This window comes from Macaca thibetana, chromosome 8 (genome assembly GCF_024542745.1).
Source record: "Macaca thibetana thibetana isolate TM-01 chromosome 8, ASM2454274v1, whole genome shotgun sequence".
NCBI lineage: Eukaryota > Metazoa > Chordata > Mammalia > Primates > Cercopithecidae > Macaca > Macaca thibetana.
The window spans coordinates 40679205-40823383 of record NC_065585.1 but is presented as its reverse complement, the minus strand read 5'-3'; the positions used below and the strand labels follow the sequence as shown (position 1 = coordinate 40823383).

The 144179-nt window shown below is 41.7% G+C and overlaps 2 protein-coding genes and 1 long non-coding RNA gene across 10 annotated transcripts; 2 read left to right on the top strand and 1 right to left on the bottom strand.

The window, feature by feature from the left end:
• Nucleotides 1–10234: 10234 nt before the first annotated feature.
• DCSTAMP (dendrocyte expressed seven transmembrane protein) lies at nucleotides 10235–27083 on the top strand. 2 transcript variants are annotated; one of them, XM_050800702.1, is made up of 4 exons: nucleotides 10235–10271; nucleotides 18948–19988; nucleotides 25275–25583; nucleotides 26529–27083. In XM_050800702.1, exons 2-4 carry the CDS (start codon nucleotides 18960–18962, stop codon nucleotides 26601–26603), a joined length of 1413 nt encoding a protein of 470 aa, XP_050656659.1. In that variant the 5' UTR covers nucleotides 10235–10271; nucleotides 18948–18959; the 3' UTR covers nucleotides 26604–27083. The 2 variants fall into 2 exon arrangements, with proteins under 2 accessions (XP_050656659.1, XP_050656660.1); XM_050800703.1 differs by lacking the exon at nucleotides 25275–25583 and having other exon boundaries at nucleotides 10267–10271; nucleotides 18948–19786; nucleotides 26529–26641.
• A 23303-nt stretch (nucleotides 27084–50386) lies between these two features.
• On the bottom strand, nucleotides 50387–137816 carry DPYS (dihydropyrimidinase). 7 transcript variants are annotated; one of them, XM_050800697.1, is made up of 10 exons: nucleotides 137430–137816; nucleotides 121772–121930; nucleotides 117876–118055; nucleotides 114821–115010; nucleotides 100072–100228; nucleotides 98491–98632; nucleotides 94750–94892; nucleotides 63728–63935; nucleotides 52139–52269; nucleotides 50387–50796 (listed from the first exon to the last, which is right to left on the bottom strand). In XM_050800697.1, the coding sequence occupies exons 1-9, from the start codon at nucleotides 137691–137693 to the stop codon at nucleotides 52153–52155; spliced, it is 1560 nt and encodes a 519-aa protein (XP_050656654.1). In that variant the 5' UTR covers nucleotides 137694–137816; the 3' UTR covers nucleotides 50387–50796; nucleotides 52139–52152. The 7 variants fall into 7 exon arrangements, 3 of the variants coding, with proteins under 3 accessions (XP_050656654.1, XP_050656655.1, XP_050656656.1); XR_007728139.1 differs by lacking the exons at nucleotides 50387–50796; nucleotides 52139–52269 and adding exons at nucleotides 89534–91353; nucleotides 92977–93032 and having other exon boundaries at nucleotides 63749–63935; nucleotides 137430–137815; XR_007728140.1 differs by lacking the exons at nucleotides 50387–50796; nucleotides 52139–52269 and adding exons at nucleotides 89534–89768; nucleotides 92977–93032 and having other exon boundaries at nucleotides 63749–63935; nucleotides 137430–137815.
• LOC126960914 (uncharacterized) lies at nucleotides 131502–133325 on the top strand. Its single transcript, XR_007728144.1, has 2 exons — nucleotides 131502–131816; nucleotides 132979–133325. It is a non-coding gene; the product is annotated as an uncharacterized LOC126960914 (long non-coding RNA).
• Nucleotides 137817–144179: the final 6363 nt, after the last annotated feature.

The following is a 144179-nucleotide window of genomic DNA, read 5'->3' as shown; positions in this document are numbered from 1 at the left end:
CCTAGGGGAAGAAGAAGAAGCCACTTCCCCATTCCATGACCCGTGAGCTGATTCATGAGCGCTTCTCATCTCTAGAATGAGGAACTGCAAGGGTGACTGGAAACGTGGCCAACCCCCCGCCGCCGCGCCCACCCGGGCCGCCAGACTGCGGGAAGGAAGAGGAGAAATCTGGCCGCGGGGGGCGCTAGGGAGCCCCTTCTGGCTTCCGGACTGCGGGCCCAGCCACAGCGGTGGAGACTGGGCCAGGGCGGGCGTCTGGGGCTGCGCGAATGCAGCATTTATCCTGCTAATGGCCTAAGGAACAGAAGCCACGAAGACAGCCCCGCAGCAGGACGAACTCTCCAGGCTTCCAGGCTAGAGTCACAAAACCGCCGCGGGAACAGCTGCTTCCCCAGGGAGAGACTCGCGTGTCCTAAGGACACTTTCCTCACCCCAGGAGGCTTTGTCGCCCCTCTTGCTCTCTGCCCCAGCGTCCCTGAGGTCCTCGGATCATCTCCCCTCAAGGCGGTGGGTCCAGGACTGACACGTGCAGCAGCCACTGTGTGCTGTGCCGGCCAGTTCACCGCCCTCCCCTTTAATCTGTGCAACAATAATAGATATTATTTAGCTCAGAATAAAAAACAGGCTCCACAGAGAATAAATGACTTGTCCAAGACCACCCAGCTAGTGACTGGCTTCGAATGCATGTCCATCTGCTTTATTATTTATTTTTCCAGTATTTATATTATAGTAAGCTATCGATGTCTATAGTTATATAAATATATACATATTTATTAATTAGTAAGTGATTAACATATACTTACAATTTATGTTAATATAATTATGTAACTTTAACATAATTTTGTAGCTGATATGGTTTAGCTCTGTGTCCCCAACCAAATCTCATCTCAAATTGTAATCTCCAGGTGTGGAGGGAGGGACCTGGTGGGAGGCGATGGATCGTGGGCTGTTTTCCCTTTGTGGTTCTCCTGATGGTGGGGGAGTTCTCACGAGAACTTGATGGCTTAAAAGTGGCAGTTTCCCCCTGCTGTGTCTCTGTCCTGCCGCATGTAAGACGTGTCTTGCTTTCCCTTTACCTTCTGCCAGGATTCTAAGTTTCCTGAGGCCTCCCTAGTCTTGCAGAACTGTGAGCCAATTAAACCTCTCTTGTTTATAAATTACCCAGTCTCAAGTAGTTCTTTATAGCAGTGTGAAAACAGACTAACACAGTAGTTAATTTTATTTTTTATTATTGTTGCTGGAGTTTTTATGCTATTTATTTTTCAAATAGGCAATAGTTCATGTGATTCAAAATTCAAAATATACCAAAAGGAATTCAATGAGAAGTCCCCTCCTCAACCTATGTCCTCGGCTCCCCAGGTCCCTGCTCAGAGGTAGCCACAGTTAATTAGTTTCTTGGCTATCCTTTCAGAGATGGAAACAGAGAAAGATAAAAACAATATGCCTATATATTCTTTTTTACCTTTTTTATACAAATGCTGTGTACAATACACATCATTCTACTCCTTATTTTTCTTCCCCACTTAGTATTTTTTCACACTTAATATTTCTTGGAGATCATTCCATTTCAGTATATAAAGAGCTGCCTAATTTCTATTTATGGCTCCATACCATGAAGATATCATATTAAATTATGTTTCAATTTTAAGGTAAATACTTCCCCGACTCCCTTCTTGTCTTACATATTTATTGTAAAGGTTCCATCTTCTATCTAACTGAACTTTCCATTTTGAACCTTGATCCCCAGCACTGTGACCTGTTGGTTGGCAGAGTCTCTGCCCAGCCTCGGTCTGGGCCCTTCTACAAACTGCAGGCCTAACTTTCTGCAGTGATGCCTCCTCCACTGCCTGCTGTGGAATTGGGTCCACCGCTGCTCCATGATCAAGAAGCATTTCCGATGTTATCCCACCATGTGCAGAGCCCATGTTTTCAGGAGTCAAATGAAGTTAATGATCACATCTTATGAATTTAAGGAGACGACGTTGGGAGAGGCTATAACTCTTGATGTCACTCTGACCCACACATTTAATAATTTTTAGTAATAGGGATTATGGTATAATAAAATTGTAACGCTGGAAATGACTCACCTGATTATACCCTGCAACACTGCAATGGACAAAGAAACACAGAGCAGTTAAGTGAGTTGCTTGAGAACACACCACTGAATAGTGAGAGAGGGGTCTGTCATGACTAGAAAAATGATTACAGCATTTCCTACCCTGGTTGCTGGATATGATGCCAACAGGTAGCTGATGTGGCCTGGGAAGCAATTACCAGACAGCCTCTCAAGATGAGCTCAGGATGTTTACGGTACTTTTACCAAGGACCACTGTGAGGTATATCATTACCGACATTCAAATGCTGATAAAGACACTACAATTTTTGAACATATGTGATAAATGTTTGAACAACTTTTTGATGAAATTAATAACATGGTGGTTTTGTTTTTGTTTTTTTTTTTTGAGACAGAGTCTCACTCTGTCGCCCAGGCTGGAGTGCAGTGGAGCAATCTCGGCTCACTGCAAGCTCTGCCTCCCAGGTTCACACCATTCTCCTGCCTGCCTCAGCCTCCCGAGTAGCTGGGACTACAGGTGCCCGCCACAACACCCAGCTAATTTTTTGTATTTTTAGTAGAGATAGGGTTTCACCATGTTAGCCAGGATGGTTTCGATCTCCTGACCTCGTGATCTGCCCGTCTCAGCCTCCCAAAGTGCTGGGATTACAGGCGTGAGCCACCGTGCCTGGCCATAACATGGTGGTTCTTAATGAATGCTAACATAATGGAAACATCAGGGAAGACTGACAAGTATGCAACTCCGGTGGGTGAGCTAAAGCTGCCTCTATTACGTATTACATCTCTGTACTAAAACTCTCATTTTACGTAAAATATTTGAGTGGGTTACCATATATATATATACCACTGGGAATTCCTCAAAGTCAGGGATGGTGGCTTGTTTCTTCTATAACTGTAGTGAATAGCTTGTCACATGCAAGTTAGACAGGACACTGTATCACTGAACTCCTAGGCCTGGTGGGAGCACAGCAGGCCCACCAGGAATGGTAGGCAGTGAAGCTGAGAAGAGAGGCAGGAGAGGGTCAGGTAGGTCACAAGAGTCATGGGAAGGAGTTTGAACTGAAAACTACAGCAATGGGGAGCAGGTGTGCATATAAGCAAGTTGATTCTACTGAGGCCAGGTACAGGGGCTCACATCTGTAATCCCAACACCTTGGGAGGCCGAGGCAGGTGGATCGCTTGAGCCCAGGAGTTTGAGACTAGCTTGGGCAACTTCACAAAACCCCATGTCTACTAAAAAACGACAAAAGTTAGCTGGGCGTGGTGGCGTGTGCCTGTAATCCCAGTTACTCAGGCGGCTGAGGCATGGGAATGGGTTGAATGGGAGGCGGAGATTTCAGTGAGCTGAGATCACACCACTGTACTCTAGCCTGGGCAGCAGAGAGACACTCCGTTTCAAAAAAAAAAAAAAAAAAGTTGACTCTACTGAGCCCAGGAACAGAATAGAAAGTTCTGAAAAAAACATACATCTTATATGAATTTCTTATATGATAAACCTAAAATTTCAAATCAGTGAAGAAAATATGGATTGATTATTTAATAAATGATATTGGGCCAACTGTTGAACCATTTGGATAAAAAGCAATATTAGATCCTGTGGTAGACAGAATCATGGTCCCCCAAAGAGATCCATGTCCTAATCCCCAGAACCTGTAAACATGTTACTTTGCATAGCAAACAGATATGACTGAATTAAGGATCTTGAGATTGGGAGATTATCCTGGGTCTGGGTTCCAGGTGGGCCCAATGTAATCACCAGGTTCATACAAGAGGAGGGCAGGACCTCATGTTCAGAAAAACAGAAACGGTGATGGAAGTAGAGGTTAGAGTGATGCAATTGCAGGCTTTGAAACTCAGAAGAAGACACTAGCCAAGGAATGTGGGTGGCCTTCTAGAAGCTGCAAAAGGCAAGAACACACATTCTTCCCTAGAGCCTCCAGAAAGGAAAACAGCCCTGTGGACACCTTTATTTTGGCCCTGTAAGACGCATGTCAGAGTTTTGACATCCAGAACTTTAAGATAATAAATTTGTGTTGTTTTAAGCAACTGTTTTTGGCAATTTGTCACAATATCAATAGCAAAGGGATACAGATCCCAAGTGTCTATCAACATATTGATGAATAAACAAACTGTAGTATATGTCCTCACCAACACTTGGTATGGTTAGTCTTTTTCATTTTAGCCATTCTAACAGATGTGTAGTCCTGTATTGTTGTAGCTTTAATTTGCATTTCTCAGTGACTAATGATGTGGAGCATCTTTTTATGTAATTATTTGCCATCCTTGTATCTTCTTTGGTAAAATGTCCATACTGGTCTCTCATTCCTTTTTGATACAGCTGCCACAGTAACAGGATTTCTGTTAAGATTTGTCTTCTTTACAAAACGAATGGAATACTACTCAGCAATAAAAAGGAACAAACTATTGATAATTACAGTGGATTAAAAAAAGCCAGGTTAAAAAGAGAAAAAAGAATACATACTGTTTATAGTTAGTTTATCAGTTTATGTGTAACCCTTGTTTATAATTATCCCTAGTTTATAATCTAGCAAGTACATATTAGATAGATTAAATGTTTGTATGGGAGACCCCCCAAAACATAACAAACAAACAATTTGTGGAAAGAGGAGAATTTTATAAGTATAATTTCAAAGACAGAGTTATAGCATTTTTAAAAACCTCTATGTTAAAAAAAACCTGTAAATCAAATTACAAACTAGAAAAATATTTGAATTGCATTAAATTGGTAGATAATTATCTTTGAATGGTAGAGTTAAGGATGCTTTTCTACAATTAATGTGCATTACTTTTCGTAAAGAAGACAAATCTTAACAGAAATCCTGTTACTGTGGCAGTTGTATCAAAAAGAATTAGAGACCAGTATGGACATTTTACCAAAGAAGATACAAGGATGGCAAATAATTACATAAAAAGATGCTCTACGTCATTAATCACTGACAAATGCAAATTAAAGCTACAACAATACAGCACTACACATCTGTTAGAGTGACTAAAACGAAAAAGACTAACCATACCAAGTGTTGGTGAGGACACAAAGCAACTGCAATTCTCACCCTGCTGGAGGGACCATGAAATGGTACAACCGCTTTAGAAAACTTTGGCCATTTCTTAAAAGTTGAGCATACAGCTACCATTTGATTCAGCTGTTCTGCTCCTAGGTGTTTCCCCCAAAAGAATGGAAGCATATGCCCATACAAAGCCTTATATTCAAATGTTCATGGCAACTTTACTTTTAATAGATCCAAAGTGGAAACAACCCAAATGCCATCAACAGATTTATGAATAAAACAATTGTAGAATATTCAGACAAAAGAATACTACTCAGCAATAAAAATGAATAAATTACTGACATATCCAACAAAATGGATAAACCTCAAAATAATACCAATGCATTAAACAAGCAAAATTAAAAAAAAAAAAAAAAAGCACAGTGTGATACCATTTATACCATTCTAAAAAATGCAAACTAATCTATAGTGACAGAAAGCAGATGAATGGTGGCTGGAGATGGGATGGAGTGGGGAGGGACAAGAGGAAGAGATCACCAGGAACTTCAGGGGATGATAGATATATATGTTCACTAGCTTGATTGTGATAATGTTTTCATGGGTGTACACATACGTAAGAACTTAAACTCATCAAATTATACACTAAACATGTACAGTTTGTGGTATGCCAATCATACTTTAATAAAATGGTATTTAAAAGTGGCTTGACTATGAAAAGGCATGGGAAAAACTTAAATGCATATTACTAAGAGAAAGAAGCCAATCTGAAAAGACTATATACTGTGTGATTCCAATTATATGGCATTCTGGAAAAGGCAAAACTGTAGATACAGTAAAAAGATCTGTGGTTGCCAGGGGTTAGTGAAGAGGGAGGGATGAATAGACAGAGTATAGAGGATTTTTAGGACAGTGAGAATACTCTTTGCAATTCCATAATAATGGATACATGTCTTTATGCATTTGTCCAAAGCCATAAAATGTATAATAACAAGAGCGATGCCTAATGTAAACAATGGACATAGGGTGATTAGTGCCAATGTAGGTTCATTGATTACAACAAATGTACCACCCCAGTGAGGGATGTTGATAGTCGGGAGGCTGTACCTGTGTGATGATGAGGGTATGTGGGAAATCTCTCTACTTTCTGCTCAACTTTTCTGTGAACTGAAGACTTCTCCAAAAAATAGTCCATTTTTAAAAGTGGCTTGAACAATTAGGATATTTATTGTCTCCCAAATCAGGGGTCTGGTGGGTAGAGAGGATCGAGAGTTGGTTCAATGGTTAAAGGTGATATCAAGGGCACAGGTGCTTCCCATCTTCTGGCTCTGTCTCCCTTCATGTTATAAAAGTGTTGCAGTCGTTGAAGTCACACATGCGGGCACAACAGCGTTCAGTAAAAATGAACATATTCCTTCCTATGCATCTTGTTTTAAGAGAAAGGAACGCTCTCCTACGAGCTCCTCATAGACTTCCTCTTGTGTCCCATTGGTCAGTGTTGAGTCTCATATCCATGATCTGACTGCAAGGAAGGGAGAGGGCTGCAGGGCAAGCACCCACTGGGGCCACACAGGCACTTGCAGAATTCTGTGCCTTTACTCATGCTCCTTCCCTCTCGCTTCTCTTGGCTCTCCCTTGACCCATCTTCTATCCCTGGGAGCATTCAGGAATCCTCCTTTCAGCTTCCTCAGGCCTTTCTATGTAACTTTATCATCCCTCTGTGTAGACTTTTGTATGTGTGCATCTGTCTTAACAGCCAGACATGAGCTTCTGCAATCTCTCCTCTTGCATCAGGGGAGCCCAGGGACCTTGTACAGGGCTTGGTGCACAGCCATGCTTGAAAAGTGGTCTTGGATGGCAGAAAAAAGCAGATGGAGCTTTTTCCATCCTGGGGAGGACAGAAAGGCCAAGCTGGGGAAGTAGCTTCAGTACAGAAGTGAGTGCAAAACACTAAAAGGTTTCATTATAGAAATAGCAGAAATGGTCAAGATCATTGCGAAGGATATAACTGATGATCTCAGAAGAACACAGCTGGGAACATCACTCTGCAATGAAAAGGAGAGCACTTTAGGGCAGAGACAGCACAGCTGAACTCGTAGAATACAATTCTCACATTCTTCATTTAACATGTGAAACTTATTACCTCTAGTAGGTTATTCTGGAAAGACTATAACAATTATTTTAAAAATAGAGATGTAGTCTCACTGTGTTGCCCAGGCTGGTCTCAAACTCCTGGGCTCAAGGGATCCTCTTACCCTGGCCTCATAAAGTGCTGGGATTACAGGTGTGAATCACCACACCTGGCCACAGCAATTTTTAAAGGGTTAAAAGCTACTAAATGGACAAATTGACAAGTCGTGTCTATGTCAGGCCATGCAGCTTCACAAAACATCCTCTATGCTGGTTTCCTGGGCTGGGTGAGTCATGGGTCTGAAGTGAGCCTAGCGTTATCTATGCTTCTGTGACTCATCAAATCTAAAACCACCTCTGCAGGACAGAGATTCCTTGATGGCAGGAGAAAGAATAAAAGATGCTCCTGACCTTAGGGTCATACAGTAATTTCAGCAGTGACTACTCCTTGCTGGGCCCCTGAGGCAGAATTCCAGAGATGTCCTGGAAGTTTAGGCCCTGACTTCATTTGGTCAATGGCCCTGGCGTTAAAATCAGCATGGTTTCTGCTTCTCAGGCCCTCTTAACCAACCATTGCTGTTCTGAGGCTATTCTTCTGAGAAGTGCAGGTGCATACTCAAAGAGTCTAGCTCACTAACTGCAGACTTTCAAAGTAATTAAACAACATTTGAGCTGATCAGGTTAAAATTCCCAGCTGAGCATAGCTTTTCCATTCTCTAAGTTCTCTAGGAGTGCAGGAAAGAAATCTTGCAGCACCAGCTGAATCTCATCTGCCTATATTACAGCCCCTCCACCTTAAGTTGCACCCATCTGTAGGGGTCTCTGAGTTTTAAACCCAATTGACCTCTCCCTTTCTTTCTTTTCCTCTTTCTCCCTTTCTCTCTCTCTCTTTTCCTTCCTTCCTTCCTTTCTTTCCTCTTTTCTTTCTTTCTTTCTTTCTTTCTTTCTTTCTTTCTTTCTTTCTCTCTCTTTCTCTCTTTCTCTCTCTCTCTCTTTCTTTTTTTCTTTCTTTCTTTCATATATCAAGTTTGCTACCTACCTCCTGGCCAAACCAGGCCACATGGTTAAGCCCAGATTCAAATTGGGTGGGAACTACAAAGTTACAAGGCAAAGGGCATGCATACAGAGAGGGTATTAATTGGGATCTAGCACTGCAGGGTGGTAAAAGAGAATGAAAATCGATATGGTGGGGAATACCTTAGCATCTACTAAAGGAGTCATCAGGAAGATATAAGATATGCTGTGAAGGCTTCCCAAAGGAAGGAGAGGAAGGGAAGACCATTTCAGTTGGAAGAAGGATACATTGTGGGAATAAGTCATTTTATTGGAGACTATGAACATTTATGTAACCAATTCCCAATTGATGGACATGTAGGTTGTTCTACATATTCTCTACTACAATCAATGCTGATCTGTGTATCTAGCTATCCAGCTGGCATAGAGAGGTATATAGTAGATTTGTACACACACGTACACATACACATACACACTGCACACACATACCATGCAAATATAAGATAAATTCTTAGAAATGGAATGACTAATTCTAGTAGCTTATACATTTGTACAGGTATTGTCACATCAGCCTTTTCCTTTCACTCCCAAGCTTGGGAATTACTGGGGACTCTCAAAACCAGGTCAGTGACTTCACTTTTGGTTGTGGGGGCTGGGAGCCCCTCCATTTCCTCTTCCAAGTTCTTTCTTCTAGCAGCTGCCCCCAGGTTTGCTCTCCATGATCCAGCAACCTCTGTCTGCACTCCTCTTTCTCAGAAGTCTCCATCTCCTCCTTCCCCAAAAGGGTTGCAACTGCCCTCAGCTTTCCTCGCTCCCTCCTCAGAGAGTACCAACATCTTCTCTCTCTTATCTTTGTTCTTCTTTGTGAGGCTGATATGCTAAATTTCATCTAGTCTTCCCCAAACTCAAACCACTACATCTCTACTGCTGCCTTGTCCCTCTCCATTTCCATCCCCATCACTACTACAAAGGAATCCTGTCCAGTCAAGCCTGTTGGCTTGCTCCTCCCCTCCTCCCACTCCAGTTCACACTCCAGCCCACTGAAGAGTGGTACCCACCCCCAAGCCCCTGCCTAAATGGCTCTTCCAGAAACACCAGTGACTTCCCACTCACCAAAGTCTGGGGCTGTTTCCTCAAGATCCTGCCCACTCCCTGACCCTTCCCTTCCTTGGGGCCACCATGGCTGCTTCTGGATGACTCGATCAGACACCCACATTGCAGTCCCATCCTTCTTGTTCAAATGAAAACATCTCACTTCAACAGCTCTCTTCATCTGCAGGACTAAGTCAGCCCCTTACACAAAGAACTCATGAGGGTCATGCAGTCTGTGTGCCCAGCCTGAGCCCACGGGTCTATTCTGATCCTTCTTTTTTTTTTTAAGATAAAAGTTCTTGCAGGTATAATAGGGATCTCCATCAAAAAGTAAAGAGTAATTTTGTAGAAAGGTTTTGAGACTTTCCTAACTCTCTGAAAGTACACAAGCTGGTCCTTTTGACTTGGAAACTAAATTTCTAAGATGGAAAGTCACATGTATGAGTGGGAGGCATGAAACCAATTATGTGACCTGTCTGGGGTCATGAGTGCAGAGGCGGCTCCTACGTGCCATCTGCCTCTTCAAGTGTGGATGGGAGGTGGGTATGGCGGATGTTTGTCATTTCCCAATGGCTCGAGTGGACGTGGGGTGTATGGGAGTGAGAGGAAAAGAGGAAAGAGGGAGAGAAGCCATCCAAGCTTTCACAACTCACTCTCTTGTGTTTGAAAATGTCTGATTTCATTATTTTCTATAATTAATTTCTAGAGCATCTATCTGAGGAAAATGCTAGAAAGAAATATGCTATTCCTTTGTATCAGTGTTACTCTTTGTTGATATTAAATGACTTAGTCACTTTATGGGGGAAATAAAGAGGTTGATTCATGGTGATGTGACCCTCTCACCACTTCTGGTTCCCTTTTTCCTGCTATATATCAAGACCTACAGCCCTTGGGAAGTGCATTTCTGCATTAGAAGAAGAACTTGAGAGAAACCTGTAAGTAAACTTCCAGAATAATCTTATTTCTAAAATTGCTTTTTAAAAAGTGCTAGTAAATTGAAATAAACAATTATAACCAGAGCATACTTTAAGGCCCCCTCTACCCCAATGGTCTCCCTATGTATGGATGTATCAGAAAGTCTTTTCACGTTGGTATCTGAATATCCTCTGCTCAGGGAAAACTGCAGCATGAATATCTTCTTACGGGCATAGCCTGGGTGTACTGGAGCCACCCCCCGCTTTATGAATCCCCTCAGCTAAGCCTCCTGGCGGTTATGGGGAGCCCTAGCCTGGCTCAGTCCTGCCTCCCTGACGACGCAGCTCTGGGTGCCTGGCACACACAGCAATGGGCTGAATTGTTCCGTAAATGCTATTCTGTTTACCTAGCAGCGTTCATTAATCTTTTCTTTCTTGTGTGAAGGCTGTTTTCACAGAGGAAGGCATTTGCTGGCTTTCCCAAGGCAAGAACAATGAAAACAAAGTCATGAGGAGTTCTCTCTACCTCAAATGAAGGCCGCAGCTCCTGCTCAAGCTATTTTGGCAGTCTGAGAGAACAGTACATTCTGAACCACATTGTAAGTTTGCAAGAGCTTACAAAAAAAAGAAAGGGAAAAAAAAAACGAAAAGGAAAAGAAACCCTCCATTCTTCTTTTGTTCCACTCCCAGGTGCTGGGCTTTGATGTTCTGTCTCAGAAGTGACTTTTGAACGCCAGCTCCAAGAACCAGCTCCGCTGCTCACTGCACCTTTTATTTCAGAGAGCACGGGGCTAGCGGGGACCTGAGAACTCAGCTAGCCCATGGGAGTTGAGGTCCAGGAGGTGATGTGACCTATCCGAGGCCACACAACCTGGCTTGGGTAGAGGCAGTCTGGGCCACAGGCCTCCCTGTTCGGCGCTCTTTTCCTATGCTGCTCTGCCCTTTGTTCGAATTCCTTTTAAAATGAGATTCACATCAAGCCAATGAGGGAGACTGATGGGCTCAGACTGGTTTCCCGCAGGGGACTGGCAGGGCTGGTTGAGGAGTACAGAAAGAACAGAGTGCTTGTCCGTTTGGGTTTATTGTCCCCTGGGGTGTCTGCAGACTGTATCTGGGCTTGTTGAGCATAAGCCACTGGCTTCTGCACAGGCAGAGTCAGAATGAACTGGTATCACTTAATGGGAATCGCGGGACATCAGATGAGGCAGGAGCTTTGGAAATGGGGAGAGAGGGGAGCAATAAGATGCTCCCAAGGTCATTGTCTCCTGGCCTTTCCTCCAGAGAAGGTCACACTTCTTCCTCTCACACTTTCACTAGCAGTAAGCTTGTGGGTTTCTGCTTGCCAGCTCTGGAGCCACATTGGTGATGTGCAGCTTCAATAATCCCCAGTCTAGAAAGCTCCTAGGGTGGGCCTTTCATGTGGAGATTCTCATTATTTCATGGCTCCATTTTTTTGTGGCTGCTGACTGGACCTTGTATCTGAAGCAAGGACACATTCATCTGCACCTTGAAAGTTGATCTGTGCTCAAAAGACAGTGCTCGGGAATGCCGGTCTCCTTGACTCATCAAAAAGGTGGCCAAACAGAGCTCTGTGGGTGGGGGCTGTGAGCCCTGTGCCCTTCATACTGGGGCTCTCGATGTTCCCACTGGCACAGATTCCCTGCAGGGAAAACAATCGAGGTGTATGCACCTGCAGAGGTGTCTGCTAGCTAGCGTGGGCAGGGTTGATGTGGAAGTCTGGCTGTTTCTGCTTCCCATGGCAACAGCTTGGCCCTGCATGAAAGCAGGTAAATGTGGGCTCAAGCCAGATGCCCAGACAGCATGGTTCTGCAGGGCTCTCGGTTCAAATCAGGGTTCTTCATCCCTAACCCTGTTCTGCTATTTTCCTGTTCCCTTCCACCTGGCCACACAAAAAGCATTTTAACCCCATGGAAGAGAGATAGGGCCCTTGGTGGCACTCTGCTGTGGACTCCAGCTAAGGCTTCCCTGCCTGAGGTGTGGTAGAAACTGCATTTCTGAGATAAAAGCAAGAAAGTGGCCATTACTCTAGGGATAGTGCTGTTGGTAAAAGCCAGAAGCAGGTATTGTATCCTGGGGACACAAGCATGTTGAGTCAGGAATAGACATTATTGACAATGGAGGCAAAGTAAAGAGAAATTACAGGTTAAAGGGACCAGGTAAACTTTTAGAAGCTGCCAGAAAAAAAAGATGGAGAGGCAGAGGGAGGGACTCTGTGAGCACAAGAGAGGGGAATAAAACAGTTAGAAATCTTTGGGCAAAAATAAACATTTCCAAGGTATAGAGGAAAACCTTTATGTGTGAGACTGGAACTTGGTTTAAGCATGGTTTATAAATGTCTCCAGGGATAAAAGGGGAAAAGGTAATTCAGAGGAATGGAGAAGAGGAGAGCTAAGGTGAGAAGTGGGCCAGAGAGGAGAGAAGAGAGCCATGTGAGTGTCATCTGTTGATCAAGGCTGCACTCTCACAATCCGTGGCCAAAATCAGCCGTCAGAGTGTTTAAAAATAATTTGAGCCAACAGTTTTTTAAGAACCAGAAGATGTCACCCAAAGAAATCTAGATTTCTGACTTGGAAAAAAAAAAGTCAGAAAATCTGGTGACTGCCTCTATAGAGAGCTTTGAAGAAAATCTGCTGGGTTAGAGGCTGCTGTTCTTGCAAGTTAAATGGGGGCGTGGGCTCTCCAGCCCGCTAGAGACCCATAGCCCACTGTCCCACACCCCACACTCCCAGGGAGTATCTGAATCTCCTTACTTCCTTCACTGTTTCCAGTGCTTGTCTGACCCCTGTAGGCATTTGAAAATCTGAGTGATGCCTGCATGGGACAGGATGAGCCCCCATTCCTGACCCCAGCTTAACAGGGAAGGTGAGACCAACACTGAATGCACTTTTCTTCCCCGTCCCTGGGCGAAACAGCTAAGTTGGGAGAGACAGCCCTTGATCTGGACCTCAGACCAGGATGGGCCTGCGTCCAGGGTGCCCGACGTTAAGGGGTGAGCAAGGTGAGCCTAACGCTGGCTGTAACAGTCTCTGAGTAAAACATAGGGGCTCATGAGCTGCACGATGCTGCAGAGTAAGTGTTCATCTGGGGAAAGGAGAGCTGTAGTCAGCTTTAGAAGGCTCAATAAAGCTGTGCTGGCAGAGGAGGGGAGGACCCTGGATGTGGTTGACAATGCAGGACAGCTCATCCTGGCATGGTGAATCTGCATTTCAGGATGCGTGCGTGATTGGAATCCTGGGAATATATTTCGACCAAATTCAGAAGCTGCTCTATGAAGATCATGTCAAAGAGGGGCTGAGCAGTTGTCCATTCTGACCCCTCAGGGTCATTTAAACATGGGTTAAAATCCTGGCTCTTGCACTTATTAGCTGTGTGAGCTTGACCAAGTTATTTAACCTCTGAGCCCCAGTTTCCTATCTAAAAAGATATAGCTACAATAGTACAGGGTTAGAAAGCATGTATATCAGATGCTGCGGCCAGGCATAAAGTAACACCTTAATGACTACCGTCTATTATTAGGAGTATTTCACTAAGTCTCAGACATTGACACAAGCTATAGTTTGTCCACTTCTCTAATTATGTATTCTGTGGTGACTGAGGGCCAACTGGGTACTGTTATGGACAGAATGTTTGTGTCTTATGCCAATTTGTTTGAACCCCCAGTGTGGTTGTATTTGGAAATCGGGTCTCTAAGGAAGTAACTAAGGTTAAATGAGGTCCTAAGTGTGGAGACCTCATCTGATAGGATTAGTGTCCCTATAAGAAGAGGAAAATGTAACTGCCTCACCATTGTGGAAGAGAGAGACAAGAGACTGGCAGCCAAACAGAGCAGTGGGTAAAAGGATTTCTGGGTGCCATGTAGGAAAGGTCTTTGTACTTAATTAAAGGTAACACAGTGTGAGGAGATGCCAGAGAGCTCACCCGCCTTCTCTCCCTGCCATGTGAGGACGCAGAGAGGAGGCAGTTGTCTGTAAGCCGGGGAGGGGTCCTCACCAGAACCCAACCCTGCCAGACCTTGATCTGGAACTTCCAGCCTCCACCACTGTGAGAAATCAATTTCTGCTGTTGAAGCCTTCCGGCCTGTGGGGTTCTGCTATGGCAGCACTGGCAGATGACAACAGGTACATGGGAAGTTTTAATTCCATTACTCAGGAACTGTAGTGGAATTTTAAAACAGGACTCATGAAAAGTCAGAGATGAGATATGAATGTGATGGGAAATGTGTCACCAAGTGGTGGAAAACTGGGGGTCTCACTCCTAGCTTAGAGTCCCTTAGCCTTTTTGGATTTTATTTTCCTCGACTGTGACTATCAGCCAGGGAGGTGTCAGTCAAAACCTTCTGGACTTGTGCTATCCAATACAAAGGCTCCAGTTATTTATTTAACTTTAAGTAATTTAAATTTTAATTAATCTTAATTTAAATGTAAATGATTTATTAAAATTTAAAAATATCATAATTAAATAAAATAACACTAAAATTAAATTTATTAATTAAAATCAAATAAAATATCAAATTCAATTCCTCAGTGGCATGAGCACTGTCAAGTGCTCAATAGTCACATGTGGCCAGTGCCTCCTATGCTGGACAGCGCATATATAGAGCACGCCCAGCATCGCAGACAGTTCTATCAGACAGCGCTGAATTCCAGAGCTTGTTACCTGAAGCCTGGTCTTCATGAGAGCAGCTTCAGCAGCACCTGGGAACTTGTTAGGAATGCCAACTCTCAGGGGCCACCCTAAACCTTCTCAATCAGGATCTGCATTTTCACAAGATTCCCTCCAGTGATCACATACTCAAGTCTAAGAAGCTCTGAGCTATGACTCCCTCCAGCTCAAAAAAGAAAATTTACGAATCTGGGTATCTGCTTGACAAAGTCTTTGAGAAAGAAACCACCTGCTTAGCTTATCAAAATTCCAATTCACCAATTTGCCTAAGAGGAGAGAATTGAAAGATCTGAAGGAAGATCAGCAGAATGGCCGCACCTCCACAGGAGCAAAAAAGAAATCAGCAGATGTCTAAAGGAGGCATGGGTGGCGTCACCGTGCCTGGAGGGTGGTACACCTTGGAGGTTGGTACAATCCAGCTCCTATCTCTTTTTTTGTTGTTGTTTTTTAAAAAGAGAGATGGGGTCTCTCTCTGTTGCCCAGGCTGGTCTCAAACTCCTGGGCTCAATCAAGCAATCCTCCCACCTCAGTGTCCCAAAGTGCTGGGGTTATAGGCATGAGCCGCCACGCTCAGCCTCCAGTGACTATCTCTAAGCCTCCCGTCAGCTTGGGCATTCAATCTTTGCCTAAAGAGCAGAGAATGGACAGTCTTCATTTTCTGTGGCAGCAAAGAAACAAGAAATGAGTTGCATTTACTGGGGACCTTTTATCCAGAGAGTCAAGTTTCTTGCTAAGGTTCCCCTCATTAAACCGAAAGGAGCAGGTAGGTCATATATTCAGTTAGGGAAAATGAGGAACAGAGAGGAAATCAATGCCTCAGTCAACGATGCCAAAACGGCAGACTGGAACATCAGCCTCTGGGCTCGTGGGCCTAAATTCTGCTCTGGGGCTTGAACTGTAAAATAAGAGAAGATACCTTCAGTCCTCTCACCGCAGAAAGTTTTGGTGTCTGGTGACGTGCTGTTTTCAACACAACGCTAAGAAGGATAACATTAGAGCTGTTGCCTGTTAAGAAAACATGTTCTTCTTACAGGACAAAATTGCAGTCGTATATCTTATTTAATTGATATTAGATTTTATTGCAGAATGTTAAAATGTTAATGTGTCCATAAATCTTTTTCATACTTTCAGAAAAATGTCTGTATTAGGAACACACTGTACAAGGATGAAGGCAAGAGAAAGGAAAAATGAATCCAGAATACACATTATTAATTTTTTAGGAAGGAAGCAAAATGGTGCCTCATAAAGGAAATTAGAAAAAAGTTAAGCAGCTGGGATTTCTGATTTCCTTTAAAGAAGAATCTGCTAGTTTGAGACATATCCTTACAGAGTCAACTATTTTGATGCAGGGAACAAAAAGTGAGCAGATAATGGAAATGGGCTTGTGATATCCAGGTCAGCTCTTAACAGCCACTGGCAGAAGGTGTGATGCCTCCAGCAGGGAAAAACAGTGAGCTGAGGGTCCTGTCACATGACGCAGAACCACGGAATTGGGGCATGGTACAGACAACAGGGCCTGGAAGTCTGGCCTGAATCCTGCTGTGCCGTCTCCACTGTGTGATTGCTGACAAATTCCAGTAAGCACTCCAAGCCTCAGTTTCCACTGTATCAGATGCAAATAGCATCTGCAGGCTTGGGGCAGGGATAGAAAGATGCTTTATAAAAAGTGCCTACAATATAATAGATAATTAACATCTTCTAGGGTATCAATCAAATAATGGTTTGGGGTCAAACCCAAAGCAATGGGAGAGCAACGAGTCATGCCTGGGAGGAGAGGCTCCTGACTTCCTCTGGTGCTGGGTGTCCTGCCCTCTGCCCATCCACCTGCAGAGTCCTCTTGCCTGTGCCATGGAGCCTGTCTGACTCAGTCCACAATGCCAGGGAAGGTTCAGCAGCACAGGGGCCTATGGTAAGGCCCATCTCTATCTTCACCCTTCAGTCCAACCTCTGATTCCAAAAGGAAGCAAGCTTGCAGGAAAAAGGAACTATGGCCTTTTGCTGGCCCCCATTTTCACTGCCATTCTAATTCCCTTTCCTGCTGATGCTGTCAGAACATCCTCATATGTGGGATCTGGACTCTGCTAAGGCCAGTTCCACATGGCAGTGACCCCTCTTCAACACTCTAGCTCACCTCATATCTCTTTTCTGCTCTGAGCATTTCCATTCGGATTATACGGCAGGAACTGCAAGCACTCTCTACTCTTGGTGGAGAAATTTACACATTTACTCGTAACCTGCCTATTCCCCCCATTTTATTTCTGCCCTTCGTTAACCTCATTCGGCCTGAACACAGAAAGAATAATTTCCTCACCTCTGTTTGCTCAGTGCACAACCTCTAGCCAATGCCTGGGTTCATCTCACACGACAAATGTAATTCACTGGCTCTCACTGTATTCAGCTACTCCGTAAATTCGGACCCATCCTATTTAATGAGACGGGATTTATTTGAGATTGTTTAAAAATTGATCAATGTCCACATTAAAATCCCATACATGTGATATAACACTTACTAGATATTTTCATGTCAATCAGGAGAGAATATCGATTTTATTATATATATATATATATATATCACTCCAAATGAATCCAAGTCTCTCTGAGAGCATCACAGACCTAAATCTGTGTGGCTGATGGTGTGTTAGCAGCTCCACAGTGCCTTCATTCTAATTATTCCAGATCTAGGAGAAAAGAAAAGATGATTATCTCAGTGACACAAAATAAATATTCTTCTTTTCTTTGTCAGAGTCTCAGGAGGAAACTCTTCTCAGAGAGCAGGGGCATAAGAGGGAAGAAGCCATGGTTACAGAGCGGAGACACAATGGCCTCAGTCCAAAGCTGCATTTAAGTTTGGATGCCCTTGGTGTGCTTTCTGGTCTGTAAAACTGAGCACAAGGAAACAGATGACTATTAAAGAGTAAGCTTTCATAATGCAGTTTATTGACATTTCAGCCTATCAGCCTAGGGTTCAACTATTAAGACTTATGATATAGGACTGTTACCCTTATCAATAAACAACGACTCTCTAGCAGATCAGTAGAGAATTCAGTGGCTTGAAATAAATCAGCATTTATGATGGCTCACGTGTCTGTGGTCAGCCGGTGGGTCAGCTGAGAACCAGCTGGTCTCGGATGACCTCTCTCACATCTGGCCGTTGGATGGCTATTGGCTGAGCTGATGGAATTGCCTGGTCAGGTGCCTTTCGTCATCCAGCATTCCAGCCTGGTATAACAGGCTCAATAATGGACCCCTCAGAGCTGTCCATGTCCTACTGCTCAGAACCCATGAATATATTATGTCGCATGGTAAAAGAGACCCTGCAAATGTGATTAAGTCTCTTGAGATGGGGAGATTATCCTGGATGATCTGGGTGGGCTCAGCGTATTCACAAGGGCTCTTAGAAGAGGGAGGAGGGAGGATCGGAGTCTAGAGAGAATATGTAAGGATAAAAGCAGAGGGAAGATGCAACGTTGCTGGCTTTGAGATGGCGGAAAAAGGGTCCATGAGCCAGGAAATGTAGGTTGCCTCTAAAGTTGAAAGAGGCAAGGAATCAAGTTCTCCCCCAGTGCCTCCAGAAGGACCACAGTATTGCAGGCCCATTTTAGACTCTGGCCTCCAGAACTGTGAGAGAATAAATATGTGCTTCTTTAAAACACTCAGTGGTTATCTGTTACAGCAGCGATAGCTGGGAAATGCATCTGGACTTAGCAGGAGCAGAGTTCCACGAGAGCACGTGGAGTGAGTCCAAGGCCCAGGATCGTCACTGGCATTTCTGCTGCATTCGATTGGGCAAAGAAGTCACAAGGCCAGCCCAGATGCAAGGGATGGAGGAATAGACCTCATCTCTTGGTGGTGGAAGGTGGAAGAAGCTGTGAAGTCATATTTCAAGGGAGAAGACACAGGAAGAGTAAATAATTATGGCCACTTTTTCTGCAGTCAGTCTACCCCCATGGCCTTTATGAAGGTCAGAGGACATTCAAAAGCAGTTTCTGACCTTGGTTTCTTTTTCATTTTCAGGACGCAGGGAGCATGGGTACCTGGACCTTAGGCACTGATATCTTCCTAAGTCTTTGGGAGACTTACTTGTCTCCAAGAAGCCCTGGATGGATGGACTTTATCCAGCATTTGGGAGTTTGCTGTTTGGTTGCTCTTATTTCAGTGGGCCTCCTGTCTGTGGCCTTCTGCTGGTTTCTATCATCAATCATGGCGGCTGCTGGCTCCTGGATTATCACATGTGTTCTGCTGTGTTGCTCCAAGCATGCACGATGTTTTATTCTTCTCGTCTTTCTCTCTTGTGGCCTGCGTGAAGGCAGGAACGCTTTGATTGCAGCTGGCACAGGGATCGTCATCTTGGGACATGTAGAAAATATTTTTCACAACTTTAAAGGTCTCCTAGATGGTATGACTTGCAACCTAAGGGCAAAGAGCTTTTCCATACATTTTCCACTTTTGAAAAAATATATTGAGGCAATTCAGTGGATTTATGGCCTTGCCACTCCACTAAGTGTATTTGATGACCTTGTTTCTTGGAACCAGACCCTGGCAGTCTCTCTTTTCAGTCCCAGCCACCTCCTGGAGGCACAGCTAAATGACAGCAAAGGGGAAGTCCTGAGCATCTTGTATCAGATGGCAACCACAACAGAGGTGTTGTCCTCCCTGGGTCAGAAGCTACTTGCCTTTGCAGGGCTTTCGCTCGTCCTACTTGGCACTGGCCTCTTCATGAAGCGATATTTGGGCCCTTGTGGTTGGAAGTATGAAAACATCTATATCACCAGACAATTTGTTCAGTTTGATGAAAGGGAGCGACTTCAACAGAGGCCCTGTGTGCTCCCGCTGAATAAGGAGGAAAGGAGGAAGTATGTCATCATCCCGACTTTCTGGCCGATTCCTAAAGAAAGGAAAAACCTGGGGCTGTTTTTCCTCCCCATACTTACCCATCTTGGCATCTGGGTGCTGTTTGCAGCTGTAGATTATCTGCTGTATCGGCTCATTTTCTCAGTGAGCAAACAGTTTCAAAGCTTGCCAGGGTTTGAGGTTCGCTTGAAGCTGCATGGAGAGGTAGGGACCCACAGGTACTTCTCATGGTGTATCCTGGCTATTTGCTGGTCTGTCTTGCAAAAGATCATGAACCTCCCAAGGCAGGGAAGTGGCTTATTTGCCTTTGCATCCTTGGTGCCTGGCATAGTGCTTGGCACATAGAAGGAACCCAAAAATGCAGGTTAAATTGAAGTGAAGTCCCGATGTTAGGGTGTGATTCTGCATTAGTTCCCTGTGGCTGCTGTGACAAATGGCCAATAATTGAATGGCTCAAAATAACAGAAGTTTATTCTCGGATAGATCTGCGGGGAGAAGTCCGAAGTGAGTGTCGCTGGGCTAAAACCCAGGTGCTGTTGCTGCTGTTTGCGTCTTCCAGATTCTAGTGGCCGATGGCATCCCTTTGCCTGTGACCACATCACTCCCATCTCTGCTCTGTCATCGCATCACTTTCTTCTTCGCATATGGAAAATCTCTCTCTGCCTCTGTCTTAAAGAATGTATATGATTGTATTAGGACTTTCCAGTATAATCCAGGGTAATTTCTCTATCTCAAGATCTTTGACTTAATAACATTTGCAAAGATCCTTTTTCCAAATAAAGTAACATTAACAGGTTCCAGGCACTAACACCTTGTATCTGTAGGGCATCCTCCAGCCTCCTACAGTCAACAAACACTCAAATGTGGAAATAATTGTCTCTGAGGTTGAACATGAAGTGGATTCCCAAGCAGGACTATCTGGCGTGAACCTAAGAGACAGGGATTTAGGACCTGCCTTCTTCTCATCCTCAAGCTTGGGCAAGTAGACATTGAGCACCTTCTCTGAGCGAGAACTTTGCTGTGCATCCTGAGCCCTTATCAAACACAAGAGGGTTCCCAAGGCATCGGCACAATGTTTAAAAGGATGATTGTTGAAAAGGGCTCCTAAGTTGCCCAGTAAAATGGCTGGTGCTGGTAGCTGGTAGCACCCACTTTTAAAAATGCTACACAGCTACACTTCGGTGTTTTGAGAAAGACTGGATTACTAGTTCTCAGCCTTAAATGTGTGTTAAGAATTTCCTGAGTTGGATATAGAGTTTCAGGCCTCGATTTACACAGATTTTGTTTTAACTGGGAGAGCATTTTAAATGAGCATGGCTGTGATTTCAAGGTAGGTGGTCCATAGACCACATTTTGAGAAACTCTAGCCTAGGTATTAGAAAGCAAGGACCCTCTAAACCAGAGGTCCTCAACCTTGGATACAGAGTTGCATCACTGTGGAGCTGAACTAACCAACTCAATATCTCTCTCCAGAATCCCCAGAGATTCTGTTTTAATTGAACTGGGGTGAGAGATTTTTAAAACCTCCCAGAGTAATTCTAACGTGCAGCCAAGATTGAGAACCCCTGTTCTAAACCCTTCACTCCAAGAACAAAGCCAGAAAGTTAACTCCTAATTGCCATCAGATGGATCTGTGAAAAATCTTCATTAGCCAGGACAACATCTGTCTCTGAGCTGGTCCCTCCTGCATCTTGAGGGATCTGGCTTTCTCTTCTCTATTCTCCCTCTCCCTCCTCTTGGCAACCATGGACAAACAGAGAAGATGGTGGGGATGGGGCATCCCATCGTTTATCATTTCTTTTCCATTTTCTCTGTGGATATTTGTGCTTATGTTGACATTTCAGAGGATCTGGATATTGTGAGACACTTAGCTTATTGTTTTTTAAACCCAGAAATTGCCAGGCTGAATGACATGGGATGTATATGCACGTGTGCAGGTGTGTATGTGCATGTGTGTGATGCATGCTGGGCTTAAGTACACTAGCCCAGGCTGGCAAAAATAATGCAGGTGAACCCCAAAACTGGGGCTTAGCCTAGGAGGGTTCTTGGCTTTGCTTGGGAAAGAATTCAAGAGTGAGCTGACAGTGAAAGAAAGCAAGTTTTTTAGAACAGAGTACAGCAAAATGGCTGCTCCACAGGCAGAGAAGGACTACCCCATAGGCAGAGTGGCCCAGACTAGCACTCCTGGATTGTTAGTCTGTTGTATTTATACCTAGTCTTAATCATATGCTAATTATGGAGTGAGTTATTCATGAGCTTTCTGGAAAAGCGGTGGGGAGTTCCCAAGCCATATAAGACAACTTCTGGGTTATTGCCATGGTATCATTTATAAGCTGTCATGGTGCTGGTAGGAGTGCCTTATGCAAATATATTATAATTAGCATATAATGAGCAGCGAGGACAACTAGAGGTTTTTTTCATCACCATCTTGGTCCTAGATGATTTTGGCTGGTTTCTTTGTTATATTCTGTTTCTATCCACAGGGTCATGGCAGAGGCTCAGTAAGCAAGTCCTGCTGATCTCCTGCCTCAAAAACGCCAACAGCTGTTTCTTTTTTTAAAAAATTATTATTTGTAATTGTTATGGTTATTTTTAATTGACACATAATCATTGTATACATTTATGGGGTATCCAGTACCTGTTTCCATGGGTCTGATTTGCCATACTGTTCCTCAAGCTGCCCTAGGCTGTGCCAGCTGCTGGGGAAATCATAGAGGAAAAACGGCCACAATGTTGCCTGCAAACCCTCCCGTGAAGCCCTGCTTGCCATTTCTCTCTTTCCCTCTCAGGGCCTCAAATCCCCCTGCTGCATCCACACTCTTCCTCCCCTTTCGTCTGGCTCAGCAGATCTAGTCCCATGGCTCCTGCCCTCCTAAGCCTGGGCTGCTTCTCAGAGTTGATTATTCTGAGCTCTCTGCATCCCCTGAAGAATCCCGTTAATTACAAGGCACGCTGTTGCTCTAGCTATTTGGAGCGGTGGATAATGGAAGTAGTGTTTTAGCTGAAAGCCAAACAAGAATTTCAGACATGCTTGATCTTTAGGAGTGGCCAGGAAAAGGGCCTCGCTCCTTCCCTCCCATTCCCCTCCTGTGTTCTCCTTTCTTGGCTTCCCCCCTCAATTCTCCCTCTCTCTCATACGTTTTTCTTCTCTCTCATTTACTTATCTCTTAGCCAGTACCCATACCTGTGTTGTGAATTCTCACCATGTTAGATAGAGGGGGAAAAAAGCAAGTTCTGCCTTCCAAAAAAACCCAGCTTTCCAATGACAATGTCCTGACACCTTCTTCTTTGGGCACTGCTGATTCCTGGGGGTGCGAAGATGTCTAGGTTGTGAGGGCCTCCTTGAGGGGCTTATGTCCTGAGAGGGAGGTCACCGTGTACACACGTGAAACAGCAGGGTGGTGGGCACTGGAACAGATGTGAGTACGAGACTGCTGTGGGAGCGCTTCTCAAACTCTCTCCTGCTGTATCTGAGAGACTGTGCTGCCAAGAACCAGCTTCTGCATGACTGGCGATGCCCTACCCTTACTCCAGGGTGCCCTTGGGGGCTCCTGGTCTTTACCATTGCCTCACATTTGCCAAGGAAAAGTCACGCAGGAAGAGAAACACTGGCTCAAGGTGTTGCCAATTTCTTTCTCACTTTCGAATGATTTTAAATATATGTTTTAAATAAAGAAGATGGGAAATGACCCAAGTAGAGCTAGCTCTGTGGGTGGGCAGTGTAAATAAAAATAGCCAGAGTTTCTACTTACTGAGCACCTACTATGTTCACTGCATTTGGCAGCATTAACTTTTCAGGACTGGCTGACACCAGAGCCTGCCCTCCATTCATTGTTTAGTGCTGTGCCAATAAATTGTTTATTTAAGAGAGGAACATATATATTAAAACATTGGGGTACCATTTAGTATATTGCTTGGCATTTTGAAAGAATTAATTTGTCTTCCACATTACCCTCAACCAACCCCATACAAAAGTGTCCACACAAACTTTCTGAAGCCCTGATTCCCAACTGCAAAATCCCCAGTTAAATTTCTAGACAAAATAACTCTGTCCCAGACCGAACACCCGCTGCTTTCTTATTGCAGGATTTCTCATCACTGACTCAATCGATGTGTTTGTTTCTTCAACAGTATTAAAAAGAGTGCATGTCTTTGCTCTGGGGACTGAAATCTCTCTATTTAATTGTAGGCAGACTATTTTTTTAATAAGAGAAAGGGAGAGGCAACACAAATGTTTTTCATTGCTTCGGCACAGTGCTGGGGAAATTATAGAGTTGACTTGACATTTGTGTAGAGGTCCCAGGTTTGGGATTTCCAGAGTCTTCACAGGCACTGGGATAGATCCAAGGTGGCCAGTGTCCTCTGGGTGTGGTTGGGATCTTTTTGAGAAGTCATTTACCTTTTCCTGGCCCCAGGGCTCTGTGGCACTAGAGTGATAATAACTTACTAAGCACCCCAGTCTGTAAAGCTAATGTTCCTTCCCCAAGGTGTTTAATTTACACTGGGAGTAGTTTATTCATGGGCAGGATCTGGTCCATTAACTCCTGTTTTGCCAAATTAGAAAACAAATCCACTGAGAGATTAAATGATTTTCCCAGGTCAGAGAAAGAAAGAGCTGGATCAGCACACACTTCTCTCCTGGGTGGCTTGGCTGGGTGGCTCAATGTCATCTCCTGCCCTCTGTGTCAGTCTGCTGAGGACAACTGGCTTATGCTCTTGCTTTCAAAAAGGAAGGAATGTACCTCTCATGAGCATCCAATAGGGATGAGAAATTTTCCTATTTTTAGGACCTGCCCAAACATGATTTTAGAGTCTCCTTCAATAACGTGGGCTGGAGGGCCAGTGTATCAACCTAGAAGGGAATATAGTACACTAAATAAGAATAATCCCCCCTAAGCTCCGGAAGGTAGATGTAGAACATAATTTAATGCCTCAACATCTTTGTGACCTTGTGTTCTGCTTAAGGGGTATTGGGAGGATATGATGGGGTCCTAATGGGCTATGTTCTAAAGCAATCTTCTCCCTGAGTTTAGCTGACTCCCCGCTCTTTCTTTTGTCCCATATGTCCTAACATGTAGAAACAAATATTCCATGAAAATGAGTTACGTGATCAAATTTGTTAGGAAAACTGCTGGCTAAAGTTAAAAGATTCCTCTGCCTACTTCTCAGAGCCTTCAACAGTCTACTGGGCATTGTGATTTTCAAAAGAAGGGATAGAGTGAAAAAATGTATTTAATACACTTCTCTCAAGGGAATCTTTACTGTATTTCTACAAACCCACTTCAGAAAACACTGCAATAGTTACAAATAAGACACATCTCTTCTCCTTTGCTCCAATCATAACACACAAAGGAATATGTGATAGTTCCTTTGGCCAAAGCTCCCTGCATGTTTGAAGATAGTGCCGTGTGCTGCAGGGAAGTACTGAGAAAGACAAGGACTGAGTACAAAAGTGGCATGCATCATGATTATTTTATTCTTTCATTTTAGAAACAAGGAACTCAAGATATTTTCCATGATTCTTCCTTTAATATATCTGTGTTTGAACCCAACTGTATCCCGAAACCAAAATTCCTTCTATCTGAGACCTGGGTTCCTCTCAGTGTCATTCTTGTGATATTAGTGATGCTGGGACTGTTGTCCTCTATCCTTATGCAACTTAAAATCCTGGTGTCAGCATCCTTCTACCCCAGCATGGAGAGGAAGCGCATCCAATACCTGCATGCAAAGCTGCTTAAAAAAAGATCAAAGCAGCCGCTGGGAGAAGTCAAAAAACGGCTGAGTCTCTATCTTACAAAGGTAAGGCCAAGATGGTGGTGTAACCTCCAATTGAGGAAGTGTTGAGTTTGAGAGGGAAATGGGAAAGGGGACTTCGAAGCACTTAATGCTTCAGCTTCACATCAGGGCTTGTATCCCAGCAGTAGATAGGACACTGGGGGAAAATGAACAAACATACATGGCTAGGGCTCTTACTTCTGTGATTTGAATGCTGATCCAAAGGATACTACAAGATATTCTTAATATATTCGTTTCAAGTAAGTATGTTCAGTCATTGTAAAGCGGCGACTGGAGAGGTCCTTAGTGTTGACTATTAAAGGGCAAAGCACAATAAGATATGCTTTCCTAGGTAAAGAAAAAACAGACAGGGAAATGTCTACTATAGCTTTGTAAATGCCAAAGAATTTGTTCATTTTCCAGTATATGTGTATGTGTGTATAGAGAGAGGATAGATAAAAATATAATAATATATATACAAATATATAAATAAAAGCATAATGACTCATGCATCTATAAAATGGACATATATCAAAAATTTTATGTAATTTAATACATACGTATTAATGAGGGAATGGGAAGAAAAATTACAACCAAAGAATAATTCAAAGAACACACAGATATATATAGGCCATCAGGAATACCCAACGAATTTGCTTAATAGATGCAAAAACTGTCTTTTTCTTTAAGGGTGGATGGGAGGGGTCAGTTGTACTCTACTGGGCGGAGTTCATATGCAGGTCATGGACAAGAATCACTCACATTGTTTCTATCAGCCATCTGCAACTTACAGAGTTGGGAAATAGCCCATAGACAATGGAAGACCAACATAACCCACAAAAATAAGCTTATTTCAGTCTTTTGCTGTTTTCCCCAACATCTTTAACCCTACAATGAAACATTTAAGTCAGAGGCATTTTAAATGACTCCAACTCCAATGCCCAATTATCCACTTTTCTGTCTCTTCAGATTTATTTCTGGCTTCCAGTCCTGAAAATGATTAGGAAGAAGCAAATGGACATGGCAAGTGCAGACAAGCCATGAGAGACCCTGGGTACTCCTCAGCCACATCGCACCAGCGGTTCTCCTCAGGTCTATGATGGCAGTCACTATTCATGCTGGATAATACAGAACTATATGATGCAGTCCTCTCAGGAGTCTGAGTTTACAGAGCCACCTTGCAGCATGTGGTTATGCCTCAAAGCCAAAGAGCTGCCAGGTAAATGGTTATGTGATCTGTCTTCCAAACAAACCACATGATCTCGCCTATGTCACAATGTAATAGGACTCTAGCTGGGTCCCTGGTGATGAGTTTCAGCATAGAATAATGTTCAAAGAAAATAAACCAAAAACAGTTGAAATCTCTACGACAGCCTCACAAGCAAATGCCAAGGGGAACATACATGTAAAAAGCCAGTAAACTATCTTCAAACTCTTCTGTCCTTAATGTCTTGCATGTCTATTGCCCCCACAATGGTCTCTTTCCTCCCTGCCCTCTTATTAAAGAACTCTTTCTGAAACCCATTCCTAACAGCTCCTAGTTTCTTCTTACCACCACCTGCACTTCTGCCCTCTACCCGCCTCTATTTTGTTTTCTCCTCTTTTAGCAAATCCCCTGGCTGATATTTATGACAGAGTGGCCTACGTACCATGTGCATTAAAATTTCATACAATTCTTGTTAAAGTATACATTTGGGCCCCTTTTTGTCTTTAACTACACTCCAAATCACTTTTATTTTTATTATTTTATTTTTTATTTTTTTGGAGATGGAGTCTCACTCTGTCGCCCAGGCTGGAGTGCAATGGTGCTATCTCGGCTCACTGCAATCTTTGCCTCTCAGCTCCAAGCAATTCTCCTGCCTTAGCCTCCCAAGTAGCTGAGATTACAGGCGCCTGCCACCAAGCCCAGCTTCTATATATATATGTATATTTGTATATTTGTATTTAGTAGAGACGGGGTTTCACCATGTTGGCCAGGTTGGTCTTAAACTCCTGATCTCAGGTGATTCACCTACCTTGACCTTCCAAAGTGCTGGGATTACAGGGTAAGCCACCATGCCCAGCCCCCATATCACTTTTAACGAGTCACAGGACACACTGTCTTTTTCTGTTAGGCACGTTTGCCCTCAGTCTGAAGTGCTCTTCCCTGTTGGAAGGACAGACTGGAAAGCAGTGCTGTCACCAAAGGTAATTTTGATCTTGAAAACAGGATTTAGACTCACTCATTAGGGTCCATCTCACTTGGATGGGAAATGCTTATTTAATTGCAGCTTACTCACTTTGATTTAAATGAATGTTAAGTTTCTTGAGACATCCACTGTGAAATGTGCTGTTAATCTTACAGAGGCAGAAAGGTACTGCCCAAGGCAATTTCATAGAGCACCCTTTTTTCACCTCTAATTGTAATGGCCTATAAAAGTATATTGCGTTATCGCCTAAGTCACCATTTCTCGTCTCACAAATCTCAGTCTGGTTCCATATTTTGTTAGGGGCTATCAAGTGTCTTTCTGATGTGCTTAATAACTCTGTTGTCAGTTGAGTTTCTCTTTGATAGTAAGACACGGTAATTCTAAACACCTTCATGAGAACAGGTCTCTTTTATTGTTCTACTTGGGATAAAAAATGTTATCTTTCCTCTTCTGAGATTTTGTATCTACTACTTTGTCTTTTGGGACCTAATCAATCATAATTGTAATATGGAATATGTTGAAGTCCTCACATGTTAGGACTTCATGTACATGTTACATATTTTTGTCTTAATTCACTTAAGAGAAAGAAGTACACATATCTCACCCTAAGAAGGTAAGAACTAGCGTTCTCATCCAAACTCAATAATAGTGATTCCCAAAAAGTAGTAAAGACTACTGAAGTCAATTGTTGAGATTATAGTATGGAAGAGAGGAACTGGATGAAAAAATGAGTGTGGGTTGAACGTAGTTATATGTCTATATTTAAATGTCTATATTATATTAGGCTAATAAAACCCCCACACAGTGGGGAGGAAAAATTCAAATTAACAGGTGGCTGAGGCTTTTCCAAGCTTTCCCAGTTCAAAACCCGTTTTGGTTTCAATCCATCATGATTACGGTGACATTGTTAAAAGCAGGAAAGAAAAGGAAGTAAGTAATTAGGTAGTGGGGACAATTTATGACCTTTTATTATCTCAATTCTGAGTGTCCATGAACTTTACTTTTGTACTCAGGGAGCAAAAGAAATCAGAATTGAATTTGTCATTGGAGCACTCTGTCAAATGCAAATAGAAAACAAAAAAGGCAATGACAGAAATGAAAGCGTAACAAGCCACAGTCACTGCAATTAAGGCAGAAGGTGTTTGCACCACTTTACTGGATGCTGAGGAAGTACATTGTGGTGAAGGAAGTGCCCCTACCACTGCACTCGGCCTCATTCGACAAAGACAGAGAAGAGCATGCACACTGACCAAAGCGTGGGGCTCAGGTGGTGGACAGGTTTAGAGGGCATAGAGGAGGACCAGGAAAGACTGGGACAAAGACGCAGGCCTTGCCTGCTCACTCATTCTGTAGGGTTATGGTTACCAAAGCTGGCTGATCATCAGAACCATCTCCAGAGGTTAAACAAATAAAATAAAATTACAGACGCCCAAACCTAAACTCAGAAATACTGACTTAGGTAGGTGCAGGGAGGGTCCTGGAAGTGTGTACCCTAAGGAACTTCATGGGTGATGCAGATGATTAGGTCTGTTCGTTAACCACTGGTTTAGAGAATTGTGGCAAGCCTTGGAGAGCAGGGATTGCTGATTAAATAAAAACACATTACATGGTATCTATGTAATTATCTGTGTGAACATGCATACAGGACTTTGATTCTACCTGTTGCTGAGCCATTCAGTTTCTTTGATTCTATCTGTTACTGAGCCATTCAGTTTCTTCAATAATGCCAAATGCAAATTTCTTGTCAAGAAATGTATTGTTCTCATCATCTGCAGTCCAACTCACTTACTTGTATAAACAAGCACCCAAACAAAAACAAAACCCATGACAACACCATGAATTATACAATTTTAACCTATAGTTACTTGCTTTTTAAATATGATTTGGTACCAAATACTATTTTTTAATCAAACGATTTCAATTTGGAGGATAGTGTAACACTTTTTTAAGAAAATGAAAGGTCACCTTGACTACAACCACCACATGATGTAATTGAAAGAATTATAGAATCTTAGAATGGAGAAGGCTGGATTCAAATCCTCATTCTGCTAATTATTAGTGACATAAACTTAGCAACTTAACTCTTATCTCTCTGAGCCTGATTTCTTATGTACAGATTGGGGCTGAAAAATATAAGTCTCCCAGCATCTTTTTGAGAACTAAATGAGATGACATATATAAAGCCTCTAGAATACTTCCCGTCTCAGATAAATAAATGTTAGCAATGTTAGCTCTTTTCTTCCTCTTTCTTCTTTCCCATAATTCCCTGCCCAACTCCACTTTCTTCAACTTTTGACAATAGGGTCTGATGCAAAAAGAGTGGAAACAAACAAAAAAAGAGAATTTCAGTCAAACTTGATATACAACAAAGGTTAGCAAACGTTTTCTATGAAGGATCAGACGTCAGAGCAACTCTGATGCAACTACTCAATTCTGCCATTGTAGCAAGAAAGCAACCATAGACAGTAAGTAGACAAATGAGCATGGCTGTGTTCCAATACAACTTTATTTGCACAAACAAGTGGCAAGCTGGACATGGCCTGTGGCTGTTTGCCAACACCTGATAATACAGAAAGGTTTTTTAGAAATACATGAGTTGGTGCAGGACATGATGCAATGGGGACTCAAAGTCAGAAAAAACAAGGTTTGAGATCCCTCTTCACCACCAACTAGCTGGATGACTTTGCAAGTCATGTCACCTCTCTAAGCTCAATTTTCTCATCTATAAAGACCAAGGAGTTTAGCTAAAGAATCTCTGAAATCTCTGCTATCTCTTTAAGCCTATGATTCTTCGGGAGACAGCAGTGTCCTGGAGAGAATCACCAATGGACTGTAACTCAAGTTTCAGCATTTGATGTGTTTGTTCTTTCACAGTTGATCAATGAATCATAAAGAACAACAGAAGCATTCCACTCCTAAGTATGATTTATTTGATGAAAAAGGGAAAAAATAACATTTGGTCAAAATAAATGTTATTTTCTCCACAGACACAAAGAAGCAATCAGAATGGTTACTCAATTCTAAATGTCATGTGTAATTTCATATGGCTTAAAGTCAGATTGCCATGTCAGTGGCTGAAGACCTGCTAATTGAAAGTCTTGCTTTTTTCAAAGTGAGCAGTACTCTCACTCTAAATGTGATATATTAATCAGGGAGTAAAAAAAATCAATCAAAATTGTTTTTCCAAAGGAAACCATTGTGGAAGTATGTTTGTACTGAAACAGTAAGTGTGCTATGTCCTGCAAGAGGAAATGTTAATATGTACTAGAAAATAAATAGTAAGTTGTTTAAAAACACGTGATGAAAGAAAGGATACTGAATTAAAAATTGGTCTCTAATTCTGGTACTGCTACCAAGTAGCTTAGCCAAAGCACTTGTCTCTCGACTCAATTCAGTTATTCATAGAAAATATCATAATAGTTATTAGTTAGTAAGCCCTTACTAGGCGCCAGATACTGTTTTTAGTGAATTATTTCATTTAATCCTCACCCAAACCCCATGAGAGAGGATCTGCTGCTATTGCTGTTTTGTAGATGAGAAAACTGAGGCACAAAGAGGCTAACTTGTCCACAAGTTACCTATAAAGCATTGAGAAACCTCTGTTGTCATTCCTGATTCCTTTCTCCAATAAAAAGCCTATTGCTAGTGCAGGGATATCCATACAACTAGAAAATTGTTTTCCTGAAAAATCAGCATAATTCTAAACAGTCCTCACTGTTCTTTAGAGTGCAAAAAGTCACGGAATCATTAATTCGGCTTACACAAATGAATGATTTCTCTGTCTGCATTCTTCAACCATGAAATCCTAGACAACTTCCAGAAAGCTGTGGCCCGGAACACCCCGATCCCACTCAGAACACTATTTATAAGAATGCCCCGTATGCAGTAGTCTTTACAGTTTTTCTTTTTCTCAAATGTTCTCTAGCCTATGTAGATGACATTTATGCAATTCAGAGAAAGATGCCTCAACAGGATTAGTCAGCAGCAAAGTCCTCTGACGCAGCTTCTGTGATCTAGTTAAAAATAGGAAAGAGGATGTTTTGCATAAGTCATCAGCATTGTGCGGTATTGGAGAACTGACCACTGTTTTGGTTCCCACATCCTGTTACTTTATCTAAAAACAGATGAAAACCCTGTCCCTGAATTATTGGACAAGACCTTTTGCTTCTGTGACCTCAGGGCTCAGGTTCTTCTTGTTCTGGGCTCCTTTGGTCACTTCCCTTCACCCCCTGCCATTTACAATCCCAACTGTCAGTCTTGGGCTCAGGGCCTCTGCTTTCCTTCTGCCCTCCCAGGGATTGCAAACCAAGGGCTAGAGGGGTCAGGTAGATAATATGAAGCCAACCAGGTAGATGAGGGTAAATTAGACGACGCCCTTTCTTGAAAGGAGGGCGTCTCTTTACTAAACCTCTGACAGATCGACTGGCTTTTCCCAGAGCAGGCAAAAATCCAGATTGATAGAGAAACTTGCCTAATCTTGAAATGTTAGAAATAAATTAGAATATTAATTTAAAAAATAGAGTGGGGGTCAAATCATAAGCTTTTCAGTTTGTGACCTCTGCCCCATACCCTCTCCTATGAGGAAGTTGTGTGTTACCAGCTATAGAATGAAATTCTACAAAATCTAGATAAACCCTCCCACTTTTTCCAGTTCTTGATTTCTAATTTGGAAAGGGTATGGGATGATGATAGGAGTCCTGGATTCTGATTTTGGCTCTGCCCTTCGCTAACTATGGAACTTTGGATGAGTTAGCTTCACCTTTCTGGGACTCAGTCTCCTCATCTTTAAAATGGGCAATTAGAGGCAATGAGCTTGAGAGCTCTATCAAGCTCTATTAGCCAGTGAGTCTGATAGATCTTCATTCTCGTCTCCCCTTCCTTGCCCTTCCTGATCTCAAATACCAGTTCCCCACCACAGTGAGTGACCCGAATATTTTCCTGATTTTCTCAGTTTAGAAGTCAGCTTTATTTGTAACTCTCTTGCTGTCTAACACCCAACCAGTTCTGTTGCTGCAGCATCCCTTAACCCTCCTCTCCACCCCACAATGTTGGCTGTCACCATCATGTCCTCAACAAATCACTACATTTGCTTTCGTCTCTACTCCAGCTTCTCCATCGCCCCTCAGTTTTGCAGTCCCTTCTCCAGAGATGAAACAAAAACTAATTTAAAAGCACTTGGTTCAGAGCTTTTCCCTGGAAGAGAATGTACGTGGAAATTTACAATCCCCATTTCTTATCACAGCCAATCCCCAAATTGCCGCTGCCCTTGAAGGTTAATGGGCATCTTTAAGTCACAAGCTGGGCATGAGGGGGAGGTGCTCTCAAGTGGTCCCTCATTAGGAAATCAAACATTCATACCCCAGGAGGAGTTATAAATATTTAGACACTATCTCAAATATAAATCTCTAATGCATTATGGACAACAATGTTACCAAATGCCTGGAAAGGAAGAACTCTCTAGTACATTTTTTTTCTCACAAAAGTAGAGAAAGTTTCTCTCTCTTAAAAGTAGAGAAACTGTTATCGCCCAAAAAACAAATTCCTATTTATCATTGGCAGGGCTGAACCTTGAAGGCAGGAAGATTCTGGAGAATTCAAACCTCTCCCCTTTATCTTGTTTTTCAGCTGGTGAATGTATTCAAGCCGAATTCAATGTGTCAGCAGTATCACGCTCCCTCCAAAATCTCCAGTGAAGAATCTTCCCTTGTCTTTTCTGTCTTCTGTGGTTGCTCACACTCCCCAGCATTCCCTGGTTTATGGCATCATAAACCAATTTCTGCTTCTGTCTTCACATGACTGTCTTCTTTCTGTGTCCAACATTCTCCCTTCCTATAAGAACAGAGTTATTGAATTACAGTCCACCATCATCCAGTATGACCTCATTTTAATTTTATTACATCCACAAAAACTCTATTTCCAAATAAGATTATATTTATAGGTACCAGGAGTTAGAGCTTTGTATTATTCCTTTTTCACACTGCTATAGACATACCCGAGACTGGGTAATTTATAAAGAAAAAGAGGTTTAATAGACTCACTGTTCCATGTGGCTGGGGAGGCCTCACAATCACGGAGGAAGGCAAAAGGCACATCTTACATGGCAGCAGACAAGAGAGAATGAGAGCCAAGTGAAAGGGGTTTTCCCTTATAAAACCATCAAATCTCGTGAGACTTACTTCCACGAGAACAGTGTGGGGGAAGCTGCCCCCGTGATTCAATCATCTCCCACCAGGTCCCTCCCACAACACATGGGGATAATGGGAGCTACAATCTGAGATAAGATTTGGGTGGGGACACAGCCAAACCATATCAGGCTTGAACATATCTCTTGGGGAGGACACAATTCAACCTGGTACAGTGAACAACCAGCAAAGAATTTCCCCTTCAAGAATCACGCTATGTGCATTATGCAGAATCAACTCTTTAGAACATAACATTTACGAGTCGGTCATAGCACAGCTGCACAGTTAGAATGAACTTTCTATATTTTTGAGTGTACCTCAGCTCTCAATGCAGACAAAAAAGAGTAGGAGAAATCAACATTGGGTTTTTGATACAGTCAGAGGGAAGTTGTTCTAAGGAATTTGGGATTATATCTTAGCCACAATAAATGGTTTGCTACTTAGAGGCTCATTGAGCATTCAGGAAAGGACCTACATTTGCTTGAGATGATGTTCAGGACCTAGACAGAAGACCTCAGCAATACATTGAACTGAGCCATCAGAGGCCATATAGAGAGAGATACCAAATGTGGGAATCAATACAGGGTTTTATGGGAAGGCAGAGAATGGTGGTTAAGGACCATAAGTAAGGAATAGGTTCAGCTGCTGCACCAAGGGAATGCCTATCCACACCAGCTGTGAGTAGTATACGTGTGGCAGACAGTTTTGCTAGAAGAGGCGAAAATTCACCTTGAAAAGAAAAGGTGAGGTGATCCTCAACCAGTATTAGTGGGCCCCATCTGAGTATTTCTTAAAAGTCTTACATGTTTTAGCCTGGGAGCGGTGGCTCACGCCTGTAATCCCAATACTTATAGAGGCCAAGATGAGAGGATTGCTTGAGTTCAAGAGTTCAAGACCAACCTGGGCGACATAATGAAACCTCATCTTTACAAAAACTACAAGACGTAACAAAATTTGCCAGGTGTGGTGGCACATGCCTGTATTTCTGGCTACTTGGGAGGCTCAGATGGGAGGATCACTTGAGTCCGGCAGGTTGAGGCTGCAGTGAGCCAATATTGTGCCACTGCACCACAGGCTGGGAGACAGAGCAAGACCCTGTCTCAAAAAACAAAAACAAAATGAAGTATTACAAGTTTACAAGTTTACAGTTGAAGAAGAGACTATGGTAAAAAAAAAAAAATCTATATATCTATTTATCTATCTATATATATATACACACACACACTATATGAATAGAGAATGGCTCAGCACGATCCATCCTCATTAAAGGTATGCAAACCATGTTAGGGCCTTGGAAAACACAAATAGACCAGTCTAATAAAAATGGCATGTTAAAACAAAATTAAGTGTTCACTGTGACTCTTGTTCCCATATTTGCTTGCGATGATGTTCAGGTCTTCTTCAGTCTTGACGGTGAGCCTACCAGCAGCCAGATGATGGCAGTGACCAGGAGGTGACAGAGTCTACTGAGATGGGTGAAAGTTTGAGAGCCAGACATTATTTTTGGAACCAAACGCTTCTCCCAGAGACTCTTTTCAGGGCTGGCTTTCAATATGTGAGAAGAAAACAGTTTTGAAACGAGTCAATGAAAATGGCTGACAAGAATTATTTCTTGGCGAGGAAGTCGTGAAGAAATTTTATATTTCTAGTTTAAAATGCATTTAAATGCATTTTCAAAGTTAATTTCTGAGACGACAATGTTCCCTTAATTTAAGAGATTCTGTATCAAGAGTAGATGTAAATACGGCTGGGAATTGCCATGGTTAGAAATCTGAATAAAGTACAGCAGTGCCTGGGAACTAGAGGCCAATTGAGAACAGCATAATGTAGAAGTGAGTTGCCAAGGGAACAAGCCTCCAAGTGAGACACGACCATCCTGCGGGCGGACACCATATAGGGAGATGGGAGGGGGACCAAGAACGTGCTAGGCGGCCAAGAGTCTTCAGGAGGGACAATGAGACAGCCTTCCCATTAGCTATCTGCCACCAGAAAGAAAGCCAACAGCTTCCAAAGCCACCAAAAAGGGGAATACAATTCAGGGCTTCTTGAGTATTTTCAATCTGACCGTATTCATTTTGTCATTCAAGTGTTGGGTTACTCCAAAGAACACTGACCGAGTGCCTTCTGTGTGCCAGTCACAGGTGTAGGGCTAGAGACTAAGGAGGCACAGTAGCTCTCTGTCTCTGGTTGCTCTCTGGAAGAGCAAGACCTAAACACAGCCACTGGCTCACTCCTGGGAATTGGGCCTCCTTTTGCCCTGCAGCTCTGGTCCTCTTGCAGTGGGCCAGCCAGGTCGCCTTCCTGGCTGAGGGACACCCTGACCACTGTGCCCAGGATTGCAGCTCCTTCAGAACTGATCTTCTTGGCCTCCACGTCATCCCCATGGCAGGTCCAGCACCTGTGATCAGCCTCCCCTGTGCTCCACAGAACTCCTCCCACGCTTCCTGCAGGGCTTTCTCAGAACTTGCCTGGAATGTCCACTTCATTTCACCATCCTGGTCTTCCCAACTCTGTGTGCCTTCCCCATCCGTTCTCATGCTCAGTCCCAGCCTTGACTTTGGCATTCTGCTCCTGGCTCTGGCTTTTGCATGTGACCTTCAATAGGGATGGGATAGTGACTCATGGAAAATGCTCAAATCAAAGTTGTTACCCTAACCCGTTCCTCTGCACATCAGTGAACATAACCTCCAGCTTCCTCCCGTGGGACCGGGCAACACCTCCTCCTGCTCAGTCGCCAACGATAAGCTTCCTGTTCAGGTCCTCGTTATTTTCTTCATTCCTTAGCACCCTCTCCTCAACAGTGGCCTTCTGTTATTACTGTGATCTCACCAATCTATTTTTAAACTTCCCGTTGCCTTTACAATCTCGTTCATGCTGCATCTTCTTTCACTACAAACCAACTTTCCTTCCAGAGCAACCGACACTGAGCAAGACGTTCGTATTGTGATCACACTGCACTCGGATTGCTTTATTGTTCACAAACTTCCTCTCTTATGGTCCTTTAACAATGCGGTAAAGTAACCAAGGCAGGTATTTTCACCTCCAATTCACAAATCAGGAAGTGAGGTTCAGAAAGGTTAAGTGACTTTGTCCAGGTCACACGCTGAGAAGTGATGAACCCCGTCTTCTCGTTCTAAGCGGGCTCCTTGTCCCTGTCACGTGTCATGTGGCACTTGAGGCTCTGCCTGTTGTGGCACTGAGTCTGTGCCCACACCATGCCCCACTCCTGTTCTAAGACTTCTTCCTTCTTGGTATGAAGCCAGCATCCTCCAAAGAATTTCAATAAACAGAAACACCAACTCATGCCTGCATTTTCCTATTTCCCATTAGACCCAGTAGCATAACCGCATTGTCTAAGGCCCTCCAGCTAAGCTGCAGGATGCTCCATTTTTTCCTTTTTGCCTACAAGCGAAACAACGAGAAAATCCTGGGAGGCTCTCCCTGTCTCAGGAGCTCCCTTGAAATCCCAGCCCTGCCTGCCTAGCATTCCTGCCTGCACTCCGAGAAGCCTCTCCCTGGCACGTTTTTATTAGAAGCGCCCCGAGGGCTGTGTCCACATTTCCTTAATGTTCTGGAAACCTCTTCCCCTCTCCGCAGACCTGTGCAGGGCGGTACATATTGATTGGTGCGGGCGTGCTTGTTCTTTTGGGAAGGAGAAAGCAAGCTTCTTGCAACAAGAAATCCCAAGACAAGATAATTATTTACAGTGAGAGTGGCCCCAAAGTGTAAAGCGACTCAGAGGATTGTAAACCACTTAAGAAAAGGAAACAGAGGTTGGGGAGGCGGTGGCGGGGAGAGAGTAAACAACTCCCAGGGCCCCTGTCTGCAGCGCTCAGGGGAGGGGAGAGGCCGGGAGCCGCCTCCGGGGGTCTCGCGGGGCCGCCCCTGGGACAGCTGAGCCAGAGACAGGCCCTGCCGGAGCCTCTCTGGGTAAGGAACAGGACCGGGGCGCGCTCGGTGTAAGGGAAGCTTGCGCTCCTTCAGCCCCTTTCCAGGGCCTGCGCTGATTCATGGAAACGGCGCTCACCAGAGCCTCCGCAGTTGCTGTCTTTACCAGCTGACGCCCCGTCCAGCTCTGCGCGGGTCGCGTTGCTTGCAGTCTCATCCTCTCCTCGCCCACACACTTCTGACGACGCTCCTGGTTTCCAGCGAGGAACCTGCGGTCCGGAGTGCAGAGGTCCCTTGACCCTGGCCTCCCAGCCGCTAAACGCTGCTTGTTGGACTCCCAAACGCTGTAAAAATGGGGCTCTCTTACCTCTCTCTGGCATTTGATAGTTTTCAAAGCGATCTGTGCCTCACAACAACTTCGTGAGGAAGACTCCGTGAATGCTACCACCTCCAGTTAAAGAAATAGAAGCTCAGAGAGTTTCATTGACTTCCAAGGCCACCTAGCTTAGAAAGGGAGCAGAGACGGGGGTAGAGAGAGTCCCTTGGACGCTGTTCTCAGGACCCCGTTCAAGGCAGATCTAACACTGTGGTCACATCTCATGACCGTGAGCAACGTCGCCTTTTGGAGCTCGCTTCGCACAGAGTTTGATTCTTGGAGAGTGGGCATAAGAGAGGAGACCACCCCTCATATTGTCTTATGCCCAATTTCTGACTCCAAAGAAAGAAGTGAAAACTAAAAGGGAGAAATGAAATCCACAGGCAGACAGCCCGGCGTGCACCCTGGGCCTGGTAGTTAAAGATCGACCCCTGACCTAATTGGTTCTGTTATCTATAGATTACAGACATTGTATAGAAATGCACTGTGAAAATCCCTATCTTGTTTTGTTCCAATCTAATTACCGGTGCATGCAGCCCCCAGTCAGGTACCTGCTGCTTGCTCAATCAGTCACGACCCTCTCACATGCACCCCCTTAGAGTTGTGAGCCCTTAAAAGGGACAGGAATTGCTCACTCGGGGAGCTCGGCTCTTGAGACTGAAGTCTTGCCGATGCCCTCCGGCCGAATAAACCCCTTCCTTGTGTAACTCGGTGTCTGAGGAGTTTTGTCTGCCACTCGTCCTGCTACAGGCAGAGGATGGAAGTAGATGACCTCAGAGGCAGTAAGGATGGAGCACACAGGGTGCCTTGCCAGGCATAGAGAGGAGACTCCTTGAATTAAGGAATTGCTTTGATCCCTGAAATGCTCAGTTATAGAATTTAGGAAGACAAAGCTGTTTCCTAATACAGTTCTGGTTCTCGCAGTAGACAACTGCTGATTTCCAATGTGACTTTTTCACAGACCCTCCCTGATCATCTGGAAGGACTCGGTTCTTTACCTCTGGGAAGAAGACTGCGGGGTATCGCAGGTGGGCTCCTGAAACCTTTTACTGCCATTCGGAGACATTTGCCTTTCAACTCCCTTCTCTCCAACTTTCCTTTAAACTTTTTAACCACCTAAACTCCCAAATCCCTCATTTATATTCACCAATTTATTTTAAAATGGTTATGTGAAGCCTACTTCCTTTTTCCAGTTTTTTAAAAATTGTGGTAAAATACATACCTATTTTACTATTGTAACCGCGGTAGTTTTAGAATGTACATTTCAGTGGCTTTTAGTACGTTCACTGTATTATACAACCGTTGCTACTCTATAATTTCAGAATATCTCTGTCAACCCCAGAAGAAATCCTGGCCCATTGAGCAGTCACTCCCCATGTCTCCCTTCCTTTGGCCCCTGGAAACCACTAATCTGCTTTCTTTCTCCATGTATTTGCCTGTTTTGGATGTTTCATATAAATGAACTCATGTATGTGGCCTTTAGTGTCTGGCTTCATTTACTTAGCGTAATGTTTTCAAGGCTCTTCCATGTTGTAGCACGCATCAGTACTTCATTCCTTATTTAATAGCTGAATAATATTTCACTGCATGGATATACCACATTTTGTTTATCTAGCTGACAATTGATGGACAGTTTTTGTTGTCTCCGCATTTTGGCTATTATGGATAATGTTATCAACATTCGTGTATGGATATTTGTTAGAATGCCTGTTTTCAGTTCTTTTGGGAATGTCCCTAGGACTGGAATTGCTGGGTCACGTGGTAGTTCTGTTACACTGATGGAGGAACCACCCAACTAACTTCCACTGCTGTGCCTATTCTTTGTCTGGCATCACCTCAGGCACTGGGATGCAACAATGAGTAAGACATGATCTCTGCCTGGTTGAATTCATAACCCAGCTGGGGAGACTGGCACGTGGTAGGGGCAATTACACGAGTGTGTAACTGTTGACTTTGTTTGCTCAAACCCAACCCTTTAAGAGGCTCTGTCAAGGCAAAGACTCTGATGGGAACAGTGCTATGGGATATTAGAACTCCAGTCTCTTGCAGAATATCTGTGGCCAATGGAACTCAGAATATATACCATGTCCCATAGAAGCTGAGGAAAGACTGTGACACAGTCAAGAATTGCTTTGGGGCTTGGAATTGGCATAGAAACAGGGAACAAAAGGTAGCACCATTGATTTATTACAAAGCATACTTGTAGGCAGAAGAGAGGAAGGCACTGGGAATAGTCATTGTTAACTAAGTGCTTATCAAGTGTCAGATGCTGTTCAAAATACTTTCATTTAAGCCTCATGAGAATTCAGTGAAGTAGATGAAATACCAGCATTTTAGAGGTAATGACATGGAGCCACAGGGTTTCAGTGGCTTGTTCCAGATCACATAGGATGGGGCTGTGTGATTGACTGGAGAGTTAGCAATCTCTGACCATTTGCTTCTGGTCAACCAGGTGAATGGGGAGAAGGTAGAGGAGTTGAGAGAAGCAAATGGGTGTGGTTGGTGAGAGGATTGAACTGACATAACTGGGGTACACACGGGTTCAAGAGTTTCAATTATCCTAGATTGGACTGTCGTTTTGCGGTCATTAGACTGAAATTGATTTTTAAATGCCAGAACATTCTCTTGCCACTTAAACATGATCATCAGAGCCATGGGATCTGGCCAAGATTTAACCTGAGAGAAAGAGAGAGGGCGGGCGAGAGGGGAAAGAATGAATGCACAGAATAGATTTGAAGGGACCATAGGAGAAAGTTAAGTAGAAAAAAGTTACTTTATGATTGTCAAACCCTGCTCATGCACAAAGGGGTGATTTACATTCTGGGAGCCTTACATATAACCAGGAAGAATGAAAGAGTCAGCATATATTTGCTGGGGAATTGAATGAATGATGTGCACAGTACTCAAAGGTGCAGGTACATCTCAGGGAAGAGACACGGTGCCAGAACTTGACACTATTTCACATTTTAAATTGTATTTAGTTATCTGTACCTGCCTCATTTCAGAAAAGATTGGAAAGTGCCATCTCACATCATCTTCACTTCATTGCTTGGTGTTGTATTTCTAGATTAGAAAACAGGAGCACATTCAGTGGCAAAATTCATGGGATTCTATTAAGGGCCTGGTAAACTGGGAACTTTTACATTAATCACATCTGCAGAATTAGGTGCTCCTGCTCAGAAACTGCAGTTTCCAGTCAAGAAGAATTCACTTTCATATCTCGTTACTTAATAAATTAAAAGTCTTCCCCACTTGCGGTGTTGAATCTTATGATTATCCATAGGGCTGCTATTTTCAAGTGACTTACTAGCTGTGACTTCAAGAAATAAGCTCCCTGGTAGAAGCAATGAGAGCTGATTTCTATGAGCACCTACTGTGTGCTGCTGCTGTGCTGGGTGAATTCTTTACACTATCTTATTTAATCTTGAGGTGGATGCTACGATGATTCCAGCTTACAGGTAAGGAAATGGAAGCGTATTCTCTCTATTTGGAGAAGACTCACAAATTTAATCTTGGACTCAGCTTTCTCCTCTGTGTGTTCAACACCTTCTTTGTGCTCTCTGCTTGGATATCTCACAGGCATCTCAAATATAATGTGTCTAAAACCCGGCCTCTGATCTGTCTCCTGAAGCTGGTCTTGTTTTCTTTGAGAATGGCAGTAACATCCATCCAGTTTCAAAAGCCAAGAAAAGAGGAGTCATCTTTGGTTCCCTTTTCTTGCTGACCTAGTCCTTTACGGTTTGTTGTTGTTGTTGTTGTTGTTGTTTTGGTCAATGTAACCAATGAAATGTTCCTCAAATGTCCCACTTTTCATCTTTACCACCACCCTTGTGCAAATTATCACCATCTCTGGCTTAGACACCTGCAACGGCCTCCTTTCTGGCCGGTAGGTTTCCATTCTGGTCCTCTCCAATTCATCCTTTGTGCTATAGCTCCAGTGATCCTTACGGAATGCTGTTCTGATCAGATCAGAACTCTGCCTAAGACCCTTCAAAGGCTTCCTATTGCTCTTAGGATGAAGAAAAACTGTCCTGGTTCCTCTAGGATCATCTTTGTCTTTCTCAGGCTTTCTCAGTCTCTCTCTTTCTCAATCTTAATCTCTCTCTGTCTCATCTTTCTCTTTCATTTTCTCCCACCACGCCCACCCCATACTTTAGCCTTCATTTTTTACTCACCCTTCCAGGTCCTCACCCTCCCCAGCTCCAGCTGCACACATGGCTCTCTGCAGGAAGCCTTTCCTTCCCTCCTTTGCCTGGTTATCTCCTACCCATTCATCAGGTCTCAGCTCTTACATCACTTCCTCAGGGAAGCCCTCCCTGACCACTCCCCAAATCACCAAATCTTTTCTTTCGGGTTCTTGTTTCACTGCATTCCCCTTCTTTGTAGCACTACAGTTATATATTTATGCTGGCTTGTGATCAATGTCTGTTTTTCCCAGGAGAGCAGAAACAATTTTTTTTTAATTCACAATTTTATCACTGGTGTCAATACCCGGCACATAATGTATACTCAATAAATACTAGTTGTCTAAGGGCAAGAGCTCGCAGTGAATAGGGGAGTGAGGAAGGCAGCTCAGTGTCATATATCCTCTGAGCCTCCCTTTCCTCATCTGTGACATGAAACTAAAAGCTCTTTCTGTCCCTAAATTTCTGTCTTGCTCTTATTTCTCATCTGAATAAAGTTTAAGTCTGAACTATGTTTGGATATAATGAAGACTTCATCCAGCAAACAACTCTCTCTCTCTCTATTATAATACTAGTTTTGAGGAATAAACACTTTCAGTTTAAGTTTGGTTTTTGTGAAAACAAAGTTCCAAAACATTTATATCTTTAGAAGAGTGTTGCAGAAGTGTTTTATTCCAATGATTGTTGACATCTCATTCAGCAGTAATTAACTCAAATAATATATTTGGGGAGACTGGAAGTCTTATAGTTTAATTGGCTCATGAGAAAACTGGAAAAGAAAACAGCAAGGTCTATTTCTTAAGCGGTTTCGTAAATTACCTGAGGAACAAGATTGTGCTTCGGTGTACCTCAATGGTTAAAATAAGAAATCACTCTTTTTTTTTTTTTTTTTTTTTTTTTTCTTGAGATGGAGTCTCGCTTTGTTGCCCAGGCTGGAGTGCAGTGGTGTGATTGTAGCTCTCTGCAGCTCTCAACACCACATCTAGCTAATTTTTGTATTTTTAGTAGAGATGGGGTTTTGCCATGTTGGCCAGGCTGGTCTCAAACTCCTGGCCTCAAGTAATTCACCTGCCTCAGCCTCTCAAAGTGCTGGGATTACAGGCATGAGCCACTGTGCCCAGGCAGAAATCACTCTTTAAGCCAGTGTATTAGTCCTTTCTCATGCTGCTAATAAAGACATACCCGAGACTGGGTAATTTATAAAGGAAAGAGGTTTAATTGATTCACAGTTCTGCAGGGCTGGACAGGCCTCAGAAGACTTAGCAATCGTAGTGGAGGGAGAAACAAACACATACTTTTTCACATGGTGACAGCAAGGAGAAGTGCCAAGCAAAACGGGGGAAAGCCCCTTATAAGACCATCGGATTTCGTGAGAACTCACTCATTGTCATGAGAACAGCACGAGGGTAACCACACCCATGATTCAATTACCTCCCACCACACATGGAGATTATAGGAACCACAATCCAAGATGAGATTTGGTGGGGACACAGTCAAACCATATCAATCAGGGAACCCACAAAAGTAAACAGGAGGGCAATAGTCTATCGCTATTGGCTGAAGAGTTTGTTTTGTCTTTCAGTTTTAGTGTTGTAATTGTAGTATTGAGCAGCACTGGCCATCAGGTGTAACTCAGAGGAGACTGGAAGTTTCTAAGATGACATCAGATGGTTTCGTCCTGCTTTGATGTAGAGCAATAAGGCAGTCAAGCTCAAAGAAATAATAGTAGCTGTCTTGATTGAGGGCTCACTTCGTGCTCAGGGCAATGTTAATTGCTTAAGTCTTAGTTAATTCTCCCTCAAAACCAGGAGTAGGTATTTTACAGATGAGACTCGTGAGGCTGAGCAAATTTAAGTAATTTGCCTAAGTTACACAAGTGGTAAGTGACAGTGGGAAGTTTTGAATCCAGTCAGTTTGATTCTAGATTTTGTGCTCTGCACCCTTCCCTACACCGCCAGTCGCACCTCCTCCCACGGAGGTGAAGACCGGGAAGCTGAGAGGGGAGCTGTAACTTGCACGAGCCCCACAGGCAAATGGTGCGGAGCCGGGGCTAATGCCGGGTTTCTGTAGTCAAGCCCACTCTGCATCATGGGAAGTGCCCCTGGCAGAGGCGCTGATGGGCATGGGACAGCCCAGGAACAGCGTGTCCTCATTGACTCTGCTTCAAGTTCAGTTTCCGGATGACTGTAGGGCCGGTGTGACCAGGCCTCCACTGGTCTGTAGCACTTTCTCGGCAGCCGAGCGACCCCCACCAGGAGAAGCAGCCCACTCAGAGGCCGTTGGCACCATGGGTCTCTCCCACCCACCGCTTGCCAGCCTCAGTTTCCCACCTGTGCTCTTGACTTTGGTTTCAAAAGGGAAAAACATCAAATTTGGATTCAATTCTCTTAAATAAGATGTTTAAAAGAAAACAAAACAACCAACCTTCAGGCTGCTCCAAGAGAGACGTCCGTACTGAATGCTAGATTTCTCATAAAGAATCAAGTCTGAGTCCATGATAACTGCCACTGATTTCAGAAAATCATTTCTTATGCTTTGGCTTTTTATGTATTAGTAATTGGAGAAAGTTTTTAGCAAGACTGTAGAGATGAGATGATACACTTTAGTGATATTGGCTTGGAAACTGTTTACTGAAAAGACTTAATACACCTTGGAAACTCCTTTCCGTGTCATCCTGTGTAGCTTGAAAAGTTACAGTTAAGGGACCTCTCCGTGCCTCAGTTTCACCATGTATAAAGTGAGAATAATCTCAGTGCTTGCCTCATGTTGTTGGTGGAAGGATCATGTGAACTAATGTTTGTAGAGGGTTTGGGGCTCGTTAGGTGAGCCCTTAATAACTGTGAGTTCCTGATATTTTCTCCTGGGCTCTAATGATGTTCAGGTTCTTTTTTCTTCTGAGTTCTAATGATGTACATCATTCAGGAGTGGGTTATTTCCAAAGTCTTGACTAACAGATACATTAGAGGGGTGATGTGAAGTCAAATGGACCAGAATTCATCTCCTGGGCCACCCACTGACCTGCTGAGTGCCTCTGGGCAGTTACTCAACCTCTCTCAGCCTTCATTTTCTCATCTGTTAAATAATAATAATATAAAATAATAATAATTTGTTAATAGTAATAAAATAATAATGATTATTTATAATATTAATGAAATAGTAATATAATATATAATAAACAATATAAACATAATATATAATATATAATAATATAATATATAATAAATATAATAATAATATAATAAATAATATATACTACTATATTATTTATATTATATATAGTAGTATATTATAATAATATATATTATATTATAATATATATATATATTATAAATATTATATAATAATATATTGAATATTATATAATATATATAAATATTATTTATATTATAATATAATATATAATATTATATAATATATTATAAATATATTAATAATTAGTTATATTAATTATTATACAATATATAATTAATAATTATATATAATAGATAATAGATAATACAACATATTATATATATAAATATATAATAAAATAATAGTAATAATATTGCCCTCATAGGGCTGCAGAGACAATTAAATGATGGCATCTATACAGACCTTAGCACAAGTCTGGGCACCTAATAAGGGCCTAATAAATATTATCATTAAGACTCTATTGAGCACGTTTGTAAGTTTTATTAAAGAAAAAGCTAAGGTCCTATGTGCTTGTGAAGACTGCATCCTGTCAAAAGGCAAAAAAAAAAAAAACTGACAAACAAAACAAAAATATAAACCACTGCTTGAAAACACCCTGAATGCTTTTTCACTCCCGCAGCTGGTTGTGCAAGCTCGCCTAAGCCCACAGTCTCAGAAGGCCGCTCCCCAGTGCCATTTATATGTTTACAATCACCATTAACACTAGGATGGCTCTTAAGACAAATGGAGTCCTGACCCCTGGACACAAATAATGATTTGTAGTAGTGTTACTTTTCTTTCATGAATTATTCCTCTCCTCCTCCTCTGTCATCTTCTGTTCCCAAGGTTAATTCATTCCCTCATTAAGGATTTACTGAGCACTTCTCTGTGCCACTCCCTGTGCAAGGCATTTGAGGACCAGTGGCAGCCAAACTAAGGAGTTTGCTTCTGTGTTTTATAAACAGTTGGTGTTTAATAAATGATGGACGCTCTGTGTTTCTTCTTTTTTTTTTTTTTAATTTTAACTTGTCCACAGATATTCTCCAAAACGAAGTAAAGGGAGAAAGTGCATTTGACAAAAATAAACCTAATTAAATATTTGCCTTCAGGGGGCTCTGTATTGGATACATGGGAATGAAAAGAGTGGCAGTCGTAGTACGGCAAGAGAAGGAGACAAGGCTGAATCTGTCCACCACTGAGGGAGAGCTGAGGCTTTCCATGTGCCATCCCAATGTGTCCTTTCAACCATCCCGTGAAAAAGAGGTATGATTAATTACTCTTACTTTTTCAATAGAGAAACTGAGGCTCAGGAAGTTTACCTATCTTGCTTAACTGGCTCTTGTGACTTTAAAGCCTCTGACAAGTTCTTAATCATTCCCCTATAGGATACTGCATCATGTACAGAGAGAAAGGAGAGAAAACAGCCTGCTGTAGTTGGCCTGGATGCTGACATTGGGACCTGCTGCACCTGCACAGGTCACTTGAGAGTGAGGCTCTACCCATTCCCCTATTTCAGTCTGCACTCCTACTCAGACAGCTCACAATGCCAGCGCCTGGGACCCAGGCCCACTGACCCTCTCCAGGCCCGCCTGACGCCCTCACCCTGTGCCTGGGCTCACTCATCCTTCCCATTCTTGGCTTCCATGCTTCTGCAGCTGCCAAAGGAGTTGGAACTATAAAGCATGATGAACTTCCCCACAGAAAGAGAAGAACAGTCTACTTTGGCAGTCTCTGGGTAGCACATCATTTATTAACTCACTGCATGGCTATTAACACAGTCATCATAGCTAGCACTTGTTGACCATACAGTCTGGGCTTCGTAATCTTCACGGCGTCCATGTGTATTGGGCAGATACCCTTATCATTCTTCTCTTACAAATGAAAAAATGGAGGCTTAGAAAGATCAATTAGTTTACACAATGAAAAGGAGCTCAGCCTCATTAGCGCTCAGGAAATGCAAATTCAAACTTCAATAAGATCCCCAACATGGATCTGAATGGCAAAATTAGTAAATTGGACAATATCTGATATTGATGAGAATGTGGAGCAACAGAAACTCGTACACTCTCTTAATGAGGGCATAACTCACCACTTTGGAGGACAATTTGCCGTATTTAAGTGAGGTGAGAAAGGGCCCACCTTAGGATTCACCAGTCCCACTCCCCTGTCCTAAAGGCATGTGCCCTGGAGGAGCTGTCACACATGTCCATGAGGAAACCTGCACAGAATTGCCTATGACAGTGTTGTTTGTGATAGCAAAGAATGGAAACAATCTAAATGTCTATTAAACAAGAGAATGCCTAAATAGATTGCGGTGTGGTTATTACCATGCAATCCTACACAGCAATACAGTAAATAACCAGAACTAGGCCTATGAAAACAACTCCCAAACATGTTGACCACAAAAAAGCAGGAATCAAGACAATACATACTGTGTTGTGCTTTTATAAGATTTCACCACATGCAACAGCAATCCCCAACCTTTGCGGCAACAGGGACTGGTTTCATGGAAGACAATTTTTCCACAGACTGGGGGTTGGGAGGGATGGTTTCTGGATAAAACTATCCCACTTCAGATCATCGGGCATTAGATTCTCATAAGGAGCACATAACCTAGATTCTTGCAAGCACAGTCACAATAGGGTTTGCCCTGTAAGAATCTAATGCTGCCGCTGATCTGACAGAGGTGGAGCTCAGGCAGCAATGCTCGTCCGCTGCTTACCTCCTGCTGTGCACCAGTTCATGGCCCAAGGGTTGGAGACCCCTGACATACAAAACAATGCTTACAAATATGTACATACATAGCAAAGGTATAGGCTGGGTGCAGTGGCTTATGCCTGTAATCCCAGCACTTTGGGAGGCCAAGGCACTTGAGAGTTTGAGACCAGCCTGGCCAACATGGTGAAATCCCATCTCTACTAAAAATACAAAAATTAGCTGGGTGTGTTGCAGGGAGCCTGTAGTCCCAGTTACTCAGGAGGCTGAGGCATGAAAATCACTTGAACCTAGGAGGTGGAAGTTGCAGTGAGCTGAGATCAAGTCAGTGCACTCAAGCCTGGGTGACAGGGCGACTCTGTCTCAAAAAAAAGAAAAAGGTATAAATGATGGACACTGGAATAAAACAGCAGATCAGGACACTGGTTACCTTGGGGAAGGAAGGGGCAAACCATAGGGAGACAAACACAGGGGACTTCAACCGTATTGCTGAAGTTTTATTTTCCACACTGGGTGATAGGTTCAGAGATGTGGTTGTGTTAATTTTGATGCCTTTTGTATGTTTCAATAATCTCGTATTTCAGTTTTAAAAATTTCTCAAGGCCTCATCGTTAGTCAATAGAGGAGCCAAGTTTAGGGCCCACCATGAACACATGGTTCCCTCCCAATCCATCACAATACCTAGCGGAGGAGGGAGGCAATGGAAGGGGAATATGGAAAAGGAACGTTACTCATTCCACCTATTCTTTCTGCAGACCTTAAAAATGCAATTGGTTAATGACAAATCTTTCACTGCATAGTGAGGCAGCCTTGAAAACTATGGTATTAAATATTAATAGCTTGAATTGTGTTTTTCTGTTGCTTTGTATTATTATTTAGACCTATCTTTCCATAAAAATATTGCAACAAAATCTAATAAAAGCAACAAAGGGATTTCCACATTCATTTCAAATGTCTTTATTGATGCAGAATCCTATAGCTATTTCATTCTCCCACACAGATCTATCAAATAGATAATGACCTGCGCTCTCCATTTAAAGCAGCCTTACACTAAAATGTTCTATAAAGTTTGTCCCTATTTTGTTGAGAGTTCTCACTAAATTTATGAATTTGAGAACTGAACAGGAACTCCTTCACTTCCTCCCTTATCTGAATATTAATAAATATCCATTGAATACCCATCAATTGCATGGTAGTCTGCTAGATGCTGCTGAAATAATAGTGAGCCAGACAGGCCCTGTCCTGAAGAAGCTTTCAGTTTCCTAGAGGAGACAGACAAGTAGAACAGGTGTTATAAGGCAACAAGATAAGGCATGGTGATGGGTGTATGCTTGGCCTCCTATGGAGGAGCATGTCAGATCTGGGTAAGACTCTTAGTGAGGTGCTATTTCAGCTGAATACCAAAGGATGAGTGGGAATTGACTTCGGGGTAAGAAAGCAATTTATATATTCCTTTTGAGAGGTTTCAATAGTCTTATTGTAGACTTCCCATTGTCAACCAAAGTAGAGGAGAGAAATAAACATTTTAAAGTATCTCTTAACCTGAGAAAAAAGAGCTGTAGTTTGATTGAAACAGAAGGATTTTCTTCAGGTGCAGCTCACTGTCCTTTCTCTGTGTGCTCAAAACAAATCACAATTGGGTAAACTGAATTTCTACTACCCTTTGTTAAATGTACAAATATACTCCTAAGTGAGTATGTTGGGGGCAGATGCACCTGCAAGGAGAGCATAATCACCCCAATTTTATTCCCTGTTTTAAAAATCCTGCTTGACCTAGTTACCCAGGAGAAGAAATCTAATCTTAGCTTCTCTGCACACACAGAAGGATCATACCATAGACTAGGAAGCGTAGGGGAAGGAAGGTATTAACGTAGCATCTTTCAGCCATGCTGATTCCATTTAATTCCCTCAAATCCCACATTCATCATTGTGATTGGATAATTTGCCTTGGACTTATTTTAAACTTGAGCATCTAATTTGATTAGGTGGGATTTTCTGAGACTAGATTTCCAAAAGTTGCTGAAGAGACATGGCCAGGAACTCATGCTCTCAAATGAAAACCAACCTCCTAGAATCTCAATCCCACTATATAGAAGGAGACACAAATAAATCAGATAAGATATAAAATGAAGATCTCAATGTTTATTAATTACAATAAAAAGTAAAATCACAGAGCTTTTTTAAAACTAATGTAACCATTTTCTTAAAAAAAGAAACTATTTAAACAAGAAAATGATTTTTAAAAATTCTAAGTAAGAAATCTAGTACAAGCAAAGATGACATTTTAAAGTATCATCAATGAATTTCCACACAGCCTTTCCATCACAACAATATACATTTATACCTTCAATCTTATGCAGCAACAAAGACACAGTGAGAAAGACAGCAATTGCTTCTGAAAGAAAATCAAAGAAGTCTAGAGCGGTGATTTTTTTCTAAAGGATCCCAGGGAGTCGAATAAGGCCTGCTTCTCCATGGGTTGACAACGTTTGGCTGTGAAAGGAATGGCAGCCTCCTTTCCTCTGATTTTACCTTTGAAGAGAATGAAAGGAACTCACTGTAACATTCTCCCTCACAAAGAGATGCAGAATTCAAACCGAGCCCCCAAGAAATGCTATAATCAAAGTAAACACTAATCCTGCTCCTATAAATGTCATTAATAGCATGTTATAGCATTCAATCGCATTTCTTTCTCTTACTAATCTTTCCCTGAATTTTTAACAAAATCATCTTGGATTAGAAGAATAATTCTGGTAGTCTGAAAATGACAAAAAGGTTGAGACCTTGGGCTAGATAGTCTTGTTAAACACACACCGTTCAATAATGAAAGTCATGGCATGTAGCACAGAGGGCTTTGCCATTCAAGCCCTCATTATCCAAATCCCTGCAGGAACAGGATTTATGCAGGGAACAAGAGGTTGTCAAAATGTGAAAAGGTGCAGTGCTTCAGTATGTAGAAAGCCAGACCGTTGTCAAACTGTGCCTCTCATTAACACAAATGTCTAACCAGGTCCATTAGGTCAACCTCTGGGGTTAAGTCTTGTGCAGATGGCCACATGTTGAAATGTCTGAAAACATATCACACATAAAAAAAAAAAAATTAAGAGTCTAGCAAAATTGCAAAACTGGCAAAATATGTAGATTTCATGAAGTCAGTGGAAGTGATATTAGGGAGATGCTAAAATTACAGCAAAGCCACTGTTAAATGGGGATCTGAGAGAGCAGGACCAGAAGACAATTGAAGAAAGAAAATTGACAAGGATGATGATACTAGACACTTCAGAAAAGAAAGATCAGCCTGTCAAAAGACAGAGAAAACTGATGAAGTGCTCGAATACTTTTGCAAAAATGACTGCATCTGTAATATTATTTCCAGAACTAATTGTGAAATAATCAGATACTATCGAAGAATTTTCCTGGAGGATTATACCCCCTAAAGCAACATTTTATTCATTTTTCATTTATTCTAAATTGTAGAATACCGTTGTATTTACAATATGAAGATTTGTTTCACCAGATAAGGTCCTAATCCATTTGTAAATTTTGACCATGAAATTGTACTCCCTGTCTTAAGTAGTTCCCTCTGTATGTTATCAGCCTCCTTACTGCATCTTGCTCATAGTTGATTCCCCAAGGCTGTATTGAATGTTTCCTAACATCTCAAAGAATGACTCTCTAGCAAGCCCAAGGCCTACTACAATCTGGAAGCCTTATCTAAATGCTCTGCTTTGATCAGTCGTCCCTGGGCTCAATTGTCCTTGAGTCTTAGATCACTGTGAAGCATCTGACCTTGGTCTCTTCAACTCTTATGAGGAGAGATGCTAATTTCTTATGCTCTCACGCAGGAAGACTTTTCTTGTCCACAGTCCCTTACCGACAGCACACACTTCAGGGGTGGGCCTGTTTCCTGGTCCCCACTGTGGCATCTTCTTTTGTCACTCTGGATTTCAGTGTGGCGACTTCTCCCTTATAGGGTGCACGCTCCACAGGGGTAGGTGTGCAAGTCTGAAAGAGAACATTTCATTTCTCTTTTGTGGTTTATTTTCTTGAGTTCAAAGTTAAGTGTAGCTCCCTTTAATAATTGTGAGAGCAAAAAAACCATCTTGTAAATTTATCACATGCCTCCCCATCCCCTTGGCCTTTCAAAGAAATTCCTGGCAACCTTGAGAATCTGGATAGTCCCACTTTTTGTGGGTACTAATCTGCAACAGACAGAGGCCCAGGGACACTCACTGGGGCCTCTGCCATATCCTCATGCCCTTCTGAGTCCCACAACTGTCTCCTACTGTCCTTTCCAACATCCGACCTTTTCTTCTAGCTCCAATCCTACTTGCCTGAGTTTGCAGTGCTTCTTTGTACCTCTCCTAACACTCAGAGCAGTTGCTTCAGGTTCTAGCAATTGTGTGTGCTTTCCCCTTTCCTGACTGTCTCTGTGCATTATGAATTGTCCACAGAATCTCACCTGGTTGGTGACCGACTATGCAGCAGAACCCTCTGCTGGATTCAGCTAGAGCTGTCAGTGCTTGAGCAGAGTTTTGAAATCACACACACACACACACACACACACACAAACACACACACACACACACAGAGATAACAAATTACTGTGGGTCTCATCTTGACCACCAAAACTAATACATTGTAGTGATCAACAGTGTGACCTTTGAAGTGAGACAGATCTCAGTTAGAATTCTCCATTTGCCATTTACTACCTGTAGGAAACTGACAAGTTAATTAATGCCTCCAGGCCCTACTTCCTCATCAATGAAATGGGGGAAATAAACCTATCTCTCAGATAGCTGAGAATTTCCAGAGCCAAGCATTTTCTTCATTCATTCCGCAGATATTCACTGAGCTCACACAGCCCCAGAGAGTATGCCAAACACCAAGGATCCAACACAGAACAAGGCCCGCAGCCCCTGCAGCCACAGAACTTGAAGCCCAGCACCAGGTGGGCAACTGAGTGCTCAGGAAATGGGGGAACTCCTGCCCTTCCCTCAACAGGCTGCCCACTTTCTGTATCTGTCTAAATGCTTTGCTGGACTTCCATTTTGGCTCACTATCTACTCAGTCCTTGATCCCTGTCGTCATCTTGAGGAACACAGACACCAGGAAATGAAGCGCCACCCTCCCGTTTCTACCACCTTGGAGCACCACATCTGAAACCTTAAACTCACCTAATACCCCACTCTCTGGCCTCCTCCTTTCCTCCTGAAAGGGAGGAAAGGGCATCCTCCCTTTCAGGTCCTTGGTCCCTGTTTTTTTTTTGTTTCTTTTTTCCTCTCCTGGCTTTACTTTCCAAGCCAGACTGCGTGAATATCACTTAAACCTGGGGTGACTGTACAATTTATCATCCAAAGTAGGACACTTCTGAACATGAAAAGGGCACTAAACATAATTAACATAAGTATAATCCAGGCCCATCCGAGCAAAACAAGATTTATGTCCTTCTTTCAGCTCGTTCCTGCCTATCACCTAGAGGGCTTGCCTCCTCTATGCTCCTCTTCGCATTCATACTCAGCAAAGCCTACGGCATTCAAAGCCTATTGATTTCAGTTCAATCTTCAGGCTCTTCTGCAGTGAGCGCCTCTGGAGCATGTGACCTAAGTGAGCAGACTTTTGTGCTGCCTACTGTGTGCTGTATAGCCCTCCTCAGATCCCACTCCATCTCCCTTTTCCTACACTACTTCCTTGAACCTACACTACTTGGGATTTTCAGCTGTTCATTTTTTGTCTGTCCTGGACTCCTTCTTGGGAACTGACTGCCCATGCCGGTGACTCAGGTGGGGCCATCACACACAGGGCCTGTCCTCTTCACTCAGGGCTGGGTTTGCTCTACGGGCTGCTCCATCACCTAGAGGATGCTTCCCCAGAACCCAGCTTGCAGCCTCTGGGAACATGCACCACCCACTCCAGGCACATCAGAATCCTTCCTGGTAGCTCCTGGTCAGGGCCATGCTTTTGCATGGGCTAGGCTGCCGCTGTCACTGTTGTGTAATTATCTGACTTCTCTTTTATTACTCAGCTCAGCTAATCATCAGTCTAGGAACCTTTGGCCCTCTGTGCCCTATGCACTATCTTGCTTACCCCAGGTTTCTGGAATAATCTGTACACTTGTCAGTCTCCCCCAGCAGACAGAGGGCTGGTGTGCTACTCTCCTTCTCCATAACAAGCACTCAATAGATATGGGTAGAAGGGATTTTGGGGGAGGGAGGTATGAAGGGGGCTTCCCATCTAAGCCTGCTTTCTTCTTTTTGTGGTTTGGCCTGGCCTGGGCTGACTCAGTTTCTGTCATGCTCTTTTGTTGTGCTGCATCATTTATCTGTCCTCCAGGCTGTACTTTTCTTTTCTTTCTTTTTTTTTTTTTTTTCTGTTTTTGAGATAGAGTTTCACTCCATCACCCAAGCTGGAGCACAGTGGCATAATCTCGGCTCACTGCAAACTCCACCTCCTACGTGCACACGATTCTTATATCTCAGTCTCCCAGGTAGCTGGAATTACAGGTGCACACCACCATGGCCAGCTAATTTTTGTATTTTTAGTAGAGGCAGGGTTTCGCCACTTTGGCCAGGCTGGTCTTGATGACTTGACCTCAAGTCATCCACTTGCCTCAGTCTCCCAAAGTGCTGGGATTACAGGCGTGAGCCACTGAGCCTGGCCTGGGCTGTAATTTTTCTGTGGCCGGCTGCCTACAAATTGCTTTCTGGCTGTTCAGTCATGGAGCCAGTCATGTCTGGCTTGTCACCCTGGTCACGCTGACCATCACACGTCTCTGACCCGACTGGCCGGGTCTAACCTGCATACCGTCTCTCTCTTGCCTGCCTCTGAGGCTCTGGGTGGGCCAGGTCTGCTTTCCTCTCAGAACAGCCATGGATGGGAGCCACGCCTGCGTGCACGGCCACCTCCGAAACAAGCAGCCTCCTGTCAGGAGTCTTGTGCTGCCTCACACTCCACAGTCTTTCCCTTTGATAGATAAGTTGACAGAAATCAAAGACAACTTAAGTTCTAGTCTCAAGCCTCTCAGCCCTTTTAACCCTTTAATATTTGCTCATCCTTAGAAGTGGGTCACATAAGCTCTATGATGGCTAGATTCATGCCTTCTTCATCTTTGTGCTGTCTGTCGCTCCTGGCATTGTTCTCTGGGCATGTTTTAGGACATCACTAGATGTTCACTGTGACAAAATGGAAAAGTGATGGCACTCCTTCTGCAGAATCTGAAACTGTCACTGCTGTTAGTCAAAAGTTCAGCTGCACATTTGTTTTCTAAGTAGACTTAACCTCCAACTCTTAGCAATGCTTGTCTTATTCCTTCTCTCTAACGACAATGGAAAACCTCTGTCTGAAGTATGAACTGCCCAGCCTGACACAGACCCCAGCATATGGCAGAGCCATTGCTTAATGCATGTACTTGACACTAGCAGTCAGGGTCAAAATAAAGTGAGCCTCTTTCTCTGGCATCCTAGATGAGTATGGCGATAATAAAGACTCCATCCCTATTCTCCTGGCCAAAAGCATACCTAATTCTTAGAGGACATTTATGCAGCATAAAACACAGAGAAAAACCAGGATGAAGAAACAGAGTATTCTGGATTGAACAAAGACAGCAGGTTTCTCTTCTTGCCTTCTGGGACTCCATGTTCTCCTGATGGTCTTCCTGCCTCACTGGTCAGCCTTCTCAGGCTCCACTGATGTTTGCTCTTCTCTTCCACCTCTGAAGGTTGGTGGGCCCAGAGCTCTGTTGTAAGCCCACTTTCTTCTCTAATATAGTCTCCTTGGGGACCTTAGACTCACGGTTTTAAATCTATATGTTATGATTCCCAAATTTTATCTCCAGCTTTGATGTCTCTTGATCTCCAGACTCCTTTATCTCCAGACTCCTTTATCTCCTTTTTGCTCATTGGCGACAGCACAAAGAGGTGTAAAATTGTCTCAAACACAACTAGAATGTAAGCACCATGAACCACAGTTGAAACAAGTAGAATGTAAGCTCTTTGTGATCAGACTGGCTGTCTTATTAATGCCTATATCCTCAGGATCTGGAATAGTGGCTGGTGCTCCACAAACATTTGTTAAATGAAGGGAGATTTCTTGACTGTAGGACCTCTTGAAATTTTTGATGATATTGGGCAATTGTATCACCTGAGGGTAACATAATCTAAAATTATTTGACAGCTTTCTCAAGGAATACTTCAAGAGACTCAAGTCCTGAGAACACACCATTGGAAGGCTAATCTGATTATGGGGGTTTTTTTTCCCCCTAGTACATGCTGGTCAAGATTAGATGATCACACCTTGACAGCAATTCTTTCCATCTTGATGGTATCACAATCAAATAAAATGACTTGAGGGTAAAACCACGAGTGGCTGTTGCTGTGGTTTGAATGTTTGTCCCCTCTCAAACTCATGTTAAAATTGAATTGCGATTGTAACAGTATTAAGAGGTGAGACTTTTAATAGATGGTTAGGCCATGAGGACTCTGCCTTTATGAATGGATTAATGCTGTTATCTTGGGAGTGGATTCCTTATCAAATGACAAGTTTGGTCCCTTTGGCTCTCCCCCTTCTCCTCTCTTTGCCCTTCTGCCATGTGATGCCTTCCTCGGTGGGATGACACAGCAAGAAGGCCCTCTCTAGATGCCAGCTCCTCACTCTTGGACTTCACAGCCTCCTGAAATGTGAGCTAATAAATGTCTGTTCATTACAAATTAACCAGCCACAGATATTCTGTTATAGCAGCACGCACAAAATATAAGTAATACAGAAGACATAAGTGGCATCTTGCCTAGCAGGACATTGGTGGTTTACTTTGGTAAATGAGAATTGAACTTGAGTTCTCGGTATCTGATGATACTTGTCATTGTGACAAATTAATAGAGAGATGGAAATGATAATTATATAATTTGTGGTTCTATAAATAAACATTAATTCCAATTATCATTACACTTTCATAATTGCAGAAATGCTTTTTGGTTAGGTAAACAAGGAAAAACGAAGACATAAGTTGATAGTAAATTTAGTCATATTGGGCTCGGCATGATGTCTCACACCTCTAATCCCAGCACTTGGGAAGGCTGAGACGGGCTGATCACTTGAGGTCAGGAGTTCAAGACCAGCCTGGCCAACATGGTGAAACCCCGTCTCTACTAAAAATACAAAAATTATCCAGGTGTGGTGGCCTACGCCTGTAGTCCCAGCTACTCGGGAGGCTAAGGCAGGAGAATTTCTTGAACTCAGGAGGTGAAGACTGCAGTGAGCTGAGATCATGCCACTGCACTCTAGTCTGGGCAACCGAGTGAGACTCTGTCTAAAAAAAAAAAAAGAAAAGAGAAAGTTAATCATATTGACTGCTGAGGATGGAATGTGCTGGGATGCTAGATTTTCTTTTTTTTTTTTTTCTTTGAGAAAGAGCCTCACTCTGTTACTCAGGCTAGAGTACAGTGGTGCAATCTCAGCTCACTACAACCTCCACCTTCTGGGTTCATATGATTCTCCTGCCTCAGCCTCCCAAGAAGCTGGGATTACAGACATGCACCACCACTCCCGGCTAATTTCTGCATTTTTAGTTAGAGAGGGGGATTCACCATGTTGGCCAGGCTAGTCTTGAACTCCCGATCTCAGGTGATCCACCCACCTCAGCATCCCAAAGTGCTGGGATTACAGGCATGAGCCACCAGGCCCAGCTGGATGCTATATTTTCTGAAAATAGCAAGATCAACAGAGAAGAATCCCAAAGGTATTAATTATTGAATGCTGTTCATAGAGGCTAAGATACTAAAATATCAATAAAGACAACAGAACTTCCAAATACCAAACAGCAGATGCTGGGTCAACAGCAAACAGACCAAATAAACAGTGACTCCCTGAGAATGAAATCCACGCCTAGCCTGGTGAATTTACAGGGCGCTCGGTACACATTGAACTGAGCTACCCAGGGCTTTATGAATCACTAGTACATGAGGAAGCCCATAGGTGCGACCGGTGATCTATAACAATGAAAAGTGACATTTTGATGATGTTTACAACTTACCAAATATCTCAATTTAATCCTTAAAATATCCTGGCTGGAGTGGGAGAGGGAAAGATTTGAAGCAATAAATAAATAAATAAATAAATATGCTGTGAGCTACAAAGCTGGGCTGTCTCATTTCAGGGCTGGTTCCTCTGGTAAATTTGCCAGTTCAAGAGGAAGTGAACCCTCTGTGCAGAGGGGAGTCTGAGGGAGTGATATCCTGAGGATGGGGGAATGGGTGGCTATTTGTTTGAGTAGAGATAAACTTTATGGTTAGGATACTGCAGTGATACAGGTTAAAGAGATTGGCTTTGGAGGTAGACAAACCTGGATTTGAGTACCAACACTGTCACTTAGTAACTAGGTGAGCTCACTGAGCCTATATTTCTTAATCTAGAAAATAGGAATATCACTACTTACCTCCAAGGGTTGTTGTAAGAATTAAAGTGTGCTTGGAACAGAATTGTTGGTCAATAAATATTTACTAAACGAATGTTGACTGATTAGATAAAGCATGAAAAAGAGTACTTAGAAAGGGTCTTGTGTATAGTGATGTGCTGCTAAATATTAACAACTATCTCTACCTTCCCTTTTCCTCACCACCCTTCAAGTCCTAACTTAAGGCACCTGCCTATTTCTGTGGTGTAAATACTCCTTCCCTGGCTGATTTCAAGCTACCAAACTGACACCATTGAATGAAGAGATGGGCAGAGATGCATACATATGTCTCTTGTGTTACCTTGTATTGGTAGTAATTAATCTGAAGAAATTAGGATTATATGGAAAGTGATATGTCTTAAATTATTTTCTCTGAGCTACCACCTTGAGAAAGACATTGACAAATGGTTATTTCAGAAACGGAGAATACCCATCTCAAGGACCAAAGCAGCCATCCACTCAATTTTATCTTATCTACAAGGCAAATTATGCTTATCATTGCAAAGATACAACCCAGTTTAAAAGCTTTGGCAGCAGTATTCTGAAACCATATATTACTCCAAGCTATTCCTGTTTCTCTGTAAAATGCAATGTGACCCTGATTTTCCAGAAAAGGTTGGGGTTCCCTACCGCTGAAAAAAAAGAGATGACTTAACAAATGTCTATACTTTCACATTTTGTTGGAACTTATAATACTCTAAACACACAAAAATTCAAGAAACATAACCCATTTTAACTTAAAGAGCTATATATTTTGGTAAACAATTAATAATACGTAATTTTGCTCAGTCAGAATTATCTTGAACATCCAAGTTGCTGTTACATTTTCCCCTCCCTCTTTTCCTTTACTTTCCTTTCCTTAAACAACTTTTATATGAAGTTGAAATATATTCTATTATGTTATATTTATCAAATAAAATTTGATGCCTCATCTTCTGATTCAATATTTTCCCTTAGGATCAGCTGTCTACATTTTAAAATAAATAAATTAACAATTCCCCAAAGCTGTCAAATCAGATAAAAATGTCTTTTCTTTCCTTTGAAATTTCCCAAAAGATCCAGTAACAGTAATAGCTGAATGGTATGATGCTGACAAATTTTATTATTATGTAATAAAATCATAGATAAGAATCAAGCTGTCACAGATAATCCTACTATTTGAAATAAGGCAGGGACAATCTGCTGGGTAAATTTAGTTAAATTTCCTTCTATGCACCTCTGAAACTATAGCCTTTGCTCCTTCTGTTTGCAGTTTATTCATTTACCAGATGCCTGCTATGTACCAAGTACTGGCAAAAAAGAGTAAGATGCTGCTCTGAAGGAATTAACACTCTAGCCAGGAGACCAGCTGAGTTCAGGGACTGGCAAATGCTGATGTGACTCTGTACTGTGTGCTTTGGGAGTCCAGAATAGGAAGTGATTAATTTTCTTGGTAGGGATAACAGATAAGCAAAGAAATAGCATTGGCTATTCCCACTTGCCCTCAAACTCTTATCCTCACTCACAAAGAAATCTGAGTATTTGAAATGAAAACCAAAGCACAGACTTTGATAACCTCATGTGAGTTTAAAAATCTAGAGTTTTTATAATTCTTTTTCTTAACCTTTATGTGATATTTTTATCCTGTGAGTTGTCTTTGCCTAATGCCATAAGGAACCATCTCCAGACAGTTCCCAAAGCTCATTTAATTTTATCCATTTTATTTAATATCTTTTCCACACCAACATTTTTTTAATAAGGCATTTCTCTGTGATTTGGGTTTCATGACTATTTTCTTCCTTTTGTTTTTTTTGTCTCTACAGAGGTCCAGTGGTACAGTAGGAATCAAAAAGACCTTATCACAAATCCTGACTCTTAGGTTTACTTAATGCTTAACCTAGGGAGTTACTTAATCTTACTGAGACTCAGCTTTCTATTCTGTAAAATGGGAACAATAATACCTACCACTTGGCTTGTTGCATGGATTAAGTAAAATAATGAATATAAACCACTTAGTACAGAGCTTGGCAGATAGTGCTCAAAACAACACATGATAACTATCATGTATTGGTATTTTTAAAACAATGATGCACTAAAATGCCTAAAAATTTGATATTAGAAAAAAGTATTAAGAAACTAAAATAATTCACAGAATTGATAGTGAACTCATAAAAATTGCAGTTGGCATTAATTCTGCCAAAAAATCACAAAACAATTTGCAAAGGAGAACTGATGAAACCAGTGATTTGAGGACCTCTGCTGCCTCAAAACATTTTCTCTGCAAGAAGACTAAGGCAAAGTCAAGCATTTAAATATGGTCCATCAGGGTTCCCTGTTAGTCTAGCGCCCCTGCTGGAATCCACTGGAACTGATGCCAAGATTGGCTCTGCCTTGGATCCACTTCAGGTGTCACGTAATCTATCACCCAGTTCTATTGATTTTACTACTTTATGATATCCTAAATCCACCCTCTCTGTTCATCTCCTAGATTACTGCTATAGTCTCATGAATGCACCAGCTGCCATCAGTGCCTCCAACTTAGATTAATGTTTTCCTTCAGAGATTTTTTTCCAAAACAAATGCTGAGTAACTTATCCTTCATTACTTCATTCAACTCAATGTTTATAATTTACAGTATCTATTATTACTTAAGGATAAAGTTTTTGGAATCAGATAAGCAGGGTTTATGTCCTGGCCCTTCCATATACTTGCTTGTGTGACTTGGACAAATTTCTTAATTTCTTGAAGCTTCAGTTTTTTAACTTTTATTTTTTTTTAAGATGGAGTCTCACTCTGTCACCCAGGCTGGAGTGCAGTGGTGTGATCTTGGCTCACTGCAACCTCCACCTCCCAGGTTCAAGCTATTCTCGTGCCTCAGCCTTTGAAGTAGCTGGGACTACAGAAGTGCGCCACCACCCCTGGCTAATTTTTTGTATTTTTAGTAGAAATGGGGTTTTGCTATGTTGCCCAGACTGGTTTTGAACTACTGAGCTCAGGCAATCCATTTGCCTCAGCCTCCAAAACTGCTAGGATTACAGGTGTGAACCACCATGCCTGTCCAGTTCTTTAATTTTAAGTGAAAAAAATACCTCCCTCCCTCCCAGGGTTATTGTGGTGACAGAGACCTTAGCAGTGTGTCTTGCATTCAGTAAGCACTCACTAAATGTTAGTGCTGCTGTTATTTATCACATACATCTTCAGAAACACCTAGGATCCTAGGATTCTTATAGTTACCACCTACTTGTCACCCATTAGTGTTAACATTTATAAACTAACTCCCCAGAAATATTAACTGTAACGTTAAACCATCTATTTTGACTGAGCATATAAATACAGAATAAAAAGAGCTATAGCATTTCTGATAATTTAAAGCACGTGAGAACATTTGTTTACCTAATCAAAGCCTTAGGAAGTGTTTAAAAATGGATAAATCTTGCATAATGAACTCTGAGAATCCACAAGTAAAAATTTTTCACAAGACATTAGAGGAGAAACCAAAGAGTCTACAAGATCCAAATGAACTGAATCAAAAAAACAGCCAGAGAGCTCTGGAAAAGGAGAGGTACATTTGAAAAATAGAAAGAAGAGGGAGAAGCCTTAGAACTAGTCCAAGGGTGGCAAACACTACCATCTACATGGCCAGGCAAGTAATGTGTGAAGCCTTCTCGGTGAAACCCAGAAATACCTCCTAGCTAGGGGCCTGCCATCTAGCTCTGGCCCATTGGACCCATGTGGGATTGAGGACACAGGTTTGCTTCCCCTGGCCCCCAAATCCAGAAATCTAGATTTTTAAAATCTAAAATTCTCAAATATTTTAGTGTATTTGGCATAGCAAAATTTTAAAATTATTTCAAACTCTGTGTGAACTAAACAAAACTTGTGTGAAAGCCCAAATATCTCTTTTATAATAACAGGGGTCTTTGATATAGATTTGTACATCAAAAGGGGAAAGCAAAGAGACAAAAATGACATTTATTGACCTCCTACCAACCTGTTGCCCAGGCTGGAGTGCACTGGTGTGGCTGGCTAATTATCTTTTATTTTTAAATTTTTTGTAGAGATGGTGTCTCACTCTGTTGCCCAGGCTGTTCTCAAACTCCTGGCCTCAAGTGATTCTCCCACCTCTGCCTCCCAAAGGGCTGGGATTACAGGTGTGGTGAGCTACTGCTTTGGGCCATGCCTTTCATTTAAAAAACCCATTTGAGTGTCACAATTTGTTAGGAAGGAAACATTGTTGTCATTTTCCAGATGAGGGAATTGAGCCCAAGGAGGATGGAGAAACTTGCTCAAGGCCACACAGCTAGGAAATGGTGGCGAGGGCAAGACAGAATTTGTATTTAGGTCTTCTCCAGCCCAAAACTCCACCATTGCACTGGTGGTCATAAAAACGAACCTTGCAGATCTTCAACTGGGAGCACATTTTTTCAAGGGGCTGGGGCTGAGCTCTGAACTCCATTACACTAATGCACAGAGGTCACACCTCCCACAGTGGCTCTCAGCCAATGACTGGGCCTGGCCTGTAGCTGGGAGATCTGAGACATGGCTCTAGGACTCCCTGAAGGCCTTTCTCAGCCTCCCCTAGACTGTAGGGTATTCCAGGATGATCCTTTACCCATTTTCTCTCTTTCTTTTCTTCACTGGTTTCAGACTTAACTTAAAATCTGAGGGCTCTCCCAATCTTTTCCAGCCATCTCCTAGTTTCTTTCACGGGTGTTTCCCCTAATAAAACTCATACACCTTTATCCATCTGGGTGTCTGCCTCTTGGAGGACCCTGACTAACACAATTGCCAAAAGCCCCCACCAGATTCTCCCACAATCTGGAAATCCCGAACTGACCTATCAGTCTGCAAGGGGAAATGCATCCATCCAATAATGATCCTTTCTCTAAAACATGGCATCTCTAATCTCTCATATCAATCCTGACACCCCAGGAACACCTTAAACCAAGTGTAGTGTCAACACCACCACTACCAACCAGATATCCAGGAGCAGGAGACAGTCTGACCTGTAGCAGTATCCCACTGTGGCACACTCACCTGGTCTCGCTGCTTTATTCGTTTGTAAATATATTCAGCAAATGGTTTTCGAGGAATAAACTTCCCATCTCCTGCTGTGACACTGAACACTCCGGCTTCATACACCACTTTGCCTCTTGAAATAGTCACAAGGGGCACCCCGTGGCAAACCATGCCCTCGAAAATGTTGAAGTTAACAGCCTGATGATGAGTTTTTGCTGAGATAGTCCTATATTTGTGAAAACAACAAATAAGTTCCAGATCATCACCAGCTCACTTGATAAATATAAAATACTAAAAGAAGAATGACTTAGAAGAAAATTTAGCAACTCTATTAAGTCATAGCTTCATCACTGTAACAAGTGACTTTAAGAATAGAACATAACATTAATATTTCATTACAAAGTAATTACATTTTTCTGAGAGAAAAACCCAAGAGATCACTCTTTAAGGTGATTAATGAAGGTAGAGTGGGTGGAAGGAGGGCATTGTCTTTTATGTTCAGATTTTAAAATTATTTGTATTTATATGTTAACATTTTTTCATTTTTAAATTATAAAATATTTTTAAACACAGATGACTGATGAACACACTGACCCTATATCCAGCTCTATGGAATTTTAACTTTTTGTAGATACAATGGAGGCTTCTTCAAAACCCCTTCCCAAATCCCATGCCTGCTCCTGCCTTCCCAAAGGAAATAGCTATTTGATAGTTATCAACTGGATTTGGTAGTTATCAAGGAAAAGTATATATGTAATTTCTTTCATTGTCTGTAGCAAAACTAGAAATTTGAAGATAACAGAAATAACCAAATATGTTGGAATATAATCTCTTAGCATATTCTATGTCATACATGTGTCATCATTCTCAGTAGTTTAATAATATTTTTCAATCTTACACAAAATGATTGATGACTTCCAGGCTAGGTATTTGAAAATGCTACATGCCTCCTTTCCTTAAATCTCATTAAATGGAAAAGAAAAAAATCTGGCAGCAGTGAATAATATGAGCATAATCTGAGTCCTTTTTTTCTCTAAAATTTTTTATTTCCATAGTTTTTGGGGAACAGGTGGTGTTTGGTTACATGAGTAAGTTCTTTAGTGATGATTTGTGAGATTTTGGTGCACCCATCACCCTAGCAGTGTATACTGAACCCAGTGCGTAGTCTTTTATCCCTCACCCCTTCCCACCCTTTCCCCCTGAGTCCCCAGAGTCCATGCTGCCATTCTTATGCCTTCGCATCCTCATAGCTTTGCTCCCACTTACGAATGAGAACATATGATGTTTGGTTTTCCATTCCTGAGTTACTTCACTTAGAATAATAGCATAATCTGAATTCTGGTAGAAGGTTCTACAATCCCTCTCAGGAATGGATTAAAGAGATAAATTTTGCTAAAATCCTCAAGGCTGAGTGAGTCTAAGGAGGAGCAGCTCAAAGTTCCCCCAGCCTTATCTGGAAGGGCTGAGGAGGAAGCCCCAGCTGCCGTGTGTGTGCTGCAGTCCTAGAAATGAACAAGATAACACTGCCTGGTCCTTGGTCCAACTGCTTACTTGGTTTCCAATCCCAACATGCCCAGACAGAATTCTTGACTTTTAATGCTGACCACAACCCACCCGCTCAGGTTTGCTCCTCCCTTGAGTTCTCATCTCAGTAAATGACATCACCATTTATCTTTCCTCACCCCTCAAGCCAGCATCAAGCTACTTCGTTCTACCTCCTCCCAAAATAAGACCCCTCTCCTCCTCTCCCCCTCTCCATGGCTCCCACTGGAGTCTACACCATCATCTCTCACCTGGACAACCCCAGCAACTCTTACTGGCTTCTTTGTTTCAACTCTTACCCCCCCTGCATTCCTTACCACTCTCCACAAAGCTGCTCAAATTATCTTTTAAAAATGAAGATCAGATCATGTCACTTTCCTGCTTGAAACCCTCAGTGGCTCCAGGCTGCTACCTAAGAGCCAAATAGCTGTAAAAAAGCACAGTGATGATAATAATAAAAAAGAATCTGCTCCCAGTGAGAAACAGCTGCCATGGAAAAGAGAAAGAGGAGCATCTAGTATGTCATGGAGATGGTTTATAACATCTTATTTCATCTTTAGAACACCTCTCCAAGGTAGAGAGTATTTTCCACATTTTATAGGAAAAATAAATTGAGATTTAGAAAGGTTATATCATTTGCCAAAGGACATATGACTAGTTTGATGAAATTGGGATTTTTTTTAATTTTAATTTTAATTTTTTGAGATAGGGTCTTGCTCTTGTTGCCCAGGCTGGAAGTATAGTGGTGTGACCATAGCTCACTGCAATCTCTACCTCCTCAGTTCAAGCGATTCTCCCACCTCAGCCTCCCAAGTAGCTGGCACTACAAGCATGTGCCACCACACCTGGCTAATTTTTATATTGTTTTTGGTAGAGACAGGGTTTAGCCATGTTACCCAGGATGGTCTCGAACTCCAAGGCTCAAGCAATCCACCCAACTTGGCTTTCCAAAGTGCTAGGATTACAAGCATGAGTCACTGCGCCTGGCCTGGAAACTTGGATCTTTTTATATTTTTAAAATTTACAATAAAAATGACCTTTTGGTGTACATTTCTATGAATGTTTACATATACATAGATTTGTGTTGCCATCACAACAATTAAGACACAGAACAGTGCTACCACTATCCCAGACTCACACTATCCCTTTGTAGTCACACCCTCCCCCAATCCCTAACACCTGGCAACCACTGATCTAGTCTTCATTACCATAGTTTTCTCTTTTCAAGACTGTCATATAAGTAGAATCACAGAGTATGTAATCTTTCAAGACTGACTTCTTTAATTCCACATCAATCCTTGGAGATTAATCCAATTTGTTGTGTGTATGAATAGCTCCTTTTTTGTTGCTGCATAGTATTCCACTGTATGGACGTACCACAGTGTGCTATACATTCACCCACTGAAGGTCATCTGAGTTGTTTCTAAATAGTTTTTTTGATGAATATGAATAGAGCTGTTATAAACATTCAGGTACCTGTTTTGCATGAATATTTCTCTAATGTAAATACCCAGGAGTGAAATTGCTGGGTCATATTTTAAGTGTATGCTGCAGCAAAAAAAAGAGCTTTCAGTGACCTTAGGAACCAACTTACTGATATAAAGAAATGTCAAAGAATCACGAAGAAGCAGGAGGCAGGTACAAATACAACAATAATTTCAAACATTAAGAAGGATGGAGGAGTATTAATCCAGTGGTAAATAACATCACTAAAACAGGAAAATGAAGAAAATATTTAAAGGAATACTAAGTATAGAATGAGTTATGATGAATTATGGTGATGCAAGATACAAACTCCAAGAAAATAAAGCTAGGAAACAATATAGAGGGGTTTCAGACTTTCAGGGTGAAAAGACTTTATATGGCCATTACAATCTGTCAAATATTTCCATAGCCTGGGCAGCTGAAATCCTAAGCATCACAGTTACATTGATGGGAGGGACTCTTGGTATTGTATTACAGCATACTATATAAAGAAGATTTTTGGACTGATGCATTAGTAAGGCTGCTATATGAAGAAAGTAAAATGAATTAAAAATTTGTGCTGAAATGGTTATTTAAAGTACATGAATGGGAGGAAAAAAGAAATTCTTAAGAGTTACTGAAGTTCTTAGGGAAAACATCTAACAGAAGAAATAATCTTTATCCACAAAGATTGTCATTACAATGCTGCCTAAACTATTTAAAAACTGAAGCATAACTATTTTCCAAAGTCAGTTCTATAGAATATTAGGCATTTATGAAAGACTAGAATTAAAAATACTGTCAGAAGCAAAAACCCTGATAACTATGTAATATTAATGGAAAAACAGAGAGTATATACATTATGTCTACCAGAAAAATATATATGCATGTGGGCAAATACAGGAGGGAATACACAAAGTAGCTTTTTCTGTGGGTTAAGAAAAGGAAGATGGCGGATTCCAAGTATCTTCAGCGTTCTTGTTATACTATTTCCTTGACATAAGTTGTGATCTTAAAATGAGGTTGACACAGCAAAATATCAAATCGGATTTCTTTGCCTTGAAGGTCATTACCTTGACTTTCTCAGCCTTGGGGTTAGCAAGAGAAAGAGGACAATTAGACAACATCTAAGAGATACTTTATAATAAGTCATTATGTAAATGAAGTCAAATTAACACAAAATGTAAATTTGAGGCATTATCACCAGCAGCAAAAGGAATGTGCTTCCACTTTCACATTGGAAGGTGTCTGACAGGGTGTCATTTGGCACCCAACTTTTTCTTTCCAGCTTAAGCTGTAATTCTCCAATCTTAGGAGCTTTCCCACTTCTGAATCCTTGCACATGAGGTTATCTTTTCCCTAAATGCCCTCCTCACTTCTGCCCTTCTCCCTTCCCTAAAACTCCACCCAAGAATCCTGGTCCCTAGAAGCTGACCCTGATGACACAGGGTGAAACTGAACATTTTCCTCGGTCGTTTAGCATTATCTGAAAGTATCACAATGGTCTCTTGACAAGGCTCTCTTTTCCTACTTGGTGCACGTTTTAAGAAAGAGACTAGGTTGGTTTAGCTTCAGCACATACTACGTGCTTTATAAATGTTTATGTGATGATCAAATAAAAAGATTGCATGATTGTCTTCCTGTTTAGTCAGGTCAATTTAAATTCCTGCCTCCACTGTCCTCTGGGACATGACTGTGTTTTGGGAACACAACACTGAAGTAAATGAGAGGTAAACATCCAGTCCATTTCTGCTGGGTTTTCTAGCATGCTGTCCAGGTTAATTAGTAATGAATAAATAAGTAAAATTGTTATAACTATCATTCTTAGTGGCATCTTAGCTTATATGAAATACTTGTTCACTAATACCTATAAATACTTGGCGATTCTAATATTACCAACTGTAATAAGCACACAGCTCAGTATTATTACTACCTTTCCAAGATGATAATGCTGAAATAGAGCTGTTTCAGAACTTGCCCAAGGTTCACGTAGTTTAATATTGAATGAACTTGTGAGAGGCAGAAACCACTTTCAACTTTTGAGAATACTGTTATATTTGTAACCCTGCCATAAGAAAGTTTTAAAATTGTGGTACAATTTCAATATTTAATTCTAGATAGTTTTAAACATAATAATACAAAACAATATCATCACATGATATATCAGATTACTACCAAACGGTATTTAAAATCTATGCATTTGTTGTGCAGTTTGGGAGATGTGGTCCATTATTGGAAGAAATGCAAGTTCAGAGTCACACATCTTTGTAAGGACATCTGTCATTCCTTTGAGCACACTTCCTCTGGGAATTCTCCCCATGGCAGAAGCCAAAAACATGTCTTCCCAGCCTTCTTTGCAGCTGGGGCCCAGGCATGTGACCTGGGCTCCTTCAAAATGATGCCCTAGCACCAGACTTTGCCTGGCAAGTTGGTGACACAGGAAGCAGCTACCACAGGAATCCATGTGGAGGACAGAGATGGGTCAATCCTGGGTTTAGGGCCAGCTGTGACAGAGATTCTAGCAGTAGGATCTGAGCTCCACCACAGTGAGGTGATCTACAGTATCTGTGCCTAGGAGCAGGATCAGAGTTCTCTGATGCCCTGTGGGATGCCTGGGGCATCAGTCCTGGCTGTTCCACCTCTCAGCTTGCTCTTCCAGCCCTCCTGGAGAGTCTATGAGCCACCCAGTATCCTTTGATACATTCCCTTTTTGTTTAACTATTTAGAGTGGATTTCTCTTGATGGCAGCTAAGAACCCTGCCTGACACAGTTTTTTCTTTCAATTCTTGCAATGTACCTATGGGACTTTTAGAAGAATCTGCTTTCGTGATAATTTGAAAAGCACAAATCTGAGGTCTTTCTTGAATGTGAAGGCTGAGCCCAACTGCCCTCCAGGCATTGTCCGTAAGAGAGGCCCTGGACAGAGGTGTTTAGCGCAGTATCTTAACACCCTTCTAGGGCCATTGTCATATAGCACATGGGAACAGACCCATCCTTTCAAAACTCACCCTGTGCTTCCCTTTCACTGTAATGAAACATCCCCCAGGTTCTTCTAATTTGCCCAAAGTGGCTTCTCCTGAAGCAGCTGAGGTCCAGGTGTGAAGGTCAAAGTCAGACTCAATGACCTCCCCTGGAGAGCTGGTGGGCCTCATGTCATCCGATGAGCAGACAATGCTTTGAAGGCTGGGAGACAATCTTGGAAGAAAGCAAGAAAACAGGCCGGGCATGGTGGCTCACGCCTGTAATCCCAGCACTTTGGGAGGCCGAGGCGGGCAGATCACTTGAGGTCAGAAGTTTGAGACCAGCCTGGCCAACATGGCGAAACCCCGTCTCTACTAAAAATATAAAAGTTAGCGGGCCATGGTGGTACATGGCTGTAATCCCAGCTACTCAGGAGGCTGAAGCAGGAGAATCAGTTGAACCCGAGAGATGGAGGTTGCAGTGAGCCAAGATGGCACCACTGAACTCCAGCCTGGGCAACAGAGTGAGATTCCATCTGAAAAAAAAAAAAAAAAAAGCAAGAAAACCCACATCCAGGCTCTGACTAAGAGATTCAGCCAATGGACTAATACACTATTGTCATTGGGGTGCAGTGACACTGTGAGATATTTGGAGCAGGCATCATGTATCTTTTGCAGTGTATCTAAGTTTTTAAGTGGGCCCCACACACTATCCCATCCTGAGACATGCAGAAGAACAAGAACTGTGGTTCGGCCCCTTGACGTCCATTCTCCCATCTTCTGGCATCAGCACCCCAATTTTTCTTTAAGAAACTACTTTCCTGCTTTGGAGATAATCTGACAAGATCCTTAGGCATGGTTTTCTGCTTTTCCCTAACCAAGAGATGGGCAATTGCATTCTCTTTCCCAGTAATTTAGAATATTTTGCAGGGTGACAAAAATAATTAAAAGCGGTTGGAGGGTACACCCCTGAGCTCAGACCAATTCCTTCTGCAAGCTGCCTGGGGCCGCCCTGGGCTCCAACCATTCCAAGCCAGAGCAGGGACTGTGCCTTCCATCTGTGAGCTCCCCATGGCCTTCCCACAGAGTGTGTTTTCACTGAAGTGAGCACAGGTTAGTTACCAGGGTTTGCAACCAAAGTCCCTGACTGATAGACACCTTGTTCTCTGGAGAATAATTCCCTTAATGAAGAACCCATGGATGTTTCTGAGGCAGAGTTCAAAAGGCCTGTGACTCAAAAAGAACCAAGAAGATATTTTCAACTAAATCTTTCTGCAGAACAGATGCAGATGTGGGGCGATGTTCTCACTCCATTTGTAGGCAAAAGCAAAGAGCTGCAAGATTCATTACTAAACAGTTTTCAAAATTACCAAATGCAAAGCAGCTCAAGAGAGTGGCAATTGTGAGAAATACATTCTCTCTAATGATTGATTGGACAGCTAGGATTTTGGCCTGCTCTGGCAGCAACAGGAAGGATACAGAATGATGAAAGGCTGACCATCTAGGGAGTGAGGCTGAGTTCCTGGCCGCTGACTCTTCATTAGCAGATTCACAGAAAGGGTGTTGTCCATGGTCACTCTGCCCCTAGGCAAAAGCTACTCTTTGTTAAGCTCACTTTAAGCCTATTTGAAAGAGGCACGTCTCGCTGCAGAGGGGTGTCAAGGCTGTCTTACTGAGTCCCAATTATATACGTCTCCAAGGCAGAAGCAGATACGGAAGCAGAAGCCCTGAAAACATTAAGCTGTTTTCCAACTTAGCCAATAACTTTGATACCACTCACATCACAGCTGCAGAAAAACATTCTGTCCCTTTGCGAATAGCTTTCTGTCAAAGAGCCGCGTGCTCTTACAGATGAGAAAATCAGTGACGCGGAGCCTGCAGAAGACAGCAACACCACCCGTGTGCATTCGGGGGAACATTGTGGAGAGGAAGAGAATTGATTAGAGTAATGTGGGTCTCCCCAACCCCAGAGAAATGACTTGTTTTAGGTATTCTGTTCTATTCTGTCCCACTCAGGCACTTTGGCCTTGCAACAGATAGATTCTTACCAGGTTGCCATGAGAAACAAAAAAAGTTAATAGAATCATGTCAGGATTATTAGTGGCATCTTTAAAAATATACCTCATCCCTCTACATTGTGTTGTGTGATGCCTTATATATTCAATGTGAAACAATAATAATCATGACATCTTCCTATGAGGTAGGTATTATTATTATTATTATTATTCCCATGGGCTAGATGAGGATGATGAGGCACAGAAAGATTAATAACATTCACCCCATGTTACATAGCTAGTAAATTCACGTAGCTGAGATATGAATATGATGTGTGATACAAGCCTGGGCCTTTGGCTTCAGAGGTTGTGCTCTTAACCACTAGACAATACTGCCCCTTGAAAGCTTTATGGGAAGCTACCTGGAAAGCATGCAGTTGATGAAAACATTCTTAATCCACCAGAAAATAAATAGGAAGCAGCTTGTTTCATACTCCATAATGTTTCTTGGTCTGTTTTCTGTTTAGCAGTAAAGGATTTAGGATGCTATTAAGAACTCCTTAAGCCAAAATTGACCAGTCATTCTTGATGTAATCACCATAGAAGATTTTTTTTTAAACGTGTGTTCTGTCTATTTCAAACTACCTCTTCTGTCAATTTCTTAGATGTGACAAGTTATATAAATGGGGAGCAAAGCAGCCACATCTCTGGAAATGCTAAATGGTGCTGCTTCAAGTACATTGTCATTATTAAGCAAAGTTGCCACTCACTGCACCCATCAATCTTCCACCCTCTATTTAGACTTCTACACCCGCCTCCTGCAGAAGAGAAAATGGGAATTGCCTCAGCCACATTATTAAATCTAAATTGGACAATAACTTGGAACTCTACCGGTGCTCAGTAGATGACAAAATACTTAATGCAGGTTTATAAAAATGCTCCCCAAACATTGACTTAAAGGAATAAATTTCACTCTGGGTATTTTGTCCTTGGAGGTATGTAATATAGGTCATGGATGGTGATGTAGATCATGGTGAGATAAATTGGATTTAGACATGAGCAAGCTGACCTTGTATGTAGGTACCGTGTCCTTCACCTCCTATGCCTCACATAGTACTGAGCAAACAGAGGCATTTTATATATGTATTTGTTTATCTGCAAATAAGCTATTAGCAAATTTCTGGATTTCTACTTAGCATAAATATTCCATGTTCTATACGGTAGTTTTCAGGAAGTGGGAAACTAAAAATAATTTAGTGTCTTTAAGGAACAGGAACTGAATGTGAATCAGTCAACCTAGCATGATACTAGGATGTATGTCTTATGAATATTAAACAGATAAGTACTTATAGGTAAGGTATGATTATTAGCTTTTGGAAAGCCAGGCTATTGGCCTGACATACTGGTGAGAGTTAGAAATAACTTTCTGGGGTCACGTGTGAACTTGGTCTTATAATTTTATTGTCATCCTTCCCAGGAAGCTGTCTTGCCTTTGGCAAGCTGACACTGCTTGACAGACTATGGGGACAACTTGAGCAGGAAAAGATGTCAGTTTCCTATATGGAAATACACTGGGTAAAACTCACATAACATCCTTCCTGAAAGTATACAATAGGCCAGGGACTTATTGGTATGTTTAGCTTTAGCTCCATATTTTAGGAAGAAAAAGGAATTGAGAGACAGGACTAGCCGGATTTCCTAGGTCAACTAAGAATCCCTGTGCCTAGCTGGGAAGGTGGCCGCATCCACCTTTAAACACGGGGCTTGCAACTTAGCTCACACCCGACCAATCAGGTAGTAAAAAGAGCTCAGTAAAATGCAAATTAGGCAAAAACAGGAGGTAAAAAGAAATAGCCAATCATCCATCACCTCTGAGCACAGTGGGAGGGACAATGATCGGGATATAAACCCAGGCATTCAAGCCGGCAATGGCTACCTTCTTTGGGTCCCCTCCCTTTGTATGGGAGCTGTGTTTTCACTGTATTCACCTTGCAACTGCACTGTCTTCTGGTCTGTGTTTGTTACCGCTTGAGCTGAGCTTTCGCTCCCCGTCCACCACTGCTGTTTGCCGCAGTCACAGACATGCGGCTGACTTCCATCCCTCCAGATCTGACAGGGTGTCCGCTGTGCTCCTGATCCAGTGAGGTGCCCATTGCCGCTCCTGAGGGGGCTAAAGGCTTGCCATTGTTCCTGCATGGCTAAGCGCCTGGGTTCCTCCTAATAGAGCTGGACACTAGTCACTGGGTTCCACAGTTCTCTTCCATGACCCAGGCTTCTAATAGAGCTACAACACTCACTGCATGGCCCAAGCTTCCATTCCTTGGAATCCGTGAGGCCAAGAACCCCAGGTCAGAGAACAGGAGGCTTACCACCATCTTGGAAGTGGCCTGCCGCCATTTTGCAAGCGGCCCACCACCTTCTTGGGAGCTCTGGGAGCAAGTCCCCGTCCTAACCTCCCCCAACGGAATGACTAGACTGTGAAGGGAAGACAGGAAGGAGGGTTGTCAATTTAAGGGATGGAAAAGAGGAGCTGGATAACAGAAATATCTGGGGGACTTACAAACTTTACTCTTTTTTTGAAAGGAAGAAGATGACCTATTTTCCCTCCATCCCTACTGAGGGAAATGAAAAGAGTTAGTAAGCATAAATGCTGACAGATGAAATGTAGTTTGACACTGGAAAATAACTTGCTGACAACCAGGGAGTGAGGTATGTTAGTAAAAGAGAGAAGGAAAGTCTATGGTCAAGCCAGACAACCATGAAACCCAGAATGCTTGTGTGAAATCCACAAAAATGGGCTGCAGCACTCCTTTAAGGGTCAGGAGAACTTCAAGTTCTGCAATCCTAAGAATCAAGACCTGGCCTCCAACTTTCCTGAGAAGGTAACAAGGCAAACAGAAACATAAATGCCCTTGATTCTATTCCCACGTCACAGCTGAAGGGGCACTCAGAAACTCCAAAGCCATCACAAACATGTTCTTATAATAGGCATAACAAATATTTATGGCCTCTTTGCTCTGAGTTAGGCATTAAAAGCATTATCTTTAATCCTCACGATAAACATATATCAATATTATTATTATTATCCCTATTTTGTGGATGAGAACACTAAGGCTGAATAAGGTTGCCTAAGACACAGTTGGCACATGGAAAAACTAGATCTTGAACTCAGATTTGTGTAGTAAAAAGGGTTCCCAGCTTATTTGAACCTCAATGCAGGGTCTGTAAGCTCTTTTGGAAGTGACCTGAGACAGTCAGTAACCATGCAACGCTCACTGTACTAGTACCAAGCTTATATATTTCTGCCAAGGCTAGGAAGTTTTACCTAATGCTCACTGCTCAAAACCACCCGTCAGTTTTGAATTGATGAAGTCACTTAAGATCTAAGTGTTTAAGTGGAATTTGTTTAGAATCTTCTAAACTTAAATGAGTAAACAAAATAAGAGTTGTGAATAACAAAGTAACTTCCTGCTTCACTGTCTGAAGACTGTGCTGTGGCAAAATAAGGCAAAAAGCCTTCGAGGCATCAAAGGCTCCTTAGTGTGAACTGGAGATCAGGATGTCCATCTGAAGAGATGACCTTGGATATTCAATGAGAGGAGTCTGAAATCTTCAAATCTCTAAACCAGAGCTTGGCAAACCATGGCCCACAGGCCAAATCCGGCCCACAGCCTGCATTGCAAAAAAAGTTTTATTGAAACACAGTCACATTCATTTACATATTCATTACATATTATCTGTTGCTGCTTTTGCACTACAACAGCAGAGTTGAGTACTAGCAACACAGTCCATATGGCCCACAAAGCCAAAAAAAAAAAGTACTATGTGACTCTTTACAAAAAGTTTGCTTTTCCCCTGCTCTGAATGTCTCCAGTGGCAAAAACAAACAAACAAACAAAAAGCAACAATAACAACACAAGGCTCCTGAAGAGTAATTGGAAGACCTAAAATTTGGTGTGACAGAGCCACAAATAAGAAAAAAAAATGACAGTCAAGGACCTAAAGGGAGCGAGAACAAAAGGGATGGGGGAAAAAAAAGTAACCACTAAAAGTTACAGTGGCAGAGGGACACCAATGACCGTCCCCACAGCGTCAGGTGTGGCCACTATCCATGAAGCATCTCTGTATTCCAAGTACTTTCAGGTACATTGCCTCACTGAGTCTCTCAACAATCCACATTTGTATTTCCGTTTAACAGATGAGAAAACAGAGACTCAGAGAGCTTGAGTAACTTGTCCTGAGTCAGCAGAGCCAGAAATCAAACTTAGCAGGCTGACACTGACCCCACTCCATTCTCCTGCCCCAATACTCCAGCCATCAGTGTTCATCCCCTGCTCAAAGGACGAAAGCACTATACTCTTCACTCATTCAATTACCTGATACTGGAATTTTAACAGTAATTATCTACTTTCCATCTGAGAACTTGGTGACAGCTAATCATCTCTTCCAGCGGTGGTGCATGCTAGCGTTTCATTGACACTCCTGAAATAGAGCATCTTGGAGGCTGTCAGAGCTAGAAGCTCAGCCTCAGGGTCCCAATTAGCAACTAAGTTGTATGGTTTGAGCTTTAGCCAATCTAAAAGGTGTCTGCTTCCAGGAAGCACAGTCAGCTGGCGCTTATGTAGTCACTGTAACATCACCTCTGTTGGCCTGGAACAGGCACAAGGCTAATCCAAGGTGGTGATGCTGAAAAGCTGCAGAACTGCAGACGTTGAAACTGACTCAGCTTCACCAGGGAGCACGCCTGAGGGCATCCATGCTGGAGGGGGTGGAGGGGAGCAGCGCCCAGGAGGGCACGATGAGCTGCCCGCCACAGCCAGATGCTCCAGGATCCGCTGACTTGCTCAGCCAAGTTCGTGGGGTGCTTAAAACTCTGGGCACTGTTGCAAAGAATTCACATGTATCAACTCTCAGCCTTTGATATGGGCATTATGATCATTCCCCTTTGACAGACAAGGAAATTGAAGCAAACCAAGGTGAAGTAACTCCCCCTGGGCTACCCTGTCAATAAGTGGAGGGACAGATTACCAACCCGGGCAGTCGGGCTCCAGAGACCAAATACGAACCCCTGTGCTGTAAGTGCTCCTTCCTTGCCTGCCCTTCTAAGAGGCTGTAAGCTCTGCAGTGGTTAAGAGTCTAGATACTGCAGTCAAGCAGGCCTGCTCTGAATCCCAGCTCTGTCCTTTCCAGATGTGTGAACTGGGGCAAATTATTTAACCTCTCTGAACCTCCGTTGTTTTCTTCTTAAAATGGTTACCTGCATTGATAATGGCATCTACACCTAGAGCTCTGGTGGAGGGCAGAAGTGACACAGCAGCCATTTTGCACACATGATACCTGCTGACTCATCTTGTGGTGTGAGAATGTGGTCAGGTTTGCAATGCTCCACCTTCCCCCTGGATCCTCCTTCACCTGCTCCGACTCCTGGGCCAGGTGTGTGACTTTGGTCCCATGACCAAAGGCAGCCACTCACACCACATACCCAGGGCAAAGGCAACAAGAACAGGCTTAGGTCTCCATCTTTCCCTGTGGGGCTCCAGCTCCTGGTCGGGGTTCGACCTGGTCCTTGCTCTTCCCACTTCACCTCCATCTTCCCTTCCTGACCACTGGTCTGCAGGCTCCAGCATCAGACATGAAGGCAGCAACCTTGCAGAGAGTCCAGCCCCTGTGAGTGTGGAAGGTCAAGTCATACATATGCATGTGTATGTGTATATTTATGCATGTATATATGCACACATATGCATATGTATAATCACACACACACACAGACATCCAAGTGGATCTACTTTTCTGATTGAACCCTGACTAATATATCCTGGCTAGGTTATTCCCGGAATAGTTTCCTGATCGTTTTGCTTCCAACAGCATTCACCCTTGACATTTTCACTTTCTTTTCTTACATTTACTAATTTCACTTCAGTGGTTGGAAGCCATGGCCAAGGCCATCTATTATGAAAATGATGCTAATAAGGAAAAGTATTCAATTGGAGCTTCCATTTACTGCATGCTATTAAACACTATGTGAGAAGTTTTTCATACATTATTTTATTCAATCCTCATTATTTTATTTAACCCTATGGAAGCAGAGTTTTCTCATACTTATAAATGAAGCAATAGAGGCTCAGAGAAGCCAAGTAACTCACCTCAGAGCATAATATGAGTGTATATGACTCAAATACTATGTGCTTACCCACTGTATAGTGTCTCTCACTATAAGCGATCCATCCAGAACACAAGTCTAGAGTCAAATGCACATTTATATAAAATTTTAACCCCTCTTCTTCCAGAAATACTAAAGCACTTTAAAAGGAAAAAGTTAACAGGTGGTAGGATAATTAGGGATAAAAACAGAGCAGGAAAACATTAGGAAAAAAAGATGGTGCCACATACCTGTGGTAGTGGAATTTAGATCTACATAAGAGATTATACTCATTAGCATAAACTTCTATACAAAACCTTTCCCCAAAAATAGGCAACCAAAAAATGAATCCATTGAAGGCATGTTGTCATGTTTTCTTTTTGGCCATGCATTCAATTTGTTCTCATAGGTAACAGAAAAACAATAAATGAGGCATGAGAAGAGAAGAAAAGGTTTGCCATATTTTAGGAATTGGAAACACTGCTGTATTGAAAACAAAAGTACCACTTGGTCTTTTATTATTGTTGAAAATCATTCTTGGATCATTAAACTCTTCTTGTCTCTGGTTTCTCTCTTAAATGAGGGAGAATAGTATATTAATTAGGCTTAAAATGTTACCATAAAGAAAGTTAGGTTCTAAGAAATGAGTTTCCTATGTCCAGAATCTTAAGACCACTATTCCATAGCTCTAGCCCATGAACTATATACAACCCTATTCACTTCTGGCTTAAGACAGACAAAAAAAAAAAAAAAAAAAAAAAAGTCATCTTGATGGAAGAATGTAGAAACTCCCTACCATTCAATGGGTTTATCACATACTCATTCATTTTACATGCATTTATTAATCACCTACTCCATGCCAGCCATGGTTCTAGGTGCTCGGGATACAGCAGTGAACAAAGATAAAGATCTCTGCCCCCATGGAGCTCACGCCTAGTCATGCTACTTCTGCATTTGGAAGAATCTCTTTGTTATAAATATGATTCTGACATACCTTAGTGAACAAAGTCAATGTTTCCATAATAGTAACATGCTTGTAGTACTTTACAGTTTATACAAAACACTTTCATGTAACTATAGCATTTATTTCTCAAAAGAGCCTTAGGGATTTTGCAAGAAATGTGACAGACCATTTAAATAAAGACACAAATAATATTATGTTACCAAAAGAAACATGAACAAAGGACATGAATAAATATTTCTTCATAAGAAAAAAACCTCAATGACTAATAAACATGAAAAAGTGTTCAATTTCCTTAGTGCTCAAATGTATGTCATTCATAGCTGAAAGGTAACAATTTTTACTTGCAAAAGTAGCAAAAATAAAAGGAAAAGCAAGAGATTGTGCTTCAAAAGATTGTACCCTTTGAAACAGTAATTTTCTTTTAGTAATCCATTCAACAGAAAAATAAGAAATTTGGTTTTAAGTTTTCAAATAGCAAAAAATGTTAAAGCTTTAAGTTACCCATTACTATGAAATCTAAATTAAGGACCTAACATTAAAAAAATTAGGCCGGGCACGGTGGCTCAAGCCTGTAATACCAGCACTCTGGGAGGCCGAGACGGGTGGATCACGAGGTCAGGAGATCGAGACCATCCTGGCTAACACGGTGAAACCCCCTCTCTACTAAAAAGTACAAAAAACTAGCCAGGCGCCTGTAGTCCCAGCTACTTGGGAGGCTGAGGCAGGAGAATGGCGTAAACCCAGGAGGCAGAGCTTGCAGTGAGCTGAGATCCGGCCACTGCACTCCAGCCTGGGCGACAGAGCGAGACTCCGCTTCAAAAAAAAAAAAAAAAAATTATATAGAGGCCACTAGTCCATGCTGTCAGACAGAGTGCCTTTAAAAATCAAAGGATTCTAAAATATATTTGGATCCTCCAAACATGTGTTTTTGTTTTTATGAGATGGAGTTTCACTCTTGTTTCCCAGGCTGGAGTGCAATGGCATGATCTTGGCTCACTGCAACCTCTGCCTCCCACGTTTAAATGATTCTCTTGCGTCAGCCTCCCAAGTAGCTGGGATTACAGGCGCCCACGACCACTCTCAGCTAATTTTTGTATTTTTAGTAGAGACGGGGTTTCTCCATGTTGGCCAGGCTAATTTCAAACTCCTGACCTCATGATCCTGAAGTGCTGGGATTACAGGCATGAGCCACTGCGCCCAGTCAAACATGTTTAATGGCACTGTGTAATTAAATGTCTAAGGGGCATTCTACTAAAATTGTGGTTACCACTGTGCCTCACCAACATGCCAATCACAAACTAAATGTGCAGGACCAGGCATAGTGGCGCATGCCTGTAATCCCAGCACTTCGGGAGGCTGAGGTGGGTGGATCACTTGAGGTCAGGAGTTCAAGACCAGCCTGGCCAACACAGTGAAACCCTGTCTCTACTAAAAATGTGAAAATTAGCTGGGCATGGTGGTGCACACCTGTAACTCCAGCTACTCAGGAGGCTGAGGCAGGAGAATTGCTTGAAATAGGGAGGCAGAGGTTGCAGTGAGCCAAAATCACGCCACTGTACTCCAGCCTGGGTGACAGAGAAATTAATTATTAATTAATTAAAATAAAAAATAAAAAAATCTTTTAAAAATACAAACTAAATATGCAGGAGAGGAAATGTATAAACAGGGGCGAAACTGTGATTGACCAAACAAACGGAAATTTGGGATAATTGTTGAATTTTTCTAAGCTTTTTCCTAGAATCCCACATTATAAAAGTCATTTACTTTGGTATCTCCCTAGTGATAACTCTCTTGATAACTCTCTAGTGCTTTATCACTTTATACGTGATCATGATATTAATGCTTTTTAAAGTTCTACTATATGCCAGGCACCATATTAAAGGTATTAACTCTTTTCAAAAAGCCCCAAAAGTTGCTACAATTATTATCATATCTACATTTTGCTGGGGAGGAAAGAGCCTTGAAGAGGGCAGTCACTTGCCCAAGGTCCTGCAGCCTGTACTGGTACAGTTGAGATTTAATTACAGTTGCCTAATTTGGCTCTAAATGGCATGTCCCTTAACTATTGGGCCTAATCTTTTACCTTGTATTATAGTGATTTGAGTTATTTGGGGTGTTTCTTATCTGTCTAATTAGATCCTAAGTTCCCTTAGGGTAATAATTTTTTCACTCAACTTTGAGTACAATGTATTGCATCCAGCTGGCACTCGATAAATGCTTGGTTCATACATGAGCAAGGCTGCAGTTACTTTGAAGTCACTTTTGACTCCTCTCTTTCCATTTCCAATTTTTCACCAACCTAAATTAATTCATTTTTATCCCCATTTTCCAGGCCTTGATTTTGTTTGCTGTCATCTTGACTTATTCCCTCAGGCCAGACTCCTACAATAGCCTCCTAACCATTCTCCCTGACTCCAATCCATCCTACACACTCATCACCCTAAAATACGATTTAGTCAGATTTCCCCAGCCGACCGGTCTAGACCCTCAGACCCTAGGGTGATCAGGTATGGGTAGAGCTTCTAGACCAACACCTTTGACCAAAAGCAACTTCCTAGAGTGACAATCACAGCTTAGGCTTAGACCGAGAGCGTTGCCAAGGACATGGGAGTTTCAGTGTTCAAACCAGGAAAGTCCCAGGCAAACCAGGGTGAGTTGGTTATGCTACATCCTCCTCCCCATCTCCAAAGTCCCTTCTCTTTACAGCCATGTACTCTACAAACAACACCATTTTCTACTGGTGCCAGGCAAATTGGGAAGCACAGATTTGGATCAACTCAAACCCTCACTCAAAGACATTCAATAGCTCATGCTCCCTCACATAAAATCTGCTATACTTCACCTAACATTCAAAGCCTTTGGTAGTCTGACCAGGACAAATCTCATCTTCAACTCCTTCCCATCCTGACCCTCTGCTCATTCTCCAGTTTTTATTACCCCGTGACTGTATCTTTCCCATTTTCCTCATTTGCCCCTGACTCCACCATCTGGATGACTTTACTGTCCCCATCCACCTATCCAGAGCCATCTTCAAGGATACGGTTAGTGCAAAGCCCCTTCCCAAGCCCAAACCAGTCATCTGTGAAGTCTTCTCCTTTGTCAAGGAGACCAGCACATGAGACCTCCTCCATCTCTGGTACTGATGTGTTGAGCTGATATTTTTCTCTTCCAAAACTTAGTTATCCTTCACTATGTTTATAACTTTGTCTCACCAAAATGCAACCCCTCTGATGAGAGGTATTACACCTTATATTTATGTCTCCCACAGTACTCATAATTTGTCACACATTTCTTACACACAATGAACATGCAATCAATATGTGTTTTCAGATAACTGATTAACATTGTCCTCACCCCCTCACCTCCACCATGTGAGGAATTCAGCAATCCTTCTACACAGATAAAGGCTCCGTTTGTTTTTCTTGTGGGTAAATTGCCTTCTCATTATTTTGCCTCCAGAAACTTAGCTCTCTTAAATAAACGCCTGGCAGGAGGACAGAACTGAGCAAAGTATGAACATTTCCCTTCCCGAGTGAGAAGAAGAGGGAACAATCATAGCACAGGATGATAGTGGGGGGCTCACAGGAAGAAAACATAACAAAAACATGAAGAAACCACCTTTAAGAAATTGTGGAGAGGGAAAGAGCATTGCAAATATACAAAATGATAGAGAAAACGTAGGGAGAAAAGGACTTCACAGGAAAGGAAAAGATAAAACAAAGCTGTTTATTAGAAGACAGCCAGAGAAACGTGCTGAGAGCCCAGCACAAACGCTCAGCTCTACCCTGCGAGGGGCAGCCCCTGTGACCCCCTCCAGGAGGCACCTCCTCCATGCAGACAGCAGGCCTTGAGAGCACATCTGGGGAGCCCTTCCTTGCTCAGACAGATCGCGGCCCCAGTTACCTGACTAAAGGCAGGCATAGTGAACCAATGGAAAATTTCCTTCAGACAACATAACCTCAGCATAAAAAAAACAATATCGATCTATTTGCCTCCCAGCCAAAGAGAAATCAAGTTAGACAAAGGAAATTAGGCAATAAGTTTAATGTGATTCCAGCTGCAGCTGCGAAATAAACCTGATGTACTCTGACTCTCCTTCCCAAATGCTCTCTGGTTGGCACAGGTCACTTTTTTTGGGAGGGCACCAAGGAAGTGTTCTGCAGGTACATGAAATCTTTTAAACTTAGAAGTCAACCGCCTGCTGGTGTTCAAAGAAGCCCCGCCGCCAGAAGGACAGGCTTGGAACCGATGTCCAGGAGTGTTGGCAGATTTGCAGGGATGCAGGCCGTGCTCCTGCCAAGTGCACACTTGTAACCAAGGACAGAATGCGCAATCTGTTGCCCTGGAGCACAGAAAGAAAGCACTGACCTCAGATTCACAGATCTTAGCTTCTATGTGATGAGCTCAGGAAATCAAGGGCCAATGCGAATGTTTGTGAAAACTTGATGTGCATGTATCTTGGGTGGGTGCCAATATTATATATTTCAAGCACTGTGTGTGCAGTTAGAATGATGAAATAGGTGCAGACTCAAGTCACCAAATAGGTGAATATTCGGCTGTGTTGTCTCAGGGGACTGGAAGGAGTCCGGAGTCTTGTTGTCTCCACTTCCTCCCCCACTGACATTCCAGCTCCAGGCCCACCCCTGCCAGGGTTGCAGGGCCTACCAGCTTTGTTTCTGTGACTCTGGTGTGGTAGATCTGGCCAGAGAGCCCTCTGATTGGTGGGCTTACTCTGGCAGTGAGAGCTAGTACCTGGACCACCAGAATCACAATTCAAAAGACAACTGGGGCAAAAAGCAAAAGCCACCACTTCTCTGCTGGCCTTGCCCTTTCCACCCTGGTAAAGAATGGGATTATGCCTAATCACTTTGTCTCCACCACCTACCATGTCTCTGGCACATGGCAAGGCCCAAGATACAGTTTGTAATGACTGAATAAATGAATGTGGAACAAGATAAAAGCATAATAGAGAGAAATGGGAATTTCTGCATTTAGTTGCAAAGACCCATACATTTATATGTTTCTATTGGAGAAAATGTGACAGTATTTCATGTAAAACAAATCAGGGGACAGATGAACACCCCAGAGAAACTCTCACACATATATACAAGACATAGAGTGTCTGAAATAGTGAAAAATTGCAAACAACCTGAGTGTCCACCAGCAAAAGACTATATCATCAATTATGGTATATTCATAAAGCAGAATAGTATAAAGCAGTGAAAATGAATAAAACAAACCTACAACATCTCAACATGGAAAGTCTAACAATTATAATATTAAGAAAGTTGAACAATACATACAGTACAATTCATATGAAGCTAAGAATACACAAAAATTATATATAATATTTATATTATATATTATGTAAATATATAGTCATGCCTTAGAAATGCATCTATATATAGTAAATAGAAAGAAATGCATGGAAATGATAAACACCAAATTAGGTAGTTGTTGAGATGAGGAAGGAGGCAGGCCTGGGAAGGTTAATACACAAGTGTTAGCTAAAGTACTCTTTGTACCTTTTGTTTATATTAAAATTGTACTTTTTAAAAAAATTATGGACATTGTAAATTACTGTCTACTCAAAGAGACTTAAAAGTGTAACACAGAAAGCAACCATTTACTATAATCCTAGTCATTTTAACATAAACATCAGAGAAGACCCAGTATGTTTTTAAGTTACTCACTGAATAAATGTGGTAAGATATTAAAACCTCATGCAGTTGCTCACAATTACTGTTTTGGATGTACAAGGTGCATTCAAGAAAAATGTTATTTTAAAAAATGCAAAGTTCTGCATTTAGTTATCAAACTAATCAGCCTCAGATATTCCTGCTCTGATGGTATTACAGGTAGGAACATGTCTAGTTCTGGGACTCACATGTTTGCAGGACATGGACAAGTGTGTGTCAAGAGAAGGGAGGGTACAGGAGTGGTCAGGTCATTGGGATTTTGCTACTCATGGGCCTAAGGATCTGGTGAAGAACGTGGGAATGCATATCTCATGATGGGAAGGCTTACTGGGAGCCAATAACTTCTTCAAACATTTGAATGAATAAATGAAAGGACTATCATATGAGAATGTAGATACATTCTGCATAATTCCAAAGGATAAACATGTGAAGGGCTAAGAGGAGATAATTTTTAATGCAACCAAAAGAAGAATGTCCTCATAATTACAGGCATCCCAGAAAGAAATGGACCGTTTGGTTAGGTAGTAAGTTCCCTGAAACCAGCAGTAATCAAGCAAACCTACAACATCTGCATTATAGAGATACTATAGAGAACTCCATCTGGGGTCGCTAATTGGACTTTTTGAGTTCCAACATCTTATCTAATTCTATGACTCGAAACCAGTGTTTCTCAAACTTGAATGTGTATCAGAAGTCCCCGGAGGGCTTTGAAAACCTAGATTGCTGGACCCAGCTCCTGGAGTTTTTGAGGCAGCAGCTCTGAGGTAGGGGCTGAGAGTTGGCATTTCTAAAAACTTCCCAGATGATGTTGATGTTGCTAGTCCAGAAACCATGCTTTGAGAAGGTCTGCTCTTTAAAAAAAAAAAAAAACAAAAAACAGTAAATCAGCTTAAGTTTTTTGGTGTTTCGGTCAGGCCACTAAAATGCAGGCCCTTCCTTGAATTACTCACTGCCTCCAAATAGACTTCCACTGTAGTCTTCTCGAGGGAGGGGACCATTTTTATAAATGACTTCTTCTAAGGCCTTTGTAGGAAGACAAGGCTCTTTGCTGTACAATAAGAGTATAAGGACCCTGGGATTCTTTTCAGATACTGATATTAAATTTCTTTTGAACCATTTTCACTCTGTCCTCTGTTTCCTCCATAACTAATGGCCATAATTTTAAAATAACTGGCCGGAATTAGAGATGAGTCTGAGTCCAAAAAACAGAGTTGTTTGATCCACAGAAGGATATGACCTGGTGTAAACCATATGCATGGACAGGTCTGGTGACACAACTAGCCACTATCTCTGGAATGCATCTTTGTCAAGCACTGCTTTGGGAAAGAAGACAGAAGTGCTGAGAATTCTCTTCTTTTTAATTCAAAGGGGGAAAAAATGTAAAACATGGCTCTTGAACCAGTTCCATGGGCAGATAAAGTTCAGACAAAAATGTTAAATCACACATTTGTCCATTAGTATCTGGTTTCTTCACTCAACAAATGACTATTGAGCTTCTATATATACCTGGAACTGTGCTGAAACCTAGGAATACAGTTGTAAATAATACAAGCAAATGTCAAAGATATAAAAACATAGAATCTATGTCAGGTAGGAAGAAAAATACAGCAGGTGCTTAGTTAGGAAAACCTATGTCTTTCACACAGACTCGCTTGGTGCTTATTTTTTGCCCAATACTAATGCTGAAAATAAACTGCTTACTCTGGCCAAGCCAAATGATCAGTGATAGAATGGGTTACTGCGATTCATTCTAAGCTGCTTTTCTTTTATAATTTGGGGGAAAATGCAGCTATTAGTAGTAAAGTCCCCAGAAATCATTTCTAGTTCACTTGAAGGTTCAGTTGCATGAAAATATGTTTAAATAAACAACTTGGAACAAAGAGTGGTTAAAACTGTACGCATACATAACCAGCAAAGCTAGCTTTTTTCATGCATAGCCCAAACTTTTTTTTTTTTTAAAGCAAATGTCTTCTGAAGGCCACAAAATGAATCTTAGGAGGTTTGTTTGAACAGTTTCACTGCTAATAATTTTTAAAAGGTGTCAGTTCTGGAGGCTCAGGCTCTCTTAACCAAAACAATCCATCTAAGCTTCTTAATTTTAGTCATTCTGAAATTTAGTGGTGAAAATTAAAGGTGTGCAAGAAACCTGGGAGACGGAGTTTTTATATGAAATATAATTCTAATATCTTTTGGTCCTGTCTGAATTAAGTCATTATACAAAGATTTCTGACTCACAGCTATAGCTAATAAGAGCTCCCACTCATTCCACAAACTGACCACCTACTACTATTATCTATTACCACTGACCACCTACTACATGCCAAGTGCTACTGAACACTGACTATGCACCAAGCATCTTATGACACGACCTTAAAGCTCACAACAAAGCTAGGAAATAAAGAGCATTATCATGCCCATTTTACAAACAAAAAAATTGAAATTCAGAAAAATTAAATGACATACCCAAAGTCATACCCAGCTCATAAGTGGCAGACTAGGACTTTAACACCAAAGCCTTTCTCTTCACTCTATGGTACCGCTCCCCCAATAGCCCAGATGGCAGGTTTGATTTTGTGTGGATTAGCAAAAGACATTTGTTCCTCAAGGTGCTTTGCTATCATATGCTAGAAAACTGGCATAGTTACTACCTGTATCTATATCTAGCTATCTAACTATACACATATATCCGTGGTAACGATGATGTGAAGAGTGCCCCTGTAACTGTGCAAAAGCACAACCTGAACCACATTAGGCAGCAGCCCTGACAACATGTTGCAGCCCTGACGTTGTGTTATAAGACATCACAGTGACAAATCATGGCATAAATCATATTCATTTCCACTTATGCACCCAGGACAAGACCCACACAATGCACACTGGGATGCTTGTGGGTGTGGGGAGTGGCAGGCGCATTAGTGACAGACACTCTCAGAAACAGGCGTGAAAAGCAGCATCTTCAGGCTGATCAACTGTTATAAGCAGGAACCCAGGCTGCTGTGCTGACGTGCATGTGAGTGTGTGTGTGCGCACGCTTTCTTTGAGGAAGAGGAGGAGGATTATAATGCACAAATGAGTCAGAGGATACACAATGTGCAACTTCAAGGGAAAATGCCTCATAGCTTCTGTGAGACAATTACTGGTGATGTAGCTATCCTAATAAGCCATAACCATCACTCTTTGCCAAAGGGTACCTGATTCCTCCTTTCTTCTCCCTCCCCACGCCCTACAATCCCTACCACCCAAGGATGACAGTTATTCTTCCCCCACTTTATTTCACACAAAAGGCCCCCTCTAGAATCCAGAAGGGCACCATCATAAGCTGCAAGCCATTACTCTTCACTGAATATAAAGTTAAATTCATTTATCTCCATCTTCAATGAGAAAGGGAAGGAAATTAAGCAGGAAAGATGGCACAATGCCTTCAAGAATGGTGTATTCAAGGTCAAAGCCTGCCATAATTGAGTTAAAAAATAATAAATGAAAACATGTCTGCTCTGCAGAATATGGTCCAGCTAGAAGTCTTCATTAAATGCTCCAGTACACACAATGTGTTAGCTGTGTGTTTGTGTGCTTGAGATTCTGTGAGATACCCTGTAGCTCATAAATACTGAAAAGGGACAGTTACCATAGTAACTAAGTGCTATTTAATGAATACCAAAGAACTGAAGCTCCGAGGATAGTTTTAAATTGCCAGAACATGAGTTACTGCTGCAGCTATGGGCTTGCAAGTAACTGACATGCCACTCTCTCTAATAAGATTTTTAACAAGTTGGCCAATTTGCCTGATCTCCGTCTTGACCACATGACACCACAAGATTCTGTTTTAACATCACATGAAAAGCATGTTCCTGATTTCTTCCCCTGACTCCAGGTATCAAGATCTTCTACAGAAATGTGTCAAACATTCAGAAACTGAAAACGTCCTTAAATTTGAAGCTTTGACCCAAGTAGTGAAGCAGTAGGACACATACTTCCATCATAAGCAATAGACACCAGCTCAATGAGCCGTCAAGCTGAATACAGCAGGCTCTTTTATTTCCGAAAAAGGTGAATGCTCCCTTTACACTAAATGCAGTTTGTTCTTTATTGTGCAATGACACAGAAGAGCTATTGCAGTTGATTTTTGCAGGAACTTTTTACAGGCTAGTGACGTCTTAGGTAATCTTTCATCAGGATGTCCAAACCTTCCCTACTACGCCCACTCCCAATTCTCTCCTGCCATCCATCACCATATGTCAAATTCCTCACCTTGGAATCATCTCGCTTTTTACAGATTTAAAAGGAAAAAATAAGCATGGCTGCCCTGCTTTTCTTTCCACTGGTCTCCCCTGGTAACTCTAACGTGGTCCATTTTTAAGGCTACAGATTGTGTGGCAAGCACACTTACGTCTACATGCCATTAATAAGTAACAAGAATTTTAAAAACGAAAACATCTGTGTACCATGAAGCCAAAAATCATTAGCAAATGCATTCGTTCTCCAGGGGCTGGCTTGTTCTTGCATAACCAGCAGCTCGAATGGCCTGGTTGGAGCCAGCCGAGCTCAGTGTGGGCTGTGGGCGCCCCCTTCAGCATCTAGGGTACAATGCATGTTGCTTTCCTGTTAGATACTAACGAGTCGGCTGGGCAGTTATTTTTGCTAAAACCGTTTGAGGAAATTTTGTAGGAAAATTTGGGCCAATATCTAATGCTGTGGTGAGACAAAAAGCCTGCACATTACCAGCCTGCATTTAATGTTAAAATCAGGCAGGTAAAATTTAAAAGGGAGGCCTTTATTACAAGAAGAAAAAAAAAACCCTAAAGATATATTCATTTATTCATTTGATTAAATAACACTTCTCTACAAGGTGAACTCTATTTAAAATTGCCTCTGTCTGTGATAAACACAATTGAAAGTGGAGACAGCCACAACCTCTTCACCTTCTCATTTCCTTCTACAGCCTGAACCTGTTCTCTCTGTGGTGCAATCCCCAGCCTTAACTGCTTCCTCCTGGAACCCCCTATCAATGCCTTGGTTTATCTCACCTCCATGTTTAGTCTTGAGAGCCACGTTATCTACTCACCTTTCTCGTACGATTTCATGTCGATGACTGCTCTAACTCCACAAGGATCTTTCTTCTTTGAACTTCTAAGGCATCTTGTTTCTGCCTCTCGTGTGATATTCTTAACCCATCCCTTCTTAGGCTGAGAATATTTGACTTTACATCTCCTCTCCTCTCCTAGACTGTCAGCTTCTTAAAAGCAGGGCGTGGCTGTTGTATAAGCTTGACCCTCAGCCTGCAGCTTGCCGAGGTGCTCCTGTGCAGAGGGAATTTGTGAATGAAGGAGCACACAAAGGTAACTCTTTTGACTTCATTTCTTCTAAGAGCTCTGCTTAACAAACTCATTGCTCCCAACCTAAAATATGAAGGGGCACTTAAAGAAAATAAGACCAGTGAGACAGTTCTTCCTCCTCTCCTTGGTAATAAATCTTTTCTACTTAAATTCATCTTTATCTATTCATTCTTTCAACACAGTCATGTATTGATCACATGCAGTAAGTAAAAAGCATGAAATGGGAAGATGCTATTCTTACTTTTCCTCTCACCATAGCCGGTGCTGAATAAAATCTTTCTAGTTTTCATTTATGCTATTTCTTAGTCCTGCCAATCTTCCATGCAGTGTGGAAGACTGCATCCTTCTCATTCACCTGTTCAACATTTATTGTGCTTCTTCTCTATGCTGAACCAAGCTAGGCCTACGTCATATAGGATCAATTAAAACAAAAATCGAGAGCATAACTCCTCACTCCTTAAGTATGGACTGTACATGGTAACTTCCTTCCAGAAAATACAACATGGAAAGGGGTGGGGGAAACAGCTGTATGGTGGAGAAACCTGGAAAATACCACCTCAGCCAGTTCATCCAGGTAAACACCAGTAGTGGTAAGTCGTGTTCACAGTATGTCTTTTGATACGATGTGATGACAATGGTTCTTTACTTCTGTGATCTTCCTCCCCCAAACCCACAACCAGAGGCTTATAATGAGAAAAACATCAGGAAAATTACAACAGAGGCCATTCTACAAAATACCTGATCGATATTCCTCAAAACTGTCAAGGTCATCAAAAACAAAGTCAGAGAAATTGTCACAAGTCAGGGGAGCCTAAGGACACATGACCACTAAATGCAATATTGGATCCCGGAAGGGGAAAAAGGCAAAAACTAAGGAAATATGATAAAGTATGGATTCTAGTTAATAATAACATATCAGTTTTGGTTCATTAATTGTGACAAGTGTACCATACTAATGTAAGATAATAATAGTGGCAACCAGTATGGGGTACATAGGAACTGTCTTGTACTATCTTTGCAACTTTTCTGTAAATCTAAAATATTCTAAAATAAAACATTTATTTTAAAAAATGGAACTAGACCTCAAGAATATTAATGAGAAAGAAAAGGAAGACAGATTGTGGTACAGGATTGTAAGTGGGTTTGCGGGATTCAGTAGAACTCAGGCTGCAAGGTGAGAAGAGGCAGACGGTGACGATGGTAGGGGTAGTGTCTAAGGACAGTGGAAAGCTATGGATGATTCATGGACAGTTAGAAAAGTCTAAAAATATTATTGCACTTCAGAAAGGTCCTAGTTGAGGTCATCAGCATAAATTTTGGTCGGGAACAGCCAGCCCAGATGAGCAACTTTCTCATAACAACCAGGCCAAGAATAGAGAAAGCTGGTGCTATGATCGACCCAGATAAGGGCTCAGCATACAGTTTCTGAAACAATCTCTCTCCCTTAATGTGAACGACAACAAACGTGTTTTCTCCTTGAATTCTTCCAGATTCATTATTCTATGAAGCCTCCTCTTCAACAGCCCCCTTCTCTCCTTTTTCCCACATTCTGCAATTGAAAAAAAATGAATGATGATAGTGCAAAACTATTCTGATGATGGTTTAGAGGAAAATGTTAAATTAAAGGATTAAAGAAGCAAGATATAGAATAAGTCAAATATGTCAAAGAAATCCAAAGGAGGCTCAATCAATTCAATATACCCTGAGATTTTTCCGCTTTTCAAAAAAACAATAAAACAAGAAAAGAAAAACAAAAAGGTCACCAGCTTTTTAAAAGGATCTGGAGTCAGAGAAATAGAACCCCATGGTTCATCTGCCTTCTGATCACCACAGGCAAAATAGCTGAGAACACCTAAAAATGAAAATGTCCTGCAAAGAATGAAACTAGTCAAACTAGAGAAATAGAAAATAACCATAATAATACATATCTTGTCTTTGTGTAACACGTTCTTAGTTGACAAAGCATTTTCACATGTATCTCATGTGATTCTAACCAAAACTTTATGAGGTAGGCATAACAATTCTCAATGATCCCATTTTACACATGAGAGAGTGGATTTTCAGAGACTTTAAATGGCCTTTGATGGGTCTGGGATCAGAACCTACACATTAGGCTCTGGGGCTATGCTGGTTTTCCTTATGTCTGGCACCGAGGTGTACACAATCAGCACACACAGATAAAGAAGCTTCATGCTAGTAAGATAATGCAGAATATGTATCTTTCTCCCAAAAGACACATCTACAAAAACGTTAATATTTAATTTTGTTATCATTATTGTGATAAATAAATTTGATCATTAATGCGATAAATAATGTCCTTCATAAAGTGAAGGATGGAAATCATACAAAAAACGTGAAAGAACTTACAAGAGAAAGCGATGGAAAGAAATGTAAAAACATAGGAGCTTTTTAGTTTGACCTTAAGTTAGTTATTCTTAGACTAGAAATGAGGGAAATTAAGCAGGTAATATATATAGACCTTTAAAAAAAAAATCTACACATCTGGATCATTATGTGCTATTCTGAAACAACTGAATAGGAAAAGAAGGGTAAGACAATGTTATAGAAATTAGTAGCAAAACTTGTGAGAAAGCGGTCTAAATTTATATAGTCTAAAAACATGACTCAAAGAGACATAATCGCAGCCTATAAATACCCTCCAGGCAGCAATATGTGGTAAATAAAGTGAATTATTCACAACCTTGAGTTCAGGTCATCTCTCTTTGTCCAGTTGTCTAGGGAAGACAGTGCTCTACCCCTGAGCTGGTGTCATCCCTAGAAATTAAAACGGCAGATGAGGGCTCGCCAGGCTGGGCCCTGTTGGAGATACTCAGGTGGAGGATTCAAAAGAAGAAGCGCATCGAATGGCCTCCTGAGATTCTCCATATTATTAAGAATTAGACTGGAGAGTCTCACCACACAATAAAGTGTTTTCATTTTTTCCCTCACCTTTGATAAAGAATGACAGAGAATGAAATCAAATCCAAAAATGCTTTTAGTTATTGGCCCACCTGATTGGAAGACAAAATGGAATATGAAAAATCAAGAACATTATAAAGTGCTCTGCTTTGCTGTCAGCAGACAACATGGTACTGAATCTCATGAAAAATCACCCAAGTTTATGAAGTCGAAGTCACTAGGTCAGGGTTCTCATAGCAAACCTGTCACTTACGCTGTTGCACAGCTCCAGTTTTCTCATTGTCATAAGGTCATCAGTAGCTGTCTCTCCTGGTAAAATCACATTTAAGACACCAAAACATTTAAAAAACCCACTGAGAGCTGTGACATACAGATTATTACTGATGATTAACATTAGTATGATGTTCCCTGATGTTATGCTTCAAAAGCATCATTTTCCACAAATATTTCTTTCACAGAATAGTTTTCTCCCTTTTGAAAATTTCTAGGTTTTCAGATTAAAGCTCACGATCTCCTTAAGCCACAAGTTATTTCAAAAGGTCTGCCTGAGCCCAGCCCTTGAAGCAGCCTAAATGGTTTGAATTACAGCCAAGATGGCCCTGGGCAGGCCCCTGCTGGGTGGACAGCAGCCCTCTGTAGAGTGATACTTTAAATATCAAGAGTTCTCTAAACACAGCATGCTCATTTCAGCCACAGAGCAATCAAAATCCAAGCAATTTTTTTTCCATTGCCTTTCCAAGCACAATTTTTCTAGCCTTGTAGAGAAGCTGCCTACATTTGGTTTTGCTTGTCTTCATTTTGCATGTAACTATTTTGTATGCAACCAGATATTTAGTCCTTAAATGGGCAATAGTTCCTTATTAACCTAAGAAAGACCTTGAACCGTGTCTTGTTGTTATCTTAAGATATTTATGTAAATAAGATGTGTATACCACCCTTTAGGGCACTGCATGGATCTTAACCAGCGATGAGGTGATATGCTGAAGTGTTTAACTGAAGGCTGCTTGCTTGCTATGACTACGGCCTGCCAGCCATGTGAACTGGTCCCTGAGTGCGAAAAGTGGGTGCCCAGAGAGTGTCAAGTGGAAAAAAACGAGGATTTTCTGTAGGAATATCTGCGGCTTGTTTTCAGGCTTACAGTGATGGTACCTTAGTGCTTCAAATGATCATTGTTTTCCCAAAGGTAACCCAGGAGCACTTCAATTGAAGCTGGGCCTTTGTGACAATATTAGCCCAAGAAACTGTAGACTTTTTTTTCTTACTACAATAAAAACCCTAATAGACTTTGAATAAATGCCTGTACAAGGAGGCAGAAGTCCATGCGAGTGCACATACATACAGATTATTAAAGCATTTAATGGGATTTTCTCCACTACAACTGCAAAGTACATGAAAAACACAAATTAGGCTGCAGGTGTTGCCTGTGCTAACGTCCTATAAGGAGACAATAACAGAGCTCCAGCCTCTATTGACTGCTTTCCTGAGTTGGTGGAATTTGCCAGACCTGCAATATTAACATAGAATTATGGAAATTGGAAACAAAAAGCTGGAATCTACTAGGAATGACAGGCTGAAGATGAACTCAACTGGAAAATTTGGCTAACTGAAAGTGACATCCTTTGTGCTGGAATTTTTCTATCTGAAAGCTTTAAAAAGGCTGTAATTATTTTGAGTTTTCAATTCAACCCTTTTCAAACTAAGCCTTTTATTTCCTTCGTCACTCTGTACCTTTCTTCCATGTGAACTCGGGCATTTGCCAGGCACTGAAATGGTAAATTCATATTGGTTTTATATACAGATCCATTGTCAGAGAATGCAACACAATTTCTGCATCCTCTATGCCAAGAAAAACAAAGGAATATTTGCACATCAAAACCTTTATCTTGTGTACAGGCTCAAAGTACCTGAGCACAGCTAAAGAAGTCATCTAAGGAGAAATGGCCGATTAATGCCAAAGCATTATTTCTTTGCAAGTTAGTGCATTTTCTCCACGATGAAGCCAAGGAATACAAGAACTTAGACTTACCTTGTGGCTTTTGGGTCCCAAATAACAATGTCAGCATCTGATCCTACAGCTATTCTTCCTTTTCTTGGATAGAGATTAAAGATTTTGGCTGCATTTGTGCTGGTAACTGCCACAAATCTGTTTTCATCCATTTTACCACTGTGCTGTAAAGCAATTCAAAGAATCATTCTAATGATCAAATACTAAAAAGTATCCTATCAATAAAATGACAAGACATGCATCTCTTAAACAAACAGAACTACACCTAATTTCTTATATCGTGGAGCATCTGAGGATGCTGATAAGTATTAAACAGTCATAATGCTAATGATGGAGACGATGGGGTAACATATGGAAGCCTGAAGATGACTTTTCAAAAACCCCATTAATTAGCATCCACACTAATTCTTCCCATTCATCCTAGAATCACAAAAATTGGTATAAGTGACAGCTAGATTTTGGTAATGGTATTTTCGATTCTCATTTAAAGTTTGACAATACCACATTTATGATCTGGCTTATTTATTACAGACCTAAGATTTATGAGATAATCATGTAGACATTAGATAGAATAATATAGAGTGAGAATAGGTGATTTTTTTTTTTTTTTTTTTTTTTTTGGAGACGGAATTTCACTGTCATTGCCCAGGCTGGAGTGCAATGGTGCGATCTTGGCTCACTGCAACCTCCATCTCCCAGGTTCAAGTGATTCTCCTGCCTCAGCCTCCCAAGTAGCTGGGATTACAGGCATGCGCCACCACACATGGCTAATTTTTTGTATTTAGTAGAGATGGGTTTCACCATGTTGGCCAGGCTGGTCTCCAACTCCTGACCACAGGTGATCCACCCTCCTTGGCCTCCCAAAGTGTTGGGATTACAGGCGTGAGCCACTGCACCTGGCTGACAACATTTTTAAATCAGTTGGCAATGCTTTTATTATTTTTTAAAGAATATTATAGAGTGAGGATAGGGGCCAACACTTCTGAATCAGGTGACAATCCTTTTTTTTTCAGTTTTTGTTTTGAGACATGGTCTCACTCTGTTGCCCAGGCTGGAATGCAGTGGCGTGATCATGGCTCACTGCAGCTTTAACCTCCCTTGGCTTAGGTGATCCTCCCCCTTCTGCCTCCCAAGCATTAGGTTGGTGCAAAAGTAATCACAGTTTTGCCATCACTTTTAATGGCAAAAACTGCAATTACTTTTGCACCAACCTAATAGCTGGGACTACGTGGTATGGTATGCCTCACCATGCCTGGCTAATTTTTTGTAGAGATGGGGTTTCACCATGTTGCCCAGGCTGATCTGGAACTGTAATCCTAACACTTCAGGAGGCTGAGGCAACCCACCTGCCTTAGCCTCCCCAAAGTGTTAGGATTACAGTCATAAGCCACCACACCCAGATGCAATCCTTTTGAAAAGATAAAAAAATCAACTCAAGAGGTTCAATTTTATGCAATTGAAGTTTTGCACAAACCAACAATTATGGATAGTCTATTGCAAGAGATTTTAATATGGACAGAATTCAAAGGGATGTGGCTCCTCTAAAATAAAATTTAAAAGTGTTAGGAGTTTATCCCTATTTACATGGTAAGAGGGTACTTAAGGTTTATTTAATTACCAAAGAGTGCTTGCCTTAAAAATCACTAAGAACCATGCCCTGAAAGTAATATTTCCATAAGTAAACCATACTAATGTTTCATAAAATGACATGGTTTCCTATATATTATGAAGAACTATTCAGTCACTGTAAAGCCATTTATATACCAGGGAACTATATGGATGATGAAAACCTGCTATAATAAAGATATTCATTGTAATAACAGAAGTTCAAGTGGAAGGTTGAACTGTTATCAAGAAAATCTGAGTGAAGAGAAGTCGTCGGGGATGGTTAGAGTTGGGGTGGAGGAAGAGGGGGTAAGGAAAATAATCAGCAGAAGATGGGGCTATAGAGATGCTTTGAAGATCTAATTGTAAGTTAATGATTCAACTATCATCCACTAAGTAATGGAGACAAGTAAAGGGTTTTTAAGAGAACAATAGCACAAACAGAACTTTATTTTTGAATGAGAACTCCCATTCGAAACCTATCCTCCCTCTATAATACTGTAAAAATAATAATAAAAGCATTGTCAGCTGTTCTCAGTACAGAACAAGAGTTCTTGTACTGGAGTAAAGAATACATTGTAGCAAGTGAGACCCTAGAGATGGGGACCAGCTGTGAGATTACTGCAAAGGTCCAAACAAAATATGAGCCTCCAACTAGAATGGCAGCAATGAAGAAAGAAATAAGGAGACACTTTGGAAATAAAATTGACAAGACTTGGTGAATAATTCATTAGAGTTAGAAGTAGGTGGTATGTGTAGGGTAAAGGCAATTGAAGAGGATTCTGAAGTGTGAGATGTAATTAATGTGTCATTCAAGGGAGGCATCCTAGGAGATGGGTAAGAAGGGCATGACACTGGGGACCAGAAATCTACCCAGGCAAGTCCCCTCTGCTGGTCTTCACAGCTCCACATGTCAACTGGCTGGACAAGTTAACACACAGACATTTAGTTATGTGATTCTTCTCCATCCTTAGGGAGAAATGTTCTAGTCATGAGCATTTACATTTTGTTTCCAGACTTTAAATTATTACTTTTGTGACTTCATACAGCAATTTAAAAATATGATATCCAAGGGTCCTTTAAGAAGTGACATCAGGCTGGGCATGGTGGCTCACGCCTGTCAATCCCAACACTTTGGGAGGCCGAGGCAGGTGGATCACTTGAGGTCAGGAATTTGAAACCAGCCTGGCCAACATGGTGAAACCCCCTCTCTATTAAAAATACAAAAATTTGCTGGTCATGGTGGCGCACATCTGTAATCCCAGCTACTTGGGAGGCTGAGGCAGGAGAATCACTTGAACCTGGGAGTCAGAGGTTACAGTGAGCTGAGAATACACCACTGCACTCCAGCCTGGCAACAGAGTGAGACTCCGTCAAAAAAAAAAAAAAAAAAAAAAACAACTGACATCGACAAAGATTTCATGACAAGGAGGTATAAGCATAATGAATACCTTTCGTGTATTTTCGTGTGTGTGTGTGTGATGGAGTCTCACTCTGTTGCCCCAGGTTGAAGTGCAATGGTGCCATCTTGACTCACCGCAACCTCTGCCTCACGAATTCAAGCGATTCTCCTGTCTCAGCCTCCTGAGTAGCTGCGATTACAGGCTCGTGCCACCATGCCCGGCTAACTTTCGTATTTTTAGTAGAGACAGGGTTTCACCGTGTTAGCAGGTTGGTCTTGAACTCCTGACCTCAAGTGATGCACCCGCCTTGGCCTACCAAAGTGCTGGGATTAAAAGTGTGAGCCACCGCACCCAACCCCTTTGTGTATTTTTTATCATTTCAAGTATTTGTGCCAATGACACATGAGGCATTGGAATTCAAGAGCATGAGAAATCAAGCAGAAGGGCTATGCCTTTTCAGAGAATTCAAGAATAACCCTCTTTGTATGCAATCTTAATTCATCTCCTAATGTCTCTGCAAAATGGTGCGATGCATCCTCTAAACTAAAATAAACTATGCAGAGATTATTTCTTTGCTGATGCTATACTGAGGGATGGAATGGTGGCAGAGGTGATAGTACTGCATTCCTCGTATCCTCCCTAGTAAAAACAATCAAAAAGTTTGTTTATGAAAATTTGTGCCACTCTGGTCCTCAAATGGGCAGGATCCTGGCTGAAGAACTAGGCAAAGCAAGGCTGGAACGTTTGAACCCACCACGCCTTTTTCCCATATTACTGACATCCGATCTTCAACACCATTCACCCCATTGGGGATCTTGGTAAAATCATCCTTCCCAAGAGCTTTCTGGCAGGTGTTAAAAGTGCAGTTATCAGTCCCTGTTGTGGTTAGATCATCACTGTAAAAGAAAAAAACACAAGAGTGATGGGGTGAGTATACAGAACACGTTAGGAGGAAACTGCCATAACCTTTACTAATCTCCTGGCTCCCTTCTCAATTGAAGTCAGAAAAATGCAATGGAGAATGAACAGTTTTTTCAAGAACATATTTCATCCGTCTCCTGTCTCTATTCTAGGAAGCACCTTCAGACGACACACTGATAGGAAGCGTGGTGCAAGACAGGTTAGGAAACCTGGCTTCTAAGCTCAGCTCCGTCATTTACTAGCTCTGTGATATAAGCTTGTCCGAGACTCTGTTTCTCATCTAGAAATGAATAGTTATATGTACTTGATGAAGATAACTTCAGAATCACCAGCAAATATGTAAGAGAAAACCTCTTGTGAGCAGAATACTCCGCAAAGACATCACCATGGTGATCCTCATGAATGGAGGGCAGGTCCTCCGGGGCATTCCTGAGCCACACGGCCCACTGGAATGAACAGAGGGTGAGATTGGCTGAGGATGCTGATATTACCAGGGACAGGAATCCTGCTTTGACTCGTGAGTAATCTTGCGGATGTTGAATCATGAAGGAGGAAGGAAGCTGTAAAGAACAGGTAAGTAAACTCTTGTAAGGTCTGTCATGAAAAACTCTTAGCTTGAGACTGAGTATCTGTGAATGGGGAGTGTCGGGATGTCCATGAATGGTAGAATTTTCTTTTTTCTTTTCTTTTTCTTTTTTTCTTTTTTTTGAGACAGAGTCTTGCTGTGTCACCCAGGTTGGAGTGCAATGGCGCTATCTCTGCTCACTGCAACCTCTGCCTCCTGGGTTCAAGTGATTCTCATGCCTCAGCCTCCCAAGTAACTGGGATTACAGTCATGAGCCACCATGCCTGGCCAATTTTTGTATTTTTAGTAGAGATGGGGATTTGCCATGTTCACCAGGCTGATCTCAAACTCCTGGCCTCATGTGATCCGCCCACTTCAGCCTCCCAAAGTGCTGGGATTACAGGCATGAGCCACTGCATCTGGCCCAAGAATAGTAGAATTTTCAAGAAAAATGATCATACCTTCCCAGAAAGTAACAGGGTCACCTACACAACAACCTAGTTCCCAGATTATATCAGCATAGAAAAAAATTCAACAATATTCTGATAAAAAGTAAAGCGTAATGAAGAGCCCTGGGTTTAGGCAACAAGAGATGAAAAAAGTCAGAAAAGAGTAAAGTTTCAGTGAAAGTGATCTGATTTCTGTGAGTCTAGGAAAGGCTTTAGCAACATATCATAGCATAACTAAGTCGATGTTTTTTGTTCTGCAGGTGAGGGTACCCAGGGCCTGTCAGGTCAAGTAGAAGAGAATACTGGGAGGTTAATGGAAGGTCCAGATGGGAGGACGAGCTCCCCTCCACCCAAACCTTCTTTTGGCAATACACTTCCCAGTCATCTGCAAAATGATTACTTAGCCAGTAGATTCATGAGGAAGTCGGGTGTTGAGGGGTCTGGTCGCAAAGGTGGACCCATGACATGGTGGGCGGCATGGTGCCATTCTTTATTCCAGTAGTGTGTGCCATCTGTGCCAAGACTGGCCGCTATGGGTTCGCCATAGACCACCTTCCCTGGAAAGATTAAAAGAAGCATTCATCACTTTAATTTATTCTTAAGAGGACCATGTGACAAACACATAAATATTAATCTTTTCTGCCCTAGCAGAGGGTAATAGCTACAGTTTAGCAGAATCCCAAACTATAATTTACTTTTGTGGACAGGATTTAAAAATCCATGATGAACATAAATATGAATGAGAAACAAACCTCTGTAAGTGTAAGCTATTCATATTTTAGATCCATTTTTACGGCCATATAACTTAGCAAAAGCTGGCCGGTACAAGAGCCGTTCTAATGAAACCTTCTCCAAAACCCTACCAGATAAACGCTATTGTTATCTCCATCAAAGGATGAGAATAAAGCTATGGAGTAATAACTTCTCCACTCCATATGTACACTCCACTTACATACACTCCATGTGGTGTGGAGATGGTAGAATTTGAACCCAGGCATATTGACTCCAGTGGTCCTAACTTTTATGCTTTATTACCCTGATGACAGATAATTATTAGTTAGGTCATATGGAATTCAACCACAGCATATTTCTGCTGCAAATCAATTGATAATCTTTTCATGCCCTTGAAAAAAAGAACTCCTCAAAAAACTTGTATTAAATGAAAGAACACTCAGATAATAAATTCTTAGCCAGAAATGCATATTTTAAAAATCATGCAAATGAGGCCATCAAAAAAGCATACAATGTTAGAAAAGTTAATAGTGCACAGTGAATTTGAATTTAAAATCAATCAGAATCCTATCTCTGATTAGCATTTGTCAGAATAATAGTTCTGCTGGCATCAACCTGATCATATTCAGGCAATCATTAAGGAGAGTGCACAGTAGAGAGATGCTGGCATACCAAATTAGTTCACTCTGGTTCATTAGATGCTGAGTTTTAGTTAAAATCCTGATATATGACTGAAATTAACAGATTTCCTCAGAGAGTACTGACAGTAGATGGCCACCAGTTGACTGAGTCATATCAAATTGGAACACAGCACCCTATTATTTCATAGATCCTTCTCCAAACTAGCCATCTTCCACTAGCTAGGTTAGGAATTTGGAAAACCATGAAAGCAAGGCTTACTGAAGCCTAAGAACTTCAATTCTTAAGTAACCAATTATCAATAAAAGTTATCCCCCAGGGACTCAGCCATGGCTAAGTTACTTTGCTTCCATGACGTACCCTACTAGATGAATCCCGTCCCCATTTGGATTCTTACTGCCCTATCCCCAGAAAAGGAGAAACACCATTAGCAATTCTTTCTAAATATAGAATAAGCAGCAATCGTTTTCAGTGAATGAAGAGGTAATGTACTATCTACGGGAGAACTGGGAAGATGGACACGATATTTTATTTGCAAATATGAAGGGACCTTCCTATTCCAAGGGAACGTCTTACAGATGCTTGGACAAGGAAAACTCAGAGACTTGATCTGCAATCACTTTACAAGTTGCTGACTGAGGATTTTCCATGGTGCTTTATCATCGAGGAAAGATCCTTATCACATGTTCTATTCAATCACTTGGCTCATCAAGGTGATATGGGAATATGGTTCCAAAAGTCCTACAATTTTAACAGCACTCAGGAAAAATTAAAAGTGTCAGCATCTACCGGGAGTCTGCCAGGACTGTTTTGAAACCAGATGACAGGTAATTTCCTTGGAAGGGCTTAGCTCCTTTAAAATGTGACAGGCCACTTTAGTATATACAGCAAGCTCTTTGTTAACTGGGCTATTTTCTACTTTCTCCCCATTTAGTATCTGTTAATATCCAAAATAAAATTTAAAAAGTGAAAATTCCTAACTGCATATTCTCTCTATTTTCTATTTCATTATTCCTAAGGCATTTTCAAAGGACTAAAAAGCATACAAGAACTAAAAAGGGGAAGGAAAACAGGAGGCCTGGATAATCCATAAATTGGATACTCAAACTGGATAATTCAGCATAGTTATGGGTTCTGTTAGACTTGGGCTAAAAATAAAATAACAATAAAAATAGCTAACACATGCATACCATTCTATAGTTTGCAAGGCTCCCAAATACAATCTCATTTGACCTTCATAGTTGCCTTCGTGCTGGTTTGACAGATGAAGAAATTGATGCTCAATGAGATTAATGTGCCCAGCACACACTGGCACTAAGTGGTACAGCCAGAATTAGAGTCATAGTATTATAATATCATATCATATGCACTATGTTACTAGGAAAAGTGCCATTTTTTATTTCTTGGGAAAGAGCATGTATTTCTAAATATTTAAGTCAACCACAGGCTATTTATGGATGTGGCTGAGCATTTTTCCAATCTCACTTACTGGTTTCATTTACTACACTTAGTTGGTTGGCAGTGAAGAGTGCTCTATCTGTCTTGAGCCTGGTACTATCCTGATTACATTCACAACTGGAGGGTTTCAACAGCTCTTAGGAGATAGGAACATCTTCATCATTAATCTCCTCCCACTGTCTTAGCAAGCTTCACATTAGGTTGTATCTTGTCTACCCATAGATGTTCTCTCCTTAGTTGTCCATTTTTTGGCTCAAACCCAAACAAAGAAAAGCCTCTGCCCTTTATGATGTAACCTCCCACTTAAAGGAGTTTCACCATTTGAGAGATATTCAAGATTTCCCAGTAATGAGCAGGTCAAACCAATCCAAACTCTCCACTGACCAGATGACCCATTTATTAGATGACGGTGTTAGAGCAGATGTTAACACCTTGTCTGGATCTGCCAGCAACGCTTCCTATTGAGTCCTGAGATCTGCTAGAGAAGGTTGAAAAATGCAGAGAAAAAGCATAGGCATCCAGGAGCAAAAGCCCTGGCCACTAACTAGGAGGCCAAACATATTTATAGAAATCAGTCTTCCTAGCCAAAAGCATAGAGCCAAACTTTCCTGGACTTTATTTTGATTCCAAACATTACATTTACAAAGGAAGAAAATAATTGAGAAGGAAAACACGTAGAAGCAGCTTGGTAGAATGGATCATACAAATTTAGGTTCAAATCCTGCTTTTGCTACTTTTTAGCTAGTGACATTGTACGAGGTAAGTCATTGCCCTTAGTCTGTTTTTCTCATCTGTGAAATGGGATCACAATGTCCTTCTAGTGTGGCAATTTTGTGAAGGTCAAATAAATTAATGTTTATGAAAGTACCCAGAATCTTCCTGGGACCGTGGAGACATTCCATGTTATGGGCTGAATTGTGTCCTCTGTACAAATCCACATGTTGAAGTCCTAACCCCTGGTACCTCAGAATGTAACTGTATTTGGAAAAAGGATCTTTATGGAGGTAGTAAATTTAAAGTGAGGTCATTAGGGTGGGCCCTAATTCAATAAGACTGTGGTTCTTATCTGAAGAGGAAATTTGGACACATATAGGGGAAGGTAACGTGAAGACACAGGAAGAAGGTGGCCATCCACAAGCCAAGGAGAAAAGCCTGGAACACATCCTTCCTCCACAGCTCTCAGAAGGAGCCAACCCTGCTCAACCCTGTTGTCACCTTGGTTTTGGACTTCAAAACTCCAGAACTGTGAGAAAATAAATTCCTGTTGTTTAAGCGGCCCAGTCTGTAACACTTTGTTACAGCAGCCGTAGAAAACTCATACACTCCACAAATGTTAGTTTCCTGATAGCCACACAATTCTATTTTTTTAATGGCCAGCTTTTAACTGCTATGCAATTTGATGTAATGTAAATCATCTTGTTCTAAATTTAAGGGACAATGGAGTGTTCTGATGTTCATATGCAAGAAAGAAGAAAGGCAGCCTGGCTAACATGGTGAAACCCTATCTCTACTAAAAGTACAAAAAATTATCCAGGTATGGTGGTGCACACCTATAGCCCCAGCTACTTGGGAGGCTGAGGCATGAGAATCACTTGAACCCAAAAGGTAGAGGTTGCAGTAAGCCAAGGTCATGCCACTGAACTCCAGCCTGGGCAAGAGAGTGAGACTCTTTTTCCAAAAAACAAAAAAGAGAAGAAAGGAAACTTGAGACTGAAAATCACCTTGACCCAGTGGCACACTGATTCTGCCTACAGCACTAGTGCCTAAGCATCAGTTCATTGCATGCAAGTAAATGAAACTTGGTGTATTCTTGTTCAACACTGCCAAGCAGCACTCAGCGTGACAACTTGGGAAGAGAGGGGCCACTGTGTGGATTTTTCTCCCCATCTTTTAAAACACAAGAGGAATATATGGGAGTTTACATAAAGAGTTTACATAAAATGGAAAATAGGAATACCAAAGCCTCTGTTGACAAAAAGAGTCAAACTCTGTAAAATACTTGAAGAGATTTATTCTAAGGCAAATTTGAGTAACCAATGGCCTATGACACAGCCCTCAGGAGATCCTGAGAACATGTGCCCAAGGTGGCTGGGACACAGCCTAGTTTTATACATTTTAAGGAGACAGGAGACATCAATCAAATACATGTAAGCATACATTGTTCTGGTCCAGAAAGGCAGGACAGCTCAAAGTGGGGGCTTCCTGGTTATAGGTAGATGTAAAAATTTTCTGATTGTCAATTGGTTGAAAAAGTTATTATCAATAGAAAGAAATGTTTGGATTATGATAAGGGACTGTGGAGACCAAAATTTTATCATGCAGATGAAGCCTCCAGGTAGCAGGCTTCAGAGAGAACAGATTGTAAATGGTTTTTATTAGACTTAAGGTCTGTGTTGATGTTAAATGCTGGTCAGCTTTTCCTGAATTCCAAAAGGGAGGAGGACATAATGAGGCATGTCCAACCCTCCCTTCCCAGCATGGCCTGAACCAGTTTTTCAGGTTAACTTTGAAACACCCTGACTGAGAGGAGAGGTCCATTCAGATGGTTAAGGGGTCTTAGAATTTTATTTTTTGTTTACACCTCTCTGCAAGAGAACTTTTTATTTTACAAAGACACGCCTATTAAGTAAAACTTTCTATTATAAGCAAAACTAAAGCCAAACGAAATCAAATCAAATAAACAACAATCAAATATACAAACACATTAAACAACCACAATCTAGCCCAGTTTACTGTGAGCTGCTTGAGATCTGAAATTGTCTTAATCATCTTAGCAAAGCTAATGCCTAGAGCACAGTACCTAGCATGCACTTGGCATCCAAGAACTTTGTTGTTTATGAAAAACATAAAGAAAATATTTGTTCAGTTCAAATGAGCATCATATTTTTACCCTAAATACAGGAACATGGATATAAAATAGAGGTAAACTTTATTAAGACAAGCTAAAACAAGTTTAACTGTAAACCAAAACAACAGCAAATCAGTGCATTGACAATTTCAGTCATAAATGGGAAACAAATAATGCCAGATACATAGCAAGTGGGGCATCAAGTTAAATTGCTGTGAGAAATTGCCACCATTCTAAACAAATCACAGAAAGGTAGTGAATTCATGAGCCTACAGGTTCTACTGGGAAGTACGAAGGTGAAGTGAACAAAGTATTTCCTAAAAAGCCATTAATGATCCCATATGCCAATACTGTGGCAGAAAAAGAACATGTATAGCTACTCAGACCAAAATTTAAAAAGGGTCTCTGAAGCCAATGACACACATTGACACATACATTCTTCGGACAAAAACTAGACTGTAGTGGGTGATAGAAGTCAGAGACTGGCAGACTGGACTGTCCACATGAAACACAATGACAGCTTGTTTGTCCAACTTCACACTTGGGCTATGGAGCAAGGGAGACAAACTCTGCTTCTGGAAGAAAAGGATAATGCTTTAGGGAGAAACACCTGATTCCCTTACCTCATCTTTGCAAAAGCATCTTCTCACAAGAAGGGTGGATGAGAACCAACCTAGTTCTATTAGGCTGGTGCAAAAGTAACTGTGGTTTTTCCCATTGAAAGTAATGGCAAAAACTGCAATTACTTTTGCACCAGCCTAATAGTTACTTAAGTTGGACAAAAAAAGACTTAACCATGAAATGGGCATTCTTTGCAAACTGTCAAAGGTGACACCACTTTCGATGGCTTGGACTTGAAAGTTTTCTTCTTTCTGTAACTTGCTTTTCACTTTTTATTGCAGAATGCTAAAAGAAAATATCAAGGCATGAGCAAAAAGAAAGCTCAGGCTTTGGATGCACTGAACATTCCCCACCTCTTCTTTCCCAGTTCACATAAAAATCCTGGTGAAGACAGACAAAAGGGAAAGAATCCAGAGCTGCACTGGGGTTGAAAAAGGATCATGGCTGACTAGGGTTTTGGTAGATTTTAGGAATGTGGAAAGCAGATGGGATAGCAATAATTCATAAAGAAAAGTTAGGCAGAGTGACAGCTTGACCTGAAGGAGTAGAAGGAGTCAAGAAGAGCTTTCCTCCTGGAGCAGAAAGGGCAGTGAAGGGGAGGGGAGGAGGAGGTCTGGGTCTCTCAACACTCACCCTCACCTCTGCTGGGAAATGAAGCTTCTTAGGTGGTGTTGATGCTAGACTGAGGTCCCCACACCTTAAACTGAAGCTGTCCAGTGACTATGTCCCATTTGCATTCACACAGCAAGTTCAGGAAACAGACATGCTTTGTGGAAGAGAAATTCCATGCCCACTCCCACACTGACCAACTGAACTGTCCTGTCCACATATGGACAGCCAAGGATGACCAGACTTTTGAAGAAAACACAAACAGCACATGCACACACAAAAAGGAAGACCAGGAGTTTTAAAAACTGAAAAATTGGCCGGGCACAGTGGCTCACGCCTGTAATCCCAGCACTTTGGGAGGCAGAGGTGGGCAGATCACCTGAGGTCAGGAGTTAAAGACCAGCCTGGCCAACATGGCGAAACCCTGTCTCAACTAAAAATACAAAAATTAGCCGGGCATGGTAGTGGACACCTGCTACTCGGGAGGCTGAGGCAGGAGAATCACTTGAACCTGGGAGGAGGAGGTTGCAGTGAGCCGAGATCATGCCAGCCTGGGCAACAGAGCAAGACTCCATCTAAAAACAAACAAACAACAACAACAAAAACCCTGAAAAATTGAACTAGAAAGAAACAGAGTAACCCAGGAAACAGAAGAGAATTTAAAAAAAAAAAATCTTCATTAGTATTCTTAGATTAAGAAGGTAGGCTGGGCCCAATGGTTCATGCCTGTAATCCCAACACTTTGGGAAGCCGAGGCGGAAGAATCACTTGAGCCCAGGAGTTCAAGACCAGCCTGGGTAACATAGTAAGACTATGTCTTTATATAAAAATAAATAAATAAACAAATAAAGTACAAAATTTTTTTCAAAAAGGAAGATCATGCATCTATCGAAAGAAAAACATTAAAAAGAATAAGCAACCATGGAAAAAAAGAGCACTTAAAAAACTAGAACGTTTTCTTGGAGATAAAGGTGTGATTACCAAGACACAAGTTTATTAGAAGGGCAGGAAAACAAAAGTATTTCCTAAATTGTAGAGCAAAAATTCAAATATTTTTTTAAAAGGTGACACTAGTTAAAGGACATGGAGGACTATGATGGAGTCCCAGGAAAAGAAAACAGAGGAAATGAATATGGAGGAAAACACAGAAGAAATTTTCAGAATCAAAGCTCAGTTGTCAGATTGATAACGGCCTCTGAACATGAAGGTAAATTTTTTAAAGGCCTACTACTAAATATAGCCTCGTCAGAGGTGTTCCAACCAGAGCGACTCCATCTTGAAGAGGGGCTGGGTAACATGAGGCTGAAACCTCCTGCGCTGCAGAACAGGATGCGGTAAAGAAGCTGGCCAAAACCCACCAAAACCAAAATGACAATGAGAGTGACCTCTGGTCATGCTCGCTGCTCATTACACACTAATTATAATGTATTAGCTATAATGTATTAGCTAAAAGACACTCCCACCAATGCCATGCCAGTTTACAAATGCCATGCCAACATCTGGAAGTTACACAATATGGTCTAAAAAAGGAGGAACTCTCAGTTGCAGGAATTCCCTGCCCCTTTCCTGAAAAACTCATGAATAATCCACCCCTTATTTAGCAGATATTCAAGAATTAACATTAAAAATACCCAATCAGCAGCCCCTGGGGCTGCTCTGTCTATGGAGTAGCCATGCTTTTGTTTCTTTACTTCCGTAATACACTTGCTTTCACTGTACTTTATGGACTCACACGAAATTATTTCTTGAGCAAGATCCAAGAACCCTCTCTAGGGGTCTGGATTGGGACCCCTTCCCAGTAATAGTCTTAATGAAATCTCTGGACATCTAAAATGAAGAGAAAGGATAAAAATCTTACAGATAATGAAAAGTTTGTGATAAGAAGACAAGAAATTGTATAGGGATTTGCCTGTTCCTCAGTAACACTGGATGCCAGTAGAGAAGGAAATTGTGCCTTCGTAATTCAGAAGGAACTATTTCGGAATCAAGAATTCCACGCCCATTCAAATCACCCAACAAGCCTGAAGACAAGGAATCAGAAAATTCACCTTTTACACACTTTTCCTTAAAAATTACCTGAAAATCTTCAAAGTAATTCAAGAAAAGGGGAGATATGGAAACCAGGAATCAGTATATCCAACCTCATTATCCCAGAATGACATCTCTACTGCAGGCTTAGCAAGCAGCTACGAAAAATGAAAGTGAAAGTCAGCAGATTCTCCTCCCACAAAGAATCTCTGCAAGTAGCGCTGATTCTATTCAATAGAAAGTGTGATGAAGAAGCTAGAACTCTTCATGATATGGTAAAGAAGGCACATATTTCTTTTCTCAACCTATTTTAAAAAGAGCTAATTGGAAAAATGTCAGGAGAAACAAGAAACTTTACAAGACAATAATGGTCTAAATATGTAGCAAACTAAAATAAGGCATGCTTTTGAGTCCTATTGGAATGAAGAAAACTCACTTGACCTTGACACTTGGAAATAGCTTCTCTGAGAATTAATTTGAATAACACTAACTTGTACTCCAAGTTAGTGCTATAAATTTCTCTGAAGTTCTTTTCTCACTAATAGTTTCTACAGAGAAGAATATTTCCATAATTTTACCCTGCGACAGTTCTAAATTTTAGACTTAACCTATAGAGAAAGCATGGAAGACGTAATCAGAGTTACAGTGTCTGTGTAAAGATAATAATACAGCTGGTAGACATCTGGAGGAGGCAGAGAGAGAGAGCATTTAGGGCCTCTAAGTTTCTTTTTCAGCCTATAGAGAAGAGATGTCAGGCTGGGTGCGGTGGCTCACACCTGTAATCCCAGCTCTGTGGGAGGCCATGGTGGGAGGTTAGCCTGAGACCAGCCTGGGCAACATGGTAAAACACCAACTCTACGAGAAATTTAAAAATTAGCCATGTACAGTGGTGCATGCCTATAGTCCCAGTCACCCTGAAGGCTGAGGCAGGAAGATTGCTTGAGCCCAGGAAATCGAGGCTACAGTGACCTGCGTTCTTGCCACTGTACTCCAGCTCCTGTGAGATCCTGCCTCTAAAAAAAAAAAAAAGGAATAGCTAAAACCCGTAAAATAAAACACGTAAAATTAAATATATTATTTGAATTGACATTTATTACTGACAAAACTCAGGAGGTGAGAAGTTTACAGGAACTAAATTACTCATTTTTCATAGTTGAGAGTCAAGTGATACTGTCAAAAATTACAAATCACTACAAACTTATAGTTTAGGATTTTAGAGGTAACCACCAAAAACTAAAGATAGATAAGTTTAAAATCACTGGCTCTAAAGAATGAGCTGAGAGAGAGAGAAGATATTTACTTTCCATTTAATACTTCATCATTTCCGCCCCCAAAATTAATCTTTTAATGATAAAGATAGCAAAATGATGATAATGTCTTAAATAAGAAATTTAAATGTAATGCCAAAAACCAAAAACCAATTACAATTACAAATTTTAAAACACCAAAACCAGCAAGGTGTGGTGGCTCACTCCTGTAATCCCAGTGCTGTGGGAAGCTGAGGCAGGAAGATCACCTGAGGCCAGGACCAGCTTGAACAACAAAGGGAGACTTCATTTCTACAAAAAATTCTTAAAATTGGCTGGGTGTGGTGGCCTACATGAGTAGTTGCAGCTACTTGGGATGCTGAGGTTGGGAGGATCATCTGAGCACAGGAACTTGAGGCCGCAGTTAGCTAAGATTGTGCTACTGCACTCCAGCCTGGGTGACAGAGAGACCCTACCTCTAAAAATAAATAAATAAACCCCAAGCCCATTAAATACAAACTTGATATCCAGGTCTTCCCAACTTCAGATCAATTTCTCCTTTGACAGAGTGGAGAGTGACAGAAAAAGTTTGGTCTTTGGGGACACATAGACTTGGACTTGAATTCCAAGTTTAGCACTTACTAATAAAGTGATCTTTGGCTCAATTCACCAATCTCTCCCAAGCCTCAATTTCATCAATCACAAAAGAGTGGTAAAATTGAGCATGAGGCATTATTATGACAATTTTTTAAAAGACAATGTGTATTAAAACGCACTGATAAGATAAGAATATAGTAAAACCTGAAATGAGATAAAAGAGATTAAAATACTACTATGTGCCAGGCACATATTAAGCACTCAGCAAGCTGTTAGTTGTTATCATTACTATCCCGCTCTTCTGGGTATAGAGCTGGCGATTGAACAATAAAATCAAATTTAATAGCATTATATTTCTAGGCTACCACAATGAAGCAATCAATAATTGGATCTCCTTTGTGCCTCCTGGAGCCGTGATTCTCAGGCTTTCATATCCATATGAATCACCTGGGGTTCTAGTTATAAGTGCACTTTCTGATTCAGGGAATCTGGATGGGCCCCAAGGCTCTGAGTGTCCAAGGAGCTCCCAGGCAATGTGGAGGCTGCACTCTAGGGACCACACTGTGAGAGTCAAGGCCCTTGAAGATAGAATGGGCTCCTGACGTCAGGTGATCCACCCGCCTCGGCTTCCCGAAGTGCTGAGGTTACAGGCATGAGCCACCTCGACCAGTCTGGCCAACATGGTGAAACCCTGTCTCTACTAAAAATACAAAAAAATTAGCTGGGCATAGTAGTGGGAGCCTGTAATCCCATCTACTCGAGAGGCTGAGGCAGGAGAAGTGCATGAACCCGGGAGGTGGAGGTTGCAGTGAGCCAAGATCACGCCACTGCACTCCAGCCTGGGTGACAAAGTGAGACTCTGTCTCAAAAAAAATAATAAAAATAAATAAAAAATAAAAAAGAATGGGCTGGCAATGGTATTTACAGATGGGAGATTTTCATAGTATAAATGTGTAAAACCGAACGATTTCTTATTTACATCTATCTTGCTCTTTTACATTTAGAAATGATGTGAGATAATAAATGAGTGCAGACAGGGTAGATGCATCTTCTGTAAGAGGTCAGTGTGGTCCAACAGCTCTTGTCCCACTGTACCTGCAGGGATCTGTCCTTTGGTTTGCTGATGCAGTCACCATGTGAACAGCTGGGCACAGTTTATGTCCACCCCTTCCTCTTTGGGCCCCTGCTTGATCCCATGCCTTGGTCACATGCATGGGGTAGGGAATCTTTCAAACTATTTTATTCTGAAGCAATGTCGCCTCTTTGACAATTGCATATGAGGGTATTTTCACAAGTATTATACTGTCACAGTAAGTCTGACTCAACTACAACGTTTAGGGTGGTATTTTAAATATTTCGTGTTTATAATTCCTTGGGGAAAATATGAGCAATGTCCCAAAAATTACATATGCAATTTGAACCAGCAATCCCACTTCTAGGAATCTACCCTCAAGATACCCATTTTGTGGTGGGCAGAAAGATGGAGCCCAACAGATGTCCACATCTTAATCCCCATATCCTGTGAATATGTTACTTTACACGGCAAAGGGATTAATAGATATGATTAAATTAAGGCCCTTGAAATGGGGGAAATTATCCTGAATTAATCAGGTAGGCTTAATATAAGGCGCCCTTAAAGTGAAAGAGAGAGGCAAAAAGGTCAAAATAATGTGATGTGAGAAGGTCTCAACCATTGTGGCTGGTGCTGAAGATGGAGGAAGGGGCCACAAGCCAAGTAATGCGATGGGCCTCACAAGGGCTGGCAAGGCAAGGGCCTCCTAGGACGTCAGAAAGGGATGCAGCCCTGCAGACACCTTGACTGTAGCCTGGTGAGACCCATTTCAGGCTTCTGACCTCCAGAACGAATGTGTCTTTCACAAATTGAAATGGCATATGCAAAAGGTCATCACTGTGGTTTCTCTTGAAACAGCTGAAGATCAGAAACAACCCAGATGTCCATCCATAGGGGACTCATTGAATAAATACAGTAGCATACTCTGTACTTACAAAAAAGAATGAGGAAAATTTCTGTGTCTAATGTGGGCTGACCTTCAGAACATATTTTCAAGTGGAAAACAAAGCAATGTGTAGACAAGGTGTACAGTATGCTATCTTTTATGTAGGAAAGAAGATCTATATTCTTATTTGGTAAAGAGAAACATGGTAAAGATAGGCCAGAAATAAATTAATAAAAATCATTACTTATACTGTATGGGAAGAAGGAGCTAGAGAAGGCAAGTAAAACTTCATTGAACATTTTTAGATATAACTTTGACTCTTGGACCATGCAAATGTTTTACAGATTCAAGAAATAATATTGAATTTTAAAATAATTTACAATAAAATTAAAATATCTGTATTTACTAGTTTTCTGCCTATGATCTGTATTCTAAAACCCTCTCTAGACTTTTACTTTGCTCCTAATGGAATTCTATCTCAATGAAAAACAAATACCCAAGATCAAGAAACTGCTTCCTGACAGAACTGTCAAAATTGGAGCTTGAAGATGGGTTAGAAGTGAAAATTTCTGCTGATCTCACTGTTCCTTAAATAATATTCTGACATTACGGACCTGGTACACGACTTAACAAAGCAAATAATTACAGACCAACTCATCTCATAGAGTTGGCAACAGCACCATCTGGTGGGAAAAACCTATAACTTTAAAATTGCAGTACTTATATTTTCTTTTTTAGGGGTGAAATTCTTTTACATACGAGAGTAGCAATCAGAAATGGTTGGTTAATAAGACATTATTAACTCCTATGTGAAATAAGCCTACTCTTAACACAAAATATTGATGGATTACATTTTAAAAGTGCACACAGCTTGCACAAATCATTACTGAACCTTAATGCAACAAGAAGAAATTTTGACAAAATTTATTTTGGTATCAATTATATACATGCCAAAACCATGCGGTGGGTCATGCTTGTAATCCCAAAATTTTGGGAGGCCAAGGTGAGAGGACTGCTTGAGCCCAGGAGTTCGAGACTAACCTGGGCAACATGGCGAAACCCTGTCTCTACAAACAATTTAAAAATTAGCTGGGCATAGTGGCGCATGCCTGTGGTCCCAGCTACTTGGGAGACTGAGATGGGAGGATCACTTGGAAGTTAGAGGCTGCAGTGAGCCGTGATTTTACCACTGCACTCCAGCCTGGGCAACAGAGTGAGACCCATTATTTTTATAATGAATCTTATAAAAATACAGCCTGTTTTAATAAAAAAAAAACAAAAACAAAAAAAACAGCAAGGTTGAATTATAAGACGGTCTCTGATTATCTGTATTCCTAAAATTGAGAGGACAGAAGCTACCATGGGCCTAAAGTCATTGAGTAAAATGCACCTTATTTGTTTTTCGTCCTTTCTCTACCAGTATTGGCAAAAGAATGAAATCATTTATTTGCCCAATGCTTATCAAAAATAGGAGATTTTCTCTTTCCTTTAAGATGAATATTTACATGCTAGACTGAACTAGAGAACTGAGGCAATTAGGCAATTTGGGGTAAAAATAACTTAGGTTTTAAAATCTTAAAATAACTATCATGAAAACACCATTTGGATAATTGCTTCAATTGCTCCAACACCCAAGTGGCTGTCAGATGAATCAATTCAATTCAAAAGAAATTTATTGAGCATGTACTAGGTGCCTTGCACTGCCCTGATTTAGGTAGAGGGAAGGGTAGTGGAGCTGCCTAAGAGATAGGGAAGCTTCTTCAAAATTAATGAAAGAGGGCTAGGCATGGTGGCTCACACCTGTAATCCCAGCACTTTGGGAGGCCAAGGCGGGCAGATGATTAGAGGTCAGGAGTTTGAGACGAGCCTGGCCAACATGGTGAAACCCCGCCTCTACTAAAAATATAAAATTTAGCTGGGTGTGGTGGTGCTCACCTGTAATTCTAGCTACTCAGGAGGCTGAGGCAGGAGAATCGCTTGAACCCAGAAGGCAGAGGTTGCAGTGAGCCGAGATCACACCACTGAACTCCAGCCTGGGCGACAAAGCGAGACTCCATCACAAAAACAAACAAAAACCTGAGAGCTTTGCATTTAACTATCGTATTTAAAAGTGGCTGCTAGTGGCATTGAGTGTGGGGGCATGTGGCTAAAGGAAATGTCCTGGGGTCCCAAGGATGGAGAAGAAATAACAAAGGAAACCTGAAGGTAGAGAGGCAAGGATGAAGATGAACAAAAGTGGGGGAAAACAGACACACATAAGGATAAACGAAACCAGGAGGCTAATAAAAAGGGAGGAAGAAAAGTTGTGAAAATCCACATGCACTCTCTCCTAAACTGAAGCAGAGGCCACAGACATGGACTTTCCTCTTCAGCTAACACTGAGTTCTAAGTGAGGTTACATTCAGGAATTACCGTCTCTCCTTGCATCCGCTATCACCTTAGCTGCAGACTTGCTCATCACATGCACAATGTAGAGAGGACAGTTCACAGCGCCGGCTATGGTGATGGCTCTCAGCGTGGCCTCTGCCTCCACTGCCTCTGGGCGGCACAACTCGTGACCCTCAGGGCCTGTTATCCCCAGAGCCAACATCTTCTTTGCTCCCTAAAAAGACAGCAGGAATGTGCATATGTGCAAGGAAGGTTTACTAATGACAGATATCATTATTTTATCATAAATTAAATGCAATGCCAGGCTTTTGATCTGTTAGGTATAGGGGTGTGTGTGTGCATGTGTGTGTGTGTGTGAACATGTTTGTGTGGGTGTATATATACAACATGTATATTTGGTAAGAATAAATTTGATATTCTAATCATATAAGTTAATTTTCCATATGCATATTTTACCATCACTTTTTTTTATTGAAAAGGGGAAAAACCAAGCACAGGCAACCAAAGCAAAAATGGACAAATGGGATCACATGAAGTTAAAAAGCTTCCGCATAGCAGAGGAAACAATCAACAAAGTGAAGAAACAACCCATGAAATGGGAAAAAATATTTGCAAACTACCCATCTGACAAGGGATTAATAACCAGAATATATACAAAACTAAAACAACTCTACAGGAAAAAAATTAATAATCTGATTTAAAAATGGGCAAAAGATTTGAATAGAGATTTCTCCAAAGAAGACATACAAATGGCAAACAGGCATAGGAAAGGTGCTCAATATCACTGATCATCAGAGAAATGCAAATCAAAACTACAATGAAATATCATCTCACCCCAGTTAAAATGGCTTATATTAAAAAGACAGGCAATAACAACTGCTGGTAAGGATTGGAGAAAAGGGAACCTATGTACACTGTTGGTGGGAATGTAAATTAGTAAAACTGCTATGGAGAATAGTTTGGAAATTCTTCAAAAAACTAAAAATAGAGCCTACCATATGATCCAGCAATCCCACTGCTGGACATATATGCAAAAGAAAGGAGATCAGTATATCGAAGAGATGTACCTGCATTGCCATGTTTGTTGCTGCACTGTTCACTACAGCCAAGATTTGGAAGCAACCTAATTTGGAATTTGGAACCTGATTTGGAATCAACAGATGAATAGATAAAGAATATGTGGTACATATACACATAAAAAGAATGAGATCCAGTCATTTGCAACAACATGGATGGAACTGGAGGTCATTATGTACGTGAAATAAGCTAGACACAGAAAGACAAACATCACATGTTCTCACTTATTTGTGGGATCTAAAAATTAAAACAATTAAACTCATGGAGATACAGAATAGAAGTATGGTTACCAGAGGCTGGGAAGGTTAGTGGGGAGGGATGGCTGTGGGGAGAGGGGGAAGGTGGGGATGGTTCGTGTGTTTAAAAAAAAAAGTTAGAATGAATAAGATCTAGTACTTGATAACACAACAGGGGCACTATAATCAATAATTGCACCTTTTGGCCAGGCGCAAGGCTTACACCTGTAATCCCAGCACTTTTGGAGGTGGAGGTGGGCAGATCACGAGGTCGGGAGATTGAGACTATCTTGGCTAAAACGGTGAAAACCCATCTCTACTAAAAATACAAAAAAGTAGCTGGACATGGTGGTGGGCACCTGTAGTCCCAGCTACTCAGGAGGATGAGGCAGGAGAATGGCATGAACCTGGGAGGCGGAGCTGGCAGTGAGCAGAGATCATGCCACTGCACTCCAGCCTAGGCAACAGAGCGAGACCCTGTCTCAAAAAATAATAATAAAAAAATAAAAAATAATTGCACCTTTTAAAATAACTAAAAGAGTATAATTGGATTGTTTGTAACACAAAGGGTAAATGCTTGAGGGGATGGATCCCCAATTTTCCATGATGTGATTCTTATGCATTGCAAGCTTGTATCAAAATATCTCATGTACCTCATAAATATATACATCTACTAGGTACCCCACAAAAATAAAAAAAAATTAAAAAATAAAAGGTGAAAAAGATATGAAGTTATTTCTAATCACAATCTTTGAAAAGCAATATCTATATTTAAGATTTAATATTGATTCTAACAAACAAAATAAAAATACTATGGATCCTTGTTGAAGTGACTCCCTGTCATACTATGTAATCAGTTTTACTTTTCTTGTGGAATAATCCTCTTCACTTGCTCCCCAACCCAACCCACTAAATGGTATTGGACCTGTTCTCTTTCTTCTTCAAAATGTTATTTCTTCCTTACAAAAAGGGCATGAAGTCCAGACTCAGAGTGGTAAAAAGACTTCCTGATGTCATGAAACTATAAAGCAGAAGAGTCCAATTTAAACCCTGGTCTGTTTTTTGTTTTGTTTTGTTTTGTTTTTACAGCTCACGCTCTCATCTCATTATTCCTCTCTGCCTTGTGGCCACTGAGCCTCTATCTCACTCACTTTAATGGGAGCTGAGCCTAGGGAGTTTAAAAAAAAAGTCAGCTAATATAAAGGGCAAGAGACAGCTCTTTAAATCTTGCAGACGGTGTACCCTTCAGGCATTAATAATGGGACTAACATGAGAAATAAATATCATCTAGATTCTTCCAGAGTACATTTTAATATCCAGTTTCTGAAAAGAGCAGGGCTTTAAACAGCTACCTAATACACTGCTTAAGTCATCAGATGACACTGATGTTGTCCACGCTTTGGTATTCTGAACCGGCAGCCTGAGCTTCTGAAAAACAACAAAGCCAAAACTGTGCTGGAGGACACAAAGAAAAGTATTTGTGTTTTCATAACAGCACATGTTTGAGATCTAAGAGCTAGTTTGCAGGGGGAAGTCCTCATTCTAGTGCATATACCACCTGCATAAAGCTGAGAGCAGGGACTCGAGTAAATGGAGTCGGGAGTTTCTGAGTCACAGAAAATCCGTTTCTGAGCCACAGAAAATCCATTTCTGGATTTCTCATGTTCCAATGCATTAAATGAGTTTACCTATGTAGTCCCAATCATCTTCACCTTAAGTTATGGCTGCTGTCATTTCTGTAGAAGCTTTGGAATGCAAACGCGTACCTCTGCAATTAAGTCTCCATTTTCTGCATGGACCTGGGCAATTGCTCCAATTTCCTTGCATTGAGAGAAGGCTGCGTACAGCTCCAGGTCTCTCACCATGTAAAGATCTTTATAGGCCATAAACATCTTGAAAGAGTTAACACCTTTATCTTGCACAAGGATTTTCATTTCTTCTCTAACCTAAAAGGAAGCAGCAACCACAACAACAATATGTTACTCTAATTTAAATGATAATTTCAACATTCTCTAAAACGTTGCATTTGGAAGAGAACTAAGTAAAATAAGGACAACAGTTTAGTTCCACAAAAATGCAATCAAGGCCTTGATCTTTCTCCAAGGTTATACCCCATTTCATCTGATAAACTGCTGCTGCTCTCATACTTTTAAATCATGAAAAAGTGAACAGCTTTTTCCAAAATACTTTATTTCTGTACTTGGATATAAAATTCTCTGCATCTATCTCCCAATTCGAGAAAATTATTCTAGAAAATGACCTTGAAGCCAGGTTGGCAGCAACAGAAGCAATCATGGATCCAGCAGGAATGAACATTAATGTGAGGTAAAGATTCAGGTTCAAATCTGAAAGCCATAGGTGGAGTTCTTAGAAGGAGGAAGTAGAAGATGCAGATGGACCCAAGCATGCCTGAGAAAGCACAAGCTCAGGGTGTCGCTGTAGAGCCAGCCGTAGCGGGCATGGGACCCATTGGTAGCTCCTAGGAGGTGAGAGCTGGAGACTCGACTCTGGACCTGTTGGAAGCTCAGAGGCCTTCAGGGTTGCCAGGGGTCAGGGGCAAGTTAATATCAAAGCTATCTCAATAATTGCTCCTTTTTTTCTTTTCTTTTTTTTTTTTTTTTTTTTTTTGAGACAGAGTCTTGCTTTGTTGCCTAGGCTGGAGTGCAGTGGCATAATCCTGGTTCACTGCAACCTCCCCTCCCAGGTTCAAGTGATTCTCCTGCCTCAGCCTCCTGAGTAGCTGAGATTACAGGCATGCACCACCATGCCCAGCTAATTTTTGTATTTTTAATAGGGATAGGGTTTTGCCATGTTGGCCAGGCTGGTCTTGAATTCCTGACCTCAAGTGATCCGCCCACCTTGGCCTCCCAAAGTGTTGGAATTACAGGCGTGAGCCACCGCACCCGGCCTCAATAATTGCTTTTGTAGGTCAGATTCAAGTCTCAATAAGGATCAAAAATTTGAAAGGAAAAACTCATAGATTTGACCAAATAAGACTGTTTGAACTTCTATATGTTAAAACACACCCACACCCACCCACCCACACATACACACACAATGAAAAACGTAACGAGCATAGAATTATTGCTCTTAGCTAATAAAAGTTCTTTCAATTTGATAAGAAAAACATGTTGAAAAATGTTGCCAACCATTCATGGAGTAATAAAATGACTAATAACACATGCAAGAAATAAACTTCCTAGTAACTAAAAAGTGCAAAATAAAGCAGTGTAATTCTATTGAGTCAGCAAAGTTTAAGAATGATATTACACGTGAATTTACTCATTACTATCACTGTTTATTTCCTTGGAAATGTCCCTCCCTTTTCTTGATGGTGCTTATCCCCCAGCAAAGCAGTAAGGACTGATCACCTGTCTACCCCACTAGGATTTCAGCCCCATGAGAGAAGGGGCCTTGTGAGGCTTGTCCACTGACGTGTCCTGGAACAGTGCCTGGTGCATAGTGTCCACTCAATAACTATTTATTGAATAAATTAATTACTACTTAATTAATATAGAAAAAAGCACCAAAATATTGAGAGTGGACAAGCGATGGAATGTGCTCAAGTTAGATTGGGAGGGACAGAACATGGGACAGTGCACCTCATTTTTTTCCCCCAACAGTTTCTAATTTTTTACAATGAGTACATTAGTTTTATAGTCAGAAAAAAAAATGCTTAAAACATTGTTAGCATATTCACATGATGGGCTTCCAAAGGGGATTATGATCTGCACTGCTTACATGAAATATCTTTTGCTCTCTGAGTAGAAGAGCCCTCATTAATCATCCCTGCCATCCACATCCATGCAAGAGTCTCATTATACAACTTGCAAGGATATTAGCTTCAGCCTTGCTCCTCCAAAAGTGTGGCACCTGAACCAGCAGCAGCAGCGTCACCTGGTTGCTTGCTAGAAATGCAGAATCTCGGGTCCCATCTGCCCCTAACCTACTGCTATGGGTTGACTTGTGTGACCTCAAAATTCATATGTTGAAGTCCTAACCCCTTGTTTGGAAATAGAGTCTGTGCAGATGTAACTAGTTAAGATGAGGACATGAGCACATGGGCTTTATTCAGTGTAACTGGTGCCCTTATATCAGGTGGAAACTGGGATGCAGACCTGCCACGGGGAGAACATCATAGGAAGATGAAGGCAGAGATTGGGGTGATGCTTCAACAAGACAAGGAACGCCAAAGGTTGTCAGCAAACTACCAGAAGTTAGGAGAGAGGAACGGAACAGGTTCTCCCTCAGAGCCCTCAGGCGGAACCAACCCTGCTGACCCCTAAATCTCAGGCTTCTGGCCTCCACAACTGGGAGGCCGTCAATGTCTGTTGTTTAAGCCATTCTGTTTGTCGTACATTCTGTTTGCTAGGGTTACAGGAGCCCTAGAAAACAAATAACCCCCCTGAACAGAATCTGCAATCTGCATTTTAGCAAGGTTTACCAGGTGACTCTTTGCATACTAAAGTGTGAGAAGCACTGATAAGGACAAACACCATCACCTTTGCTCCATCTTTAAAATAAGAGAATAGGAAAATGAAGACAGGGAAGGAAGGGAGGGAGGAAAGAGAAGAAGACAGAAGGAAGAGAGGAAGGGAGGCAGGGAGGGAGGGAGGTAAAAGAAGAGAAGGGAGGGGAGGGGAGGGGAGGGAAGGGAAGGAGGGATGATCCTAAAAGCATAAGAGTTCAGATGCATCACTAAAAAGGCATAAGAAAAACTAACTTTAGCTGTGGACTATAAACCTTGCTATTATGTTTGCTGAACTACCTGTTAAAGATTGATATTTGTTTTTGATTAACTTGCAGTCTAAAGCCCGAGTTTGTGGGGGACGTGAGACTATGTCCTAATGGTGAACTCTTTCTGGTAAAAAGATTGCTGAATTAAGGGAAATGTGGAAAAACATGTTGCAATTTAAATTCCAAGTAAAAATTTCTTCCAAAATTCACACACAAATTTATGTGGGAGGAAATCAACATATTTTAACATCTCTCAAACTTTCTTTTCTATCTAAATCATGTTATTTCTGCCATGCCCTGGGCAATTAGTGGGTATGGAAGGTTGCTTTAAGCTCTATTATGAAATGGTCTGGCCAGGTAGTAACATTAGCAGAGCAGGAAGATCACTCGGTCAAGATACTGCTAGGAGAAGACTCTGGAAACAGTCCAGGTCTGTCCCTTCCTCTCTAAAAGAAGGCTCATGAGTGGGAAGGCAGGCTTCTAGTTCTAGAGAATTCTAAATTTAGAATTTCCTTGATTTTTTTTTGAGAAATTAAACATTTTTTATTGAAGTTCTAACCTGTGGGAAAATACTGTTTAAAAGATTCTGGGGATATTGAATTTAAGAAAAAGAGAAATCAGTATATTAAACACTACACTTAAAGCATTGATGATTCATCAATTAAATATTAAGAGAAGCTGTTATGAATGAGTGTAAAAGATTTATCCTATTGTCTTTATATGATTTTTTAATTTAGTTTTTAAAATTGATAATACTTTGCAGAATTAAAAATTCAAAAGATACAAAAGAATATGCAATGAAAAGTCTTCCTGCCAATTCTGTCCTCCAGTTATCTCGGAAGCAATCAACATCACCAGTTTCTTGCTCTTGTGCAGAGTGAGGACAAGAGGACAATGGGAACACATTGAAATTCAGGTGATTTACCTGGTCACTCCACCACGTCACTGCCATGTGAAGGCTGTAGTCACAGCAAACTTTGGGATCAGCCCAGCTTCGCCAGGTCTCGAAGGCCTCAATGAGGGAGCCACCTTTCTGAGGAATGGCGAAATCAATAATCATGGTGGTGCCTCCTGCGAGAGCAGCCTGGAATCATAAAAGGTTTTCAACAAATTAGCTATCAATTTCCTAGTTAAGTCATTTATCATCTTGAACAATGTGCATTTGTAAGCACTTGGGCAAACTCCATGGGTCCAGGAAACTGCAAAAAGATGCTGCCTGTTTAAATGACCCAGAAGGGCATGAATAGACTTTTCATAAATTAAGTTTAAACTATTAAACCTGCTGGAATTGCTTCTGCAAAAAGAATGTCATATCTGATAAGACGAAAATGGCTTTGACTCAAAGAAAACAGAGTGAGGATTGTAAAGAAAAATCAAAATGGAAAAGTGGAAAAAATGCACACATTTTTGTTCTTGAGAAGCGATATTCATTATTATAAAATTCCATTTTATTAGAATCCATCCTGATGAACTGTATCTCTAACTGTCCTGTGGTCCTCTCAGAATCCTGGGAGACTTACATGGTTCCGGTCTTGCCTCCATTCCCAGAAACCAACTGGTGACCCCTTTATCTTAGATTTGCACCTGTCCCTCTGTCCACTGCTACCGCCCTGGTCTTAGTTCAGATCCTTCTCATTCCTCACCTTAACTATTGTAAGAGTCCTGATTGATCTTCATCTCCCATTCCCTCCAATACAAACCCCTCATTGCAACGAGAGAGATATTTCCAAAGCACAAATGTGATCACTGGATTCCAAAGATGAAAACTGAGTGCTTCTCCCTGCCTCTGCACAAACTGGAATCTTCATAACATGGTCTATAAATCCCCGCATTCTGCCTCAACTTGCAATATACCCCTTAGCACATTATATTACATTACATCACTGCTAATTTTAAAACTGTTACTAAATCACATGCCTTTGACGAATTATTTACATTGATTTCAATTAAGCTAAAATCACAAGATGGTTCATTGTTTTTAATTGTTGTATTCAGACACTGTAGGTGAAGAAAACATAGACAGGAGGGATGCTGGCACAGTGGCTTAGACCATGGACCTGGGAGGCTCACGGGCACCAGGGCACAAAGCTCAGCATCAACACTTATTCGCTGTGGTCATCTGAGCAATTTCTTAACCTCCGTGTGCCTTTAATTCGCCATCTGCAAAGTGAGGACAATTGTACCTAAACCACAGGCTTGATAGGAGGATTAAACTGAGGTAATGTATACAGAATGCTTAGGTCCAGGCGCCTTGGCTCATGCCTGTAATCTCAGCGCTCTAGGAGGCTGAGGTGGGAGGAGAGCTTGAGCCCAGGAGTTCAAGACTAGCCTGGGCAACACGGTGAAAAGCCCATCTCTACAAAATTGAGAAATTAGCCAGGCATAGTGACACATGCCTGCAGTCCTAGCTACTTGGTAGACTGAGATGAAAGGATCACTTGAGCCTGGGAGTTCGAGGATGCAGTGAGCTGTGATTGTACCACTGCATGCAAGCCTGGGCAGCAGAGAGAGACCCTGTCTCAAAAATAAACAAATAAATAAAAATAAAGTGCTTAGTACAGAGTTTGATTCATGGTAAGTGCTTTATGAATTGAGCACTACTATTTCAGGATTAGGAATTTTTCCATCTTGACTATATCGTGTTATCTCATCACCAGACATGTGGTCATGTTATAACACAGGAAGGGGCAGTGCCTCTGCCTCTCTTTCCAGCCCCCGCCACCCTCCCCCAGTGGCCTCCAGACATACCGGATGCCCCCATGTCCTACCTGATATGCCAACTCTATTCTACCCCCACTTTTCTTGCTTACTTCAATAGATTTTTATTTTTCCTTAAGTTACTTGACCCCACTCCAATTCTTTTTGCTCTCAAAATTTCACTTTTCGTACAGGATCTGGTACATTGTCTCCACCTTTAAATAACACTGCCTTATCTGTGGCAAAATCATACATATTTGCATTTCTTAAGAAAACCCTATTGATGTAATGAAAATACTAGGAAAAAAAAATCCTCAGGCTTTGTATTTTTATTTGAATACAGATTAATCTTCTTACCTTCTTCCTTCTTAAAGTGTCTTCCCAGTATGACAAGACATCCCTTGAGGATGAAGGACATTTTTCTAATAGAGTCTGCTGTTAATTAAAGCGTTAGAAGAAAGTCCTCTTTTAGCATCTACTGAACTAGAAAATCAAGCTTAAAGAACTATTCTTTCTATTCTTTCCCTATTAAAATCTACCATACACAGGATGTGGAGAAACTAGATAAACAGCTGGTGGGAACGTAAAATGGCACAGCCACTTTGGAAAACAGTTTGGAGCTCCTCTCACAGTTAAAGATAGAGTTACCACAGGACCAAGCAATTCCACTCCTAGGCCTATAGCCAAGAGAAATGAAAACATGTTCTCATAAAAACTTGCACACAAATATTCACAGCAGCATGATCCATGATAGCCAAAAAGTAGAAACTATACAAGCAAAACAATACAATATCCATCGACTCATGAATGGATAAATAAAATCTAATATAGTCATACAATGGGATAGTATTTTACCATAAAAGAAAATGAAGTACTGACATACACTATGACATGGGTGAAGTTTGAAAATATGATGCTAAGTGAAAGAAGCCAGTCACAAAGATTATATATTGTGTGATTCTACTTATATGAAATGTCCAGAAGAGGCAAATCCATTAGAGCAAGTGGAACAGTGGTTGTCTGGGACTGGGTGGAATGAGGAGAGTCCAAGGTGATAGCTAAAGGGTATGGTGTTTCTTTTGGGAATATCAAAAGTGTTCTGGCCAGGCACGGTGGCTCACGCCTGTAATCCCAGCACTTTGGGAGGCTGAGGTAGGTGGATCACCTGAGGTCAGGAGTTCGAGACAAGCCTGGCCAACATGGTGAAACCCCATCTCTACTAAAAATACAAAAATTAGCTGGGCATGGTGGTGGGTGCCTATAATCCCAGCTAGTAGGGAGGCTGAGGCAGGAAAATTGCTTGAACCTGGGAGGCAGAGGTTGCAGTGAGCCGAGAAAGTGCCACTGCACTCCAGCCTGGGTGACAAGAGCAAAACTCCATCTCAAAACAAACAAACAAACCAAAAGGTATTCTACAATTGATTATGGTGATGCTTGCACAACTCTGTGAATACACTAAAAGCCATTGTCCTATACGCTTTAAATGGCCGAATTGTATTGTAGGTGGATTCTATCTCCATAAAACCAGAAAAGGTCTACACATCCAAGCCATTATATGTAGCAAAGGAAGTGGTAGATTACACAAATAATTAGGCAATGATTCTGCCCTCAGGGTGTTTATAGGAGAAGCAGAAATATTGTAATAACAGGTAGCAAGTCTACTTTTATAATAAACAGTAGTATAAACAGTAGTATAAAAATCGCTAAAGGGAGGTAAAATTCGCTAAGCTCCCTAAAAGGGGTACAGAGAAAAGATGACTGGGAATTCAGAGGAGAGAAAGATCAACTCAGATCAGAGATGGCTTGGATTTCAATCAGGATTAGGACATACACGTGGAAGTTTCCAATTAAGTGTAATAATATCTGACTCACAGCAAGTGTTGTGATGCTGTTTTTGTGCACCATGATGCTCTAGGAACTACTCCAATGTTTTGCATATTTTAACCATCTCAAGAGCTCTACAGTAGGTGCTATGGTTAACTCCATTTTAGAGTGGTGAAAACTGAATGCAGAAAACCTAGATGACGGGTTGATGGGTGCAGCAAACCACCATGGCACATGTATACTTATGTAACAAACCTGCACATTATACACATGTATCCCAGAACTTAAAGTAAAATAAAGAAAAAATAAACTGAATATAGAACCATCAATAACCTGGCCAAAGTCTCATAGCCAGCAAGGAACAATGGCAGGGTTGGAACCTGAGTCATCAGGCCCTAGAGCCTGAGCCTCCAGGAAATGTGAACTGCATGAGGAGGGGCTCTGAGGAAGAAGATCTGGGGGGAAGAGGTAGCAGCTCAGCAGAAAGTGTTAAAGGGCAGAATTAAGGTGACTGGGGACCATATAAAGTGGTGGTCCCAGAGGAGAAAGACAGGGCAATGACTGTTTTTAGTTGTGAAGGGAGTCAGGTGAGGCGATTTGACTAGGATGAGTGAGAAGATGGCAGGCAAGTGGACAGAGGAGGAGGAGCATGATCTGCACTTAGGAGGGATGTGAATGAAGTGTGGAACATTCTGAGAGTGAGGTGCCTGGGGACGTGTCCACCTGGTGGCATTTGCAGACAGGAAGACATACAGACCTGTTTCCAAAGAGCATACAAGACTAGGAGAAAATGTAGGAGTGACCTGGTAGAAGATGCCACAGGGGTCCCGAGATTGGCCGGAATGGTCAGGGAGACAGAAGCCAGACATGACAACATGAGCCACAATAACATGCTTCGGAACATACCAATACTCAGCACGAACACAAAACCACACTGAGCCAAGATAAAATGTTTACAGTGGCTGGTTCTGGGTGGTATAATTCCAGGCCATTTAAATTTTCCCCTACTTAAAATTTATTTTCAATGTTTTCTAAACTTTCTATTAAAATCAGAATTTTTATATGAAAAATATCTTACATATAAATATATGACACAAGGCATATATATGTACAGTCATGTACCATATGGTGTTTTGATCAATGACAGGACCACATATATGATGGTGGCCTCATAAGATCACAGTACCATATTTCTACTGTACCTTTTTTATGTTTAGCAATGTTTAAATACACATTTATTATTGTGATTGCCTATGGTATTCAGTAGAGTAACTACTGAACAGGTTTGTAGCCTATAAGCCACAGGTCATAGCATATAGCCTAGGTGTGTAGTAGGCTCTACCATCTAGGTTTGTGTAAGTACACTCTATGATGGTCTCACAACCACACATTTGCCTAATGGCACATTTCTCAGAATGTATTCCAGCTATTAAGTGACACATGACTATATATGGTGTATAAATTAAATAGACAGAGCTGTTGATGGTCTTCTTACCAGATTGAAGATATGATAGTCAAAGGGCCACTCTTCTAACACTAAAGCAAATGAAAATTCTTGGGGCTACAATTTGAAAGCTCTTAAATGAGGGTTGATCACAAATGTTCCACCTTCCTAATTAACTAGGAGCAGGAAAGAGAGAGGAGAGGAACAGCCACTTATCTTTTGCTTCTTCTTGTTCTGTTTCTTACCCCATTTTTATCTCCTTCTTCTCAACCCCAGACTGGGAATGAGTTTGGAGAAGCTGTATTGAATCGGAAAGGATGGCTGGGGCTGAATTTCTCTCAAATAGCTACATGAAGCCTAGTTATTTCCTTTGCTTTTATTCCTAATTGACTTCTTTCCATTTTTATTTGTCAGTTAGCCAAACAAAATGGATTTAGCTTTTCTAATCTTGGCTCACAAATCAATTATTTCAGCTCCTAATTACTTTTGCTGTTCTTCCTTGTAAACCTTCCAATTTATTTAAAAAACTCTTTTAGGGGACAGGGGAGCCCATGCTGCTTCCAGAAGAAATGCAGTGGAACAGAAATTGAGATAAACTCTAACAGTGGGTCATAATGTTACACAAGATTTTGTTTAAGAATATTCCATCATAAATTATTACTGAAAGTACAGTAGTTATCTCTTATCCAAGAGGGATACATTCCAAGACCCCCAGTGGATGCCTGAAACTGAGGATAGTATTGAACCCTACATATGCTATGTTTTTTCCTATATGTACATACCTATGATAAAGTTTAATTTATCATTGGGCACAGTAAGAGATTAACAGCAATAACTAATAAAAAATAGAACAAATAACCAGCATTGCTCTTGCACTTTGGGGCCATTATGAAGTAAAATAAGGGTGACTTGTGGGTGGCCACAAGCACTGCAATACTGTGACAGTTGACCTGATAACTGAGCCAACTACTAAGTGAGTGATGGGCAGAGAGCATCTACAGCATGATGCACTGGACAAAGGGAGGACTCACGTCCCAGTCCCAGGTAGGATGGAGCAGGATGTCTTGAGATTTCATCACACTACTCAGGATGTTGTACAATTTAAAACTCATGATTGTTTATTTCTGGAATTTTCTGCTTAAGATTTTTGGACTATAGTTGACCTCAAGTAACTGCAGAAATTGAAACTGTGATTCAGGGTACACTACTGTATTCAAATGCATTTTCTCCCCTTTTATGGTGCCACCAAATTTTTATTTCTAAGCTTATCCTAAAACAAGTGACTTTGTTTCACTAAAATCCATCACAGAACCCGCACTACCCAAGTAAAACAAAAAGAAACCCAACAGTACGTTTGAGCCTTAGGGAGAAAAGTTCGTGGCTGAATTTCTAACTCTCTCACAATCATTGAAACCTATGAAAACAAGTTTCATGATCCCAACGTCTGTCCGAAATCCAGAAGCACACTCAGCTTTGTAAAGATGTCTTGCACATTCCTGTCCACGCTTGGCTTCTTGCCTCCCTAAGTTTGGAATATTAACCACACTATCATCCATCCCACCAGAAACTTAAGAGTTATGCTTGACACCCACTTTTCTTCCCTGTATCCCCAAATCCAATATATCAACAAGACCCTGGAGGCTGTCTCCTATGAACTCCAGGAGCCTCTCCACTCCTGCATCTTCACCTCTACTGCCTGGTGCCACCATCATCTTCCCACAGGGCTAGCACAGTGAAGAAAGGAGAAGGGAGGGAAAACAGAAAGGAAGAGGGCCATAAAGAGGGTGTGTTAATGAGTAGATTACCACTGTGAGCAACCAGAGTTCAGTCCCCAGAAAATCCTCAGAGCAACAACATGAACACAACTCCAAGGTAGGAGGTATACCTACTATATGTCTGCCCAGCCATATCTGCCACTTCCCGTCTTTTACTGAGTTCTCTTTGCTCTGAAGATGGAGAAAAAGCAATTGTTGCTCAACCCATAAGATCCTGCATGACCTGAACTTTAGCTTTCTCCAAAGCTCTCTATTGAGTTGTTCCCTCTCAACTCATTCACTCCGCTCCACTGACTCTGTCCCTGCCTCTCTTAGGAGACCTGAGTTCTTTCCCATTTCAGAGAGAGACATCATTCATGTTCTTCCCTCCTCTACCCATTCCTGTGCTGAGTCCAAGCAATTCTTAACCCTGGATCATGCTGGAATAATACAGAAAGCATTTACTCCATTCCCCAGAGATTCTGATTTAATCAATGTTGTTTCATCTCTGTATGTTCTGTGCCCATTGCAGTACCTGGCACATGAATATTCTCTAAATGTTTGAAGGGGAAAGGAAGAGAAGGACCAGTGAATTTCCCCAAAAGTTAAGAGATGGAATAATTATGATGGTTCACTTTTCCAATAGCAAACTGGGAAACCTGTGTAAGTTGCGTGTTAGTGTGAAATGTCATTTCCCAAAAATATTGCTAGTCCTGGTCCTGGAGTTTCCTAGATCCTTCTATGAAAATATTAATATGGAATGTCAACGCAGACCACATCTGAAGGCTGAATGCTCAGGTTTTCCAAAGTTCGTTACCAAATCAGTGTTAACTAGGACTTTTAACAAACACAATTTTAATTTATTTCTGTATCTATGCCTCAAATAACTTCTTGACTTCTAAAAAAGATTACATTTTGTTTTACTTTCAGGTGAATTTTAAGGTCTTTGCTTTCATGTGTGAAAAACAGATCCTCAGGCTCAGGAACTCATCCATGACTATCACTATATAATGCAGTTTCCCTGTTAGGTGCAATGAAACATAACAGAAAAATTGAAGTGTCCTTTCTCAACTTGTTACTTGACATGTGAGAAGAAAGCACAAAGCAGTGTTGAGGCATAGATACTGGGCAGTTGCCCAGGCTCACTTGTCAGCCAAGTAAGCAGCTCAGAAACACAACCAGGTGATGCAGGCCACTGTGACTGATGACTCAGCAAAGGGGAAAATGCCAGATGTCACTGACCTCACATGTTTACTAAAAAATTGTCACAATCATCAAAGCACAGTCTATAAAGCTCAAACTTACTATATAAAATTTATTATCAAAGTCCAGACAGATTAGAGACCCATATGCCTCTAGTCTGTTTACCACTGAGAACGAATACCATGGTTTTCATCTCTATAACCTCTGCACCAGCCACAATGCCTGGCACTTAGTGGGTTTCCAAGAAATACCTGTTGACTAAATTAATGGAACCTAACAGCCAACTTGAAAAATCCTTAGTTTGGGATTATTCCATAGTAGATGGCAGTTGAGGCTCTAGAATATGCCACTGTAGCATAAAGATTATTTTGAGCTCCAGATATTTGAGAATAGGTGTTGTTTTTTGTTTGTTTTCCTTAAGTCCCAAATCTGCTATAAAGCAAAGCCTCCCCAAAGACCTCAATTATCATAGATTCCCTCTCCAGGGGTTTCATACCAGAGACGATTGACTTATCACTAGAGACTTGGAAGCTGACACCATACCTAAATAGACATTGTCACAAAACTATCATATGTCCCATATCTCCTTCTAAGGGCCTATTTATCTTTTCTAAAAGTCATTTGTTTCCCTATGTGTCTTTTCTCCCTGTGACCGTCCCCTATTAAGAAGTTGTTTGTTTTTTTGCAAGTGCCTGCTCCGCCTTCCCTTATTCTGTTAAGATGGTGTAAAACCCCCAAAATCTAGCCTCCTCTTTGAGTCATATTTTGTCCAGGTGCAGTGGCTCACACCTGTTATCCCAACACTTTGGGAGGCCGAGGTGGGCAGATCACAAGGTCAGGAGATCAAGACCATCCTGGCTAACACGGTGAAACCCCATCTCTACTAAAAATACAAAAAAATTACCCAGGCGTGGTGGCGGGTGCCTGTAGTCCTAGCTACTCGGGAGGCTGAGGCAGGAGAATGGCATGAACCAGGGAGGCAGAGGTTGCAGTGAGCTGAGACTGCACCACTGCACTCCAGCCTGGGTGACAGAGTGAGACTCTGTCTCAAAAAAAAAAAAAGATGGTGTATAATCCCCCAAATCTAGCCCCCTCCTTGAGTCACATTTTTCTGTGAATTCCTACATATGCATGTGAATTTTTTTAATTAGTCTTTTCTTTTGTGAATCTCTCTTTTGTCAGTTTAATTTGCAGGCCCCCAATTACTAAACATAAGAGCGTCAAGGAAAAGATTTTCCTCCCTGACAGAAGCGTCATGGAAACCTTGATTTCTAGACTACCTCTCTCAGACATTGGTATCGTCTGGCTCTGTGTCCCCAACCAAATCTCATGTTGAATTATAATCCCCAGTGTTGGGGGAGGGACCATGTGGGAGGTGATTGAATCATGGGGGCATATTTCCCTCTTGTTGATCTCATGAGTGAGTTCTCTTGAGCTTCCAGAGGCCTCTCCGGTCATGCCTCCTGTACATCCTGTGAAACTGTGAATCAATTGAACCTCTTTTCTTTAAATATTACCCTGTCTCAAATAGTTCTTTATAGCAGTGTGAGAACAGACTAATACAGACATTGAAAACACCCAGACCAGACATGTGAGAGAGAAAACAAGGGGTGGAGGTGAATAGCATGCCAATGGAATATCAAAGCTGAAAGAAGGCAAGTTGTGGAATCCAAGTTCAGTGAAAGGATTCCTAACACACAACACCCTTAACAGAACCAAAACTTTAGTTAGCGTCAAGTGGTTTCAGTTAATCTTTGAGATTTTTTTGTGCTTCTTCTGATTAGTCTGAAGGTTAAGTTTGTAATCATTAAATAGCCATTCAAGGAAACCACGGAATTACAAACCCTCAAAGCTGGAGCATCTGAACTACTAATACAACACAATGGTTCAAAGCTCAGCCTTACCAGTTATTAAAGAGATGATCTTTTAAAGACAGTAAGGAGTGCTATGTTTTTCCTCTGAAATTAACATAGATTTTTTAAAAAGTCATTATCCAGGCTGGGCACAGTGGCTCACACCTGTTAATTCCAGCACTTCAGGAGGCTGAGGTGAGTAGATCACTTGAGCTCAGGAGTTTGAGATCAGCCTGGGCATAGTGAGACCCTGTCTCTACAAAAAAAAAAAAAACAAAAAAATACATTAGCTGGGCATGGTGGCATGCACCTACAGTCCCAGCTACTCGGGAGGTTGAAGTGGGAGGATTGCTTGAGCCTGGGAGATTGAGGCTGCTGTGAGCTGAGATTGCACCACTGCATTCCAGCCCGGGTGAGAGAATGAGACCCCGTCTCAATAAAATAGAATAAAATAGAATAGAACAGAATAGAATAGAATAGAATAGAATAGAATAGAATAGAATAATGTCATTATCCAATATCGACCAGAATGCAGTGAAATGGGGATGATAATGGGCATATACACTGAAGAGCAGTTTGAACGAATGTACTAAACTCCTTTAAGATGTGTCTAATACTCATTGGCCCAGGCATTTTACTCTAAGGGATGATTTCTGAGGCAATCATCAAGAATGTGAACAATAATTTACATATAAGGATGTCTGTCACAGCATTGCGATATAGTGGAAAAAAACTGGAGATCACCAAAATGTTCATCATGGAGAAGATGAGAGCTGAACCATCAAAGTTTGGGGAAACAGGAAGAAAAATGAGTTTAAAACTTGGAGGAGAGGTCATGTTTGGTTTGGAACATGCTGAGTTTTGAGGTGCTTCTGGGATATCCAGGTTGTGATATCTAGAGACAGGCAGATATTGAGGCCTGATGCTTAAGGAATATGGAGGCTGGAGAGAGAGATCTGAGACTCAGCCTCAGAGAGGATAATGCGGCCACAAAATCACATTATCCAGTGGTATTTAAGGACGGGGGAAATGTTTAATGAACAAGGCTGACTCCAATCAGTATGCCCAATTTGGTAGAAGGAAACAAATGTTTGTTTATATGTCCCCCCCAAAAAAGAAATATCTAGAAGGATAGGGAGCCAAATGTTAAAATTATAGGTGATTTAAATATTATTTTTCTTTATATTCGTCTGCATTTTTCTTTTTTAAAAAAGCAGTTAATTCATTTAACTAATGCATATTGAGTGACTACAATGTGCCAGCATTTTCTTAAGGTCTGGATGATAAGTATATATTGTTTTTATAACTTAAGAAACTCTTTTTGAATTGCTCATCTAACCAATGCCTCATTTCACAGATAAGAAAATGCTGACAATCCTGAGAGAGGAAGTTACTTGCCCAAGGTCACAAAATCAGCCCATACAGCTCCTGAAGCCCAGCCTGGAGCTCTGGAAAGCTATAGAAAAGGGGATTTGATTTGCAACCAAGGTTTTTGAAGCACAGCTCTTCCATAAGTTGCAGAAGCTCTATAAATACAACTGTAAATGCGTGGTGTGCTTAATCACATGCCTTACACTGCCTTGTAAGTAATCACCACAATGGCATTTTACCAAAAAGTTTCAAAGCAAAATAATGTAATTTCCTTTCTCAATAATTTTGAGAACTTTTTGTCCTTTACAATAAAGAAAAAAGAAAAGAGAAAAAGAGAAGTGTGTTGCACGGTTTCCCAATATTTAAAAAGATGTTCCTCCTGCCAGCTGCTGACACTACTGGGTTTTTAATGCAACTCCACCCACTCCGACCTGCATACACCTCTGAATATAAATTTATGTATATTTGAAAACTTGCCAAACTCTTATACTTCATTCTCTTATCACAGAATGTAATAAAAGCAAAGTCACAATTCTTTCAAATTTATTGAATTCATACTACCTATTGAATAAAAAATTCCATTGTCCTTCCTCATAGATATTGAATTATCTGAAGACCACTGTACATCTGGTATAGACCAACAAAATGAAATACGATTTCTTTAAAGCAGAACATTATTTCCATTTGTTACTTCAGAAAGCTTTTACCTGTAATTAAGCTAATCAATTACAGGCTTTAAACCAATCTCTGACATGAATTAGATTTACGAAATAAATAACCTTTAGTTAATGTATATTCGTTTTTAAAATTGAGTCCCATCACAATCTAGTGATCGATAAATAGAGTACCAGAAATAATATCCTTTTCTATTTGTCAGGTATTATAAATGATCAGCCTGCTGGATGTAGAATGCAAACAGCTATTGGTCTAACCTTTAGGGGCCCATCTCCTGAAAGCATAATATATCATTTTTACTTTATGTTTTTTCTGTACTTAAGGTCCATTTCTGCAGCCTTACAGATGATGTGGCTATAAATGCATGTATTATACAAATGCCTTATAAACCGAATACCTGCAGTGTATATTTATTTTGATAACCTTAACTGCCTCTAGCTTTAGGAAAGTGAAGAGCTACTGTCTTTTCTATGGATGACTCTGCTCTATTTTCGAGAAAAGATGCTTCGCATTAACATGCAACTTATGCGGCTTTGTCATCTATCACTTGCCACCCTGACAAATCTGAACATTAGATGTTTTTTCAAAAGAACAGACATTAATAGGTAACAGCTTTAGCGATGGGTCAGGCAGTACTGAATTTGAAGAGTCACTCGATCAGTTACAGCCCTAGGTGTACAACCTTAGACCTTAGGCAAGTAACTTAGGCTTCAGTTTCCTCAATTGTAAAAAAGTAGACAATGACATCTGGGATTTTTGGAAGATAATGCATAATTTATGACATTGCCTGGTATGCGCTTGATAAAATAGATGGTACTTAAAGGTATAAATAAGAAGATGTTTTTCAAGTTTAACATATCATACAACCAGTATTTACAAAAGGCCTATCTTTGTCTCTAGCTCCCCAAAACAAACACCCACCAACGTTGCTTTGGGGATTATTGTGAAGGCCAGGAAAGAAGACAGAATAACTCTATAATGCCCTTCTTCCAGAATTCAGGCCAATACTGTAATGTTCATGTTTATCTATACTTCCCCATCTGGTTCACTTTATGAAGCCTCAGTTGTTTCTGGGGGTGGCAGTGGTTACCTTTTGGGATCCTACCAACTGACTCTGAAGTAGACTATTGCAACACAGCCCCTTTGTGAGTACTGTTTAATATTCAACAGGAATTTGGTATTTGCTAAACCTTTGACCTTAGTATCTCTGACCATATCGTTTTCTGCTTAAGATCCTAAACTCACGAAGAACATGTTTTTGTTTAATGTTTTCACAACTTTTAAGTACAGAAATGCTTAGAGGATCGGCTGGTGGATAAATCCTTTGAGATGTTGACAACAACATACTATACCCCATAAGGACCTACATTCTCAGTTAAGAATTGTAAATCTCTCTAAACTAGAGAATCCCAGAATGGCTAAGGAACAGATAGAAGACCAGGAAGACCCCACTTTCCAGGATCTTGGAGCATGCAAAGATAATCTTGAGAAAGAGAGGGAATGCCCCCTGCCCACAGCATTCCAGTTCTCTTATTTGCTGCTTCATCTGGACGGCAGAAAGAGAATGAAAGTTACTGCTCAGCTATAAGAGGGAGAATGATGCTAGTGGTCAGAAATAGCAGCTCCCCACCTTGCAGATGGGAGTGTTCAATGGGATGCCCTGCCATCAGCAAAGGACTTCGTTAATGATAAGTCTATGACAACAGAAAGGGCTTGTGCTATGACTGCAAGTTCTGACATTTTAAATACAGGTGTACACACACAGACACATGAACAATATGATCTCAATTATGTAAAATAGAGCATATTAAAACATGTAAAGGCAATGCACCAAAACATTGGCTGTCACTGAGAGGGAGAGTATTATTAATGTTTTTCTTCTTTTTACTTTCCTATTATTTTTCCAATTGTTTCCTATAATCACATATTGTTTTGATAGCTAAAAAATTCATTAAAATGTAAAAATAAGTTCATTCAAATTTAGTGCATATTACTTTTTAGCAAAAGGGAAAATGAATACACAAAACAAAGTTTGCCAATTTTTAAAGCAGACAATGATCTGTTCTACAAAAGACTTTATTGACATAATGATAAAGGTTGATAATTAGTAATCAGGGAGAAGCTTTCCAAATGGCGATTTGAGCAGCTTGCCCAGATCTTTCTCTCTGGGTCAAATCTACCTGCCTTCCTTTTTTTCTGTTAAACATTCCTGTCAATCATAGAGGATTGGGGAACTTGGAGAGGGGGAAGTGTAAGGAGAGCAAAACTGTCAGAAATCAGTATATGAATGAAGTAGCTATCACCAAAACTGCTTTGAAAGACCGTCAGCCTGTCCATAGTAACATGGGAAGAGAAAGACAGAGAGGGATTGAGGGGGTGGGGGGGAGAAGGAAGGGAGGGAGCGATGGAGAGAGGGAGCGAGGAAGGAAGGAAGCCTACTATACACTGGACTTAATAGCCCAACTTGTTTCACACATCAATGTGTGGTCCAAGTGAAAAGCCAAGGCCTTTAGTGTATCAATACACCTTCACTTTGGAAGGAGCCATTTCTCCCAAGGCAGCTCAAAACACAGGACTCAAGGAGGGTGTGGGCTTTACTTTAGCCCAAGTGCTGAGAATAGAATTTTTCACTCTATGTTCCTGTAAAGCTGCTCTGTTAGTCTCTCGATCTTGCATTGAGGAGGTTTGCGGAAATGTTGCAGGGGTGTCCAATCTTTGGCTTCCCTTGTCTTGGGCCACACACAAAATATATTAACACTAACGACAGCTGATGAACTAAGAAAAAAAATTGCAAAAGAAAAAAAATCTCATAATGTTTTAAGAAAGTTTATGAATTTGTGTTGGGCCACATTCAAAGCCATCCTGGGCTGCGTGCCGCCTGCAGGTTGGACAAGGTTGGTAAGTTTCCTTTCATTGACCCAAACTTCTAGGCCTTTGTATCTAGAGAAACCCAAGCCTACCTCCACCTGGGGAGTGGTGATCTGACTGCCCTCCCGCAACATCAGTAAAACTATGGGTACTTCAGCAGCAAGAATGCTGTGTCCCCAGAACAAGTGGGATGGAGAAAAGAGCCTGTGAGGCTGCGTTGGTGTGTGTGAGTGCTGCGAGGTCGTTTCCGGAATACTTTTTCTTCTAAACCCTGGTCGGGGCTATATTTTTTTCTACTGGGGGTGGGAGTGGGGGCAGAGGGTAGGGGACGGGAACGTGAACACAGTGGGCATCTAGCCCACTCAGATACATCACCCGCTACACTGCTCACTTTGAGTCAAGGCTGTAACTCCCAGGTGAATGGATTTTTCATTTGGTTTTGGCTGGGGATAAAGGATGGGTCGAAATGGTTGGAAGAAATGACTGGGACTGCCTACTTTTAAAAAAGATTCTAAAGAAGGTATGGAAGATTTCCGACTGCCACAGAACACCAATCAAAATGGGGTGGCGGGGGGATTTGGGGAGTAAGCGGTAAAGAGAAATGAGGTTAAGGGGATGGCCTTAAACTCATCAAATTAACCAAAGGGAGGAGTCGAGGGCGTCTGGTTGAGCCAAGGCTGCTGGGCTGCTGCCCAGAAGGGGCGCCTGCAAGGGACCCCAGCGAAGAGAATCTGAGTCCCCTCTGACACCCGCCGGGGCCGCGCTCCTTCCCGCCCACCCAGCCCCTCGGCACCGCGCTGCGCGAGGTGGCCCTGCTGGGGACCCCGGGACGGCTGGAGAGGCTGCCTGAGGCTCCGTGGGTACCGCGGGGCGGGGTCGCGGCGGGGCGGGTACCTTGGTGCCCTGGTGGAAGTCGTCGATGGACCGCGAGCCCATGAAGGGGAACTCCATGTGCGTGTGTGTGTCGATGCCTCCGGGCAAGACGAGTTTGCCGGCGGCGTCGAGGACCCGCAGCCCCACAGGAGCGCCCCCGGGAGGCAGCAGATCGTGCCCAAGCGCCCGCACCACGCCGTCCTCCACCAGCACGTCGGCCACCTCGGAGAAGTCGTCGTTGACCACGCGACCCCCGCGGATCAGGAGCCGCGAGGGCGCCGCCATGGCAAGGGACGCGCCGGGTCCTACCCGGCCCGGGATGCGCGCAGGGACTGGGCTGGGCTGGCCGGGCTGGGGGTGCCCTCCTGCAAAGTTCCCACCGACAGCCCCCGAGCTCTGGCTCGGGCCGCAAATCCGGAGGACAGCGGCCTGGCGGATTTATGACCTGGCCGCACATGCGGCTCCTCCCCCGGGAAGGCTGGGCTGGAGCCCAAAGGCCGGGATTGAAAAGGTCCGCATGGTCCTTTCACACTCAGATCCCAAGTGTTCTGCGCCCTGAGTCGAGGTATCCACCCAGGCTTCGGAGTCATTGGAAGGGAAAGATCTTGGAGTTTTAAGAGAAAGGGACATGCGTTTTTCATCGTAAGATTAGGCGCCTGAGGGAAAGAAATCCACCTCATTCTTCCCTTGGTTGGGGGTGTGTTTGTACCAAAAGACAGATCCAGAGGGAGAAGGAAAGCAACAACCATCACCAGAAGTAGCAACAAAAATACCCAAACACACCCAAGCCAGAACAGAGCCACTCGATCTGGGTTTCCTTTTAAACGTTCTTAAGCCAGGAGCAAATTATCATATAATCCCAGTAATTGGCAAACACAGGGAAAGATCAGAGTAAAATATTTAATCTATTTGAAATAAAACGACTTGGTGCCAACTATTCTCCACATTTTAATGATACAACACATATCAGCAAGTGTTTCTTGGAAAATAACTGGTACTGTAACTCTAAAGATTTCAATTTCTACTCCCAGCTTTTCCACAAAACCAGTTTAGAGATCTTCAGTTAAATCTTTTATTCTCTTGGTTCCTCAGTTTTCTCATATATAAAACTGAGTAATACTTGTTCTTGCCTTCCAGATTTGCTTTGAGAAGCAAATATGATGATGGCTGTGAATACACCTTAATAAAGTGGGAAGCACCATGCAAATTCACTTAAATATTGGTTTTGTAAGGACTACAAAGCTGACTGGGGGATTGGTTAGAGGGCTAAGTGAGAAAGATAAACCACATTTCCACCCTCAAGTAGCCAACAGCCAACAGTGACACACATACATATTTCAATATATAAAGCAGAACATTATATATTTGAGAAGGGATAAAGATAAGAATTTAGAGGAAAGAGTGAGTTTCTTTCTGGCTTAAAGAAATCAGATATGGAAGATTTGTGAAGAGATATTTGAACTAGGATACAGAGAATGTGAACACGCAGAGATGAGTGGTGGAAAGAGGACATGGTACTCCAGGTAGAGTGAACACAGTGTGTAAAGGCACAGAGAGGATGAAGGAATGCACTCCCTGTGATTAAGCTACGAGGGATAGGCTTACACTGAATCCTGGACCATCCCTTTGCTTATAGGGGAGGAGGAGGAAGAAGAGACAGAGTGGTCAGAGAGAAGGGAGACCACAGGTCTATGTGATGGAAGACAGGAATGCAGAATTTTAAGAAGGGCAACAGGATGGAATCTTGCAGAAGGGTTATGAAAGGTTGTGGGGAGGTGGGGTGGACATCTGCTGACCAGACATGTATTCTCATCCTTATTCTGTTAATAGTCACTGGCATTTCTGTGGTGGGAAATCCTCTGCCTGAAGTCTCAGACCACTTGTTTTGGAGAAACTGATGATGAGACACAGGACTAGCTGGATTTCCTAGGCTGACTAAAAATTCCTAAGCCTAGTTGGGGAAGGTGATCGCACCTACCTTTAAACACAGGGCTTGTATCTTAGCTCACACCCGACCAGTCAGGTAGTAAAGAGGGCTCACTAAAATACAAATTAGGCTAAAAGCAGGAGGTAAAGAAATAGTCAAATCATATATCGCCTGAGAGCACAGGGGGCGGGGCAATGATCAGGATATAACCCCAGGCATTCCAGCAGGGAGCGGCAACCTCCTTCGGGTCCCCTCCTATTGTATGGGAGCTCTGTTTTCACGCTATTAAATCTGCAACTGACTGCACAGGCTTCTGGTCTGTGTTTGTTACCGCTCCACCTGAGCTTTTACTCACCGTCCACCACTGCTGTTTGCTGCCATCTCAGACCCACCGCTGACTTCCACCCCTCCGGATCCAGCAGGGTGTCCGCTGCGCTCCTGATCCAGCGAGGTGCCCATTGCTGCGTAGCTCAGGCTGGAGACTCACCATTGTTCCTGCATGGCTAAGTGCCCGGGTTTGTCCTAATCGAGCGGAACACTAGTCGTTAGGTTCCACGGTTCTCTTCCGTGTCCCATGTTTTCTAATAGAGCTATAACACTCACTGCATGGCTGAAGGTTCCATTCTTTGGACCTATGAGGCCAAGAATCCCAGGTCAGAGAACAAAAGGCTTGCCGCCATCTTGGGAGCGGCCCACCACCATCTTGGGAGCGGCCCACCACCATCTTGGGAGCGGCCCACCACCATCTTGGGAGCTCTAAGAACAAAGACCCACCCATAACAATGGGACCTGTAGCTCTGCGACTGAGCTCTCACCTAGACTCTTCCAATCAAGGCAGGGAATCCTCAAGCCACAGTGATGATACAGGGATGGGCACACGCTCCAAGCTGACTTCTCATGCCCACGAAGTGAGTGCAGATCCCAAGACTTCTTATTTTTAGGTTGAGCAGACAAGAGGCTTGTTCTTTCCTCATGGACTTGACTCCTAGGGAGTGTAAACAAGGGGCTTCTGGGAGCCTTGTAGACAACACAGAGAAATAGCCCTTCTGTGAACAGAGCCAACATCAAGAACAGGAAGGAGAGATGGAGACAGGCTGGCTTCTCATGACACTGAGTTCCTGAATCCCACCATGCCTAAAGCCCCCTCCCCTGGACTTTCCACTTTTTGCTTAAGCTGATTTGAGTCTTTTGTCACTTGCAGGTTCCACTGACAGACACTGGGAAGATACCTTCTTCAAGTTTCGAGACAAGGTGGTCACATGTGACCTGAGAGATGGCATTTTCAATAGCGGAATGTGAGGTATTATTATTGCCAAATCTCTTAAAGCTTCAGCTTACACAAACCTCAAAATAATTAAAAATTAGAAAGCATCAATAATTTAAAGTTCCATAGATTTGGCTGTCAAGCCAGGAACAAGAAACCCAAGGAGGTTATGCAATTATTGTCAAGGGACCTTTGTGTAAGGGTGAAAGGGGTAATTATAAACATAATGAAATTTCTACAAGCTGTACAAGTAAGCCCCACCTTAGAAAAATAAGATTGGATGTCAGTGCAGTTGTGCCATCCTTTCTGAAACTGTCCAGATTAATGATTTCAAAGGTTTCTTTTATCTTAGACAGTTTACATCATGAAATGCCCTGTAACGTAACACAAAACAAACTTCCCACATTTAATTAACTCAAACTTTCATCAGAAAAGGGGGATTGTAGAATGTCACCGAAGCGGGAGGAAATGGCTCACTGAGATTCACTGACAGCAATAAAAGAGAGGTAGTTTTAGGGAGAAATGTTAACTCACAGAACAGAAGGGACTTTGCCCCTTTCTGGCCATCATTCCCACACACTAGCTTGCAGGGCAGGTGGCTGAGCCTGGACAAACCTGCTCAGTGGGGGAAATTTGTTCTCAGCACACACTCACCTTCATTTTCTTTGTCCTACCGTACCTCCTCCTTACCCAGACACTCCAGGCCCTCCATGGGCAGTAAACAAGAATCAGGGGACACAGTGTTGGCATTGGGATAAAGGTGGGATGGAGAGCTCCTGCTGTTCTTCATTTTTGTTGCTGGGGAGAGAGTCAGTTGCATTGATGAACATATCAAGGATGTCTGAGAATACATTACTCCTCAGAGGAATCAAAGTTTTAAAGAAGCATTTTACATGACGGTTACAAAGACTGTCAATGCTTAACCCATGAAAACACATCTATCTGGAAGTGTAGGTGAGGGTGATTTGGCAAGAAGAGCCTCCCATCCGTTCTTGATGGTCTACAGGAGAGAGGCCTGGAGGAGCAAGCAGGTGACTTCCTTCACTGAATGGTTGAGATTTTGAGAAACGGGTCCACCAGGGTCAGTTGTATTTCAGTCTTCGGCTATCCTGGAGGTGCCAAGTTTGCCTTCTCTTTGCTCCTGACCCTATCCACTCCTGCTACAGGCTCCTGTGGGCTAGGAGAGGTTTTTAGGCTGTTGTTTCCACCAAATGGAAGAGTCGTCTGGGGCACAGGGAAGGAATGGTGAGGGTGGATGAGTGAGACTGAGCAAGGAGAGTTGGGCGTCTCAAAGCAGTGCACATGCACCAGCATCTGTGGAAACTCCAGTTCCCTGGACACTGAGGGATAGAATTCCCTGGCAGGGTAATGTATTTATACTTGAATCAGTGATGAAAGTGGGAGTTGGGAAAGGTAGATGGCATGGAAAGGGTGGAAGAAAATTTAATGAGGAAATAGTAATCTAATCTAATAGTAATCTGATGCTTCTGCAGAGAGCTTGGGCAAGTCACTTAACAGCTCAGGGTCTCTGCCTCCTCCACAGCTAGGTTGGCAAAAGCTTGTAAGACCCACCCTTCCCACTTTTATAATTTTACAATTCTCTGAATGGAGAGTGCCTGGTATAGTCCTAGAATTACACTCTTCCCAGATTCAGATGAGTGAATTGGGAACCAAGGAAAACTTGCCTTCTAGATTCAGAACTATTTTATTCCTGGTCCTTCCACTGGGGCCAAGTGGATCCCCTTGGAAAGGAACTACATACAGAGTGTAAAACCTACAGTCCTGGGGATGGGGCGGTGATGCTTGGTGGGACTGGTTTTAAAGTCCTCATACTGAAGAGCAGGTATGACATTTTAATCACTGCTCAGAATTAACACGCACGATAGGCAGGGATGGTCTCCCCTGACTCTGGGGGGCCGTGGAGAGAGCTGGCCCACTACACAACTCCAGTGGATACTGTCCCTGAAGCACCACTCCTGGGCAGAAGGAGAAAAGAGGTAATCCACATAACAGTACCAGTGACAGTAGCTGAGATTTGTCCATTATTAACATCAAGTTAGTACTGGGCCAAGTTTATTCATATGCATTATTTTACTTAATCCTCAGAATTCTTTGAGCTAAGTACTGTTTTACCTTTAACAGATGAGCCTTTTCAGGTCAAACGATTTGCCCAAGATCACATGGCAGTCAATGTTGGAGGCAAGGCTTTCCTTCTGGAAGCTGTAATTTACCCATTATGCAACTCCATGCTCCAAAGCCACGTCCAAATCCTGGCTACACCCGGGCCTCAGATTACGTATGTGAATCAATGATGATCCCAGAATGAAATCTGACATCATGGACATTACCTTCAGACCTTGCTCACTTCTGTCCGCTGCTTCCAGGCTGGTTCATTCAGTCATCTCAATATTGTAGAGCCAGTCTATGTGTTTGCTCAGGTGATCAGTGTCATCAGTGTTCAAAAAACCTATAGTTTATAACTTTATAACTATAGTTTGTAACTTTATAACTGCAGTTATAAAGCAGTCCTTTTGTAATAAATTAACAAATTTGGTGGGAGCAGATTCAACACACTAACACTGAACTGCCTGGGGGAAGAACTTTCGGATATGCTATTGTGTAACTCCAAGAAATTCAAGGAATTACTTATTCAAAAGTTCCTATTTCCAATATTGTCTGGTATTACATGGTGGTGGTGTTTTTTGGTTGTTTGCTTGTTTTTTGTTAAAGATATTCTGATGCTAAACAGGCAGTTTCAAGCATATCCTGGGGAAGCTGGCTCTTACAGTGTGCAGTGAGTCCTCCCTAATCCTCAGGGAACACACTGTGGACAGTATGAAACTGCAGATAGCCCCAAACTCGATTGCCATCAACTGGAACACGTTTCTTTTCATATCTCCCACGAACTTAACGCCTCTTCCATCTTAACTAAGCACTCGTCCACCACACACCATGGCGGTAACTCTTGTAGTCTGAGGAGCAACAGCAAAACTAGCACTAATTTCTTTCTTCCTTGTTCACAATTTCATGCATAGAAGTTTTGTTCTCACCATAGATCTCAGCAACCTCAGTAAATGATTTTTTCTCTTTCCTTATTAAGTGGAGAACTTTTACCATTTCACTTAAAGAAAACACTTTTCGGCTTCTCTTTAGTGAATCAGAATTGCCGGCATCACTATTCTTGTGCTTTGGGGCCAGTATGAAGTAAAATAATGGTGACTTGAACACGAGCACTACGATATTGGAACAGCCAGTCTGATAACTGAAATGGCTACTGAGTGACCAGTGGGTGGGGAACCTCTACAGCATGGGTATGCTAGACAAAGGGAGGATTCCCGTTTTCAGACCCAGGTTAACTGTGGGCAACGAAACCTTGGAAAGTGAAATCAGGGATAAGTGGGAGGACTAAGTATATTAGTTTTATGGCTGCTGTAACAATTTATCACAAACTTGGTGGCTGGAAAGAACACAGACTTATTTGCTTACATTGATGGATGCCAGAAGTTCAAAATTAGCTTCAGTGGGCTAAAGTCAAGGTGTTAGCAGGGCCGATTCCTTCTGGAGGCTCTGAATGGAAGAA

What these genes read in the sequence shown, in the direction of transcription:
- DPYS (XM_050800697.1), bottom strand. Translation starts at nt 137,693, where the DNA reads ATGGCGGCGCCCTCGCGGCTCCTGATCCGCGGGGGTCGCGTGGTCAAC. An exon ending in ACTTCCACCAGGGCACCAAG is followed by an intron (nt 121,931 to 137,429) that starts GTACCCGCCCCG and finishes TTATGATTCCAG; the next exon opens with GCTGCTCTCGCAGGAGGCAC. An exon ending in TAATATGGGAAAAAGGCGTG is followed by an intron (nt 94,893 to 98,490) that starts GTGGGTTCAAAC and finishes ATTGCTTTACAG; the next exon opens with CACAGTGGTAAAATGGATGA.
- DCSTAMP (XM_050800702.1), top strand. Translation starts at nt 18,960, where the DNA reads ATGGGTACCTGGACCTTAGGCACTGATATCTTCCTAAGTCTTTGGGAG. An exon ending in GCTTGAAGCTGCATGGAGAG is followed by an intron (nt 19,989 to 25,274) that starts GTAGGGACCCAC and finishes CTTTCATTTTAG; the next exon opens with AAACAAGGAACTCAAGATAT. An exon ending in TGAGTCTCTATCTTACAAAG is followed by an intron (nt 25,584 to 26,528) that starts GTAAGGCCAAGA and finishes CTGTCTCTTCAG; the next exon opens with ATTTATTTCTGGCTTCCAGT.